At 31.5% G+C, this 136486-nt stretch overlaps 4 protein-coding genes across 18 annotated transcripts; 2 read left to right on the top strand and 2 right to left on the bottom strand.

Moving 5' to 3' along the window:
* Positions 1–20389: 20389 nt before the first annotated feature.
* On the bottom strand, positions 20390–61387 carry LOC143042803 (guanine nucleotide exchange factor subunit RIC1-like). Of its 3 annotated transcripts, XM_076215267.1 has the most exons (33): positions 61163–61386; positions 53154–53261; positions 52675–52763; positions 52113–52139; positions 50794–50901; positions 50159–50301; positions 48888–49021; positions 48501–48592; positions 47387–47475; positions 45885–46029; positions 45123–45171; positions 44682–44828; positions 43822–43989; positions 43168–43278; positions 42508–42597; positions 41969–42134; positions 39565–39672; positions 36335–36465; positions 35911–36039; positions 34911–35004; positions 32773–32897; positions 32228–32274; positions 31733–31857; positions 31006–31148; positions 30563–30649; positions 29284–29368; positions 28697–28952; positions 27750–27923; positions 27120–27238; positions 26626–26802; positions 24720–24891; positions 22975–23163; positions 20390–22315 (listed from the first exon to the last, which is right to left on the bottom strand). In XM_076215267.1, exons 1-33 carry the CDS (start codon positions 61301–61303, stop codon positions 22084–22086), a joined length of 4200 nt encoding a protein of 1399 aa, XP_076071382.1. In that variant the 5' UTR covers positions 61304–61386; the 3' UTR covers positions 20390–22083. The 3 variants fall into 3 exon arrangements, with proteins under 3 accessions (XP_076071382.1, XP_076071390.1, XP_076071395.1); XM_076215275.1 differs by lacking the exon at positions 52113–52139; XM_076215280.1 differs by lacking the exons at positions 20390–22315; positions 22975–23163 and adding an exon at positions 23811–24199 and having other exon boundaries at positions 61163–61387.
* Positions 61388–61701: 314 nt separating this feature from the next.
* Positions 61702–95195, top strand: LOC143042726 (dynein light chain Tctex-type 5-B-like). 13 transcript variants are annotated; one of them, XM_076215184.1, is made up of 6 exons: positions 61702–61786; positions 83947–84060; positions 86081–86125; positions 90262–90300; positions 91360–91573; positions 92497–95195. In XM_076215184.1, the coding sequence occupies exons 2-6, from the start codon at positions 83963–83965 to the stop codon at positions 92698–92700; spliced, it is 600 nt and encodes a 199-aa protein (XP_076071299.1). In that variant the 5' UTR covers positions 61702–61786; positions 83947–83962; the 3' UTR covers positions 92701–95195. The 13 variants fall into 13 exon arrangements, with proteins under 13 accessions (XP_076071299.1, XP_076071284.1, XP_076071316.1 ...); XM_076215169.1 differs by lacking the exon at positions 90262–90300 and adding an exon at positions 88910–88954; XM_076215201.1 differs by lacking the exon at positions 86081–86125 and adding an exon at positions 85569–85583.
* Positions 95196–101657: 6462 nt separating this feature from the next.
* On the bottom strand, positions 101658–123300 carry LOC143042710 (sorting nexin-7-like). Its single transcript, XM_076215146.1, has 11 exons — positions 123155–123300; positions 118733–118924; positions 117887–117997; positions 117112–117273; positions 115058–115253; positions 112878–113008; positions 112534–112602; positions 111394–111480; positions 107255–107359; positions 106772–106924; positions 101658–106061 (listed from the first exon to the last, which is right to left on the bottom strand). The coding sequence occupies exons 1-11, from the start codon at positions 123278–123280 to the stop codon at positions 105957–105959; spliced, it is 1437 nt and encodes a 478-aa protein (XP_076071261.1). The 5' UTR covers positions 123281–123300; the 3' UTR covers positions 101658–105956.
* A 71-nt stretch (positions 123301–123371) lies between these two features.
* On the top strand, positions 123372–135582 carry LOC143042718 (SOSS complex subunit C homolog). The gene is made up of 5 exons (XM_076215159.1): positions 123372–123509; positions 131498–131594; positions 133176–133221; positions 134425–134481; positions 135181–135582. The coding sequence occupies exons 1-5, from the start codon at positions 123494–123496 to the stop codon at positions 135274–135276; spliced, it is 312 nt and encodes a 103-aa protein (XP_076071274.1). The 5' UTR covers positions 123372–123493; the 3' UTR covers positions 135277–135582.
* The last annotated feature ends 904 nt before the right edge of the window (positions 135583–136486 follow it).

The raw sequence follows: 136486 nt of genomic DNA, 5'->3' as shown, positions 1-136486 counted from the left end.
CAGCTTTGTTAGAAACGTAGGCATTTTGAAACTACAGACAAGTGCTGTACAATATCGTAAGACTTGAAATCCTATAGAGAGTTGACAACCGTATGTTAACTTGTCCTCTATAGAATTCTATTGCTTGTATTTGTCGTTGGAGTATTCAACGGTCTTTTTGACATATGCCACATTTTTTTCCATTAAAATCCCACTACATATATACTAGTCCCGATACACATTTTAATATGCACCCACCATGCTCACCACCATGCCATACTTAGTACTTAGATGTGGCGGTTAATGCGTGCATACGAGAGCAGGTCGCCATGCAGATGCAGCTGTTCTCAATCCGTTTGGAGTGTATTCGATTAGGCAGCAACCATTTGATTTTCGGAAGGGGGGGAGGGGGGCTATGGATTTTTTTGCAAAAAAAAGTTTGTTTCCAGTTTTTGGAGAAAAAAATAATTTGTTTTTGATTCTGAGAAAAAAAAAATGTTTGTTTCCACCCTCAGCTGCAACTATATGTAATGCTAAAATTGAAAGAAAAAAAAATTTGGTTGCTGCCTTACGATTTTTGTCATTTTCATTCGTTGGTCTTTTTCTTGTGTTTTTAATTTTCTGTAGTAAATATTTTGTAATATTTTTCACATTCCACAGAGAGGAATAGAGAAACCATGCACACGGAATTATCAACATTCATGAACTTCCAGTATTATAACATAAAGTATAAAATATATATTTTCTTAAGTACATGCAGTTTATTTTCCAAAGGTACTATCATTGTAATACATTTGAAACACCTATTTCGATGGAAAGATGGGTAGTCTAAATAAAACACACGCTACTAATTCATCTAAACAACAGATGCAATTTTCAAGTTCAGTTAAGCCAGAGAGACACACATTTTACTATATATGTGTATCTAGATAAGTTCTTCTACAACATAAATCGCTTCACTTAAATGCATTAATTTTTTTGTCATTTCCTGCAGAGAAATATATACTACTGTAATATATATGTCTCTGCTTCCTGTTAGTTGTGTGTTTGTTGAACTTCATAAAAAAATGCAAGTCGAAACATCAAGTTAGAATAAATGTTAGAAGCAAACTACTAAATCTTACCAAACTCTTAATTGACTTTGAAAAGAAACGACATATAAAAAAAAATGCCATTTCTGTATCTCATCATTCAAGTTATCATAAAAAAGGCAGGACACAAGCTTTAAAATGCCCTCGGTAAAAACTTCCGTCATGTCCAAAGATAACAGGAATTAATTTAAGCTTGTTTAAAAGTAGCAATTCCACAATACAAGAAAGGGATGTGTTTTTTTTTATGCATACAGAAACTGAATAGTACCTGTTTGATGTAATTTGTTGCAAATAAAATATTTGTCACAAATATTTGTGACGCCAATAATTTTATTGTAAGGACAAACAATCTATTTTAAATGTAACTGATTATAATCTTATTTTGGTTTTCGATTATTTGTTTATAAATGCCTTGGAACGTTACTATATAGCTTATTTTCAAGTCCAATGTCTAAAGGTTTGAGCAAGGTTTAATCATAGCTTTTCACTATACAAACGGACGAGAATATATGATATATGTTAACCGGCAGAGACATTTCAGTCAGGATTCTACTTCGTTAAAATCATCTCCCCATTACACCAGTTCATTTACACAATCGTAGAAATGGAAGCCATTGTAGGGATGACGCGCTACCAGTGGCGGATCCAGAACTTTTCCTAAGGGGGGGCCCGCTGACTGACCTAAGAGGGGGCCCGCTCCAGTCATGTTCAATGATTCCCTATATAATCAACCAAATTTTTCCCACGAAAGGGGGGGGGGCGCCCCCCCCCCCTGGATCCGCCTATGGCTACCAATTTTGCTCTTGGGAACCGATAAATTTATCTACATTGATTCAACTTAAAACTATTGTCTGATCGGTTGTCAGGTGGAATTTTGGAAAATTCAATATTTCGTGGAAGGGCAGACTAGATTTTTATAGTGATTGAAGACTATAAACCCTAGTTATCACACACACAAAATTATGATTTTTCGAAGATATGCATTTTCATCATCCAACTTGAAAGACTGTAACAGTACTATGTCGTCAAGTATTTTCAGTAAAAAAATAGCTATTCGAACACACCTACTCTGTGATTCATTAGATAGGTATTTCACTTGACCCATATATTTCATCTTTAGTACTGTGATTTTTTTTATGTTATAAAGTCAACCTGTAGCTTTGATATATAAAAAGGATAGAATCTGAAGCGAGACGATGTATGAAATATTCTTGCTTTGTACGATATCAAGACAAAATATTCAACTCAAACACGCCCTAACATAAAAAGGTGCACTCGATTTTCTCTTTTCGATACTATTGTTACCCATTTTTTGGATTTTTTTCTCGAGTCACATAATGGAAGGGCAGACACGAAAATTACTGAACTATTAAATTGATATGTTTTCTGTCCATGGTAATTTTTTTTAAAAATCAGAGGTTATGCATTTTCTACATCCAACTTGAAAGATACCCATGTCCTCGATTTGATATCTAATGAGGCCCCTCATGGGGGGGGGGGGGGGTCCTAGTAATCACATACTCACCATTTTTTTGCCAATATAATCACATAATCATTAAATATTTGCTTATCTTTAGTAATCAAATAATCATAAACTAAAAATACAGTCCTAGGTAATCAAATAATCATGAAATATTTGGCTTAATAATCAAATAATCATTAAAAAAACGGCCAAGTAATCACATAATCAAAAACCCCATGAGGGCCCTCTCTAATTGTTCTGCTTAACTATGTACTAGATAATTAATGATTTGTGTCATAATATTATCTCTTAGAAGAATTGTTTTCTGCAAAGTTAAAGTCGTAAAATACAAATGAATAATTTTATTTAATAATCACATCTTCATCATTGTCCTCTTTCATCTCTTCTTTGTCATCGTCATTATTGTCATTGCCACCATCTTCTTCTTCTGCGGAAGTCCAGTCCACCCTATTTGCAGGGTCACTGCATTAAAAATATCCTAGTTTTAGATAACTTTTAAAAAATGTGTATTTTTTTTATAAAATATTAAAAATTTGTTAGGTTTAAATATGTAACTTTGTTTTAGTAAAACAAAAATAATAAGGATAAAAGGTAAAACTTGTATTTACACTGTACAGATTATACTGCCATAAGCTTAAAACACTGATTAGATTTTAAAATAAAAAAAATGGAAAAAACTTAAAATTAAAAAGTTTAAAAAGTCCACTAGTTAAAAGATTAAAATATGTGATAAGATTTATTTATGTCAATCATTATAAAAGTTAACATCAAACAAGGTTCGTCATTAGATGTTTCATTAAAATCTAAAAAAAACTCATTGTTCTCATCGTCATCTCATCGTCGCCATCATCATTATTGCCATCATCTTTATCTCCATCGTCGCCGTCTTGCGGTTTTTATCCTTACTATCATTATTGCCATCATCAAATCAATGTCATTGACTTTTTGGTCGTAATCAGTAGCTATTCTATTTCCACTTAGATGAATACTGCATATGTCATGGGTTAAATTGCTGAAATTGCTATGAATCATATACCGTCAATCTTACCGAAAACATTTATATCAGCAAAGAAAAGTTTTGACTTAGATTTAAGGGCAAGAATGTTTTACCAAATAATCTGAATAGGTCTATGGTATTAACTGATATCATACCCATTCAACAGAAAGTATTGTTTTTCCAGTGGTGTTCACCAAGGAAATAAACGAATTTAATATATCAAATTGCCTCCTTAAAAACATGTTAATCTTCTTACCATTAAACTGAACTTAGTTATTAACCTTATACTTCATTTTTCATTTTGTTCATTAACTCCAAATTAGATTAAATTGCTACTTTTTTTTATGGCCAGTTTTGTGAAAAAATCGCTTCATATGATTTTTATTGAAACAGTTCATCAGACTTATAATTCTATATGGGGAATAGATACAAGAAATTAAAAATAACCAGATGCTACGCAGGGCGCAGCTTTATACGACCGCAGAGGTCGAACCCTGAACAGTTGGGGCAAGTATGGACACAACATTTAAGCTTGATACAGCTCTGAATTTGGATTGTGATTCAATAGTTGACACAGCATAGGTTTCTGACACAGAATGAATGTGGTCTAAGAACTTAAACTTAAAAACTTAAAAATTTAAAATTGGACATTTACCTATTATGGTCCAATATCCAAAATCTAAATACATGGTTAGATTCAGCATATTATAGAACCCCAACAATTCAATTTTTGATGAAATCAAATAATATTCAATTTTAGACCCTTTAGACCTCAATGTAGACCAATTTGATAACGGGACCCAAATATTAAAAATCTAAATACATGGTTAGATTCAGCATATTGAAGAACCCCATATATTCAATTTTTGTTGAAATCAAACAAAGTTTAATTTTGGACCCCGATTTGGACCGACTTGAAAACTGGGCCCATAATCAAAAATCTAAGTACATGATTCAGCATATCAAAGAAGCCCAAAAATTCAAATTTTGTTAAAATCAAACTAGTTTAATTTTGGACCCTTTGGACCTTAATTTAGACCAATTTGAAAACAGGACCAAAAATTAAGAATCTAAATACACGGTTAGATTTGGCATATCAAAGAACCCCAATAATTCATTTTTTGATGAAATCAAACAAAGTTTAATTTTGGCCCCTTTTGGCCCCTAATTCCTAAACTGTTGGGACCAAAACTCCCAAAATCAATCCCAACCTTCCTTTTGTGGTCATAAACCTTACGTTAAAATTTCATAGATTTCTTTTTACTTATACTAAAGTTATTGTGCGAAAATCAAGAAAAATGCTTATTTGGGCCTTTTTGGCCTCTAATTACTAAACTGTTGGGACCAAAGCTCCCAAAATCAATCCCAACCTTCCTTTTATGGTCATAAACCTTGTGTTTAAATTTCATAGATTTCTATTTACTTATACTAAAGTTATAGTGCGAAAAACAAATGTCTTTGGACGACGACGACGCCAACATCATACCAATATACGACCAAAAAATTTTCAATTTTTGAGGCCGTATAAAAATTTTAGATTGAATCATCTTTTAAGGCCTGCCAATGCTCCAAATGATACGAAAGAAATTCTTGTTTCAACTTGGAATCTTAGTGTTAAAATGTTTTCAGATGGGTGTGCTTGTGTATAATTCATTCATATTGTTAGGCTAAATAAAAGCTCCTCATAACTTTATGTAAATGCTCTTGTATCTTTTAAAAATTTGTAAGGGTTCCGCGGAACCCAGTGTCTCGCCTATTTTTGCTGTAAATTGCAGACTCAACAACAATGAGGGAAAAAATCAATAAAAATATTCCTCTTGTTACATGTACTATTTTATGATTGCAAGAAAATCTAAGTCCATTTAAAAGTAAATTACAGAAAAAACTGAGTAATCTTTTTACAAACTTTACTTCTGGATACAATATTATGATCATAAATAAGCTTCTGTCCAAGTTTGGTACAAACCCAGGATAGTTTAAGAAAGTTATTAAAATTTTTAAAACTTTAACCACAGAGTGAATGTAATGGTTCCCTGGAGAAAAACTAAGTCCATTTAAAAGTAAAATATGGAAAAAATGGATTTATTTATTTACAAAATTTACTTCTGGATACTATCTTATGATCATAAACAAGCTTCTGTCCAAATTTGGTACAAACCCAGGATAGTTTAAGAAAGTTCTAAAAACTTTAACCACAGAGTGAATGTAATGTTTCTCCGCAGAAAAAACTAAGTCCATTTATAAGTAAAATATGGAAAAAATGGAATTTTATTTTTTCAAAATTTACTTCTGGATATTATCTTATGATCATAAACAAGCTTCTGTGCAAGTTTAGTACAAACCCAGGATAGTTTGAGAAAGTTATTAAAATTCTAAAAACTTTAACTACAGAGAGAAAAAACTATGAAGAAAGTGCTCTTTGATAAAAACTATTGTTACCATGCTATTATAGGAATTGATTTCCTATTTACATGAGCAGATTCTGGAAGAATTGATCATCTAATTATCAGGAAAAAATATTCACTACAAAAATGTGACTTTGATACGAAAAACTTCTATCAATATGACAGTTGAGAATAGTTTGATATAAGCATGTTTCTTTGGTTATACATTATGGTTACTGTAAATTCAGAAATTATTGCGAGGTTTTTATTATAGCGAAAAATGCGACAGAGTTGTAAACGCAATAATTTAAACACGCATTTTGAAATAGTTTATATGAATTAAACAGGACTTATCTCAAAATCGTAAAAATTAAAATCGCATTTAAGTCTAAAATGACAAAATCGCAATAATAAATGCACGCAATAATTTCTGAATTTACAGTAAGTGTTTTTAATAAAAAATTGAAATTTATTCGTTTTTTAAGTGAATATTAATTTTGCTGAAAACTTGATATCAAAGGGAGACAATTTAAATTGTGCTTGCATTACAAGTACATATCATTGATCTCCCTTTGATATAAATTTAATAGGAATAACAGAAGCTTACTATTGCAACTTTGAAAATTCCTTTAGCCTGACTTTTTTGCTTAAAATTGATAACTATTTGTTTTGAATAGAAAACTATATGGCAAACATCTGGCATTGCTGTTCAGTTTCAGTCATTCAATTACAGATTTCAAGATTTAGGTAAAACACTATTAGAATGTGTCAAAATCCTCATAGTAATAACTGTCATCTAGGGGCAATATCTCCTATGAGGAGACAACTCATAAATTTGGTCATTGTGACGTACCTGTCGATATTGCCATTCTCTCTACTTTAAAGATTTTAATTTACAATGTAATGCCATACTGACAAAAATTCAATTTCGAAAGACAGTTAATATGGATAAAAATTTGTCAGTTAATGGTTACAACTCCTTCTAGGAGCCTACCGACTTATCTTTGTTCTAATTTGTAAAAGGTAATAATAGCAAGAACACATAAAAAGACAAGCATCATCATTGAAGGGAAATAACTCTTGACATTCTAAACACCATTTTCTTTCAGAATTCTTCTTTTACAATTATAAAGATATTATCTCTTACTCACATTTAAGCTCTATGTTATGCTGTTAGTCTTGGTCACCTTTTTTGTTGTAGGGCAGTAGAATCCAACATATATTAAATACTACATACCTTATGGATGATTGTGACTAAGTTTACATGATTGAGTTTGTATTCAGATATTCAGCCAACCTCAGGGAGTGGAATCTTCTTGCTGTGTTGAAGAACCATTTGTGGCCTTTGGCTGTGTTCTACCCTTTGGTCAAGTTGTCTCTTTAACACATTCCCCTTTTCCATTCTAAATTTTAGATATAAATGTTTCTATTGAATTTATTACAGCTTTTACATTAATGCTAGCAAGACAAATCTTTGTTTGGCTTGCTTGCTTTGTTTGTATCAATGTTTGCTCAAGCATGGCAATTAAGATAGGCGGGGCTTCAGCTTGTATACATCATACTTAAATTTTATTGGACGTTATGTTTGAGGTTAAGGACACCTAATCACATGACAAATATTCTCACATGTTTCCTCACCTGTAAAAATACAATAATTTGTCAATGAAAGAAAAATATAAACTTTTTTCTTGTATGAGGCTGAGAAACTGGCCTTCAGCATTGACCTAATATTGTTTTTTATAACATATCAATCTATTAGTTCAGTCAGTTATTTCCATGTCTGCCCTTCCATTATGTAACTCAAGAAAATATTCAAAAAAATGGGAAACAATTGTATCGAAAAGAGGAAATCGAGTGTAAATTTTTTTTTATGTTAGGGTGTGTTTGAGATGAATATTTTGTCTTGAAAACGTACAAAGCAAGAGTATTTGATACATCATCTCGCTTCAGATTGTATCATTTTAATATAGCAAAGCTACAGGTTGACTTTATAACATAAAAAAAAAATCACAGTACTAAAAGATGAAATATAGGGGTGAAGTGAAATACCTATCCAATGGATCACAAAATCAGAGTAGGTGTGTTCGAATAGCTATTTTACTAAAAGTGCTTGACGACAGTCTTTAAGTTGGATATTTGAAGAAAAAAAATTGTCTTCCATTTCTACGATTGTGAAAATAAACTGGCGTAATGGGGAGATAATTTCGACGAAGTAAAATCCTGTCTGTGTTGTATATTTACAGGTAAGGAAACATTTGAGAATATGAGTCATGGGATGTTTTAAAATTTAGTGTCCTTAACCTCAAACATAACGTCCAATAAAATTTAAGTATGATGTATACAAGCTGAAGCCCCGCCTATCTTAATTGCCATGCTTGAACAAACACTGATACAAACAAAGCAAGCAAGCCAAACAAAGATTTGTCTTGCTAGCATTAATGTAAAAGCTGTAAGAACATATGAAGAGTCAAGATTGGTATTAATACATGGTGTAAGTGTCTGTGTGTTCATTGCTATAGGCAGTAGTGATCCCTAAAATTCATAAAGGTTCTATGGAACCCTGTGTCTCATCAGCAATTGCTGCTGTCAGAGTAAAGGAGTAGTGTTGACTGTGACAAACTAGCTCTGTTTATCAGTTAAATATGTGGGGGGAAAATATATAACTTTTCTTTAGATGCAAATTTTTTTTCATGAAAAATCTTCAGCCCAAGTTTCATAACATTCTATGAAGATCCACAAAGTTGTTAAAGACTGAAAAATTGAATCCCAGACAATATCAAATTGTTAATAGCAGAAGTCTGTATACCAGTAAATTATGCACAAAAAATAAAAAAAATATTTTCAACATTTTGCCTCATCTATTTTAATGCATGTTGTTGGTTACCATGAGTTGTTGGGTTGTTGTTTCAATTTAATTCTAATTATTTTTTGTGATTTTCGGCACTGATATTTGAAGTAGAAAACAATTCATTATTTCTGTTTGTACAAACATAGGTGACTTCAATCTGTTCTTTTTTGTTAATATTTCATAAGCATAAGACAAACACCTGCAAATTTCATTTTAATGAAATCTGAATATATTTTGATATGTACAATTATTTTACAGAAACACATACATAATCTATCAATAAACACATTACTCTGAAAGATGAAAACACTTTTCATTGAAAATGTAATGTAATGAAGTTATCAATTACCCTACAACTGATCATAAAGGTATAATGGGGTATGATTATAAAATAATTTTGAATTCAGTATCTTAAAATTTTGAAAACCTGATGATGGAAGGTTTTAACAATCTTGACTGGCTATGAAAACCTGAGGTAAAATCCTTGTTTCAAATACATTTATGTGTTTTATATGAATAAATTTTAAAGGTTTTAGTGCATCAATCATTTCCCCGGTGCATTTATGGATATTAATTTCTGGAAATAATCATTATTTTGATTGACTGGTAGGGAATATTGTGTAAAATTTTGATGTAATTTGTTTTGAAGAGACTGAATAGTTATATTTATGGTGTTTTTGTGCCATGACAGTTGTCTGGACCACCAAAAAAAAAAACATTCTGAGAAAGAGGATAAGTTTGTTTGTTTCAGTGGTTTCAAATGTTCAAATATGGTTTCAAACTGTAAAGTGTCATCATAACATGAGAATTTACCACTGAGAGGGGTAGGAGGACTTTTTCTAGAATTGGAAAATTGGCATTTATTTTATCAGGAATATGGGATGAGAACCCCTCCTACCGTCTCTGTATTGTAACCATTATAGTTTGTACAAAACGATAACTTGTACACAACACATATGAAGGCTTCTTGTGGAGAAATATCATTAATGTACATGTGAACTAGCACAGAAATTAATCATTGAATCAGATTATTCAGTGAAGGGTAAATCTATAGACACAGACAGTAGTAGTGAGATTAAAATTTGAAAGAAAGCTGAAAAATAAAAATTAATTCATACTACATATATTAGAAAACTGAGATTTTGACCTTTACGTAAAAATTTCTGCAAACTAATGTATGACCTTTTTTGGTCTTTCTATAAAAACTGGTGAGATTTCGACAATTCTCACTCCTTCTTTGGTAATACTGTACATAGATTAATATCATTTAATGAGAAAAAGCCAGATAAAATATACTATAAGGTAAGGCCATGAACCTTTGCTAAATGACAACTCTTTCATTTCTAACTAAATGTTTGGAGCACAAATTTGTGTTCTTTGACTACTGACTAATGTTTTATGACTGAAAAAAACCAAGTGATTAATGAATCTGGCAGATTTTGATGCAATAAGTGATTTTCGGGGACTTTGGCAGATTTTGATGCAGAAAAGTGATTTTTGGGGACTTCCATTTAATTTTAGAAGTCTATGTGATTCTTCTGGTTATATTTTACTTCAGAAATACTAAAAAATATCTATTCAAAGATTTAAAATAGAAGGTAGGGTACTGTAATTATTTTGTTTTCTTTGCAAGAAAAAATTGAACATGGAAATATATATTTTTTTCTTGTCATAAATAAGTGTACTTTTCATGTTAATCCAAAAAAATATAAAATTTTGCACATTCTGTAGCTTGAAAACAAGCTCAGAAACATAGCTTGTATAATGTTATTGAGAACAGCACAGTACATGTAGAAACTACATTTTGGCAAAATATATACAAAGTTGATAATGTTTTGTTGATTCTCCCTTCCTACATTAAGGTGAAAGAAATGAGTAAATGAATAGATAAATAAATTATACAAACATAATGCCTTCTAAATAACACCAGATAACTAGAAAATTTGTATGGCAAACTAATGGTTCTAATAATAAATGCATGTACAGCAACTAAAATTAATACTTCACTCTACTTTCAAGAATAAAATATAGGCTATGGTGACCCAATTGATATTGAACTGATTAACACTTAAAAATAAAATATGATTTTTTTTTTGTATAAAACATTTATAAAAGCATGTCTTATTGGCTTGCAAGTCAATAATTTTGTATGTATCCTGGACTATTTCTTAATCAACAATTAATGTAATAAATGTTTAAACTTCATATTACTAGATTGTGCAAAGAGCAAGTTTTTTATTTTTAAATACTGTAGCTGAATTCAAAACATCCATGTACACAAATTGTATCTTATGGATTCTCCCCTAAATAGATGAAAGATTTACTATTACTGGTCCATTACCTGAATTATCATAATGAGCAATTTTTAAAAGTGTCATGTTCATTGGATTCCATTTAGTACAAATGTATTTGGTATCAAGATGGAAAATTCTAAAAATTAAACCGGGAATCTTACAAGAGAAAAATATCTCAAGTACATTTGTAATTGGATTGATTATAATTCTTTAGTACAAGTATCTTTTGGTAAAGTTATAACATTTATCTAATAGCTGAAAATATTCATAATATATAAAATTGTGACTTTTAGCAAGTGTTAAAACTCTTATTTGGCACATGTAAACAATACCATTACCCTTTTCTAAAAGGTTTCATCTTAAATATAATTGTACACATTTTAAAATGACAATAAAACCAATACAATATATTTATTTTTATTATTTATACAGAATCCATTGAAAGCCTTAAAAATGTGTGAAAGTTCCAAGTTAATTAACAGTGGCGTAGCTTGCATGTATGCTCAGATGCTCAAGCATCCACATCCTTTTGACAGGAAAAAAAATATAAATAAAGATATGTTCGCAGCTATTAAACTCGGGAGGTATAACAAGGGTTAGGATATGAGGATAACATCCAATTATTTCAGAGGAGTATGCTTGGTTATTAAGAATAATTTAGTTCATGTAATAAAACAAGATGGATAAATCGCAGAAAAGTGTTCTCAATTTTTTTTTCGTAAAAAGATTACGTCGTCGGCTACGGCAAGTGCAGAGGACGATCCTTGGACATGTTTCATCTGAAAAAGAGTCTAGCGGAGCGATGGCTTCTACAACTTACTGACAACATTACTGACAACTAAACCACCATATTCTGATATCGTTTCCTGTGACATGAAAGACGACGTGAAAAAAACTAATCTATAATAGAGTGTGATCATTCCTAGGCTTATCAGTAAATTCCAGTTTCTATCTAAGTCCACATATTAATTTTATTTTCAATAAAAGAACAAAGTTCCTATGTCCCCTGCATTGCACATATTTTATGTAACCAAGGAGGAACAAGCTAGGGCAGTAACTAATAAAAAATAATGTTTTCCTTTTCCTTTTATTTTTAATGGAGAAATAAAAGCTTCAGAGAAAATGCGATGGGATATCCGTTATAATTTATATTTCAAAAGGTCAAAGCTTAGGACTTATTTTCGAAATTGTCATTGCTGATGATATAAAAATCTGGCAAGAATTGTACACATGTGAGTGCAAACAAGACCGGATGGACGGACACCAGGAATTTCGATGATGTCCCCTGCCACGCGTTAATGGGATAACATCAGGTCCTATATTTCGAAGTGCCGCTGTGATGGGACCGTTTTTTGAGAAATGCTAGGAAAGGGGATCACTTCAGTTCCTTTATACAGAAGTGCCGCTGTGATGGGACCGTTTATGAGAAATGCTAGGAAAGGGGATCACTTCAGTTCCTTTATACAGAAGTGCCGCTGTGATGGGACCGTTTATGAGATGTCAAATATAAGATTGGTGGGAAACTTTTACATCAAATAAATAAATTATGAATTACATTCAATTTGGAGAATTTCGAGAAAACATTAAAATTTTGTTTGAAATATAATTATATGAATTGGTGGGTATTTTGAAATTAAACAAAAATCTAACCAGTGTCGGATTCTAGGGGAATACATGTGCTTACAGGAACAATGTCTGATAAAAAATATAATTTTCTGCATGAAATAGTCCAAAATAAAATTCGACTTGCTCCACTCGGCAAAGGCATCCACATCATTTCAACCCTGGCTACGCCCCTGATTAAGCACATAATGAATACATTTCTTCATGTAAATGGTTGAAGATTGTATGAACACAACACATAATTTTGAGTTATAACACTTCCTTATATAAATCAACAATCATATTTACTTTCAACACATTGAGATGAAGATTTCCTTATAAAAATTAGGTAAAATTAAAAACCAATTGTTCAGAGAACCATTGATGGTCTTTCCACCAGTAAGGATCTTTTTTATATGAAAATATTAAAATTCGGTTTTAAATGTCAATTTTAGCGTCAAATGACAGCTTATTGGACGCTGATTCCCAAAATATATGGTTTCTATACAAAAAGATATACATAAGGGATATCATTTTTTACTTCCGGTTTAAAAAATGTTATTTCCGGTATGTTTTGATAGTTTACGTGACACTGATTCCAAAAATAGATGGTTCTATATACTTTTACATTAAATTAGTACAAAAAATGGCTACTTCCGGTGTTATATGGTATTTTGAACCCCATGGTAAATTGACCCCGGGGTCAAAATACCGCTATGGTAAATTGAACCCCCCCATGGTAAATTGAACCCCCCCTGTATGGAAAATTGAACCCCCATGGTAAATTGAACCCCCCTGTTTTTTTCATCCTAGATGAATATTAGAACATTTTACATTATTCTAAAGAAAATCATAGATTAAAAAATCATTCATACAAGAAGGGGAGGTACATTTTCCATGCTCAATTAAAAGAAATATCTTTGCTTGGTATAAGTGCTCTGAAGTCTTTACCAACAAAATGTCATTCAACATACTTATTGACACATTATAACTAGACCATATGTAGCTTGAATGCTTTAATTATTTGTAATTATAACATATGTATATATATATATATAAGGGTAGTTTTGATTTTCCATGGTAAAAAAAGGGGGAGGGGGTCAAAATACCATGGCAAAGTAAAATTTAAAAAATATCTTTTCCAGCAAGTTAAATACATACTAACTACTTATTTGTGTATTCTAACTACATAAAAGAGTTCGAATTGCCAGAATTTCTGAAATTAAAGGCCTAGAGTAGGGGGTTCAATATACCGCAAGAGGGTAAAAATACCATGGCAAAGTAAAATTTTCAAAATATCTTTTCCATCAAAGTTAATACATACAAACTACTTGTGTGTGTATATTAACTTCATATAAGAGCTAAAATTGCCAGATTTTTTTTAATTGTCTATAGTCATGATAGTAAGGGGTTCAATATACCGCAGGGGGGTCAAAATACCATGACAAAGTAAAATTTTCAAAATATCTTTTCCATCAAAGTTAATACATACAAACTACTTGTGTGTGTATATTAACTACAAATAAGAGCTAAAATTGCCAGATTTTTTTTAATTGTCTATAGTAAGGGGTTCAATATACCGCAGGGGGGTCAAAATACCATGGCAAAGTAAAATTTTCAAAATATCTTTTCCAGCAATTTTAATACATAGAAACTACTTATTTGTGTATTCTAACTACATAAAAGAGTTTGAATTGCCAGAATTTCTGAAATTCAAGGCCTTGAGTAGGGGGTTCAATATACCGCAGAGGGGTCAAAATACCATGGCAAAGTAAAATTTTCAAAATAACTTTTCCAGCAAGTTAAATACATACAAACTGCTTATTTTTGTATTCTAACTACATTAAAAAGTTAGAAATTCTAGAACTTTTTAAATTAAAGGTCTAGAGTGAGGGGTTCAATATACCACAGGGGGGTCAAAATACCATGGCAAAGTAAAATTTTCAAAATATCTTTTCCATCAAAGTTAATACATACAAACTACTTGTGTGTGTATATTAACTACATAAAAGAGCTAAAATTGCCAGATTTTTTTGAATTGTCTATAGTAAGGGGTTCAATATACCGCAGGGGGGTCAAAATACCATGGCAAAGTAAAATTTTCAAAATATCTTTTCCATCAAAGTTAATACATACAAACTACTTGTGTGTGTATATTAACTACATAAAAGAGCTAAAATTGCCAGATTTTTTTGAATTGTCTAGAGTAAGGGGTTCAATATATCGCAGGGGGTCAAAATACCATGGCAAAGTAAAATTTTCAAAATATCTTCTCTAGCAAGTTAAATACATACAAACTACTTATTTGTGTATTCTAACTATATAAAATAGTTTGAATTGCCAGAATTTCTGAAATTAAAGGCCTTGAGTAGGGGGTTCAATATACCGCAGAGGGGTCAAAATACCATGGCAAAGTAAAATTTTCAAAATAACTTTTCCAGCAAGTTTAATACATACAAACTGCTTATTTGTGTATTCTAACTACATTAAAAAGTTAGAAATTCTAGAACTTTTTAAATTAAAGGTCTAGAGTGAGGGGTTCAATATACCACAGGGGGGTCAAAATACCATGGCAAAGTAAAATTTTCAAAATATCTTTTCCATCAAAGTTAATACATACAAACTACTTGTGTGTGTATATTAACTGCATAAAAGAGCTAAAATTGCCAGATTTTTTTGAATTGTCTAGAGTAAGGGGTTCAATATATATCGCAGGGGGTCAAAATACCATGGCAAAGTAAAATTTTCAAAATATCTTCTCTAGCAAGTTAAATACATACAAACTACTTATTTGTGTATTCTAACTATATAAAAGAGTTTGAATTGCCAGAATTTCTGAAATTAAAGGCCTTGAGTAGGGGGTTCAATATACCGCAGAGGGGTCAAAATACCATGGCAAAGTAAAATTTTCAAAATATCTTTTCTAGCAAGTTAAATACATACAAACTACTTATTTGTGTATTCTAACTACATAAAAGAGTTTGAATTGCCAGAATTTCTGAAATTAAAGGCCTTGAGTAGGGGGTTCAATATACCGCAGAGGGGTCAAAATACCATGGCAAAGTAAAATTTTCAAAATAACTTTTCCAGCAAGTTTAATACATAAAAAATGCTTATTTTTGTGTTTTCTAACTACATTGAAAAGTTAGAAATGCCAGAACTTTTTAAATTAAAGGTCTAGAGTGAGGGGTTCAATATACCGCAGGGGGCTCAAAATACCATGGCAAAGTAAAATTTTCAAAATATCTTTTCCATCAAGTTTAATACAAACAAACTACTTGTTGGTGTATATTAACTACATATAAGAGTTAAAATTGCCAGAATTATTTAAATTGTCTATAGTAAGGGGTTCAATATATCGCAGGGGGTCAAAATACCATGGCAAAGTAAAATTTTCAAAATATCTTTTCCAGCAAGTTTAATACATACAAATTGCTTATTTGTGTATTCTAACTACATTAAAAAGTTAGAAATGCCAGAACTTTTTAAATTAAAGGTCTAGAGTGAGGGGTTCAATATACAGCAAGGGGGGTCAAAATACCATGGCAAAGTAAAATTTTCAAATATCTTTTCCATCAAAGTTAATACATACAAACTACTTGTGTATGTATATTAACTGCATATAAGAGCTAAAATTGCCAGATTTTTTTGAATTGTCTATAGTAAGGGGTTCAATATATCGCAAGGGGTCAAAATACAATGACAAAGTAAAATTTCAAAATATCTTTTCCAGCAAGTTTAATAAATACATCTACCTATGGGTGTATTCTAACTACATAAAAGAGTTAGAATTGATAGAATTTCTGAAATTAAAGGCCTAGAGAAGGGGGTTCAATATACCGCAGGGGGTCAAAATACCATGGCAAAGTAAAATTTTTAAAATATCTTTTCCAGCAAGTTTAATACATACAAACTACTTATTGGTGTATTCTAACTACATAAAAAAGTTCAAATTGCCAGAATTTCTGAAATTAAAGGCCTAGAGTAGGGGGTTCAATATACCGCAGGGGGTCAAAATACCATGGCAAAGTAAAATTTTCAAAATATCTTTTCCAGCAAGTTTAATACATACAAACTACTTATTGGTGTATTCTAACTACATAAAAAAGTTCAAATTGCAAGAATTTCTGAAATTAAAGTCCTAGAGTAGGGGGTTCAATATACCGCAGGGGGGTCCAAATACCATGGCAAAGTAAAATTTTTAAAATATCTTTTCCAGCAAGTTTAATACATACAAACTACTTATTGGTGTATTCTAACTACATAAAAAAGTTCAAATTGCAAGAATTTCTGAAATTAAAGGCCTAGAGTAGGGGGTTCAATATACCGCAGGGGGGTCCAAATACCATGGCAAAGTAAAATTTCCCCCTACTATAGACCTTGAATTTCAAAAATTCAAGGTTCTAACTCCTTAACATAGTAATAATACTCCAATAAGTAGTTTGTATGTATTTAATATACTGGAAAAGATATTTTGAAAATTTTACTTAGCCATGGTATTTTGACCCCCCTGCGGTATATTGAACCCCCTACTATAGACCTTGAATTTCAAAAATTCAAGCTATTCTAACTCCTTAACATAGTTATAATACTTCAATAAGTAGTTTGTATGTATTAAATAAACTGGAAAAGATATTTTGAAAATTTTACTTAGCCATGGTATTTTGACCCCCCTGCCGTATATTGAACCCTCTACTATAGACCTTGAATTTCAAAAATTCAAGGTTCTAACTCCTTAACATAGTAATAATACTCCAATAAGTAGTTTGTATGTATTTAATATACTGGAAAAGATATTTTGAAAATTTTACTTAGCCATGGTATTTTGACCCCCCTGCGGTATATTGAACCCCCTACTATAGACCTTGAATTTCAAAAATTCAAGCTATTCTAACTCCTTTACATAGTTATAATACTTCAATAAGTAGTTTGTATGTATTAAATAAACTGGAAAAGATATTTTGAAAATTTTACTTAGCCATGGTATTTTGACCCCCCTGCGGTATATTGAACCCCCTACTATAGACCTTGAATTTCAAAAATTGAAGCTATTCTAACTCCTTAACATAGTTATAATACTCCAATAAGCAGTTTGTATGTATTTAATATACTGGAAAAGATATTTGTAAAATTTTACTTAGCCATGGTATTTTGACCCCCCTGCTATATATTGAACCCCCTACTATAGACCTTCAATTTCAAAAATTGAAGCTATTCTAACTCCTTAACATAGTTATATTACTCCAATAAGTAGTTTGCATGTATTAAATAAACTGGAAAAGATATTTTGAAAATTTTACTTAGCCATGGTATTTTGACCCCCCTGCGGTATATTGAACCCCCTACTATATACCTAGAATTTCAAAAATTCAAGCTATTCTAAATCCTTAACATAGTTATATTACTCCAATAAGTAGTTTGTATGTATTTAATATACCGGAAAAGATATTTTGAAAATTTTACTTAGCCATGGTATTTTGACCCCCCTGCGGTATATTGAACCCCCTACTATAGACCTTGAATTTCAAAAATTCAAGCTATTCTAACTCCTTAACATAGTTGTAATACTCCAATAAGTAGTTTGTATGTATTTAATATACTGGAAAAGATATTTGTAACATTTTACTTAGCCATGGTATTTTGACCCCCCTGCGGTATATTGAACCCCCTACTCTAGACCTTCAATTTCAAAAATTCAAGCTATTCTAACTCCTTAACATAGTTATAATACTTCAATAAGTAGTTTGTAAATATTTAATAAACTGGAAAAGATATTTTGAAAATGTTACTTAGCCATGGTATTTTGACCCCCCTGCAGTATATTGAACCCCCTACTATAGACCTTCAATTTCAAAAATTGAAGCTATTCTAACTCCTTAACATAGTTATAATACTCCAATAAGTAGTTTGTATGTATTTAATATACTGGAAAAGATATTTGTAAAATTTTACTTAGCCATGGTATTTTGACCCCCCTGCGGTATATTGAACCCCCTACTATAGACCTTCAATTTCATAAATTCAAGCTATTCTAACTCCTTAACATAGTTATATTACTCCAATAAGTAGTTTGTATGTATTAAATAAACTGGAAAAGATATTTTGAAAATTTTACTTAGCCATGGTATTTTGACCCCCCCTGCGGTATATTGAACCCACTACTATAGACCTTCAATTTCAAAAATTCAAGCTATTCTAACTCCTTAATATAGTTATAATACTCCAATAAGTAGTTTGTATATATTTAATATACTGGAAAAGATATTTTGAAAATTTTACTTAGCCATGGTATTTTGACCCCCCTGCGGTATATTGAACCCCTACTCTAGACCTTCAATTTCAAAAATTCAAGCTATTCTAACTCCTTAACATAGTTATAATACTTCAATAAGTAGTTTGTAAATATTTAATAAACTGGAAAAGATATTTTGAAAATTTTACTTAGCCATGGTATTTTGACCCCCCTGCGGTATATTGAACCCCCTACTATAGACCTTCAATTTCAAAAATTCAAGCTATTCTTACTCCTTAAAATAGTTATAATACTCCAATAAGTAGTTTGCATGTATTTAATATACTGGAAAAGATATTTTGAAAATTTTACTTAGCCATGGTATTTTGACCCCCCTGCAGTATATTGAACCCCCCACTATAGACCTTCAATTTCAAAAATTCAAGCTATTCTAACTCCTTAACATAGTTATAATACTTCAATAAGTAGTTTGTAAATATTTAATAAACTGGAAAAGATATTTTGAAAATTTTACTTAGCCATGGTATTTTGACCCCCCTGCGGTATATTGAACCCCCTACTATAGACCTTGAATTTCAAAAGTTCAAGCTATTCTAACTCCTTAACATAGTTATAATACTTCAATAAGTAGTTTGTAAATATTTAATAAACTGGAAAAGATATTTTGAAAATTTTACTTAGCCATGGTATTTTGACCCCCCTGCGGTATATTGAACCCCCTACTATAGACCTTAAATTTCAAAAGTTCAAGCTATTCTAACTCCTTAACATAGTTACAATACTCCAATAAGTAGTTTGTATGTATTTAATATACTGGAAAAGATATTTTGAAAATTTTACTTAGCCATGGTATTTTGACCCCCCTGCGGTATATTGAACCCCCTACTATAGACCTTAAATTTCAAAAGTTCAAGCTATTCTAACTCCTTAACAAAGTTATATTACTCCAATAAGTAGTTTGTATGTATTTAATATACTGGAAAAGATATTTTGAAAATTTTACTTAGCCATGGTATTTTGACCCCCCTGCGGTATATTGAACCCCTTACTATAGACCTTCAATTTCAAAAATTCAAGCTATTCTAACTCCTTAACATAGTTATAATACTCCAATAAGTGGTTTGTATGTGTTAAAAATGCTGGAAAAGATATTTTGAAAATTTTGCTTAGCCATGGTATTTTGACCCCCCTGCGGTATATTGAACCCCCTACTTAAAAAAAATGATAGCCAATAAATTGTAAATTAGATTATCTGCAATACTATTTATCAAAAACAGGGGGGTTCAATATACCGCAGGGGGGTTCAAAATACCATATGTGAAAAATGACCCCGGGGTCAAAATACCATGCGGTATAATGACCCCGGGGTCATTTTACCGCATGGTATTTTGACCCCGGGTTCACTTTTTAGGGGGTTCAAAATACCATATGACACCGGTTTACAAAAGGTCACTTCCGGTTGGCTTTTTCAAGGTCACATTGCTTGCAACCTTTTGCCAAAATTCCCATGGCTTTATCATGTATATATAAGAGGAAAAATCAAAGGTCAAAATCTAGAACGTTAAATTTACCTATGACCTTGAGCTCAATTTCAAGGTCATCAACCAAGGACCTCAAATCAAAAGACTGTAGGCCTCTACTTTATATTGTTAATGAGTTATATTACCATACAACTAATATTAGATATAAAAGGGGGCAAAACTCGCATTAAATGTTACGTACCCTTTTAAGTAAAATTTACATGTTACGACATGTCGCAACTAACAATTGTGTGAAAATATTTTGTCGATATCTTGTATGATTTCTGAAAATAAGAGATAACAAGCCAAAATCAAAAACTTGAACATGACCTTGACCTTTGACCTTGACCTCATTTTCATACTTTTTGAGCAAGGGCCTCAAATCAAAAGACCCTAGGCCTCTATCACTTATGGTTTTCCAGTTACAAATTTATTTCACTTATTTCAATACAAAAGGGGAAATTACTCTCATATGGGGTCTTCGTAAAGCTTCGGTCAAAATAAAACGTAACATCCTGAGGATATAACGAGCAATTTGGAAAAATAAATTTGTCGCTTTCTTTTACGGTTGCGGAGGAGATCTGATAACAAGAAAAACAGTGTTTGGGGAGATAACTCTTACAAAGAAAAGTGTTCGGTTAAACAGGGTGAGTTTCAAAAGCGTATAGACTGTATGATCTCATATACAAAAAAACTAAGCGACATCTTTTGAAACATTTTTACACCGCAAGAAAAAAAAAATAATCAGAACAAAATCAATAGGTCTTTCCACACGAAAGGTGGAAAGACCTAATTATTGATTTACAACCTTTTGTCTACAGATATAATTATCCTGCACATAAAAGCTTACATTCAAACATCCCCTTTTAATATGCATAACTTAGTATAGCCCACCACTGATTAGTCTTTTGTAGACAAAACTCACCTCTGGTGAACCAAAATATAAGCTTATCAAATTTTATAATTTTTTACAACAGAAATGGTCAATACTACAAGATATTGTTATAGAAGCATAATAAAAAAATTGCCATAAAGAAACAGTTTTGTTTAATGTAACTCTACCATATATTTTTAGAAGTTCTGCATGGAACAAAGATTTTTTTGAACAGCTTTGCATCATAATTATTTTCTTGTAATTAGCTAAAAATATAGAATTGACCATATGCAAAGAAACTGCTCAACAGATAATGGTTTCTGAAGATTTATTATAAAAAGTTATTTTCAAATAGTTGTGTGAATAGATGACATGGGTAAACAAATCTCTATGGTCAATAGTAGGTATTTTCACATTCTCAAAATAACTTTTAATTTAAACTCTTATCCATGCAGGTCCATTTGTTTACACTTCATCTTATCATATATACCTATTCGAGTCACTGAATTTACCTTATCACAATTTTCAAATATACATGAAAATTTCTCTTCAATTATGAGAATATTTCAACAAATTTAATACCGCGTATGTAATTTAAAGACAAATGTAGATTTAACAAAAGGCATAATAACAATATAAATGTATCAACTTGGAACTTTCTCACTTAATATCACATTTGACTTATCGTCATGGAAGAATGCACTTATTCTGGTCCATAAACCACATAAACAATATACATTTAAAACAATAACAAATAACTATGATACAGCACATTCACTAGGTTTATCTTCCTTTGTTTTCTCCAAGTCTTTTTCAGGTGAATCTTTGTCTAACGTCCGTATTTCCTGTGGTACAGGTGACAACTGTTCCTCACTAATCGGTGACGGATCAATCGGTTCAAGATGTAATGTCGGTGGAGTTTGTTCTACTAGTTTTGTTAACACTTGAATTTGTCCTCTAATGGCATGAAAAAATGGCTTGTATCCAACACTGAAAAAAAAGGGAAATATGTCAATAGGGAAAAAATTTACATCTAAAATCTACAGTAAATATTTTGCTAAATACAATATAATAGAGTTTCTTGATAATTTGGATTACTCGATAAAACAGGTAAGATATCTAGATTATCAGAGATGTTAGATAATTTATTTTGTCTTTAATGAATGTCCAGTGGCAAATTAAATGCATATTTAGGCTGTGAACATGCAAGTGTGGTAATGCACCTTGCCAAGTACCTAGCTGACATGCTGAGCAGAATTTTTAACATGATATTTCCCAAGGAAAATGTCGGAAAGAAGATATTTCACTCTACTGGACACATTATTCTAACTCCAAGCTGACTAGCATTTGCTTTTACATCTTAATACAGAGTGCTTATAAAAGAAGCAGAAAAAAATAAAATTTTAAAGAACTGGGTTTGACCCAGACCCATGACCTCCCATACTTGATGTGAGCAAACTAACACGAATCAACTGGAGCTCTGTAAGAAATGAAGGAATACATGAAATGCAACAGAAAATCTAACATTGAAAAATGATTAATTTATATCGCTATATTCATTTGAAAAGGCAGCTTAATCATATAAAATCTATACAAGTCTGGGGACTCTATAAAATTGTATCAAATTACTATTAAGGCGAATCCCTTACCATTCTGTATCTGACCACAACTCTAGATATGACAGTCCCTCTCTCATTCTTCCTACAATTTCTAATGGCGTGTCTGTCATACTGGCCGTATTTACTGTCCGAACAACAGCTAAAGCATCTCTTATCACAATAGATACTAACAGACCCCATTCTAAACAACCTGCTTCTAACATGATCTGTAGCAAATATCTGAAATGTTAACGTTATCATATAACAGGCCCCATTCTAAGCAACCTGCTTCTAACATGATCTGTAGCAAATATCTGAAATGTTAAAGTTATCATATAACAGGCCCCATTCTAAGCAACCTGCTTCTAACATGATCTGTAGCAAATATCTGAAATGTTAAAGTTATCATATAACAGGCCCCATTCTTAGCAACCTGCTTCTAACATGATCTGTAGCAAATATCTGAAATGTTAAAGTTATCATATAACAGGCCCCATTCTTAGCAACCTGCTTCTAACATGATCTGTAGCAAATATATGAAATGTTAAAGTTATCATATAACAGGCCCCATTCTAAGCAACCTGCTTCTAACATGATCTGTAGCAAATATCTGAAATGTAAAAGTTATCATATAACAGGCCCCATTCTAAGCAACCTGCTTCTAACATGATCTGTAGCAAATATATGAAATGTTAAAGTTATCATATAACAGGCCCCATTCTTAGCAACCTGCTTCTAACATGATCTGTAGCAAATATATGAAATGTTAAAGTTATCATATAACAGGCCCCATTCTAAGCAACCTGCTTCTAACATGATCTGTAGCAAATATATGAAGTGTTAAAGTTATCATATAACAGGCCCCATTCTAAGCAACCTGCTTCTAACATGATCTGTAGCAAATATATGAAATGTTAAAGTTTTCATATAACAGGCCCCATTCTAAGCAACCTGCTTCTAACATGATCTGTAGCAAATATCTGAAATGTTAAAGTTATCATATAACAGGCCCCATTCTAAGCAACCTGCTTCTAACATGATCTGTAGCAAATATCTGAAATGTTAAAGTTATCATATAACAGGCCCCATTCTAAGCAACCTGCTTCTAACATGATCTGTAGCAAATATCTGAAATGTTAAAGTTATCATATAACAGGCCCCATTCTAAGCAACCTGCTTCTAACATGATCTGTAGCAAATATATGAAGTGTTAAAGTTATCATATAACAGGCCCCATTCTAAGCAACCTGCTTCTAACATGATCTGTAGCAAATATCTGAAATGTTATCATATACTGGGGATTCATTTATTGTCATGGGCATCAATGTACATGGATAAATGGAAACTTGCATTTTCATAGATATTTGATTTCATTGTTATGACAAGGTCTGTTTACATTAGTATACAAAATATGTTTTTCGTTGTACATTATAATTGGTGGTTTCTAAGCAACAATGAAATCCATGAAAATTGGTATCCAACGAAAAATAATGAATCCACACTATATAAAATTATATTTTTCTAATGATGGATAAAATCCATATGTTAAGGCATACAACATTACTGCTTTTACTTGATTTACTTGATTTACTTTTAACCCTGGTACTCAAACATTATTGACATTAGATATTTTTGTGATTGGTTGCTGTCTCATTGATATTATACCTACATTTCTGTTTATTCAATTAATTAAGATATTCACTTTCCATTCTTTTTCAGAACTATAATTGTATGATTTTAAATGGCACCATTTTTTTGTGAAAGTTTTCAGTGCAGATGCAAAACAATTGTCTTACCTGAGTTCCAGCTCAGACTGATGTGGTCCTTTGTTAGCTATTTCTTGTGACAAAAGTTCTAATTCAGGAGAAAGAGATTCTGATTGTGAGCTGTTTTCTATCATGTAATCAAATTCTCCTAACAATGAACTGTTATCTGATATTTCCATGGTGGCTAAACTACTTTCTTCAGCTGAAACATATTCACAATTAATTCCAAATTACTGATTAGGAAGTTAGTGCAAACAAAACCAAACAGTAAAAAAAAAGCCCAAAAATTTGTTGTAAAATATGTTTTCTTGGTCATATTATATAAAATAAAATTGAGAAAGGAAATGAAACAACAACAGACCATAGAACAGACAACAGCTGAAGGCCACCAGTGGGTCTTCAGGTAGCTAGAAACTCCTGCACCCATAGGCGTCCTTCAGCTGGACCATTAAAAAATATGTATACTAGTACAGTGATAATGGACCTCATACTAAACTCAAAATTATACACAAGAAACTAAAATTAAAAATCATACAAGACTAACAAAGGCCAGAGGCTCCTGACTAATATACATTTTTTTATTTTGATGAAAACGACACCATGAGCTGAAACAATATTGAACAAGAATGTGTCCATAGTACACAGATGTCCCGTCCCATCTGCACTATCATCTTCTATGTTCAATGGACCGTGAAAATGGGGAAAAATCTCTAATTTGGCATTAAAATTAGAAAGATCATATTATAGCGAACATGTATACTAAGTTTAAAGTTGATTGGACTTAAACTTCATCAAAAACTACCTCGACCAAAAACATTTACCTGAAGCGGTACAGAAGAACGAACGGACTGATGAACGGACGAATGAATGGACGGACGCACAGACCAGAAAACATAATGCCCATAAATGGGGTATAAAAAATATAATGTGCAAAATTTGATGTTTAAATCATCATCTTTCTGTATAAATTATACAGTAATTATGAGTGTGAATATTTATAGATTATCAGTGCCATTACAAACAATTGTGAGCCTTCCCCTTTATATGTTCATGTAAAATAAGGTGGTGGAAGTAAGCTGCTGTCTTACTACTGATGAAAATTTATTGGTTTTTTTTTTCAGACAGTCTGCTATTAAATAAAAATGTTACATTGTCCAACGTGGTAGTTTATGTAAAATTTCGACTAAAATGAACAAAGAAGATATACATTAAAATATCACCATACCATCTGCAGCATACAATTAACATTTTTAAATGGAATCTCCCCAGACATTTTTGAAGGCGCAAAATTCAAGGGTGAGTAACTCTTTTTTTTTTTTAGGATGAACTATTGTGACATGAAAGCAATCAGGCATAGATCATGACATGCAATATGAATTATAAAGCTTACAGACATGTGTTTAATAATGCAGAGTATAAATTTTTTTTATAACTAAGACCAGGTATTATGGACAGCGGACAATTAAGGCGCTGTGGGAATTACCAAAATATTTTGAAGGCGCTGCGGGACCGCAGCGTCATATCGGCCTGGGGAGAACACTATGAATTTTTAGAATATGAATACAGGTTATCATTATAAAGTTAATATTAAGGTTTAGATAAATCTTGTTTCAAGATTTTCTTTTGTGTGCATGTTATCAAAGTAGTATACAATTGTATGTACAATAAAAAGAGTAAATGGTTTACTTTTACAAATTGTGGTTTAGATGGAGAGTTGTCTTATTGGCACTCATACCATATCTTCTTATATCTATTAAAAACTTACTTCTAGACACCTAGCTAGAGGAATATATATCATCAGTGAGTGATTGTATATCATTTTATGTACAAGTAATAAGACTTAACAACTTACTTCTAGACACTTGTGGCTTGAGGAATATATATCATCAGTGAGTACAATCATTATATGTACAAGTAATAAGACATAAACACTTACTTCTAGACACCTGTGGCTTGAGGAATATATCATCAGTAAGTGATTGTGACATGTTAGGATCACTCATTTGAGATTTTAACCTGCCAGGATGTGAAGTTTGTTCATTTTCCATCGTCTTTGTGGAGTCTACTATATCATCATCTAATAGTGACAAAGATCCTAAACTAGACGTAGAAACTGAAATGTAGATAAAAATATCATTCCATTTTCTCTTTCATCACAAACCTTATAAAAGACAATTATGATACAAAATGTATAAAGCAGTGTTATTCAAAACTATATGACATATTGGTTCATATGAATTTATTTTTTATTTCAATTTTCTAATCTAGGTAACAAATTTTACTTAGTATAAATATGTACATCAAAATTACAAATTAAAGACTTTCAATTTATTTGATACCAAAATTAATATTCTTAACATGTTTTTTTCAACAAACAATAAAACAGCAGACAATATCTATTAATACATATAGACATAAAATTCAGCTTACAATTCTTAAATTTCATTTGTTGAAACTGAGCATATGATAAGACAGGTAATGGCCACTGGAACTGGTGATGTAGGTCTCTTAAAGCTGTGACAAAGTCTTCAACTTTTCCACCTTTTAATCTGAAATGGAAATTTCATTACTTTAATATCATGGTAATGAAAAATCATAAAAGTCATTACTGCAAGCTGAACATCATTAAAATGAATACCCAACATGTGATTATCAACTTTTTTTTTAACCTGCTTAGTTTCAACTTATTTTTTTTGCTGTGCGGCACTGTTTAAACAAATCATGGTGTGTGATTTTAAGTGGTTGTATTTCTGTTGAGTTTATGACATGAATTGCATCACAACAAAATTATTCTTTATGCTCTTTTTCTATATTTTAATCTGTATAACAATTCATAAAATATAACAATAAACAAATATACCTATATGTTCAGTGCTGAACATATTAACTTGTGCTTTTGTTTAATGATTTGTAATTTAATTTTATGCAAGGAATTGGAGACCAAATGCAGTACTGAATATAATCAAGGCTTTATTTCTTATTAGAAATATATAAACATTATTGACAACAAAAGTTTATGAAAACAATAAGATAACTTGTACCAAAGCATTACTAAGTTACCTTTCCTGTTTGAGCCACGTAACAAAATGAAAGCCCTCCACATTACCAGCAAAGAATCCTAAATCCCTTAATCTATTTTCTTCTAAAAGTTTTCGAGCATGTCGACACAATAAAGCATCAATGAACATCTGATCTGATGGTTGTTCTTCTTTGTTTTTAGAGGACTGTCGTATACTGTAAAAGGAAAAACATGAATATGATGTTAATATTTCCCATAATGACTTTTACAGTAAACTAAGTCTTTTTAATTAACTTCTAGGAAATAAATTTGAAGTAAATGTTGTAGAACAGAAACAGATTTTTCATCATGACTACTCCTTGAGTCAGTTTTGAATAAGATCATTTCTGATCTTAAAATAGAAGCTTAGAATTTCAAAATTTTATTTTCATATTATTTCAGAGTTTTTCCATTTCAAGTTATCTTTGAAATATCATGGTAGTCCTTTAGCTGCTCATGCTGCTTTTAGACAACTTTCGATATTGGAGAGTTACTTCTGGCATTGTATTTTTAAATTCAAAATGGATAATACTACAGTCAAGTTATTAGAGAAGACCCACAACAATATTCTGAGAAAGTACATGGGTTTTCCTCAAGTATAATTTTTTTTTTATCAGTTATAGCTTATCAGGTGGTATTCCAGCCTAAAAAAGACTTTGGAAAAATGCTGATAATGTATGCTGCTAAAATATACCTGCATTTTTGTAATGTTGACACAATTTTTATATCTTATTCTTATGCTCTTTCCTATTCTTTTTTTCCCCTTTTTCTCCTCTAAATATCAATCAAATAAGGGCTATTTTGGGACATGAACTTTGGATCATATTTGGTTGTATGTTCAGTTTGTGCTTGTGAAATTACTCAAAATTAGTATGTTGGTTTGCGCCGATCATCCCCCCATCCATTTTAATGGAATAGCTCTAATTCTATATAATCACTAATTGCCTACCTTCTAAACAATGGATTATCTGACTTGGTATGTTTCAGTTTTTCTTTGCCTTTTGGTACATTCTGTACTTCAGATCCTGTCACACTTGAACTTCGAACTCGGTTCAAATTACTAACATTACTAACACTACTAAAGCTAAAGCCATCTGTATCGGGAGGTGTGATTGGTGGACTAGAATAACTTGAGGGGTAGGAAGAGCCACTGTTGACACGACTTAAAGAACTAGATAGCTGGTAGGACTCAACTTCCGCTGGATCTGAAAAACACATAGATTGTACATAAAGACTTAAATCTAATAAAATATTCTTTTTTGAAATCTAGGCCTTACACAAACTAATACAGGATTTAACAATTAAAATGTATATGAAGTATTCATTTAACAGATTCATTTTGCATATAATTTTATCAAACAACATTTTTTAAATTTATATTGAACTCAAAATGAAAATGTTGGTGCAGTTTAATAGGACAATCATCATTATCAAGGTTTTCAACTGTCATGTAATTGATATAGTACTAGAACAGTACATAAAGGGTACTAAAGAGTACTAGAATTTTACACAAATACAACAATTGTTCTACCTTACCTATAGCTTTAAGGAATCTGATAATATCTCTGGCCAGCTCCCATTTACCATTTTCTAGTGAAGAATCCAGTAATAGTGTGGCATGCTGAGGGTTAAAGCATTATGAAATTTATATACAAATTATGAACCAGCAGTAAACATAGAGTTTTATCTTCAAATTTCATAACAACATTTACAGGAGGAATGTTGTCTTATAGTAACCTTCTGTGTTAAGTATATGATGTTTGACACTGCTCAACTGCTGTGGTACATTTATATGAAGTCTCAAATTGACAAATGATAAAATAGGACCTATGCACACATGCATACTGTCTTTTGGAAAATAATGAAAACAGACAGCCAATCGATGGAATTGGATGGTAAGAATAGTTTCTATAAACCTGAACTTTTTCTCATATAAATCAAATTAGATTTTATGAGGCTGCCAACTTTTCAAGAAAAAAATATGAACTTATTGTCTGAGATTTATGGTACATATTTTCATATTCAAATGTTATAAATGCTAACAATCTAAATGCTCAATACAGCTATAATTTAATAAAACTTTTACCCAATGCATAAAACTATTTTACATTCAACCATAAATAGAAAAAATTCAACTGAACCCACTCCTGCTGACTATGAGAGACTTTGCAAGCCGTGGTGTAGTTGTTAGTGCATTGGACTACTAACACAACGGTTCCTGGTTCAATCCCTGCTCTTGGGAGAAAATTTCAGGGACTAAATTTCGGCCCTCCCTGGACACCATTTGCGAGTATGGTCTAGAGGAAACAATCATAGTCCGTCAAAAGGGGACGATAAATGGCTGACCCGTGTTATGAGATAGCCCTATCTCTTGCACGTAAAGAACAACCCTGCAGATTTAAAAAAAGAGCAGGCCAATGCCACTACAAGGCAGCACTCACACCCGCAAAGTGGAAAGGGATTAACATAAGTTGCAATAACTTGTTTCCCAATCCACTATAAATAAATATGTTTAAACTAAAATCTAAGAGTCAGGAATGCAAAGCATGCTTTAAATGTGCTTTTCTTTGGGTGTATGATAACAAAATAGAAAATATCCTTTCTCTTTCATTTCAGACCAGAGATTTAAAACAGATTGCATCTAAAGCACAATGCCTAAATCTTTGTCAATTCTTAGGACTGTAGTCACTTTCCCTTTAAATGATATACACTGTTGGAATATATATGTGATTTTCTAACATTGTGAAAAAGAATTTGTGTATTTTGTGTTCTGTATAAAATTCATGAATGTGTCAAGTATTTGAAATGTACTAACCTGTTTACTTATAATTGGTCTTTCTAAGTTTTGTAATATTATAAGATAAGAAGCTGCAGTTTCTAACTGGTTATCTACTAAGCAAACCTGCAATTATAAAATATTTCAATTATACATAGTACACACGAAAGTTTTATAAGGATAAACATTTGGTTATAAATAAAGTATTATCCCAAGTCTTATATTCTCACGGTTATCACCCTTAACTTAACAGTTCATAGGATTATCTCCCCTAAGTTAATAGTAGAGGGTTATCTGATTATAGTGGTACAATTTTGAAAAGAAACACACTGAGATGATAATGGCCAATTTATTCTTAAAAATAAGACAATAGATGTGATTAACTGAAGCACTCACATAAGCCCTTTGGACAAGTAAGATTAATGTATGCAGTTCTGTGACATAAAAATGGGTGTTGAAGAATATCATATTAGCCCACTTACTTCAAACAGATCTTTTGGATTACCAACTGTGGAGAAAAGATAAGGCCATAATGCCACTTCTGTCTTCCTGGCACAATGTACAACTGTTTGTAGATATTCTGGGAACTCTTGTATAAATGCTACTACACGTGGCAGTAATGGATCTGTAAAATACACAAAATTGAGTTTAAATGTTGATCTGTCCTTCTATCTGAGACTGGTAAACTTTTGGCTGTGCAAAGCTACTTCATTCAAATATTTACATAAATGTATCATTTTTAATCGTCAACTGGATGTATAGACATAACATGAAATACCCTTCTAGAAATTAACATTCAAATTAGAATGCTTTGTGTTTTTGTGTTTCTGTATCATTAACTCTTGTCTCAATGTATTCACAAGTTGTTTTGACTAGGAATGATGTAATTTAGACACTTGCCTAATGTTGAAAACAATGTCTAGATTTTTTAATTTTAGTTTGTTTGGAGTCCTGTTTGTTATTATATTTGTATTTTCTATTTCTTTTTATATGAAATTCAATAATTACTTAATTATGTTTATTCATTATGTTTTTTTTTTTTGTTTGTTTTTAATGAGATGGTTTCCAAATGTTGAAAATATAAATAAAAGCTCCATAAATATTGGTATAAAATTGAGAATGGAAATGGGGAATGTGTCAAAGAGACAACAACCCGATAACTTACATTATGTAACATTTTTCAAAAAATGCTTTTTAATTTGGACTTACCAGGTATCGGTTCTTTGGATGTAGCCTCGGCCTCTAGCACTTCATGTAACAATAGCTCTAATACGTGAGGGAAATAAGGAAGCTCTGTGCAACATCTGGCAATGTCTAATGCATTTACACCAAGACTGTAATAGAACAGAAATCTTTACAATTGCAGGAGAACAGTTTGACAGAAGAAAATGCAATTTTTTCTACTTTAATTAGACTTTTCTTCCATGGTGCTTTCCCACCAATCATTACAAAAAGGTCTCATGCACAGATTTTGGAAATCATGCGTGGGAAACCTAATGGTACCGGGACCAAGGATTCACAAACATGTAGGAGCTGCCTTATGATTTTAACATTTCATCTCATATTCCAAAACTGTTAAGTTAATTGGTGATATCGTATAAATAAAGATGCATGTGGAACTCACCAAAAAGTCTTTTTTCTCCATTAGTAAGATGGCAGAATTTGTAACAATAATATTGAAAACTAAGGTCCACTAAAACTTACTTTCTTCGTAACAACTGTCTTAAGATGTGGTGTAAATATATCTGACTCTGAAACAACAATATATCGCAGTTAATTTAAACAATTGATTTTAAATATATTATATATTTTTATTTTGAAAGCGGGGCTGATCACAAGTCACATGAACTAAATATCTTTAATAACGCTTGCCGGTAGTTTTAATTCAGATCCTTCCTCTAGAACATCAATAGTGAAAATTATTAGAAAGATTGCCATTTCTAATAATCAGTAAATTGAAAGAAAATTGCAACAATATAACTGATCTCTTTATGTGTGATACAGATTCCACCACTGCATCTAGTGTTTCAAAATATTTCTCCTCTTGAGACAGTTTAATTTTAATATTTAAAAACATGATGCTTGCTGAGCTTTTAAAAAAAATTAAATTTAACTGTAGTGAGTGGAGGAATATAGTAATAGACGAGATATAGTGGTGGAATCTGTTTCTCTAATAACTTTTAGACAACATCTAAACAAAATAACACATAAAAGCTTGAAGTAAATTATGGTAATATCTGAATACTTACAGTTCGTTCAATCGTGGAGAAAGGTAGATTATGCATGGCATGACCTGGTTCTCCAGGTGACTTGTAATTGTATGTCACAGCATCTGTAGCAGCACCAAGTATCACAGCATCTTCAAATAACACAGCTAGAAAAATATATAAATGCTTGTATTAAATTAAACAGTTAAAAAAAACCAGGTTAACTTGACTTAATATAATACAGCTTCAAGAATGTGTCCATAGTACATGGATGCCCATCCACACTATCATTTTCTATGTTCAGTAGACCGTGAAAATAAGGTAAAATCTCTAATTTGGCCATAGAATTAGAAAGATCATATCAAAAGGAAAATGTAAATTAAGTTTCAAGTTGATTGAACTTCAACTTCATCAAAAACTACCTGAGGAAAAACTTTAATCAGACAGACAGACGTACAGACAGAAAACATAATGCCCTAGTGTTGTGTTGTTTAGTTGCTTCTTTAAAGTTATAACAGTAAGACTTACCTAGGGGGTGTATATCTACTCTAAATGGAAGCATAATTCTCTTAGACATGAAGTTATAACAGTAAGACTTACCTAGGGGTGTATATCTACTCTAAATGGAAGCATAATTCTCTTAGACATGAAGTTATAACAGTAAGACTTACCTAGGGGGTGTATATCTACTCTAAATGGAAGCATAATTCTCTTAGACATGAAGTTATAACAGTAAGACTTACCTAGGGGTGTATATCTACTCTAAATGGAAGCATAATTCTCTTAGACATGAAGTTATAACAGTCAGACTTACCTAGGGGGTGTATATCTACTCTAAATGGAAGCATAATTCTCTTAGACATGAAGTTATAACAGTAAGACTTACCTAGGGGGTGTATATCTACTCTAAATGGAAGCATAATTCTCTTAGACATGAAGTTATAACAGTAAGACTTACCTAGGGGGTGTATATCTACTCTAAATGGAAGCATAATTCTCTTAGACATGAAGTTATAACAGTAAGACTTACCTAGGGGTGTATATCTACTCTAAATGGAAGCATAATTCTCTTAGACATGAAGTTATAACAGTCAGACTTACCTAGGGGGTGTATATCTACTCTAAATGGAAGCATAATTCTCTTAGACATGAAGTTATAACAGTAAGACTTACCTAGGGGGTGTATATCTACTCTAAATGGAAGCATAATTCTCTTAGACATGAAGTTATAACAGTAAGACTTACCTAGGGGGTGTATATCTACTCTAAATGGAAGCATAATTCTCTTAGACATGAAGTTATAACAGTAAGACTTACCTAGGGGGTGTATATCTACTCTAAATGGAAGCATAATTCTCTTAGACATGAAGTTATAACAGTAAGACTTACCTAGGGGGTGTATATCTACTCTAAATGGAAGCATAATTCTCTTAGACATGAAGTTATAACAGTAAGACTTACCTAGGGGGTGTATATCTACTCTAAATGGAAGCATAATTCTCTTAGACATGAAGTTATAACAGTAAGACTTACCTAGGGGGTGTATATCTACTCTAAATGGAAGCATAATTCTCTTAGGCATGAAGTTATAACAGTAAGACTTACCTAGGGGGTGTATATCTACTCTAAATGGAAGCATAATTCTCTTAGACATGAAGTTATAACAGTAAGACTTACCTAGGGGTGTATATCTACTCTAAATGGAAGCATAATTCTCTTAGACATGAAGTTATAACAGTAAGACTTACCTAGGGGGTGTATATCTACTCTAAATGGAAGCATAATTCTCTTAGACATGAAGTTATAACAGTAAGACTTACCTAGGGGGTGTATATCTACTCTAAATGGAAGCATAATTCTCTTAGACATGAAGTTATAACAGTAAGACTTACCTAGGGGGTGTATATCTACTCTAAATGGAAGCATAATTCTCTTAGACATGAAGTTATAACAGTAAGACTTACCTAGGGGGTGTATATCTACTCTAAATGGAAGCATAATTCTCTTAGACATGAAGTTATAACAGTAAGACTTACCTAGGGGGTGTATATCTACTCTAAATGGAAGCATAATTCTCTTAGACATGAAGTTATAACAGTAAGACTTACCTAGGGGGTGTATATCTACTCTAAATGGAAGCATAATTCTCTTAGACATGAAGTTATAACAGTAAGACTTACCTAGGGGGTGTATATCTACTCTAAATGGAAGCATAATTCTCTTAGACATGAAGTTATGTTTTGATTCATCTCTTGGGTATAAAGGCAACCAAACCTATCACAAGAAAATAAAACAGAATAAGTATGCAGACAAACAAACCAATTTAATGTAAACTGTGACTTCTCTTTTCATAATAGTTACATATATATATAAAGCAATAGAAAGATTTTTTTTCCCTTTTTTGTTATAAAATTTTAACAAAAAATTGCTTCGCTGATGCAGCTGGATATGACTTCAGATGTCCACCCCTTAATAGTTGGGGCCAAAATGGACACAATATTAATGCTTGATACAGGTTTGAATTTGGATTGTAATTAAATATTTGACACATAATAGGTTTCTGCCACAGAATAACTGTAGTCAAAGAACTTAAAAAAATTGGTTGTATGATCTATATTCATAATCAATTTTTTCCTTTTATGTAATGCACTATGATGTTGCGAATTGACCCCCTGCCCCCCTTAATAAAATGTTTTTTTGCTTTTGTGCAATACACTATTTTGTTGAATAATAACCCCCCAAAAAATAATATTTAAAGTCATAAGAAACGAGTGACCGGTGAAAAATAATGTTCTTCCAATTCTTGAACCAATGCATACAAACATCATAAACTTAGTCTTCTGTGCACGAATTTATCATTTTTTTCGTGTAAATTTTGTATAATGGTCAATTTTTTTTTCAATCGGTCAGTGTTGTTGTCAAAATATGGCAGGTAATTAAAGTTCGTGTTTTGAAGCCGAAGTTTAACGATTGTTACCTCATGTTAAAATTTAATTGATTTCTATTTACTTATACAAAAGTTATTATCCAGAAACAATCTGTCTTTAGATGACGCTGACGACGAGCCGTAGACGATGATGACGTGATTCCAATATATGACCAAAATTTTTTGAATTTTTGCGAGGTTTCAGAATTCCTTACCTTAATGATCTGACAAAAAAGTTTATTTCCTCTACTCACCTTCATTCCTTGTGCACCACAACTTAACCATAAAGCTTCCATTAACTGAGCCTTTTCTAAATTGACTCTAGATGATGTCCACATGTTTTCAACATTTGTGGCAACCATTGCTGGCGGGCAAAATGGCAACTGTTGAAAAATAATCAAATAATCCTGATGACAATAACATTTCTAGTTTTATTTCATTACTATTACAATTTATCAAAGACAATAAGTAAACTTAATTATAAACACTTATCATTGTTAAACCATGGTTCCACTCGGTATGTTTACCCTACCAACCTTATTTGATAAGAAAATTCCAAAGATTGGAAAAAAAATCTGATACATTTTCACAGATTTTTTATAAAGTACAAACTTCAAACAAAATGAGACTGCTATTTATGAATGTAAGGATTTTACAATACCAACTGTGTTAACTTACTGGTTTATTTTTTGGTAGGTTGTTTTCTTTGATTTGAGGACCAGTATTATCACGTGGAAACATTAACAATTTACCAGCAACATTTAACAATAAACTTTCAGCTTCTTTGGCAATATGCTGATTCTTAGCACCTGCAAGAGAAAATTAGTTATGATGTGATGCTTCTTAAAATACCAAAATAAACCCATTTACTTTCAAGCAGTTGATTAATTTAAGGCAAAGTGTACGTAATTGCACGCCTCTAGCGGAATATGGGATTAAAAACGTTCGTCGTTAGTTACGTAAGTTATCTCCCTTACTCCAAGAAAGGACACCCGAAAGAGAAACCTCTTTTTGTGGTCTATCATGAATCCAACAAGCACGCCTATGCTGTCTAAAACCTCATAGAAATTATCTGAATTACTTGAATTAAAAATCAAAGCATTCTATTGTTTTGTGCAGCCTGACTATAATACACTGTTTTTGTCTTAGACGCGTAGGAGAAGGCATTTCGTGTTTATGATATCAACAGAAAGTAAAAACGCCTCACAACAAAATTATAAACAAATAAACAACCTTGACCAAAAACTTTAACCTGAAACTCGCACTTTCATTTTCCATGTTCAGTGGACCGTGAAATTGGGGTCAAAAGTCTAATTTGGCTATAAAATTTGAAAGATCATATCATAAGGAACATGTGTACTAAGTTTCAAGTTGATTGGTCTTCAGCTTCATCAAAAACTTCCTTGACCCAAAACTTTAACCTGAAGCGGGACAGACGGATGGATGAACAAACAGACAGACGAACAGACGCACAGACCAGAAAACATAATGCCCCTCTACTATCGTAGGTGGGGCATTATAAAGAATAAGACAAGAGAATAATTTGACCACTAGTGCAACACTTACAAGTTGGAAGAACAAAGACGGAAAAAAAACAAAAAAAACCAACTATGCCCAAAAAATTATTCAGTAACTTAAAAGTTGTCTCACTCTAACATTTATCTTAGAACAAGTAAAAACTTAGTCATTCAACTCCCAGTTTTCAACTTTTTCTACATGTGCAGAAAATAAACAGGTGTCTTCTATTCTGGTCGGCAATTTATTGGAAAACTAAATCTAAATTTAGAACCAAATTGAAATTGAAAGTACACATGTAAGATAAAAATATAACACGTCATTTCTTCTTTATCAAATTGAAATTTCAAAGAGAGAGCGAAATTTGTTTTATTTTATTGTGCCTGTGTGTATCATTCAAAATTAGAGAATGTAATTTTGAAGTAACATTTTATTCTCAAGTCTCAATTCAAGATTATGAATGAATAGAATATAGTATTAAGATTATAGAAAAGAGGTCAGGAAAGTTTTGTTAAACTGCAGTTTAATATTTCGTGGAATGAGAGGTGAAATGAGTTCAGACTATTACATTTCGATAGCATTTTAAAGATTATTTTTTTTTGAAATTTTACAAAAGTCTACTGCAAGGGAAGTTTAACGACCTCAGTGATTTTCCATGAGGATCTCGCACACTGCTATTGCATATCTGGAAATGTTCCTGTCGTAATTACACTAGTTTCGTCGATCTCAAAAGTATCATATTAGGTGTATGTTTTTGAATATACATGTATGAAATATCTGTGATGGGAAGTTATACCAAATACTCTGATCTTTTCTATTTTGTTAAAATGTATATGCGAGTCCTTCTTTTTAACCTCATTGCAGCCTAAAAAAATTCTGAAGATTAAATGAAATCAACACGTTTTAAATTTCAAGCGTCCAAAGCGCTTTTCTGGATTAACCTTGATAAGGAACACTAAAAGGCCGAACATTTGAAAGTCACGAATGTATCAGAACCAAAATAGTTGAAGAGCCATAGTATGCGTTATGCTTATTGTTTAAATCCTTGTTACCCCAAGGGTGACTGGGGAAATGAAATATGGTCATTTGGTCTCCCAGTCGGCTGTACAACACTTGCCAAAGTGGGATGTCCGTTTGGATGCCTTGTGTAAAGAGATGGCCACGCTCTTTGCACTTTAAGAACCCTTGCAACAACTCTTTGAGGGGTTTCGTAGGTATCCTGTTGCAAGGCAAAATTTCTGCATTTATTGTTAACTTGTTCTCGTCCTGAACATGCATGAAATATTTGCCACTGGACGTTAAGCAACCAACAATCAATCAATCAATTTAAATCTGTGTATGTGGATTTTTAACAAATAATGCTTGGAACAAACAAATATTTTCTTACGTTACTGAAACTCAATTCAGCACACATTACATCATTCTTTGTCATTTAGTTAAAGAAAAGGGAAAGTGATCGAGACGTGAAAATTTGTAAAATAAAATTTTTTTTTTGCAGAGTTGCATCACGAGCATGTGTGTAAACAAGACTAATGAACATTACTACAACATTGTACGGTATAATAGAGTTGTGACGTTGAAGTTGTGGCGACGATACAGTTTACAATGACGTCGCCGGATAATTTTAGTGTTCCGGCCAAAAAAACAAACTTTAACAAGGAGTAGATTAAAAACTAGCACAGTTGCTAAGGACTTTCTTTGCACTGATGAATTTGTCTTTCATTTTTGTATCGTATATCAGTTTTAAAAAAAATTCTGTTGACCAACAAAATAGAAAATCTTGATAATGTAAAGATATCTGCTAATTTTGATGATTTTTCCTGTATATCCTTTGTATTTTTCGAGTGTCATGCTGTTAGTTTCAACGGCTTGGATCTCAAAAAACAAAAACGGTTACACCCTCTTTTTATTTCATTTTATTGTGTAATTTTACAAGCAGAATTCATATGTGAAATTAAAAATATCTGTTGTGTAGTTTAATTACGTACACTTCGCCTAAAGGAAAATGATGTTGGGTGTGATAATGAAAAAATTTGCTTTTCAAATTTACTGGTGCTACAAGAAGAAAATCATCATGGTAATAAGGTCACAAATACCTTTCATTTTTAATATAAATATAATTTTGATCATGTTTTTTTTCTTCTTTTTTCTTATCTACTTTCCTATTTTCTTCCATCCATAATATTGATACTAAAAAGAAAAGAAAAAAAGAATTCTTCTAAACATTAAGACTTTAGGTTCATTCTTATAATCTTTTTATCTAGTAAATAGACATAACTTTTATAAGTTTTAGCTCATTTTGTGAAACATTTTCAGTACCAGTATTCTTTTCATTCTTTTATTTTATATATATTAACCTATGGAAATAGATGATATTGAGAAACCAGCCTTACCATACTCTGTTTTGAGGGAAGAAAGTGCCAATCCTGTGACACAGACAGGATGTGGTACATAATTGTTTAGTGAGACTTCCTGTCTTTTGTTGATATCTAAAGCCGGATCTACAATTAAACAAATGAGAAAGATTTTTCTTAACCATCAACAAATTTAAATTATGAATTATCTTTAGCCTGTCTTGTGATAAGATGAAGAAGTTAAAATAATTATTATAAATATAAGTGCTAACGATTATCAAACTAATTATATTTCATTGCCAACCAAGAACCATATTTTTTAAGAATCAGATAAAAATAATTGAGTTGTCTTTCTTAGGATGATAAGTCTTGTATGCAACAGTCCTTTTCTTAGATGTTTTAGAAGTGAATAGAATGTCTCCTTCCTTAATTCAAGACATGTGGAAGAAAAAGAGACAAACCACATCTAATAATAAGATTCTAAATGATTAGTGAGTTAGACAGTGTTTTCTAATTAATTGTTAGAGGCTGCATTTCTGTAAATATAGAACTCCTTTTACTGCTAAAACTGTACCACTTTTACTATATAGTTTCGAACAAAATTATATCCTAGAAAGAAAAGCTTATATGTACTTCAATTCTTATCAAAGGTTAAAATATAGGGCTGTGCAGCATATTCACCATTTATATGCCCCAAACTTCTAAGAGTTAATAAACTTGTACTTAAACTCTGTACTACCCCAACTTTAACTTTCATTCTCCATTAGAATTCAAGGCTGCCACTATAGATTTTTTTTATCTTTACTGGTATTGTCCATTCAACTTCTATATATTTGCAGAAAAAAATTCTTAAAAATTCATTTTTATAAATGAATAATTTTTTCCTCGATGTATGTTTATACATGATATACACGAACTCTGACTATTAATTTCATAATTTTTTATCAATAATTAAAAAAGTTTCCCATTAGGTCTCTATGTTAATTTTATTTTTTGAAGTGTTGATTACCTGATGGAGTAAGTATAAGTAGTGTAACGGCCATCCAACCAAAACAAAAACAACATACATGTGCTTTAAATGTTTGTTTATTTGTACCATGTGACTTAAAGTCTTGACTATTTAAATATTAAGATGACCTCTACTGACCATCAACCAATCTTAGATTTCATGTCATGTGGTTGTAATAATTGTTCTATATATGATAGGAAACAGCATTTACCATTTTCTGTTAAAAATTAGATATAGTATAAACTAGTAAAAAAGTACTTTATAGGCAAAGGATATGAAAATGAATATTGTTTTTATGTTTACCTTCATATGTTATGTCAGTGGATATGAGTTATGACAGAATTTACAAAGTATAAAAACATTTTTTTTATTTTCCTAAATTGTTTGCTTCCAAGATGTGCATTTTGCACATTAATAAATTACTGAATGTATATCAACTTTAGTCTGTTTTTTTAATAAACTTTTCAGAGCCTCTTTGTATTATTATACAACTCACCATGCTAAAAGCATGAAAAGCTTGTGTATAGTAAGTTAACTTGTATAATGAGATAAAATCAATAATCAAAACTATTAAGTGATGAACATTTTCATTGGTGTCCTTTAATATTCAAATTGGTAAAGTCATATGGTTCAAATAAACAAACATTTAAAGCACATGTATGTTGTTTTTGTTTTGGTTGGATGGCCGTTACACTACTTATACTTACTCCATCAGGTAATCAACACTTCAAAAAATAAAATTAACATAGGGACCTAATGGGAAACTTTTTTAATTATTGACCAAAAATTATGAAATTAATAGTCAGAGTTCGTATATATCATATATAAACATATAGCAAGGAAAAAATTATTCATTTATAAAAATGAATTTTTAAGAATTTTTTTCTGCAAATATATAGAAGTCAAATGGACAATATTAATACCAATCCCAAGTTCTGTATCTATGAGATAAAACATAGAGATCATATCTGGGAACCAGTATGTAAACAAAACAATTTATCTAGGAATATTATATATCTCCCCAAAAGAGGTTAGGTTTGTGAAACAGCTGTATTTACAAAGTTCAACCTGAATATGCACCTGTAAAAACCAAGTTATATATGTACTTGTTGTGACCGATAATTAGCATGGGGTTGTAAACTTGTCATAAACATATGTTGTCATGTGAAATTATTGCAGATTCATTCAAAATTTTGTTTTTCTTAAGAAATTGATCAGAAATAATTTCATTTAAAAATGATCACTTAAATGGCAAAAATGCAGATTGGTGGCATAATCACTGATGATAAATAATGAATCACCTTTTATCTCTTTTGACTTTTGGATAAAAAAGAAAACACAAACTTGAACAAATAGTTGCTGCTACCGCCATATAGCATACATAAGAAAAGATTATTGACTCTGTCAAGATGTAAACAACTACACTTTACTTACTAGACTGAGTATTCTTTCTCTCCAAATTAAATAACATTATATGAGAGTCTATGCAGAAAACAATGAGTATATCCCTGAATATATTTAGTAATAAAATCTGTGACGGCACTTTCACTGACATGGAAAATGTATTATCTAATTTACAACCTCGTGGATAGCACCTTATCTGTAAAATGAAGAAAAAACATTGTTCAATAATTCTTAAACTAACAAAAAACTTTTGGTTATTTAATCTTTTTATTTTCTAGAGTAAAACTGTTGATTTGTTTCAGACTCCCATATGGTATGGAAACTTGTGTATGAAATGTTGAACTCTAGATGTCGTTTTAGTTTTACTGTGTTCTTTCTTGTTGGTGTTTTGCCAAAATTCATAAATAAGGATGAAAATATTCAACATTCAGAAAAGATAAAAGAGTTTTCACAGGATTTAATGGTAATATAAATGTCTGTTTACAATTATTCCAGAATTCTTGAAAATTAAAATAATACAACAATCATTGAAAATATGATTTTCAAAAAATGACTATTTGTTAACATACTTCATCTCTTTGTCCCACAATATTGTAACAGGCAACACATATAAAATCTTTCCACCATGACATTCCTCCAGATACTACTAAATCTCTCTCCTGATAATAAAGAAATAGTAGTATATATAATGCAACAATCAATTCTGATATTATGATTAATTAATTAAACAAAATATCTTAAAGGTCAAAAGGAAACAAAACTTTTAGTTCTTTAATTAGAGCATTTTACATTTCAAATATTGCAATAACAAAAACATAAATTCTTAGTTAAGAAATGATAAAAAAACCCATCTTTTTTTACAAGTAAATAGATGAAACAATTGTCCAGACTAGATTTAGTACAAGAACTGTATGGTGTTTGCAAGCAAAATTAAACTGTGTAATCATAGTACATGATGAACACGTACCACAAAACTTCCAGGGGCCTCCGTAGCAGAGTGGTCTGAGTAGTTACTACTGTAATCACTAGCCAGTCAACAGTGAGGTTGGAGTTCGAACCCCAAATATTGTCAGTATCCTATCAGAGGTGGGTGGTTTTCTCTGGGCACTCCGGAGTGGCTTCTTCCATCAATAAAAACTGGCAACCACAAAATAGCTTTAATGTGATGCTTTAAAGTGACGTTAAACACCACAAAATCAAAATCAAATCTTCCACATTTATGCACATACCTGTGTTTCATTACCAAATAACTTCCATTTCCTATTAGAACAAGTATAATGTGCCAGCCCTGTCTTCCCTGCTACAGCCACACACTGACCAGTTTTATCTACAGCTGCATACTAAAATATCAAATTAAAAAAATAAAGCTCTTGAACTCCAAAGTTGTCTCCTTCACATATGCTGGCCACAACATCAATACAAAGCAACTATAGATTTCATCTATGCACAATAAAAGTCACCACAGTAGATGAGGGGCCATTAATAATTACTTGCAAGGACAGTCTCAAAAAATCAATACTGCTTAATCTGATTGTCCTAAACTGCAATATCTGTACATAAAAAGAGAAGGATTTGTATTTAACAACTATTTTCTATTCTCAGTTATGTATTTGCTCCAGTTGTTTCTGAGATCCAGATTTTCTAAAAGTTATTGCATATAAGTCATCTTATGACAATAGCTTACTTGCATTCTGGGCAAGTTGAAGTAAACTAGCTGGCTTAGTACTCAACTAAGCCAAAAATAGATTAAATTCCCTCAGCTTGCTCTAACATTACATAGAACACAAGTTTTATTGTTAAAACCTGAATACATTTACTTTTCAAACAAACTTTTGACATATATGTGCATTATCTTTTCATCTAACTTATAAACCACAACGTACCCTAATAGGCCAATTTGAGGCAAGATAGCTGTGTGATATAGGAATCATCTGCCAGAGTTTGTTGCCCACTGACACATGAGATTCTAAATGACTAGGCTTCTGAGAGCTATCTCCCATATTTAAATAAATCTTATCTTCTCCTTGTAAAAACACATGTTCATGGTTTGCCTGCAAATATAAAATTAAAATAATTAAAATACAATTTTTCAAAACATATCCAGTAATATTCCAATATCATATAAACAAAAGATGTATTAAACAGCAGTTTAAACAACCATGACATGGCTTTATTTTGTTACAAATATATATTGTAAGTAAAAACAATTGAATCTCTGATCTACTGCTCACTAATGATACCCCTGCCCGCTATAACAGTATAAGGTAAACAGGAAGTTATTGAGTGATGAATCTGAAAAAAACATCATACAGTAAAGCTGACTCATAGAAACTCTGAAATCCTTGTAATGTTGTTCCTGAGAAAGATGTGACAACAGAGGGACAGATGGCAGTAATGTTTAAGTTTAGGAATTGTGTATATATTAATTCAAAATATGCACTAAAACTGCACCATTACTCTTATGATTGTTTTATCACTGAGTGTCCAGAAATATTTCACATAACTGCATTAATTTCAGAGGTCTGGTATCAAGTCTAGAGGAGAGTTCTTATGATATGTTGACAATTCAATAAAATAATTTTTTTTTTATTCATTGTTATTATAACAGAAATTTTCCAGTTGAAGGAAGATATAATATTTTCTAAACATGTAGTATCCTTAAATATTGGCATGGCAATGAAATGTATCCCTTAGTTTATAGTATTATTATATGCTTTTTCAAGCCTCACTAATTGTAACTTACTGAGCAAGGATTGACAGTTAGAGCACTTTTGACAAAGTGAAGCTGCATGGCATGTGAACACTGTGTATTATCATTGTAATCAGTCTGATGAGCCTCTTTCTGGTCACCACAAACCATCCACAACTGATAACCCTCTAAACCCCACTCCTGTAAAATAACAAATATACATTTACTTATAAATGGTAGTTAAAAAAAATTTGGTTAAATTACATCATTAGAAAGAAAAAAATCAAATATATTTAGTTAAAAGTAATAAGGTTGAAATTTGGATAAAAAGACAAACTGATCTTTCAATTCTGAAGAAAGACAGCTACTTATAACCAAGACGGGAACAGCGACTTACCAAAAAAATTTAGGTTATTGTTTCTCCATTTTAGAGTTTAAAATTGAAAAATATTCTAAATGTAAGTCAACAGGAATTGTATGCGACTTAAAACTTACCATAGCTTTGACTGGTGGTGGAAATAAATGCACACTGTCATAGGGAAAACTGTAAATAAACACATACTTATATAAAATAAATTACAAAAGATGTCACTTGTTATTCAAAAATGTTATTTAGTTATAGTATCTCTTTAACCAACATTTAAATAAAGGTATTTTCTCTTTTCCAACAGAAAAAAGGAAAAATGTGCTTTCTACAAAGAACATAAGTTTAGAAACTTTGGTAATGCAGCAAAAATGGTCAATTGTCAACATTTTAAAACATCAATCACTTTGTGGCAACATTTGAAGATAAATTGGTAGTTGTCAGCACAATTTGACAACATCGGAACTATTATTTCACTAACAATCATAAAATTGGGACAAGTGAAGTTTGATTGAGTTATGTAAATCTTCAATATCATTTTTAATTCAATTTTTCATGAACAGTAAATGATTTTATGTCTTACTTTTTCTTAATGTTATACAAAATGAACAGAGCTGACAAATCTTACAAGAATGTTCATCCATTGTTTAAAAAAAGTTGCCAATTATGTCTCTATAGCAACATGTATTGTACAAGCCATCCTGTGTGGAGGGAAATAATAAATAATTATCACAACAGCCAATTTTTGATTGATAAAAGTATCCTTTAACAGTACCCTTCAAATGCAGTTTGGTTAACCAAACACCTTCCAGGAATTGAGAGTAGATTTAATTCATCAACCAAAGTTGAAGAAGATATATTCAGTTTATTTCAAATTATGTCATAACACACACCTATATTCACCAGCTAAAGAACACACTAATAATGAACCAAATACACTCCATAGGGAATAACCACCATTCTGCCAACATAAAGCTAAAGCAGTGCCATCTGGTGTCCATTTCATACAATGAACAGAACCAGCTGTTTGAGCTGCATCTAAAATAAAAATCAACAACATAAAATAAATATATCAAAACTATGACTTAAATGTTGAAGTAAATATAGAAAGCTAACAGAAAAGCTCAAAAGTAACTATTTTTTTTCTGAACCCAAAACATTCATGTATTAATTAACATTTATTAAACCAATAATTGATAAAACAATTAAGGAGTATTCGACAGGTTCTTCTGGTCACTTCTATGCAGATTCATATGAAATTTGTTTCAATGGTGAGGAAAAGATAATCTGATTCTGAATATAAAATGGTTCTAAAAATATGTTCCTTTTGTTTTTGTGCTGCAGTGGACATATGATATACACCAATCAAGAGGCATTTTTACTCTTTAATGTATTTCTATTTCATTTCAGTAAGGTATTCATTTTGTCTTGTAGTTATAGAGAGAAATGTGAAATTAAGCAATCAAACATATTGATTAAAACATTTATTTTTCTTCAATTCATATTTTCAGAAATTATTCAATAATGTATTTAAATGATTGACTGAATAAATTCAATAGAAAGGGTGTCAATGTAAGATGTAAATAACATTATGATAACTATAATTGATGGTAAAAGTTTCAATGGCCATATAAGTTAGATCTGATACACATTTAAAACTACAATAATTCAACCAATAAAACCCTTTCAATTACTTCAGTAATGGTTGCATTTAACTAATAATCTGCAGTAAACAGCTGTGCTACATTAATCTGTTATTGTACACTCAATTTGTAAAGTTGAAAGAAAAAAAAATTTTGACATCTGCTTGGCAATCAATATATGGTAGTTTTTAAAAAAACATGTCACAAAAAATATATTGATATCTAAACTTTAAAATAGTAAATTCTGTACGACATCAAACCTTAAAATAAAACGAACAAACAAAACAACTCAAAATAATTGGTTTACATTAGTCTTTACTAGAAACAGATAAAATAATAGTATGACACTATTAAAATACCCTTGACCTCATTTATCACATGTACAACTCAAACGATCAGGATAGTTGTAACTTGACACAGCTAAATAATATGACACTTCTAATGTACCCTTGACCTCATCTATCACATAAACAACTCAAACTTACCAGGATAGTCTTTACTTGACACAGATAACTTGTATGACACTTATAAAGTACTCTCGACCTCATTTATCATATAAACAACTCAAACTTACCAGGATAGTCTTTACTTGACACAGATAACTTGTATGACACTTCTAAAGTACCCTTGACCTCATTTATCACATAAACAACTCAAATTTACCAGGATAATCTTTACTTGACACTGATAACTTGTATGACACTTCTAAAGTACACTCGACCTCATTTATCACATCTACAACTCAAACTTACCAGGATAATCTTTACTTGACACAGATAACTTGTATGACACTTCCAAAGTACCCTCGACTTCATTTATCACATAAACAACTCCAGCACCACTGTAAATTTTATAAGTAAAACATTTCAGCATAAAAAAGATAAAGAACATAGCATGTAATGTATTTTTAAATAAATAGAGAATGTGTCCATGGGACACAGATGATACCTGCAGTGGCATATAGAGTTGCATAGGGACATAACTCAAGAACAGTAAAAGTTTCATAACATTTGGTTGAGGCAAACTGAAGTTGGAGAAAAAAAATGAAAATTAAGCAATGTTTTCATTTGTAAAGGAGCATAACTCTAGAACGGTTAAAGTGACATCACCTTAATTCCAACTTGATCTGTGGTAATAAGCAGTGTGTAATAGTGTCATAACATTTAATTACAGCAAACTAAAGTAAGAGAACTGAAACTAATTTTTGAATGTATGTGCCTACTGCCGCGCTGGAAGGGACAAAAAATGTGTTAAAATTTGAATCTGTTTTTTTTTTTATCATTCTTGATCCTGTAAATTTATACCTATTTCCACTTATTAAGATGACAATTGTATTTCTGAATGATTTATGTATTAAAATAATGATGTGATCAATCTCATGGCATTATTCAGCTATTACAAAAAAATGTTGTGTAACATAACTTTTACACAAAACAATGATCCTTGTTTTCAAAATTCCAATAGGGAACATACCTTTTATAATTGTATAAATAAACCAATTGTTCAAGACGTTTCGGCCATTGGCCTTCTTCAGTTGTTTATTATTCCTCTAAACTACATGGCTGCCATTTCTTTTTTCAATCATTGAAAACAATGAATTACTGTTTTCTTTATTATACAAGTTTTTTTATGATTTTTTATTCATTACAGTATAGGCAAACAAGATGTCAAATCACATAATTTCTCACAACAAAGCATGGAACTTAATCTTTGAAATATTAAACATAGTCAAGAGTTGCAGCTTTTTGGTACATACATGTATGGTCAACGACAATTCCAATTGTTCATCTTTTACATAAAGTCTGCTTTCTGTTTATACATTTATTGTAACCCTTCACAATCAAATATCATCTGTCTATATATTACCTTTTACAACCAAATGCCATAAGTCTGTATCTATGGTTAACAGCCAGACAAACTGTATCTTTAAGATCCTTTACCCATACACCTTGAGCAACCTATCAAAACATAATTGATACATATTTAGTTTTCATATATGAAGAAAATTGTGTCTAAGGACACAAACGTCCCCGCTCAATTTTCCAAGTAAAAAAAGGACATAAATATAGAATGGTAAATGACTAACAAACCAAATTTGAACTCAGTCTGTGTGTTGTCGATCTTAAGTAAGAGTGCAGAAAGTAATCTGTAGAAAAAATTTACCTGGAGAATCCAATGAGGGTTAAAAATTAAATCACTAAATAGTGAAAATTAAATAATTTTTTTTAATAACAAAATAAACATAACACTTACCCCATTATCTGCTTTGGTAGAGGGTGGTATAACAAACATGGCCCTTCCAGAGGAAAGAACCATTACATAACCTCCAATGATAGGGCTATATTCCATATGTACAACATAACCATCTGATTCTGTTAGTTTGGCAGCTAAAACAATATGTCAATGATTTAATAACACAAGAGTGCACACGCTAAAATGGCTCGCCTTCTTTACTAATCATTGATATTATGTTGATAGACCTAAATATAAAGCTTTATTACAACTGTCACATAAACTCAACATTTAACCAAGAAAACGAAACATTGATCAATGAACCATGAAAATGAGGTCAAGGTCAGATGAACCATGCCAGGCTGACATGTACAGCTAACAATTCTTCAATACAACAAATACAGTTGACTTATTGCTTATAAATTAAGAAAAACAGACCAAAACACAAACACTTAACACTTAGCAATGGACCATGAAAAGGAGGTCAAGGTCAAATAAAACCTGCGTAACAGACATATAGATCATAAAATATTTCCATACACCAAATAAAGTTGACCTAATGCATAAAGTATAATAAAAACAGACCAAAACACAAAAACTTAACTATAACCACTGAACCATGAAAATGAGGTCAAGGTCAGATGACACCTGCCAGTTGGACATGTACACCTTACAGTCCTTCCATACACCGAATATACTAGACCTATTGCTTATAGTATCTGAGATATGGACTTGACCACCAAAACTTAACCTTGTTCACTGATCCATGAAATGAGGTCAAGGTCAAGTGAAAATTGTCTGACAAGCATGAGGACCTTGCAAGGTACGCACATACCAAATATAGTTATCCAATTACTTATAATAAAAGAGAATTTAACATTACAAAAAAACTTAACTTTTTTTAAAGTAGTCACTGAACCATGAAAATGAGGTCAAGGACATTGGACATGTGACTGACGGAAAGTTCATAACATGAGGCATCTATATACAAAGTATGAAGCATCCAGGTCTTCTACCTTCTAAAATATAAAGCTTTTAAGAAGTTAGCTAACGCCGCCACCGCCGCCGGATCACTATCCCTATGTCGAGCTTTCTGCAACAAAAGTTGCAGGCTCGACAATAAAATGAAACTATATTTTTGTTCTTTTCCTCACCACTTAAGTACACAATGTAATATTATATATTACTATTTCAAAATGTTTTGAAAAATATCCATTAAGCATCTTTGTCTATGATAATGTTTTACCATTATTTGTAACATTAGTTTTATCATTTACTGCTCGCTCCCTTACCTTTTGTGTTTTGGAAATCTATAGAGACAGGAAAATCTCTGATGAACAATGAATTCTTTTCACTCTTAGTGCCATTCCATTTGATTCTATTTAAATGCCCATCTGATGTAGCAATGACTAGATCTTCTCGAACACACAAACAACTATAAAATATGTTAATCAACTCATAAACTACTATCTAAAACATGGTTCTTTAAAGTTTTAAATGGTAACCTCCTTTACACAATATTGCATTTAATTATTCCATCTTGCTTATGTGCCCAAATTTGCAGCATAGAAAAATGAAAAGCAACTTTTTGTAATTCTGCGAAATTTCAACATATTTTCCATTATAAAATTCTTTTTTGCAACTGCCTGGAAAGTTAAGGATATCATTGTAAGACATTGTAATCAATGAATCTTTGTAGTAACATGATCAGTTCAGATTTTTGTCTTTTGGGTGTTAGTGGCATTATAACTTTGGTTGAGGAAACAACTTCCCTATTATTATTATTAACATCAGTAATTTTTGGGAGCAAATTAACATTGATGCTTCTCTTTTACCAAGAAATTCTGGCCCCAAAATTGAGCTGATCACATGGTCCATCAACACCATATGTATATACTGTAAGTAACAGTACCCTTAAGTCCCTTACCAAGTTATATCGGCCTCTAAATCGAGCTGAGAACATGGTCCAATTTTTATTGCTGGAACACTGTCACTATCAGGTATACCATTTAAATCTTTCTTTGTATTATAAAGTCTGAAAATATAAAACATCTCAATGGTATTTTTATATACATAAATTTCACTATGAAGTTAATCTGAGAAAATTATTTATGATGCATTGTTATATTATAGCATATATTTTCAATAATAAGAATACCAGTAAGCAGAACTCAGAATCATGAATTGGTGATGGTCATTATTGTCAGGTAAGGTTAAGTGTGATTAAAGCTAGTGAAAAATGTAGACATGTTGTTTGGTGGTTTTAAAACATATTTTATCTTAAATCTGATAATTTAACTGCCTTTTTTCTCTCTCAAATAAACATGTTTTCACAAAATTATAAATACTTTAAAAGACAAAATTTATAAAAATACATTACTTTATTAACCCTTTCCTCCATAATGACGCTTTTTGACGCCACCCCCTTTACTCTATAATGACGCCTTTTGACGCCTGTGTAGCACCTCAGTTGAAACACTTTAACTACAAAGTGTCTGCAGTTGACTTAATAAAATTTGTATCCAATATGAAAAGGAATATCATAGGAATATCCGACTTAAATTTATTTGATGAAATAGTTGTTTTTCGCAATGCCTTTAATACTTTAAATCATATGTTCAGCATTTTATTAAAAAAATCCTATGCGAATCAAGTAAGCAAAAAAAAAATTTCAATGGAGGAAAGGGTTAAAAAAAAATACATTACCCAATTAATTACTTAAATCAAATACAAAAACAAGTTTATGAACTTTTGATTGCTTTCCTATCATCAATGGGTGAAGTTTATTTTCATGGATATTTTATAGCATAAAAGTTCTGAATTTACAGTCAAAGCAGGCAAGACTAAACAAAAGAAGCTGAATAGTGTCTTAAGATATTTTGTTTAAAACAAACAGATTTAATTTTCTTTATTTCTCATGCATGCATGTACAGCCTTTGTATAAATTATGCTTCAAAGGAAGAGATAACCAAGTATTAACTACAGCATTTTTTTGTACAGTAGGTAAGTCATAATCCTCTTTTAATGAAATCAATTAGATGACATGATTTGCAAAATTATACATGTAATGATCATGATGATCCTTTGAAACAAACAGGTGGCTATTGATTTTACCAGTAGTGTTTGTACCTATACTTGATCAAAACAGCAATTACTACAATGAATCTATAGAAATAATTGTCTAGCAAAGCATTTTAACAACATTATCACACTGTACATTTCTTATATCAGTGCACCAAATTTTACCTGATTCTAATTTTGTTTTTCCTCAGCCTAAAATTAAGAATTGAAATTAGGATACAGATGAAAGATTTTCTCCAAGAATAAATGATATATAATTTTCTTTGTCTAACGTTAAAAATGATGATTAGTAAATAAAATCTTTTCAACAAAGTATAACAGAAAGTTGATAACTATTTATTGACTAGCAATGTAACCTTTTTCTAAGGAGGATAAGTTTTGTAGATATATTTTACATTGAATTACATGATTTCTATCACAAACTTCCTCAAAAACTTAAATCTTAGCAAAGTTAATTAACCATATATATGTAAACTCTTATGATCTAATTTTTATAGCAGCCAGGTCGTTTTAAGATGCACACCATTAACTTTTAGTGTGAAACATGACAAGCTAATGTCAGTGCATAATATAAATAGACAAAGTGCACTGCAGCAACTCTATTCTGCACTATAGATACTAACTAATGGTATGAAGGCCAAGTGATTCAAATATCACCAAAAGAATTTTACTGGCAAATAAACAAACAATTCAGTTCCAATTTTTTGCTGTGAATCTGTAAACTTACTTTCCTTCCTGCTGTACATATAGACAGTGATGATTTGGTACAGATATATCTAAATCTACTTTGAAAAATATCACATGATGTTTACTTGTCTGCAAAGAGAGAGCAAAAATACATTTCTATGAGGCATAATCTGCAAAGAGAGAGCAAAAATACATATCTATGAGGCATAATCCATATCATACATCACAATACCAATAATTTTCTTAAAATCCTAATGAGCATTTGAAACAAATACAATTTGAAAGCCTTACTCTATTAAACAGGCATCAATAAAAAGTTTGTCACCAGGATGGGAAAATTCATTTATCTATCATAATTATTAATTTTCAACCAAAGTAAACTTTACTTAGCTACTGCATTCCTGTTTAACTTTATTGAGATACTACATTTCAGCCTAACTTTAATTAGATATTGCATTCTGTTATTTCATATTTAACTTTATTCAGATACTACAATCCAGTAAGATACTGGATGCTTACCATAACAGCTATCATAGAAGAATCTGGCTTCCATTCTGCTAATGTGTATGCCCCAAATTTGTCTAAATCTCTCTGTGATTGTGTGTAATTTACTATCTGAACTGGTGGCTGAAATGTAAAATACATCTGTAAGTAACATTACAAAAAAAATCTATTATACTCTTGATTTGTTACTTTATGTCCAGTCAGCAACATTCCACCATTTTCCTCTCAAAATATTTTGTTAAAACAAATGTTAAATAGATTTCAACTATTTCTGCAAAATTTTCATTTTCAAACCATTTATGTGAAACAAACTAGTCCCCTTTAATCATGTTAATATGTTCAATCATATAAGTCTCATTACAGCTTTTCTATTTGGATTTGGTATGATTGCCAATGAGATAATTGGCCAAATACTGCTGTTGTTAGTACGGTACCATAACAGGTCTTTGTTACCCCTTCAACAATGAGAATTTAATTTAGATTTTTGTAATTTGATTTACCATTTACCATCATTAGGGATTGAAGTATACTTTAATTCAACTGTTTGATATGGTGACAAAACCTATAGATCTAATGACTGAGATCAAATTTAGTCAAATTTATGACTATGGTCAATGTTGACCTATAGATATTTCATTTTTTAAACAGCAGAAAAACACAATTTCATGATTCTAACAATATTCATAATTTTAAAAAGAATCCAAATTCAATTTTCAACAACAATCTTGTCAACAGGAGTTACAAGTTTGCACTGGTACTACATTGCACATAGGAAGTTAGGATCACCTTTATATAAGTATCAAACTTATTTTTATAATAATATGTAAAGTGTTTGATACTGTTATATAACTTTTCTAATGCATAAACATGAGATATTATGCATGTATAGTGACATATTTAATTTAAATCTTGAAATAATTTGAATATTGAATACCATATTTTAAAGCATTAATGACGGATTCATGTTATTTGCAGATAATTGCTGTTTCCTTTAAAGGTGCATAATATCAGCAACCATGAAGGAAACATGAAATCTGACAGAAAATTGCATTGCATTTCATAAGTCAGGAAAACTTTCTATAGAAGATACATGATATAAGTTATAAAAAGTGAGAGTTCAAATATCATTTCATTCCATGTAAATAAGAATTCTTGAAAGTCTTCTTTTACCAAGAAGGTATTGTTAATCTATACTGGACAGTACCAGTAACTTTTGGTCAGATGGTAACTTCAAACCAAAAAGACCAATGAATTCAATTTCCTAAACTCATAAATTCAAGTCAATGAAAGTTAAGTCCTCTAAGTGTTTTGTTGAGCATTGTATTTTGAACACTTTCTTGTCTGAGTACATTAAACATTTGTTCAGTACCAGGTAATTAAATCCTTAAAATTAGGTTGAACCCATTTGTCCCCCATTAAACAGAACACCAATTTAGTGTCAATATCATTATTTTTAAACATATTTTTAGGAAGTAACAATAAGCACATAAAACATAGTAGTTGTACCAGTATGTTTATTTCCAAAACCAATATCTTCTTCTCACTTTCAACCTCAAAATGTGGTTTCAAATTTAAAACATTTATATGTTTCAAAAGTACAGGTTTATATCCATTTTTTACATTAAAACAAATGTATTGTACAATGAAGTATGACAAATGTAACTCCATCTGTCAAAACCCTATGTAAAGACATCAATCATCTACAAAGGGTTTAATGTGGCAATAAATACTGCTAAACATATGTCTATAGTAGGTTTATATGAAATGAAGATAGCACTATACAAAACTAAAGCAAAAAAAAAATATCATAACAAAATATCAAAATAAAAATATTCCTATCTAAACATAACAAAGTTAACCCAAATAAGTATCCCACAAAGGTCAACAGATCAAATTTTGAGAATAATTCAATCATATATATATTATAAATATATAAATATGATTTCTTATTATAATAATATCAATATTTTTGCTTAGATTTTTTCTGATTGCATTATTTATATTTATACATTTATCAGCAAATAAACCATACACATGAACTTATAAAATAATGGGTTATCTGTCCTTGCTTGTTATCTAATTTTCTGCTTGTACATGTATGAAAGAACACAATTCTATAAGAGACAATTGTACCACCTATATGTCCCCTTAATGGGCATGTGACCTATTTCTCATATTTTGAGTGGACAGACATGGCCACTGGTCTTAAATTAGAGAAAGACCATTGTTATAACTTTTAAAAAAAGAAAATGGTGTATTACTAAAATATATAGCTCCCCAAAAATATAAACAAAACACACTAAAATGTCTCACCTGCTTTTCTGATCATGATTGTACTTATATGTTGAAAGTCTTAAACAGGAGCAATATACGACAAGAATTACCTTATATGACAAATGAACCAGAAAAAGGTCTGTCAGATGAACCCTGCCAGTCAGACCTGACCTCTAACATTCATCCCATACACCAATATATTTGACACATTGCTTAAAGTATCTGTAAAATGGACTAAAACACAAAAAACTTAACATTGACCAATGAATTTTTGCATGCACTTATTATAGAATTCTTGAACCATGGACACAAATACAAGATTGATAATTGTGATTTAAGGAAATGCTGCGTACAACATGAAGGAAGCTAATGAAAAGAAAGTTATATTTCTTTTTCAAAGTAATTGAAATTTAAAATATGATTTTTTATTTGGGCAAACCACCTCCTATTGCAATTTTTCACATGCAAAAAATTCCAAAATTGCAGTGCTTTGAATTACTATAACATATATATATATAATATCAACATAGAGGTAAAAAAAAGTGCAAAACTGTAAAAACTGTCAAAATCCTCCTTTTGAGATCTTAAAATCATTTTTAAGATAAAATCTACACAACATTACATATACATAGACCAAGGCCTAACTCTAAAAAACATATTAAAAATGTTGCAACAAGATGTATTTTACCAAAATGTTCATGTTTTAACATATATAAGGCCTTGGATTTTACATATTTTGTTAAACAAGAGTGCACACACTGAAATGTCTCGCCTTCTATACTAATCATTGATATTATGTTGATAGTCCAAAGTATAAAGCTAAGCTTTATTACAACTGTCACATAAACTTAACATTAACCAAGATAACTAAACAAAGACCAATGAACCTTGAAAATTAGGTCAAGGTCAGATAAACCATGCCAGGCAGACATGTACAGCTAACAATGCTTCTATAAAACATATATAGTTGACCCATTACTTAAAGTTTAAGAAAAATAGACCAAAACACAAAAACTAAACACTGTGCAATGAACCGTGAAAATGAGGTCACGGTCAAATAAAACCTGCGCGACTGACATAAGGATCATAAAATATTTCCATACACCAAATATAGTTGACCTATGGCATATAGTATTAGATAAAAAGACCAAAACTCAAAAACTTAACTTTGACCACTGAACCATGAAGATGAGGTCAAGGTCACATGACATCTGCCCGCTAGACATGTACACCTTACAATCATTCCAAACAACAAATATAGTAGACCTATTGCATATAGTATGAGAAAAACAGACCAAAACACAAAAATTTAACTAAAACCACTGAACCATGAATATGAGGTCAAGGTCAGATGACACCTGCCAGTTGGACATGTACACCTTACAGTCCTTCCATACAATGAATATACTAGCCCTATTGCTTATAGTATCTGAGATATGGACTTGACCACCAAAACTTAACCTTGTTCACTGATCCATGAAATGAGGTTGAGGTCCAGTGAAAACTGTCTGACAGACATGAGGACCTTGCAAGGTACGCACATATCAAATATAGTTATCCTATTACTTATAATAAGACAGAATTCAACATTACAAAAAATTTGAACTTTTTTTTCTAGTGGTCACTGAACCATGAAAATGTGGTCAAGGACATTGGACATGTGACTGATGGAAACTTTGTAACATGAAGCATCCAGGTCTTCCACCTTCTAAAATATAAAGCTTTTAAGAAGTGAGCTAACACCGCCGCCGTAGCCGCCGCCGCCACCTGATCACTAGCCCTATGTCGAGCTTTCTGCAACAAAAGTTGCAGGCTCGACAAAAAATTACATGTTAAATTACTACTTACGGTCATGTGTCAATGTCGTCATATTTATGATACATAGTAACTGACATAAAATTGTGAATTTGACCATTTTGCACTTTTTTGTCCAGTTTATATTAACTGGTATATTTATCAATAATAAACAGCTGCGCCATGAGTGCATGATACGCCTGTTGTCTTGTGTGCAATAATCATAAATAGTTTCTGAGATACAGCGTGACATGTGAAAACCCACCTTTTTTAACAAAAAAAAACAATATTTCTGAAATAAAATTTTGAATCATCACAAAAAAGTACACAGATCTTAAGATAAATAAAACTAAGAAGTGTGTGAAGTTTTAAGCAATAATCATAAATTGTTTCTGAGATACAGCGTGACATGTGAAAGCCCCCCCCCTTTTTTTTAAACCAAAAACTCAATTTTTCTAAAATAGAATTATGAATCAAAACCAAAAAGTATACAGATCCTTAGATTTATATTACTAATGAGTGTGTAGATTTTAAGCAATAATCATAAATTGTTTTTGTAAAAACCCCATCCCCCTTTTCTACAAAATACTCAATAACTCAAAAATAAAATTTTGAATCATCACCAAAAATTATACAGATCTTTAGATTTATATAACTAAGAAGTGTGTAAAGTTTTAAGCAATTATCATAAATCGTTTTTGAGATACAGTGCGACATGTGAAAAAAAAACACCCCCTGTTTTAGTTACAAAGTCTCGTAACTCAAAAAGTTTTAATCTAATTTTCACCAAAAAGTATTAAGTTTCATGAAATTTGGACGAGTCGTTCTCAAGTTACTGTGCGACATGTTTACGCCGGACATTTGTATACCATAATATGTCCCGTCAAAATTTTGACAGACGTATAAAAATAACTTTAAAGACTTGAATAACTTTTCTATTCTTGAAATTAAAGGGGAAAATGGCACTTATGAACCCCCCACCCTGAATAGGATTGATGATTGAGTGGTGGTGTTTTAATGCCACTTTTATGAGCCACATTTGGGCTACTTCGTGGTGGCCAGTTCTTATTGGTGGAGGAAACAAGAGTGCCCAGAGAATACCACCTACCTTTGATAGGAAAACTGACAATCCTAGTCAATTAAAATTCGAGTCAAGTGCGCCCACAGAGGTGAAGTTAGAAATCACAACCTCAGTGTAAACTGGCAAGTGATTACAGTAGTAGAACTACTAAAACTACTTGGCCATAGAGTGGTTGGAAGAAAAGAAAGAATTGAGAATAAACTAGAGGTAACATCTAAACATGATTGTATTACATATGTGAAATGTTTGGCCTACATGTATGTTAAAATATATCTTGTATAAGTAGAATAGTCTGTTGCAATAAAGTTTATAAAGAAGAGGATTTTACATCTATCTTTTCAATGTCATGATTTTTAATGGCCAGTAATAATAGGTAGCCAGGATAAACCTCAGGACTTCATCTCACGTAATCCCCTTAGGCATTTAACTTCTGCATACCATAGTATGAAGATTAGTTTATCATAACATATATAGTAGACCAACAACAAAAACATGAGAACAGACTTTTGGTGTACAATTTATGTGAATAAAGACTCAAAACAAAAGACAACAACCATTGCAAATTTTAAACAATATCAAAATTCATAAAAGACATCTAGAGGCCTACATAATGATTGATTGATTGTTGGTTGCTTAACGCCCAGTGGGCCTACATAATGTATTCAACTTAAATGTACAAGGGGTGTATTAGTAGCAAGATTAATCCACAACACTGTCCCACCCAGATCCTCCCTTATTATGGTGTATAAAAGTCGATTGTACCAACAATAACCAATTACCAGTATGCTTTATCTTTGGTGCCCTGACTGAATGCTGAAGAATTAGTGCAGATGAAAGCACCTGATTTACACTCAACAGAGTTCAGTTAAGGGACCAATAAATGCCAGCTGGTTATAGTACGTATTAAGGAATAAAGTAAACAGACACAGGTTTGGGAGAAAGAATCACAGTTTAATATTTTCTTTGCATATCAATATAGCAATAAACATATTTACAAAGAAAGCAAAATCAAGTTGAAAAACTGTGGTACTCCTAACCAAAAGTACATAATAACTGTGAGTTCCTTGAACAATACTACTCTACTAAATTAAACAATACATTACAAATAAACATATGAATTATACATGCGTATAGATCTTTCAGCAAATAAAAGTAATTGTCCTTAAGGGAGTTGGAGGGTGGGAAGAAAATATTTTCCCAGAAAAATAATAATGGCTGCTGCAAGCAAGCGTTGCATCAGGAATAGTTGAGCCTGTGTGCATAAAACAAAAGCCCTACTAATTAAGTGCTGATTGGTTAATTCAAAATTAGCTATGAATCTCATTGGTTTGTATGATCTCTAAAAACAATGAGTAAACAAGAAGCACAGTGATGATGATGATGTGGCAGTGATTGGGAAACCCCATTGCTGATTGGTTAAAAACCTAGACATGCAAGTGTTCCCAAGTAACTACTGTCAGACCAGCATTCCAAAACGTATTATGTATTAATAATCTATTTAAATCAAATAGTTCTGTAAAAGAATGTCAGATTTGTGTAGTAAAGTGAATATTTATTTAAATGTTCTTGAAAATGTATCTTATACCATTTTGAGATAGACAAGACACTTACTGCTTCAGTTGTGGTCAGAAATTTCTATGATTCTTGTTTTCTATATAGATAATATACATTATTCTTCGACCTCCCATGGCCCAAAATTATTGAAAATGGCTTTGAGTCACCAGAGCAAATTCAGGCTACAATTTACAAATGAGAACACCAAATAAAACTTTTCTCATTTCTGCCTTTTGAGTGCTGCCTTGTAGCGGCATTAGCCTGCTCTTTTTCGAAATCTACAAGGGTGTCTTTAACTCTTTAACATGCAAGAGATATGGCTCTCTCTTAACACAGGTCTGCAATTTATCGTCCCCTTCCGACGGACTATCAACGTTTCCTGAAGACCATACTTGCAAATGGTGTCAAGGGAGAGCTGAAAATTCAGTCCCTGTTCATGAATATGACCTACTGAATAAGACTATTCACCGGATTTGTAATAAAATAAGGAACACGACGGGTGCCACATGTGGAGCAGGATTAGTCCAAATAATTACACCGGTGAATATAAAATATTGAAATCGGTAAAATTTAATGGACCCAAATTTCCAGAATGTTCGATAAACATTATCCGGAAATTCGGGTCTGTCAAAATATACCGGTTTTAATATTTTATGTTCACCGAAAGTGACGTTTCATTGATAATTGTGGGAAATCTTTTTGAAACAAATAAATATTTGCCCGACTCAAATGGAATCGTATCTTATTTTACCACTTCTTCTGGATATTTCTGGAAATATTTTACATCAATAAGCACAAAATAGGTAGGACTTTGTAACTACGTAAAATTTTTAAAACTACAAGGAAAACTTTGTCAAAATTAGGTCTCAAAGTTCCCCTCAAAATTGGCTCTCAACCTCCAGACGTAAAAAATGGCTTCAGCGTTATGACATTGTAGGAAGGCGTCCCAGAAAAAAATTAAAATAGCCTTGCCAGACGTCATAATTATTTGGACAAGAGCAGGATCTGCTTTCCGGAGCACTTGAGATCACCCCCAGTTTTTGGTGTGGTTTGTGTTGCTTAGTCTTAAGTCTTCAGTTTTATATGTTGTGTCTTCTGTACTATTATTTGTATGTTTGTCTTATGATTATCAGTTTGACTCTCCCTCTGGTATCTTTCATTCCTCTTTTGCAGTACACCCAACTGGTCGTGGGTATCTATTGATATTTACACGAAAGTATCCATGTATCTGTATATTTTATCTAACAAAAATCAAGGTTACAAATAAAAGTTGGAAGTTTTAGGATTTGCACCTTCTGACACATTTTTAAAATGTATTTACCTTACAGTACCATATACTGATGGTGTCTTCGCACAGAATGGCAAACAACATTCTATCGCAGCTACTAATAATATACTGCAGTGGTGGGGAATCATGTTGTGTTTCTTTAAGATATTTTGGCCAGCCTACTGGAAAATACATAATGTTTTCTCAATATTTTGACATTTAAGTTATCAACGTCACTTTTGAGATGCCATCTTGATAATTCTAAATCGGTAAGATAAAAGAAAAGTGATTGGATGAAATGGAAACCCTATGTCCAATGAAAATTTATCTTACTGTCATATTTCATAAATAGTACAAAGGTATTTTCCGAAAAATGTGATTCGAATGGCCATTCAAAATCGTTTCCGATCCAAAATAAAGGACTGCTTTCCCATTTTTTTAATTAAGAAGATATAGAAATATGAAATGAAAAATATATTGTAAAATATTTCTTTAAATAATTGCAATGTTTAATAGTATGATTTGACAAATTTCGAATCAAAACTGTTACAACGGGCACCTGCTCGGAACTGATTGATTGTATCTACCATAAAGTTCACAAAAAAAGCATTATAGTCACCTGGCAACTACATTTGCACATGTCAGACGAATTTTCTTTTAAAATACAAAATAGTTAAGGTAAGAACTTAATACACAGGGTATAAAACTAAAGTTTTATTCCTCTCTTTAATGATATGAAATTAAAAGTTTATAAACTGCAGTGCAATCCCACTGTCCGAGGCACTGATTAAAACAGCTTCATGAAACCCAAGGACCATCTCTACTCTTAGTAATTAAAGTTATTGGTGGCCAAGTTTATTTTATACAGAGACTATGAGGTCACTTAAGGGCCCAAACCGACCCGGTCCTAAGATTATCAGGGGTCTGATCCCAGATCCAGCTTATTTTTTTGTCAGATTACAGTATCCAGCTTTTCGTTGCAATAATAGCGCATGTAATTTCCCTTGTTGAGCCAGACATTGTTTCCCTGCTTTAACCCCAATATGTTTGAAAGGTACACCAATACTATGCCTTTCATGTGTCGCATTTATACAAAAAATTCTGCTAATCTGGCGTCACACGAAGACCCCAATGAGACCCACTATCAGGTCTAAGTTGATCCTCCCTGCATTGATCCAACCCTTTACTAGATAATGAATACTTTATTTTAACTTCTGAGGATTTGGTTTAATATTTGAATCAGGGTAAATGGAATTTGTAAAATGTCAAAATCATTCGTCGATTTGACTCAAATTCAGAGGGGGTAGGATAAGGGTCCTGATCCAGAAATCCCGAGCCTGCAAGTGAATATTTCATACATATATTTCTTAGCTTATTTTGACAAAATTGAACCATACTGGCTGCTAAAAACTAATTATTATTTCAATATTTCACCTTCATTAATGACTGAACAAAAAAAAAAATCAGAATTTATATTTATATTGTTTAGGTATTTCAAAGCTACAAAGTAGTGCCCCTTTAAAACAGGAATTAAAAATTTTAAATCTTGTGGTCACAAGAAAGAGATAAATCAAAATCTATGCAACTGGTGAATACCTAATTTGTGTTAAATTCTCCCTCGTCCTGCTCGTCCGAATTTAAAGTATTTAATCTCTTAATTCAATAGGCTATAAACAAGACAAACACAGATATAGGATTAGTTGCTCGCAGTAACATCTTATTTTCTCTTGTGATACAAAATTTTATTTTACTTTATTGTACATTTTTCTTCGATTGAAACAATATATAAATACATGACATATATAACATTGTTCCTCTTTCGCATCGTTTCTTTTTCCTCAGCTAATACCTCCAACGCCTGTACATACAATAAACACAGCAGCAACTGCATATATAGCTATGTGACCAACTTCAATTCACCACAACTGTGAGCACCTTCGATACTAATACATCTAAATGCCAAACTTTATATAGTACCATTAACCCCACCTGTAAAAACTGCCAAAACTTTCCTCGTGCCTTATGCACCTAACATCAAATTTATAAATAGTACATACTGTTACAAAACCAGTATCCAAACTAGTTATACTAGTTCCCATCTGTAATAATTACTACAAATAGCAAACGGGAAAAACCCTATTTCAAACGAAATAATTACATAATAGTTCTTGAAAGACTGGTCATTATCGTGATATATGGACTGCCCACAGGACAGTGGTATTGACTAAGATAGTGATAATGACTGAGCCGAAGGCGAGGTCATTATCGCTGTCACAGTCAAAACTACTGTCCTACGGGCAGTCCATATATCACGATAATGACCAGTTCTTCAATAACTATTATGTTCATTTCATTGAGGAACCAGGTTTTTCTGAAAATTCTCATAAATTCAAAATGTCCAAAGCAAATTCGAGTAGTTGTACGATTTCTATGGCAAAGAGTGAAGACAAGTCGTAGTAAAACTGCTATTCATTTTAGTGCAATTTTTCAGTATATGAATACATGTACTCAATCAAGTTCCCTATTATTTTATAATTTACCAAAACATATGGTAATCAATTCAACAACTTAAATATAATATTGAAAACAGTAAAATGTTTTATTATAAAAGGGACATCTCTCTTGTCAGATAAACCACGTCCCATCGGTCATTAACAGAGAAACCACGCCCAACGGTCATTAACAGATGGAATCCACACCTCACCGGTCATTATCATGTAAAAAAACGTTAACGAACGGTTTTCTGGTCCGTTTTGTTCTGTTAATGACCGCTGGAATTTATTACCGAAGAATAATGAATGTCATGTGGCCCCTTTTTATCCAATAAGAGAAGCTTATTCTCAACCGTTATGAAATAAAATACATTAATCAACCCCTCTAACAGTTCCACCCAGATCACTGGAACTTCACAGGAAGATTGCACATATATATTGAAGTTGTTTCCCTTGAATTATAGAATTGTTTGAGGATTCCTTTTGCATTTTATCAGACTTGGGAACTAAGTATTTTTTCTTCTTCAAAATTGATTAAAGGGGCACTAGTTGTCAAATTCATGTTCACCAATTTTAATCAAATTCTCATATTTGATTTATAACTATGTAAAACATTTATCCAAACTATTAAAAGTATAAAATAAACATAAACAGGGCACTGGCATGAAAATATATAGCTTTGTTTCGTGCATATCTTAGTATACATGTATAACCATCTAATTAACCTTTGAGTTGACCTCTAAAATCATCAGATAACCATATAAGCGATGTAAACATAAATATAGATATAAATAGATTAAGCAAACCCGTGCTGATGGATTTTTCTTGGACTATTTAATTTTATATTAAAGATGAAAAATAAATGTTTATCATCGTTTATACCTTATTAGAATGATTTTTTGTTCAATGGAAACAGTCAATCAAATGATTTACCTTTGTTTTGCTTTGAATGTTGACATTCTTTACCTTTAAATAACTTTACACATACAATTCACATGTTATCCATCTCAAGCTAAGGGGTTAAATTGAAGTTCACATGAATACAGATTCAATGAGGTCGAATTATTCACTTGCAAGTGAATTATTCATAATCAGTGTTTTTTACCTTATTTTGACAAAATAGAACCATACTGGCTGATAAAAGCGAATTATTATTTCACTATTTGCATTTCATTAATGATTGAGCAAAAAAAATATAATATATTAGATGTTTTATATATCTCGTAGCTAGTGCCCCTTTAAAGAGGTTACAAGTTTTTGTGCAATCAGCTCATTCTACATGTTCAACCCAGATCCCTGAAACTTCACAAGAATATTGCACATATGTCAAAGTTATGGACCTGCTATTATGGAAATGTTTGAGGATTTTTTCTTATTTTTTCAAACTTAAGAACTTATTCATTTTTCAAATGTTCAGTATAGATGTTTCTCAATATAATGTTTAAGAAACTTTCTCTTCAACCTGTCCATTTCAGACCACACATATAGTGGGATAAATATAGTTTGCTTATTGTTTCTTTACAAATTCATAAATTTATTTCACAATCTATCATGCTTATGGTGTAAAAAAATCTTTTAATTCTGAAGATCATTTGAAAAGTCATATCAGAGGTCATTGGGTTATTTTTTTCAAATACAGACAGTTTCTTGTTTGTATTTTGATATGCCCAGTTATTTTTGCCTTATCCAGTAAATTGTATACCAGTCTATTTAGTCTAATAACCTGTCAATGATACTTTCCTTTTCAATTTCCTAGTACCGGTATTGTCTCCCCTGTGACTTTTGGGAGGCTTATAGATCACAATACGGCAATGTAATGAACTATTTGTATCAAGCTAAATTGATTACAGAGGAAGTTTCTGAAGTTTCTGTCTGTCATATAGACAATAACTGTTTAGTGTCTTTAAATATCAGCTGTATTTGTACGAGGCTAGGAAACAAGGTGTATGCAAGCTTTTAGCGAGCTATTACACTTGTTTCAAGCCGAGTACAAATACAGCTGATATTTAAAGACACTAAACAGTTATTGTCTTTTTCCTGCAATTAATTCTGTATATTATTTGTGTTTTGAAAGACACAAAACACATGTTTTGCATTTATTTTCGATTTGAAACCCCTTGAGGCCCGTGTAGTAATATGATACAGTAATCACACATTTAGCTGAAGACGGGTTCGCAAAAAAAAGAATCTCGAATGGTCAACTATAACACATCGCTCAAGGTGAATAATTATCTATTTTAACATAACATTTAATTTCAACAGTAAAAACAAATAACAAAACAATGTCGAATTTTAAACAGGAGTGTACAAGTTGTCCTACGCTTCAGACTCTACATTCACTAAACATGCATGCTGAAATTGACATGCATGATGGTTGTTTTTGTATCACAATCATACACATTCAAGTTTTGAAATCAATAGAAAAGACTGCTGTTCATGTGTGTATGTTATAAGAAAATTGGTGTGATTCTTATTGCTCTAAAGAAATGCTTGAAAACAAACAGAACGTATAAAAGTAATCGTTCATTCGCAATTGCTACGTGATTGGAATGCGATAGCAATACACATCCTGAAGTCACGCTGGTTCATACAATACTCAGTCCGGCAGTGGGCGGAGCTTTGAAGCGATATCTGTATACTATACAGATACGGCATAGCGATATCTGTAGGGCTGTATCTGTATAGTAGAACACCTAATTGCAGGATAAAATCATTTATCCTTTAACTCATTTTCATTGTTCAGCACAGTTGCAATAATAGGGTTTTCTTTTAATTATGTGTCAGAGAGGGTTCATCTGAAACCAAATTTTAGTTTACATGATTAGGTATGTTTCTCAGAGACTGATTGCAGTATGTCAACTATATGTATGTTTGGTGTTTGCAATGATTGTAAGGTGTATATGTCTGTCCTACAGATTTCATCTGAATTTGACCTCATTTTCACAGTTTATTTAATTCAGATTCATGTTTTGGTCTTTTTTCTTATACTTGAAGCAATAGGTCAACTATATTTGGTGTATGGAATGATTGTATGGGTTACATTTCTGTTTTCAGGATTCTTCCTACCTTCTCAAGTCTCAAGGTCAACTATATTTATATTGTAAGATGTACACGTCTCTTTGGCAGGGTTCATTTGACCTTGACCTCATTTTCATGGTTCATTGGTCCATAGTTAAAGAATTCATGGTTTGGATTATTTCTTGCAACAGGTCACAGTGAATTGTTGGTATATGCAATGATTGTATATTGCTTTGTTTTTCTGACCGTGATCTTTTTTTTATGGATCATTGATAATGAGTTTTTTTCGTCTTTTGCCTTGGCATTGTCCACTATCAAGTTTGAATGTCTCTTTACATGTATTCAGGGCTCACACTACTTCAGAATTATAGGGAGAAGTGACTTCTCTTTTTGAAACTGATAGGGAGAAGTGGTGAGATTTGAAAGAGAAGTGCTCATTCGCGCGGTGCGCTACAATGTTTGGATTTTACAATAGTATAAAGGGCCATATGTAAATAATGTTCTTTTAATGTTGTTCAATTCATATGAGTAAAAAATTACAATTAAAGTAACATTTAAAATTAAAAGTTGTTTAAGTTTTACTAAGGTTCTTGTGAGAAACTACCAACTAAATATCTAGCACTAAAAAAAAAATTTTATTTTAAAAAATGTAAAGAAATTATATCAATTACAATTTAATAAAAAATTATCTTGTGTATGAAATTCAGTGTTTCTCATAAAAAAAAATATAAAAGTTATTAAGCTGGTCCATAATATATTGATATTAGTATAATAGTCTCAGAGTTAAGCAACTTTAATCAATAGTTTGAAACAATCCATAAAAAATATATAGGGAATTATATACACCAATCAATTAGATGTAACCAATAGTCTCTTAATGCGTGTGGGATGCGTAATTTTTCCCTTTGGGATCAATATTCTTCTGTCAGCTGTTCCATCCGTGCGTCCGTAGTAATTATTGTAAAAGTACGGATTTCGGTCATAGCTGGTCCGGTTCAGATCCGTAGTTTAGAAATCGGTCAATGGCGGACGAATGCAAGAAAATTTACAAAAATAAACGATGTTTGACAAGTTATTTGGAAAGGAACATGACGGTTTTAATGCAATAAATGGATTAAACATTTACTGGAGGCAACTTTTATCACGTTTAAATGAAGTAACAAACTTATTTTGCCGCCGAAATTTAGGTTGATGTACGTTTTCGAGTAACAAGCACCGGCACTTGCGGAAATGCACGAAGTGATAAAAAGTTGTATTTTTATCAAATAACCTGATCCACACTGCGAAGACAATGCTTCAACCTCTTTTCTAAAGATAATGAATCGTTTATGTCTGAATTTCTTTAATTATCAGTAAAAAATTGATGTTTCATCAACTTGGTAAAAATTGAAAATGTCCGATGACGGAAGCGACTGAAAGCGACTATCGTCAAGAACAGGGCGACTTGTTTTCGCTTTTGGGGGTCGGGGAAAGCGAAGTGACGGTCGGGAAGGCGACTTCTTCGCCCAAGTCGCCTGGTAGCGTGAGCCCTGGTATTATCTTTTGCCTCTCTTCTTGAGTAAAACTTGAAGACTATCAAAATGCAACATAAAATCAATCATGATTAGAAAGTAAGCTACAAGACATTTGAGCATGGTGCACTCTTGATTTACTGATATATTAATTGGTGTGGATTTATTAGACATAATTATATAAATAGTTTAAGGAAAAGGGCTTGGTTAGGAGGTGTGGAGTGATCATGGTGCAGCTGTTCATTAGAATATGAATAAAGAGTGACATTTGAGAAAACAAGAGAATATTCAAGTTTTATTACATAAATGTTTTGAAATTCTGTGAGAAAACTGGTCATGCTGATAGTTCCTTTTATAAAAGTTAATTTGATAAATGTAAATCAGATTGGAGGCTTACTGTCTTTATCCCATATATTATATTACATATCTGTTAAAACAGGATGATCATAGAATTAATAGCTTGTTCTTATAGAATGTACAAGTTTATATACATTTCATAACCATAACCACGAAGAAACCATAGTTTATCTATTTAAAAAACATATCAAAATTTCAATTTAACATGCCAGATTATAAGTACAGGACTTGATTTAAGGGAGTTCGCTTCTCAGTTTCAAAGTAATTCACTTTTCAAAACACTAGTTTATATAGATAGGGGATAAATAAAGGAATCCAAAGAGCCAAAAAAAGATATAGGTCACCGTGCTTGTTTTCGAGATATTAGCCATTGAAATGTTGGCGGGAAAATATTCTCTCTTGACTTTTCATAGCTTTATCATTGACAAGTTGAAGTTCTCAAAAACATGTCAAAAAGTAATTAAAATGTTATAAGACTTTTATAGATGGCTTATCATTTTACATGTAAAAGGTTTACAAAAAGAAAAATGGGGGTCACCTGGCAAATTTTTTCAAGACATTCAAATGGATAAAACCAGAGGATTCCGAAAATCTGACAAAAAATCTTAAAGATGACAAGCCAGCTTCCTTAAACAGATAATTTGATGCTTCATTATAGATACAAAAATATTATGTTTGCTTTAAACTGTAGTTATTTCCTTGTTAGTGATAAAACTACTTGTGCTTACATGACATTGTAACATGGATATTGAAAACATGTAGCTAAAAAAAAATTTGCAAAATAAATGACAAGGTTTCATACTTAACAAAGGAAACACTAGGATTGAGTTTGATGGTTAATGCTCCAAGGGGATTCAAAAAGTTTGAAAAGGGGGGATCCAATATTTTTTAAACAGTTTATATTTTTTTCTCAACATTTTTCAAATTTTCAAAAAGTTTAAAGAAGAAATTTTCAATTGCACAGTACTGCACATTAAATTTGTAAAATCTTTGAGCACATTTATTTTGTGTCAGAAACAGATATTATAGCTGAAATTTTATCACAATCCAAATTCACACAGTATCAAACTTGACTATTCAGTGTCCAAATTTGCCCAAACTGTTCAGGGTTCGACCACTGTGGTTGATCAGGCTGCGCTCAGCGAAGCATTTTTGTTGAGCCTGCAACTTTTGTTGCAGAAAGCTCGACATAGGGATAGTGATCCGGCGGGGGCAGGGGCGGAGGCGTTAGCTAACTTCTTAAAAGCTTTATATTTTAGAAGGTGGAAGACCTGGATGCTTCATACTTTGTATATAGATGCCTCATGTGACGAAGTTTCCGTCAGTCACATGTCCAATGTCCTTGACCTCATTTTCATGGTTCGGTGACTACTTGAAAAAAAAGTTAAGATTTTTTGTAATGTTGAATTCTCTCTTATTATAAGTAATAGGATAACTATATTTGATATGTGCATACCTTGCAAGGTCCTCATGTCTGTCAGACAGTTTTCACTTGACCTCGACCTCATTTCATGAATCAGTGAACAAGGTTAAGTTTTGGTGGTCAAGTCCATATCTCAGATACTATAAGCAATAAGGCTTGTATATTTGGTGTATGGAAGGACTGTAAGGTGTACATGTCCAACTGGCAGGTGTCATCTGACCTTGAACTCATTTTCATGGTTCAGTGGTTATAGTTAAGTTTTTGTGTTTTGGCCTGTTTTTCTCATACTTTATGCAATAGGTCTACTATATTTGTTGTATGGAATGATTGTAAGGTGTACCTGTCTGGCGGGCAGATGTCATCTGACCTTGACCTCATCTTCATGGTTCAGTGGTCAAAGTTAAGTTTTTGAGTTTTGGCCTTTTTATCTAATATTATATGCCAAAGGTCAACTATATTTGGTGTATGGAAATATTTTATGATCTCTATGTTAGTCCCGCAGGTTTTATTTGACCATGACCTCAATTTCACGGTTCATTGCACAGTGATAAGTTTTTGTGTTTTGGTGTATTTTTCTTAAACTATAAGTAATAGGTCAACTATAATTGTTGTAGGGAAGCATTGTTAGCTGTACATGTCTGCCTGGCATGGTTCATCTGAGCTTGACCTCATTTTCAAGGTTCATTGGTCTTTGTTTAGTTATCTTGGTTAATGTTAAGTTTATGTGCCAGTTGTAATAAAGCTTAGCTTTATACTTAGGACTATCAACATAATATCAATGATTAGTATAGAAGGCGAGACATTTCAGCGTGTGCACTCTTGTATGTTTTTTTTCCTATGTTAAGTTTTTAGTTTTAATACCATTTAAAATAAAATTGTTACAGTATTTGTTCACTTTGATGTTTATTTTATGCTTTATTGACAATAACGTTTTATGTCCTAGTACTTTACCTTTTAAATAAGTTAAATAGTGCATCAAAAATATCAACAGAAAACAAAAACAAAAATTTGGTCACCTTGTCCCATATGTATAGCATTTTAACCTTTTTTAACAGTGTTAATTTGAGTGTGTTATTTGGATGCATCTGCAACGCATTGTCTGTTGTGAGCTTAAATTCCATTTAACTTACATTTAGTCCTTTACACATTGATTGATAGATTGTTGTTTGTTTATTGCATGTATTGTCCAGTGGCAAATATTTCATGGATGTTCAGGAGGATACACATTGAAGAGAAATGTATCTTATAGTTATTTGAAACAAAATGTAACATTAATAAATCTAGATGTAGAAGCTATGTTTAGTAATCAGAATTTATGGGGAAAAAAAACCCACGTTTGTTTTGGTTACAATGTTCATGTGCTTGATCACTTGTATTGATATCATTTTAAAGGGCAGTTATTAAATCTGCATTTTTTTTCTGGAAAATAGATTGTTGTCAATCAGAAAGTAAGATCAAGTATAATTCAGTCCATTGTGAGACTGTCATTGTTATACCATTTTTATCAAACCAAATATTTACCTTGTCAGTTTTATCTACCTGTAAAATTCTTTGAAGTATATTAGGTGTTTCTTAGTACATGTATTTAAATTGTCAATTAAATCAGGTGATAAAAGTAATGAAAAATATCTCCTGCAAAGCTGCAAATATAAAGCTTTAGTGTTTGTATGGATAATTTTGTTTCATTGTTTGAGAACCCCCTATGTTATGTTTAAACCTTACTTAATGATCATATACTGAACAGCACAAATAACACAACACTTCTGTCAATTTGCATGTGTTGTGTTGCAGTATCTTCACAATACTGTAAATTCAGAAATTATTGTGTGCATCAGTGGCGGATCCAGAACTATCCATCAGGGGGTCCTCTAACTGACCTAAGGGGGCTCTAGTCATGCTTCAGTGATTCCCTATATAAGCAACCAAATTTTCCCAACGAAAGGGGAGGCCCGGGCCACCATCCGCCTAAGTGCATTTGTTATTGCGATTTTTCAAGAATGGACAAAGATGCAGGTTTAATTATCACGAATTTCAAAAAAAAACTGTGCTCAGAACTATGTTTCAGTTATTAGAATATGTGTTCAGACTGTTCTTATTATTGTGATACCCATCCAGTCGCCTTATTTGCAATTATCTAAAAACCTCGCAATAATTTCTGAATTTACAGTACTAGGTTTTTGCTCAGTTAAGAATATTTAAAGAGGATGAAATATTGCAATGACTGTTTGGTTATAATGAATACTTGTTCACATTATCTTTCCACACTGTATTTCGTTATAATGAACATTTGTTCACATTATCTTTTCCCTTGCCTGTATATTTTTTCTTCAATACATTTTTTAGCTCACCTGGCCCAAAGGGCCAAGTGAGCTTTTCCCATCACTTTGCATCCGTCGTCCGTCGTCGTCCGTCCTGCGTTAACTTTTACAAAAATCTTCTCTACTGAAACTACTGGGCCAAATTAAACCAAATTTGGCCACAATCATCTTTGGGGTATTTAGTTTAAAAAATGTGTCAGGTGACCCGGCCAACCAACCAAGATGGCCTCCATGGCTAAAAATAGAACATAGGTGTAAAATGCAGTTTTTGGCTTATAACTCAAAAACCAAAGCATTTAGAGCAAATCTGACCTGGGTTAAATTGTTTATCAGGTCAAGATCTATCTGCCCTGAAATTTTCAGATGAATGGGACAACCCGTTGTTAGGTTGGTGCCCCTGAATTGGTAATTTTAAGGAAATTTTGCTGTTTTTGGTTATTATCATGAATATTATTATAGATAGAGATAAACTGTAAACAGCAAAAATGTTCAGCAAAGTAAGATTTACAAATAAGTCAACATGACCGAAATGGTCAGTTGACCCATTTAGGAGTTATGGCCCTTTATAGTCAATTTTTAAACATTTTCCGTAAATCTTAGTTATCTTTTACAAAAATCTTCTCCTCTGAAACTACTGGGTCAAATTTAACCAAACATGGCCAAAATCATTATTAGGGTATCTAGTTTAAAAATTGTGTCTGGTGACCCGGCTTACCAATCAAGATGGCCGCCATGGCTAAAAATAGAACATATGGGTAAAATGCAGTTTTTAGCTTATAACTCAAAAACCAAAGCATTTAGAGCAAATCTGACGTGTGGTAAAATTGTTTATCAGGTCAAGATCTATCTGCCCTGAAATTTTCAGATAAATCGGACAACCCGTTGTTGGGTTGCCGCCCCTGAATTGGTAATTTTAAGGAAATTTTGCTGTTTTTGGTTATTATCTTGAATATTATTATAGATGTAGATAAACTGTAAACAGCAATAATGTAATGCTTGGGGTATGCAATGTTTTTTTATACTTTCATCATAAATTATATTATGAACAAGAGACAAACGAGACATTTCAGTGTGTCCACTCTTGTTTTTGCTTTTGAAGAAGATATGACAGAATCGAAGAACCATTTATATAAATTGAAAACCCAAAATAATCATTGATGGAAGATTTAAGCAAAAAATTTAAGGTCAGCGATTCAGGCTCTTGAGAGCCTCTTGTTGGTTATTATCTTGAATATTATTATAGATAGAGATAAACTGTAAACAGCAATATTGTTCAGCAAAGTAAGATTTACAAATAAGTGTACATGACCGAAATGGTCAGTTGACCCCTTTAGGAGTTATGGCCCTTTATAGTCAATTTTTAAACATTTTTCGTAATCTTAGTAATCTTTTACAAAAATCTTCTCCTCTGAAACTACTGGGCCAAATTAAACCAAACTTGGCCACAATCATCATTGGGGTATCTAGTTTGAAAAATATGTGGCGTGACTCGCCAACCAACCAAGATGGCCGCCACGCCTAAAAATAGAACATAGGGGTAAAATTCAGTTTTTGGCTTATAACTCAAAAACTAAAGCATTTAGAGCAAATCTGACTGGATAAAATTGATTATCAGGTCAAGATCTATCTGCCCTGAAATTTTCAGATGAATCGGAAAATCTGTTGTTGGGTTGCTGCCCCTGAATTTGTAATTTTAAGGAAATTTTGCTGTTTTTGGTTATTATCTTGAATATTATTATAGATAGAGATAAACTGTAAACAGCAATAATGTTCAGCAAAGTAAGGCCACGGTTTTTTAATTTGTTGGTTTACGGATTTTCCCCATGAAAAAGTCGGGTCGGTCGGTCGGGAAAAAAAGAAAAAAAAATATCTTTAAAGACAGAAAAAAATGCAAATAAATATACATTTCACCATTCTAACAAAATGTTTTTTATGCTATTTTGTCATCATTTCAAATTTTAGTTCGATGAAATATTCTTGCTCAGATGTCATAAATATCGCATGACATTGTCTAATGATTTGCCGTAAAAAAGGGGGGTGTTCACAGACAAAGACGAAATTAAATCGTCTTTTCACAAACAAGAAAAACAAATTCGCGTAGCTCTTAATCAATTCCAGAAAACTTGGTGAGTAATGATCTTTAAAAACGAAAACTGATAAAGAAAGAAATGTAAAAAAGTCGTACGAAAATAAGTTTCAACACACGTGTCAAAAACGTAATAGACTCGTCCACGGAAAAAAAGAGAATATCGGGTTTATAATCTAGTGTCATGCATTCCCGTTTTTTATCCAAATGGAGGATTTTTTTTTTTTATTATCCATGAAACAAGAAAATTCTAAATGACTTGTTGATATTCAGAACTTTTACTTCCAAAGTGCTTTCCACCTGTCCACATTTCTATTTCTATGAGATTATGCATCTTACAGACTGATGACACATAAGGGAAACGAACTTATTGTGTAATGGGTTTTAAACACAGATTTCGTTCCGCAAAATTATTTGCGTAAACGACATTTCAAGGTCAGTTATAATTGATTTGTCTATTTTTAACCGGATTTTTGTGACAAAAATGTCGGTTATTGATTTGGGGATGTACGGCGGGCGGGCGGGCGGTCGGGCGGGCGGGCGGGAATCAAATGTTGTCCGTGCATTAACTCATGAACCGTTCAACCAAAGCTTTTAAAATTTTAATATGTTGTTACTGACAACTAAATGAAGGTCAAGTTCAATAATGGCGATTTTGACTTTTACCGTTCAGGAGTTATGGTTCTTGAAAGATTGAAAAATGGAGTTTACAGTCGTGTCCGTGCATTTACGCATGAACTGTTCTACCTAAGCTTCCCAAATTTTAATATGTTGTTACTGATGACAAAATGGAGGTCAAATTCAATAATGGCGATTTTGACTTTTACCGTTCAGGAGTTATGGTTCTTGATAGATTGAAAAATGGAGTTTCCAGTCGTGTCCGTGCATTTACGCATGAACTGTTCTACCTAAGCTTCCCAAATTTTAATATGTTGTTACTGATGACAAAATGGAGGTCAAGTTCAATAATGACGATTTTGACTTTTACCGTTCAGGAGTTATGGTTCTTGAAAGATTGAAAAATGGTGTTTCCAGTCGTGTCCGTGCATTTTCTCATGAACCATTCAACCAAAGCTTTTGAAATTTTTATATGTTGTTACTGATGGCAAATTAAAAGTCAAGTTCAATTATGACGATTTTGACTTTTACTGTTCAGGAGTTATGGTTCTTGAAAGATTGTGAAATGGCGTTTCCATTCACGTTGTTGCATTTACTCATGAACCATTCAATCTAAGCTTTTCAAATTTTAAGATGTTGATACTGATGACAAAATGGAGGTCAAATTTGATATTGACGATTTTCACTTTCACCATTCATCAGTAATGGTTCTTGTGATATTGCCAGGACACAAATAAATATTAATAAATCCGGTTTGCTGTCGTTGTGACAGCCTCTTGTTAAAACGTAAACTGGAAGTTTTATTTTTTCACAACAGAGAGTGTTATCAATTTTGTTAGTGATTCATGCATTTCATTTCATAAAAAAAGAATCATTTAATTATTTTTCAGGGATAATGTATTTGTTTGGGTCGGCGGGAATAAAAAAGCATGAAAAGTCAATTTTATTTTTATTCTAGGAATCGGCAAAATCGGGTCGGCGGATCCGTAAACCAACAAATTAAAAAATCCTGGCCTAAGATTTACAAATAAGTCAACATGACTGAAATGGTCAGTTGACCCCTTTAGGAGTTATTGCCCTTTATAGTCAATTTTAACCATTTTTAGCTCACCTGGCCCAAAGGGCCAAGTGAGCTTTTCCCATCACTTTGCGTTTGGCGTCCGTCGTCGTCGTCCCTCGTCGTCGTCCGTCGTCGTTAACTTTTACAAAAATCTTCTCCTCTGCAACTGCTGGGCCAAATTAAACCAAACTTGGCCACAATCATCATTGGGTATCTAGTTTAAAAAATGTGTGGCGTGACCCCGCCTACCAACCAAGATGGCCGCCATGGCTAAAAATAGAACATAGGGGTAAAATGCAGTTTTTGGCTTATAACTCAAAAACCAAAGCATTTAGAGCAAATCTGACAAAGGGTAAAATTGTTTATCAGGTTAAGATCTATCTGCCCTGAAATTTTCAGATGAATCAGACAACCCGTTGTTGGGTTGCTGCCCCTGAATATGTAATTTTAAGGAAATTTTGCTGTTTTTGGTTATTATCTTGAATATTATTATAGATAAAGATAAACTGTAAACAGCAATAATGTTCAACAAAGTAAGATTTACAAATAAGTCAACATGACCGAAATGGTCAATTGACCCCTTTAGGAGTTATTGCCCTTTATAGTCAATTTTTAAACATTTTTCGTAAATCTTGGTCATCTTTTAGAAAAATCTTCTCCTCTGAAACTACTGGGCCAAATTAAACCAAACATGGCCACAATCATCATTGGGGTATCTATATTTAAAAATGTGTCCGGTGACCCGGTCAACCAACCAAGATGGCCGCCATGGCTAAAAATAGAACATGGGGGTAAAATGCAGTTTTTGGCTTATAACTCAAAAACCAAAGCATTTAGAGCAAATCTGACAAGGGGGGTAAAATTGTTCATCAGGTCAAAATCTATCTGTCCTGAAATTTTCAGATGAATCGGACAACCTGTTGTTGGGTTGCTGCCCCTGAATTGGTAATTTTAAGGAAATTTTACTGTTTTTGGTTATTAACTTGAATATTATTATAGATAGAGATAAACTGTAAACAGCAGTAATGTTCAGCAAAGTAAGATTTACCAATAAGTCAACATGACCAAAATGGTCAGTTGACCAATTTAGGAGTTATTGCCCTTTATAGTCAATTTTTAACCATTTTTCGTAAATCTTAGTAATCTTTTACAAAAATATTCTCCTCTGAAACCACTGGGCCAAATTAATCCAGACTTGGCCACAATCATCATTGGGGTATCTAGTTTAAAAAAATGTGTCCGGTGACCCGGCCAACTAACCAAGATGACCGCCACGCCTAAAAATAGAACATAGGGGTAAAATGCAGTTTTTGGCTTATAACTCAAAAACCAAAGCATTTAGACCAAATCTGACATGGGTGAAAAATTTTATCAGTTCAACATCTATCTTCCCTGAAATTTTCAAATGAATCAGACAACCTGTTGTTGGGTTGCTGCCCCTGAATTGGTAATTTTAAGGAAATTTTGCTGTTTTTTGTTATTATCTTGAATATTATTATAGATAGAGATAAACTGTAAACAGCAATAATGTACAGCAAAGTAAGACCTAAAAAGAAGTCAATATGACCAAAATGGTCAATTGACCCCTAAGGAGTAATTGCCCTTTATATAGTCATTTTTTTTAACAATTTTCACAAAATTTGTTAAATTTTACTAACATTTTCCACTGTAACTACTGGGTCAAGTTCATTATAGATAGAGATAATTGTAAGCAGCAAGAATGTTCAGTAAAGTAAGATCTACAAACACATCACCATCACCAAACCACAATTTTGTCTTGAATCCATCTGTGTCCTTTGTTTAGTATTCACATAGACCAAGGTGAGCGACACAGACTCTTTAGAGCCTCTAGTTCGTAAATCTTAGTAATCTTTTACAAAACTCTTCTCCTCTGAAACTACTGGGCCAAATTAAACCAAACTTGACCACAATCATCATTGGGGTATCTAGTTTAAAAAATGTGTGGCGTGACACGGCCAACCAACCAAGATGGCCGCCACGGCTAAAAATAGAACATAGGGGTAAAATTCAGTTTTTGGCTTATAACTCAAAAACCAAAGCATTTAAAGTAAATCTGACATGAAAGTAAAATTGTTTATCAGGTCAAGATCTGTCTGCCCTGAAATTATCAGATGAATCGGACAACCCGTTGTTGGCTTGCTGCCCCTGAATTGATAATTTAAGGAAATTTTGCTGTTTTTTGTCATTATCTTGAATATTATTATAGATAGAGATAATCTGTAAAAAGCAATAAATGTCGGCAAAGTAAGATCTACAAATAAGTCAACATGACCGAAATGGTCAGTTGACCCCTTTAGGAGTTATGGCCCTTTATAGTCAATTTTTAACCATTTTTCGTAAATCTTAGTTATCTTTTACAAAAATCTTCTCCTCTGAAACTACTCGGCCAAGTTCATTATAGATAGAGATAATTGTAAGCAGCAAGAATGTTCAGTAAAGTAAGATAGTAAGATGTACAAACACATCACCATCACAAAAACACAATTTTGTCATGAATCCATCTGCGTCCTTTGTTTAATATTCACATAGACCAAGGTGAGCGACACAGGCTCTTTAGAGCCTCTAGTTTAATTTATGTTTTCAAACATTTCTTTATAACTCCAATGATAAAAATAAAATTATATTGAAAATTGAAAACTAAAAAAGAGGAAATAACTTATTCCCTAATAAAAAGAGTGTTAATTTGATAAGAAAAAACTTTCTGAGAAAAAGTTTACATTATTTGTAAACCTACCGTATACAATACTCCCAGTCTTAAGTACACGGTCACCTAGTTTAGTATCTTATTAATAGGAGATGCAGTTTTTTTATAGAAAATGAAGGTAGACATAAAAGTTAAATTAAATATATTTTACATACAAATTGTTTCAATTAAATTCTTACTAAAAAAAACATTTCTTCTAGGTTACTCTGTAAAAGATAGTTTTTGAATGACATAAATATGTAATAAGGATTTTATAGTTTTCTTTCGATCATAAAAATTCTTTTAAAAAGTTTTAATCAGATGATTTAAAACCCACTTTCATCAAGTCATTAAGCTTGAAAATCTAATACACTAGGAAGCAAGTAGAAACATATTTATAATAGTTAAAGATTTTACTTTCCGCACCATTTGAATAAAGAATTCTCTCTATATCAACTACAAGTTATCTAGGAGGTAAGGAATTTTTCTTTAATCTTTGATTTTAGATTTGACAGAAGTAGATATTCAGTAATTGAAAGAAAATTGTAACTTTTTGAATAAATTAATTAAATATGTGTAAAAAATACTGTATCTATGTTGTATATGTTTTGCATTAAGGGATTTCTTTTCAGATATTATATATTTACATGTATCAGTAGCTGTGGCTATATATTCAGTTTTGATCGAGAGTATAATTTGCTCCACAGTTGCATCAACCTCAGATCAGAAGTATAATATATAGATCTCTTTGTCACAGCATTATGCCTTTTGTAATGTTAGCACTAGCTGACCAAATTAATTTGATGGGTTTGGATTTAGTTTTTTTAGAAGTTTTTAACAATTAGATAACTATAAAATGCCTAAATCTAAAGTTTAAACAGTCAGCTAGGGTTAAGTATTAACACGGGTGACATTTGGTTTAACAAGAGAAATGGTCGTGAAAGAATATCTAACAGTGGTCAAGTATTGTGAAACGATCTTGAAAGCTCTGGTACCGGATCGTGAAAGAATTTTAATGTAAATTCTAGTTCAGAATTTGTGAAAAAATCGCCTAATTTTTAAAAAGCGGAACAAATCCGAACAAAAAATTATGTCTGTCAAAATGGTTCAACTTCATTAACATTACTGTGCAATAAGATAAAGAAAATATGGAATACTTTATGAAAAAACACAAAGGGCGCAATGCATGTCTATAAAATTAATTAAAAAAACACACTATTTGTACCTATAATGGTCATATTTCAATATATCATGATATATTTAAATTTAATCTTTGATGTATCTGATATTTTAGTAAAATAAAAGTATGCTCTTCCCTTAAAAGTGTTAATTTGTTTATGAAAACCTTGAATTTTGTTAATTTTCATCAAACTTGATCGTGAAAGATCAGGCAACTCATTATTTTGATCAGGAAAGATAATGCGTGACCAGACTTAATACTAATAACTAGAAATCAATATTTCTATTACCATTTGATATACCTGCAATAAGTTGAAGCCTGTCAATTTTTTTTTTATAAGAATGAACATTAAAGCTATTATTTTAAGCTCACCTGGCCCGAAGGGCCAAGTGACCTTTTCCTATCACTTTGCGTCCGTCGTCCGTCGTCGTTAACTTTTACAAAAATCTTCTCTGAAACTACTGGGCCAAATTAAACCAAACTTGGCCACAATCATCATTGGCGTATCTAGTTTAAAAAATGTGTCCGGTGACCCGTCCAACCAAACAAGATGGCCACCATGGCTAAAAATAGAACATAGGGGTAAAATGCAATCTTTGGCTTATAACTCAAAAACCAAAGCATTTAGAACAAATCTGACATGGGGTAAAATTGTTTATCAGGTCAAGATCTATCTGTCCTGAAATTTTCAGATGAATCAGACAACCCGTTGTTGGGTTGCTGCCCCTGAATTGGTAATTTTAAGGAAATTTTGCTGTTTTTGGTTATTATCTTGAATACTATAATAGATAGAGATAAACTGTAACAGCAATAATGTTCAGCAAAGTAAGATTTGCAAATAAGTCAATGTGACCCAAATCTTAGTTATCTTTTACAAAAATCTTCTCCTCTGAAACTACTGGGCCAAATTTATCCAAACTTGGCCACAATCATCTTTGGGGTATCTAGTTTAAAAAATATGTCCGGTGACCCGGCCATCAAATCAAGATGGCGGTCATGGCTAAAAATAGAACATAGGGGTAAAATGCAATTTTTGGCTTATAACTCAAAAACCAAAGCATTTAGAGCAAATCTGACCATGGGTAAAATTCTTTATCAGGTTATTATCTTGAATATTATTATAGATAGAGATAAACTGTAAACAGCAATAATGTTCAGCAAAGTAAGATTTACAAATAAGTAAACATGGCCGAAATGGACAATTGAGACCCCCTAAGGAGTTATTGTCCTTTATAGTCAATTTTTAACAATTTTCATAAAATTTGTAAATTTTTATTAACATTTTCCACTGAAACTACTGGGCCAAGTTCATTATAGAAATAGATAATTGTAAGCAGCAAGAATGTTTAGTAAAGTAAGATCTACAAACACATCACCAACACCAAAACACAATTTTATCATGAATCCATCTGCTTCCTTTGTTTAGTATTCACATAGACCAAGGTGAGCGACAGAGGTTCTTTAGAGCCTCTAGTTTTTATAATTCAACACTTCACCTCGAAAGTAAAAAAACAACTAATATAAAAACGTGTCTAAAATTCAGCTCTGATAATCAGTCCAGTACAATTAAGGCAGACCGCCAATATTAAGCCAATGATATGGGTATGCATCGTTTAAACCAAAATGATAACCATCAACCAAAAACTTAAAGCAAAAAAGCATCTTTCTGAACAATTTGAGATCGAAGGATAACCAACATTTTGTGAAACAGTACTTTCTTAAGTTCTATGTATCTTTATATAAAACGTAGCAGATGTTGATTGATTTCCAAGCAAATAACTATGTACTACAGTCTACAGACTAAAAATTACCAGAGCGCAAATGCTGTAATGTCTCGTCTGCCTAACTTATGAGAGTATTATATTTGTTGAACGTCTGTAAAATTAAGGATTTTACTAGAAGTGTCAAATATGGTTATGATTGTGAATGGTTCATAAAAAGAGGTCAAGGTCAGATGAACCATGCCGTACAGATCTCTACAAACATCCTGTATACCAAATATAGGTGTTCCAATACTTAAAGTACCTTAGAAACTGACAAATGTAAATGTTTTGTTTGGCCAATTAATTCAGAACATAAGGTCGAAAGTGTATGAACCCTGACCCACAGCCAAACATAGACATCTTATTGTCATTCCACATATCAAATACATTTGACATTATATATGAAACATGCAGACAAACATCTTCACCGTTCACCAAATACCAAGGTGAATAGCATACAGGTACAATGTATATAAGGAAAAGTCCAAACAACACAAAACAAACATTGCCAAATGATGCATGATAATGAGGTCAATGTTATTTAAAACCTTGCAGAAGCCGAAAATGTACACCTTACAATCATAACAACAGACAGATATCCTAAAACTTAACAAATTCGCGATACGGACTTGACCACAAAAATAAATCTTCATCCTTGAAATGAGGCAAAGTCAAGGTCAGGTGAAATATTAATACTTTGAAATGCTTAAATTTATTGAGGATCTTGGCCAATCTAGTTTTTCTCAATACCAATAGCAAATATCAATTATCATATAATTGAAGAATAATTTGAACGATCTTCAAAAAGTGGTACGTGATCTTTCACGATCTGAAAAATCAGTTTTATGTAAATATTTCTTTTTTTTAACATGTTTAACAAGTTTCAAATTATGGTTATTTAAAATAACTATGAGAACCATTTGATTCATTCAATATAGAATGCCCTTATTCGAATAAAAGAAGTTTATTTTAATCGAATTTGTGAAAAAAATCCTGTTTGTTTACATTTTTATGTCATTGAAATGTCGAGAGGCAATCTGCCTTTTGTTGTTTTGTGAAAACTATGTACTTTTAAAACAGGATTTTCTCACATACTGATCATAATGTTGAACCATTGTGACAGACAGTTTAATTTTGTTTTAAATTTGTTCGTGTATTTAAAAAAATTACATTATTTAATGACCTTTCACATGTCTTCTAGATTAAATTTCTTTCACGATCCATTTCCAGAGCTTTCATGATCGTCTCGCAATACTTGACCCCCGTCAGATATTCTTTCATGATCATTTCTCTGGTTAAACCGAATGACACCCGTGATTAAGACTAAGGTCAGGTATGTGATTGGTATTTGGAGTATACTTGTTATGTTTGTTGGTGATGTTGGTATTTGGAGTATAAGCGTTATGTTTGTTGGTGATGTTGGTATTTGGAGTATACGTGTTATGTTTGTTGGTGATGTTGGTATTTGGAGTATACGTGTTATGTTTGTTGGTGATGTTGGTATTTGGAGTATACGTGTTATGTTTGTTGGTGATGTTGGTATTTGGAGTATACGTGTTATGTTTGTTGGTGATGTTGGTATTTGGAGTATATGTGTTATGTTTGTTGGTGATGTTGGTATTTGGAGTATACGTGTTATGTTTGTTGGTGATGTTGGTATTTGGAGTATACGTGTTATGTTTGTTGGTGATGTTGGTATTTGGAGTATACTTGTTATGTTTGTTGGTGATGTTGGTATTTGGACTATACGTGTTATGTTTGTTGGTGATGTTGGTATTTGGAGTATATGTGTTATGTTTGTTGGTGATGTTGGTATTTAGAGTTACATGTTATGTTTGTTGGTGATGTTGGTATTTGGAGTATACATGTTGTGTTTGTTGATCTGGTGATGTTGGTATTTCAACAATGAGACAGTAACCCAGTGACACAAATAATCAAAGTCATTTTCATTTGTATCATTAGTGCAAGAATAAAATTTTTTTTGAGAAGATGATACTAGACTTTTATCATTAACTGGTAAACTCAATGACTCAATGTTGTACTTGTATTATAATTTGCAGTTAGTGGAATGCACCTTGGGTATTTCCTGTCATAGCAGTGATAGTCTGAAGTGTTTGAATCTGATTATGTATGTTAAGAATCATATATGCTGTCGAATTGATTGAAATTTGAAGTATGCCATAAATATACACTGAAAATATAAAGAATTGCAACACTATCATCAATTAAGATAGCTTTTAAAATAATAAACATCATTTTAAAATGTTATTGGTGTTAATAAATTTCATTTGTTTTTGTATTTCCACAGCCAGAAACACTTGACAATGACAGACGCTCAATCAAAAGCAGCCAGGCTGCTGAGAAAACAGGGATCTGTGTCATCACTGTCCAGTAGTGATGTGTACAAAGTCCACAAAGTTGGGTAAGATCCTTTATTAAACAGTAATACTGTATTAATGCTTTTGTGAAGTAATGTTTATTTAGAAGGAGAACATGTTATTAAAATATGTTGAACTATTCTGTACCTAAATAAAACTATTATTCACCAAAAGTCCTGTATTGTATGAGAATAAAGAAGGTATTATTAAGGTATAGATAATTATAGAGAGAAAAAACACTTTTACATATAGATACAGAGATTACATAGTCATAAATATATTGTTATTGATTTAAATCCTATCCATATTGAACTTTTTAAAATAGGCCAGAAAATAATGAGAGTTGGGGTTAAGCCTGGGCTGCCACATTGTATTTATTGTAACCTTTTCCTTCATCAAGTGATTAATCTTTAAAATGTGTACCTGTATATATCACATAATTGTCAAAGCCTTAGATATATTTGAAAAAACACACGTGTTCAAGTGTTAATGGTGGCGAAGATGCATGTCTAAAATTCGATTAGTTAGTTATTCTGTATATAAGATTAATAAACATATATTCATTGAATGAAAAGTTTTAGTTTTTGAACTTTGTAGTCCATACCCAGAACTTCTGCTTAGCAGGAGAAATAGTGAGCTGAAGGAGGATGAGGGGAGGTAGAAAGTTTTCAGTACTGTTATGACCCCATCAACTTTCACATGTAGTGCCTCTCCTTAAAACAATGAGTAACAAAAATACAGTTGACTGTGTTTCTCTAATTTTTGTGCTATTTTCACATTTCCTGATCGGTGTGAGAAAAATATTTCTCCTCACTAGTGAAAAATCTGTTCTCTGAAAATGATTGGTTGAAATTTAATTATGACGTTAAATTTTCTTGTTTTCTTCTGAATTTTCTTATTGTGACGTCATTAAAAAAGGAGACCATACCTGATGACGTCACTACAAAAGTACACATCTTTTCTCAAATTTTTGAAAAGGAAGGATAAAAATCACAAGAGAAACAGATTCCACCACTGTAACTTGTGTATTATGATATTTCTCCACTCTAAAACAGTTAAATTTGAGCCTCGCACTTTAAATGTTAAAATTTAACTGTCTCCAGTGGAGAAATATCGTAATACACTTGTTGCAGTTGTGGAATCTATATTTCTTATTAAATAGTTTTTTAATTTGCTGAAAATGTTCCTCAACATTAATATAAAGAGACCACAAAAAACTTAAAAATAGCATTGCAAATTTTTTTAGGAGACGCTACATATGTACCTTTTCTTTTCTTTTTTTAGATTTGGGTGTACATGTTGTATTTATTCATTTCATAAATCAACCCTATAAGAATTTTCACCATATTTGTTTTAGGTGTTCTTAGAAAAGATTTTTGCATTTCTAAAAAAAAAAATGTGTGAATCAATTGAAATATTCCAAGAACATTTATTTATCACTTTATAGGGTTGAATATGAGTGATTTTTTTCCCCTTTCAAATTGAACAGCATGTGGTCTCGATATTCTTTTTTATTTTATCTACTTTCTTACAAGGAAATGTTCTTTTCTAGTCGTCATTCACAGAGGTAACAATAAATCACAAAATATCAGACAAAATATATCCTGCATGCACATTAGTCTTATAAATACATATAAAAACAAGGCTTAAGGGTTTACACATTGCACCGCAATAGCTTTCGCATGTTTTTTCAAGCTTAGATTTTTCCTGTTCAAAATTTATATATGAAATGAACAATATTTGACTTTATATCTGTAAATTATTCCAGCTGATTGTAAGTTGGATATGTTATACAGAAATGAACTCAGTAAGGTTTGTTGGTATCTTGTGTGATTTTTTTAATATCTTATTTGTTTTGAAGTTAGTATTGCTGAAATTGCTTGGTAACATCAATGTGAGAGTGTTTGTAGAAAAGATAGTTGATACGATACTTACAATTTACAAAAAAGTGATCTCTATAAAGTTTTGAGTTGATGTGAAAGAGACCTAATATGTTAGTGTCTCTGACAGTATAACAAAACTGCTTTTTCAAGTTAACTATTTGAGGCTTTTGAATATATATAGAATTGTGCAACATCAAGATTTGGCTGAGATGATAGAGGGACAAAGGTAGGCTTTGCCAGTTTGGGATTTGAAGCAATTTTTTTTTACATTTAAATATTAGAATGATAGTTTTGTTGTGCTTATGTTGTGACTTGTTATGAAGATATTTATGAAATTTTCTAAGTATGTATTGAATGCAAAACAGTAGGATTATAAAAAGTAATGAAATTTTCAACCTATATGACCCTTTATCTATCAAAAGTGCAACTGTATTTATTAACCTGTTCATCTATAGATATAAGGATGGTTAAGAAGTGAATTTCACTTTTCTTTAAATTAAACATATTCAGCATTATCATAGTTATATCTACAGTTCTTTTATTAAGATTCCTGAGGTCCTTTGACACTTCTATTTTGCTGAAGTGCTGCCTTAATTCAGGAATTTTGATGTAAAGTATTCTTAAATAATAATATACCAGTAGATATAAATATTGCTTACAAATGGTAAAAGTGTCACAGGAAAGATTATGAAACCCTTGATATATGTATAAACCACTTAAAACATGTATTACTAAAGTGTTTTTTAATGAACAGTTCTTGTTTTAAGAAGGAATTATATGATGTAGAAATATAAGCTATTGTAAAGAGACTTAAAAATATTTCCTTCAAAGTGGATAGCATGGGTTCAAAAAAGTCATTTTAGAAAATGTACTCATAAAATTTAATTTTGCACAAGTTATTTGCTTAGGTGTTGATAAAACAAATTATGAAATAACCGACTATTTATAACAATAAACAAATATTTCAGCTTTTTTAATTGAGGATCAAAGTATGTTTAAAAAACTGTAAAGGGAATTTGAATACTTTAAAAACAAACTTATATAATTGCTCTTCATTGCATTAAACCAGTATTTTTTTTAAGCCAGGATGAGGATTTATTTGTAGCAGATAAACATATTTGTATCACATTTACTTTCAGATATGATTTTCTGGGCGTATTGCATTTCCGCTAATTTTTCAAAGTTCCAATACTATGTTTCCGCAAATTTAAAGTATACGTTTCCAGAAATTATACTTATTACTTTTCCAGAAATTTACCTGAAATATGTTAGTTAAATTATTTATTTCCTATTTTTATACAAGAAAAGTTCTGATTTTATATCTACAATATTACTAAAAATAAAAAAAATGAAATGAAAAATTCACCTTTGAGAAAGATGATGATGACAGAATCATTAAATGTTTATGTTTCATCAACTTGAAATGTCTATGATCGTCTATTTTAATGAAATAACTGATATTTTCATAGATGGCACAGTTAACTTTTCGATACATTGGTGTAAAATGGTAACTTCCTTCCTCTTGTGTTTGCGTTACTTCCACTTTTTATCAAAATATGGGATCAGCTTATTGATGTGTGCTCTACCCGAAGACTTAATCTCCAGCCTGAGGTAGATCATATTGATTTTGAATCAGGGTTGGCAAAGTATTACCTGCCCGGGTTTTACTGGGCGGGAAAACCCGGGTTTTCCCGGGCTGGGCAATACTCTCTGAAATGGGGAATACTGGGTAATACTGGGCAATATGATTTTTTAAGCTTATTTCAACACAAAATAGTAAAGACCTGTTGTAGTTTCATAGTATTATAGCTAAATATATACATTTTATACAGATAACCATTGAGAGTCATTTCTAGAAGATTAAAAATTCAATTTCATTCTCTTCTCCACATACATTCTATGTAGGAAAAATACAATATTTGCACAATTTAGGATTTCTCGTTAATTTCCAAGCATTGTTTCAATAATCTTAACACTTTATTGCAGTGGTAAATTAAATTGCTAAATAAACACCCTACAGGGTCTTGTCATTAACTCTTATAGAAATGAAAAGACTGATTATTGTTATATAAACATATCTGTGTTCTAATCTGAATAATTACTTATTAATTAGTTTTGTACATTTGTACATATATAAATTATTGCAAAGTAATTTTCCTTACATGTACATGTAATCCTTAAATTCTTTATACTAGTTATATATTTGAAGAAAAAAATTTTTTGTCAGAGTTGTTAGAATAATTCTTTTTCAGATGTATACACTTGTACTTTTGTATATAATGTATTATAAGACTCTCAAACAAGTAAACTTATTTATAAAATAAAAATATGTTTATATATATCTTAAATGTATTGCATTTGTGTTTGATTACTGAATCCTCTTTGAAATTCAAACCAGTATTTTATATTACCCAGTATTGCCCAGTATTACCCAGTAAAACCCAGTAAAACCCGGGTAAATTCAAACCAGTATTTTATATTACCCAGTATTGCCCAGTATTACCCAGTAAAACCCAGTAAAACCCGGGTTTTCCCACTATTTCCCACTGGGCTGGGCAATACTCATAAAACCCGGGTTTTTGCCAACCCTGTTTTGAATGTGCAATGCATACTGCTGTTACAAAAATTCTATGCTGCTGCAATCAGTTGTTGCAGGTTTCATTTAGGACAAAATTCAAGGTACTCTTCAATTATTTTCTCGAACCAGTATTAATTTATTTTTTCTGGAATCGTTACTATTTCCGCGGAAAAGTAAGTTATTTATTTCCGGAAACGTAAACTTTTTTTTCTGGAAATGTTATCTTTTTTCGTGGAAAAGTAATACCAATTTGCAGAAACGTAAAATGCTGGATGTTCTAGGAAGGGCTAGAGATTCCATGGATATCTTAAAGCACACATAAGCAGAACAAAACTATCAGTCAAATGCAGCAAGCTAGTGATAAAATAAAAACAAATGTAGCATACAGTTCTTTTTGAACTTTTATTTTTCACAAGATAATTATATTTATAGTGGTGATGTAGGGACAAGGAGGTCTAAAGAAATTTTAAAGCCAGGGTAAAACATGGTTTAATGGCATGGTTTGGTTACTAATAACATATAGAGTAGTGAACTTAAATAAAACATCAAAATATGATGATTCATGTTAGATTCTTATTTTATTTCAAACAACTGACATGTTTAATGAAATTTGTTGCATGATCTAAACACTATAACTTTAAAATGATTGAAATAATAGAATGTGAAATGTAATGATACTTGTAATAAGAATCTAAAATGTATAAAACTTTCGTTTAAGTTTCATACAAGTTAAAACCAAGGGTATTGTGATATTGGTGAGGGAACTTGGTGTAGTAATTTTTCTATTGAACGTTGGGCTAGACTGGTCTTATAATTCTATACTATATATTAATCTCTTAAAATTTTAGTAAAATTTTAAATACATTTTCAGATCTACACATTTTGAAATTGATCATATTACATTAGAACCATTCAAAAATTCTTCTTCATTTTCATTTTTATACGATTTACCTGTTAAACAGAAATTGAGGCCTTTTAAAGAAATACATTTTAACGTTTGAATGATAAATCAATTTGAAGCAGATATAATTTTATTTGCATTTCGAGTGTATTCTAAAACAATGCTTAGTTGTTACCATCTGCACTTATTATGTACATAAAAAAAATCTCTTGATCTATTGGACCAATGTTAACAAAAGGTCATCAAAGATTCTCAAAATGGAAGAAAATTTCCCAAATCATAAATGAATTCATTATTATTCTTTGGAAACCCTTTTTGTGGTTTTCATGGGTACAGGTGAACAAGCAAGTCAAATATTAAACAAATTACACATTTTCTTTAGGCTTTGTATGCTTTTAGACTGCCAAAACCACAAAATCAAATTACCTCGCAAAATTCAAGTTTTTCACAGTCTATGAAATAGAAACCCACGAAAAAATATATGAATCCACAGTGAAGTAAAAACTATCCATTATATTTTAAGGGAAAATTAAAGCCAATCTATAGGAAATGTTTCAAAAGTGGCTTTGAAATGATGCAAGATGGTCTCATATCGAAAATTGTATACAAAATCTCAATTTCCTGGATATGAATTATTCTGTCTGATACTGGCTTTTACCATTACCAGTATTGTTCAGGTTGTCTTATCATGCAGATTAACTTTTGATGAATGCATTTGATGATTCCTCAGTAAGTGATATAGGACTGAAGTCAATGAGAAATGTATCCAGTAAGTGATACAGGCAGTTGATAGTTTCTATTTTACAGAATAATTTCCAACGTGTATCAGGAATTGAATCCTTGTAATATTAATGTTCTTTAAAAAAATATGTTTTATTTACAGGTCAGCAGATGGATTAAAAAAAAATCAAAATTCAGTTTTGTATGTTGATCTTCCCCTTAAAGTATAATTGGTTTTGCTAGTGTAGATGAGAGTAGACTTGATTGGAGTTGAGAAATTGCTAGAAATCAACCCTGTCTTCTAATTGTTTACCTTGACAATCCTGTCCATGTCACCTATGGGGTCAGCTTTGCTTTCATAATAATTTTTCAAATGCTCAGTACTTGCCTACTGTCTATATACCGGTATTTATTTTTCTACTAGTTTTCAATATTTGACATATTTTGAAACCAATATGGCTCAGGTAGATTTAAGGTAAAAATCCCCAAATTAAGTTGTTTCATATGTTTTTATTTCATCATGCATCAGTCCATTAGATTGCTATTACTATCATTTAAATTTGAAATAATTTGTTTCAAGAAAATTGGATAAGATAAAGCCTGAATGGTTTTTGTAGTACTATTGTTGTGTCTGTTGAATACTTTCACTAATTGTCTACACCCTGGGGGATTTTAAGGCTTTCATATTGTATTTGCATCTTACCATCATTGAAACCTGTGTGGTACCAACTAGAAACCCATTTTAGGCAATTGTGTGTTCTTAAGGCTTCTGTATAAATTGGCATAACCCAACTTATTTTTCATATATATAAATTTGGCTTATAACCTTCATTTATTAGCATATGTATAATCTGAGAAACAATTTTATTTTTACAGCATTTATTTTGCACAATTTTCATCTCTTTTTATTGGCTGTATATATTCCTCACTTGATCAGTGAATTCATAGTTAGATTTAGATTTTCCATCAGCCAGTAGTTGTATATAAAGTGCTAGTATGAATTTGAATTATTCACATATGTGTATTTAAAGTAAATTTTAACATAAACCATGAAATCTTTCAATTTAACGATTACTTTATAAAACTGTTCATTTGGAATTCTTCTAAAAATATAAAAGTTTCTTCATTTACAACAAACCATACATCTTGTCATATAATTAAAATTTATAGCCATCTACTAAATATATGACTTTCAGAAAGCAAACAAATAATTTATCAGTGTAAACATTTTTATCATTAACAATTTGTGTGTATTTAACAGGTCAATGAGTACAGTATCATTTATGGATGACCCAGGACATGATGACCATTACAGACCAGCAATGAAATTTGAAAACAGTTACCAAATGACACCAGGCAGAAAATTTCCCTCTGGAAAAGTAAAAAATATCATTAAAGATGTTTTAGAAGGGTACCTTGCTGAAGAGAAATATGAACCAGAACTATGCAAACAAATGTCTAAGACAATATCTGAAGTGAGTCTAAAATAAATCATCCATTTGTTCTTAGAATCACTGCCAGACATTGATTGATTGAGGCAAAAAACAAACAAAAAATGTTTCTCTTTTTGTTGCTACATTTGTTTTACCTCCCATCTGTGTGCTTCAATGCACACATGGTGCATTTGCTGGTGCATTTGCTACATTTACTTTTTGGCCCTTTTGGATTATAGCTCTTCATCTTTTATAAGCTTTGGATTTCAAATATATGGGCCACGAGCATCACTGAAGAGACATGTATTGTCGAAATGCGCATCTGGTGCAAGAAAATTGGTACCGTTAATTTTATTACTACCACTGGGTCGATGCCTCTGCTGGTAGACTATTAGTCCCCGAGGGTATCACCAGCCAAGTAGCCTGTACAAAATAAGCATTTTTTGTGTTATTAAAATTTGCTGTTACAAAATGATAGAAATTATTATTAATTAAGGAATGTATCTCCCTCATGCAAAGCTCTGATTCCTTTCACAGATTTGGCTATACTTTTTGGACCTTTTGGATTATAGCTCTTCATCTTTTATATAAGCTTTGGATTTCAAATATTTTGGCCACGAGCATCACTGAAGAGACATGTATTGTCGAAATGCACATCTGGTGCAAGAAAATTGGTACCGTTAATTTTATTACTGTAGCAAAGATTAGTTGACTCAAACTAGTAATAAATAAGGACTGTCTTTAACTTAAAATCTGTGTTTAAAGGAGTAATACATTGATCCAGTGTTTTTGCAAGTTATATTTAATAATAACCAGTAATGACAAAGTGTAAAAATGTTGCATGAAAAGAGTAATTTTGCATGTCAATATTCCATTTATGTCAAAAATTTCTATTTAACTAGATGATTGAAAGATATATGATATGTTGAAGTGTAACTAATTATTTCTTTCTTTTCCTTTTACAGGTAATCAAAGCTAGAGTTAAAGAATTGATGATACCCAGATTTAAGATCATCTGTATTGTAGATATTGGACAATCTAATAATCAAGCCTTGTTAATGGGCAGTCGATGTTTGTGGGATTCTGCCAATGATACATACTCCTCAGCAGAATTCAGGAACAATTCCTTGTTTGCTATAGCACAAGTCTATGGTGTTTATTATGAATAAATATTATTTATCAGTATTGTTATCATCCTGTTTCAACCAATGTCAGATATATCCAATGTTAGTTTCATAGGATATCATGACAAAGAGAAAAATTGTTATTGGTTATAAATTTGTTGTTATTGTTTAGATATAAGTCAGAACCATATTCATTAAAAAGGGACTTGTCTAAAAAAGGTTTAATTGATAGAGTTTAATTAGAACCTAAAACTCTGCTTGGTATTAAAAAATGTGGCCTTATAGTTCTTTGTTTCGCTTACATATTTCAAGCTTTTGTTTTGAAAAAGATATCTGTGATTTTAACAACATTGATCATTCATGTTAAGCAATAAGTGAGTTAGTTTGTATGTCTTAAATGTATGCATTACACAAAGAAAATAATATTCAGAAATTATGAATAATCATTTAATTTCACAAATACATATGTCTTGTCTTAATAAATTCACTTGACATTTTTGCTGTGACAAAAATATTGTCTTAAGAATAATAAACATCATGCACATTTCTTGTAGATAAAGTTCTGTTCACCATGTATTTATAAACTGTATATTTCTAGAAGAGTATAATTGGAATTATGATTACTTTTCATATTGGATGTAGAAAAAAACAGAATTTATTAGTCTTTAGATTAATATTATTTTGACATACAGGAATTTGGGAGATTTGAGGTCATTTTCTTCTGGTTTCAAATTGCATAGATGATTAAATTTATTAACAAAATTTGAAAATAATATGATTCAGGAGATAAATTTGTACACTACAGAAATTATACATACTTTCATTTTCAATGTAGATATTATAAAACACACTGCAATAATGCATGACAATCTCTGTATCATATTCTGTATATTTTTGGGCCTTTTTTTCACTTTGCACTAGTCTTGCATTTATACATAATTTATACAATATATTGTTTTTATTATGTACTGTAAATTCAGAAATTATTGCGATTTTGTCATTTTAGACTAAATTGCGATTTTAATTTTTACGATTGTGAGAAAAATCATGTTTAATTCATTTAAATTATTTCAAAATGAGAGTTTAAATTATTGCATTTACAACTCCGTCGCATTTTTTGCAATAATAATAATCTCACAATAATTTCTGGATTTACAGTAGTTATTTTGTGGGATTCATTTTGAAGAGTTGTGCAATTTCCACATATTTACAACTTTACATGTATCTTTTCATTATATTTACTCACTAGAATAGAATATGTTTTTATCACTGGTGAAAAAAACAGAGCTATTGTTTTGTAATTAAATGTTTTTTTGATGATATTTAATTATTAAAAATAATAATTGTAAACATGAAATTATTTATGAATTTAAGTTTATTATATGATATTTCCATTTGTGAAATTCTGAATTTTGATAGAAAAAATGAATATGAAAATTATTTCAAAGCACAAGAAGATGAAAATATTACTAAGAAAACCTTTTTTTTTATAGTATATTACAAAACGTTGGTGTACTGAATCTTGAAAACACTTGAAAAAAATCTTGTGTAATGTTTTTCAATCGTACAATTTTGTTCTTGTTCAAAAAGTCCTCACAGTAATTTTTGTAAAAAGTATGTAAAATGTCAAAGTAACTGATATCTACTCATGCTTAGTTTGCATTGTTTTTATAAATTTATATTATTATTATTTTTGAATCCGTCCAGATTTTTTGAACTGCCTTTATTGAGATACTGCTGAACTGTTATTTGCAATACTTTATTTTGATGTTATTTATTCCATATATGTATTTGTCTTATATAGTTGAGTATAATGACTGCTAAGTTCTATAGGTGCTAAAATCTTTTCTTTTAAGGCCATAATAAACATATTTCTAGGTTGTCATCCCTATCCACACAATATTATCTACTGTATCTTTCTCAGTTTATTTACCTGAACAAGAAAAAAGTTAGAAATTTTATATAAAAACAAAGTAATTGACCCAATAGAATTTAAATAAAAAGATGATTTTATTATGGCCTTAGTATGAAAGAAAACTGATTGTGCTGCTGACTAAAATTTTAGACCAAAAAGCTGCAACCAAATTTGCTTTAGATTATTTTTCTTTAAAGTGACATTTTGAGGGTAAGACAATTCAGGCAAAACAAGTTTTAAGTGAAAAGAGGACATTGTGGAAAATTGATTTTGAAAAAAGAAAATTTGGCTGTTGAACAGATTAAGATTTCTTTTTGATTTGATATTTCTTTAAGATAACTTAAAATTTCCAAATTGAGATTAACATAGAAAACGTATTTTCCCAATCCTTGTTTTAGAATAATTACCAAATATTTTGAATATTTGTTTGTAAAATGTATTTCAATATTTGGGTTGTAAAGAGTATGTTCTTATTCAAATTAAATGCCTGGTAAATTTAATGTGGTTTGTTAAGTTTCTTTACTTATCTCAATATTTTCCTGACTTAGTATTTTTTCTTATTTCTTTCAAATGTCATTTATTTTAAAGAAATACTTCTCTTTCTTTAATAAAACACAGAAAATTCTTACTTGTGTTGTAATCTTTTGCCCTTATTCCAGCAAGACTTTTCAGTTTTACTGTAATAGGAAAGTTGACTATTATCTATTACAATAACAGACAAAAGGAAGAAATTTAATGGATACATAGAACGATAGAAGAACCAGTTACAATTAAGGATTAATAATTGAATACTATTACAAAGGAGTAAGACCCCCTTTTGGCCCCAAAATATTGCAGTTTTACAAAATTGTTTGAATGTAAACTTTTTGCTATACATTGGAAAGAAAAATACTTCTATTACATACATAAGGGCTGTTTTTGACAATACAATGCACATGTCCCCGGTACTTATATCATTAAGTCATGCTAAATTACTGAAGTCTTCACAATTTTAGGATTTGAGTTAAATTTTAGACGGTTTCCGTCTTAAATAAAAGTGGCCGCATTTGTTTTCATTCTTAATATTTAAATGTTAGTTGTATTTGATGATAATACATAACATATTTAAAGGCCGAGAATGAACTCAGATGTGGCCACTTTCATTTTTGACAAAAAACATCTTAAAAGTGACATACTATGGCATATTGGATAGATTTTTCATATTTAAGCTTGAATTTAAGTGTTTTAAATGACAAAATCTGTTCAAATCTTTCAAAAACTAAATGAATCGACTGAAGTAGACACTTTACTGACCTACTCCTTTGTCTGGAAAAAGCAGTGTTTATGCCCTGATTATGATAGTAGAGTGGCATGCTGTTTTCTAGTCTGCTGATTGATTGCGTTAAACCCTTCTCACAGCACAATAGTGCTAGTTCGTGGTGGTAAAGTAACCAGAAAGAGCCAATTGTTTGTGTCTGTTTGATATCAGGTGAAACCTAAGGTTTTACCGTAATTTTAAATTTCATGGTTGACTGCTCATGAAAATTTTATAGATTAAAGTTTTACATTACAGTTTTGTCTTAAGGTTGAAACTTAGTACACATGTTCATTATTAAAATATACCAGTAAGTGTAATGTTAAATTTATATGACCAAGACTTCACACTGAACATAGAAGTGAGAGTGTAGATAGGGCATGGTGTTCTATTGACAAATTCTTGTTTCATTTTATTTTCACCGAAAACTTGACATAGGGATATTAATCCAGCAGTGGCGTAGGTTAGCAAACTTCTTGAAAGCTTTATATTTTAGAAGCTAGAAGACCTGGATACTTCATACTTTGAATATAGAAGCCTTATGTTTCAAAATTTTCATCTGTCATATGTCCATTTTCCTTGACCTCATTTTCATGGTTCATTGGCTACTTGAAAAGGTTAAGATATTTTGTAATGTTAATTTCTTTCTTATTATGAGTAATAGGATAACTATATTTAGTATGTGTGCACCTTGCATGGTCTTTATGCCCTTCAGACAGTTTTCATTTGACCTCGACCTCATTTTATGGAACAAGGTTAAGTTTTCGTGATCAAGTCCATATATTAGATACTATAAGCAATAAGTCTACTATATTTGGTATATGGATTGATTGTAAGGTAAACATGTCCAACTGGTAGGTGTCATCTGACCTTGACCCCTTTTTCATAGTCCAGTGGTCAAAGTTAAGGTTTTGGTCTTTTTTTCTAATGCTATTTGCAGTAGGTCAACTAAATTTGTTGTATGGAAATATTTTATGATGTACATGCCAGTGTCGCAGGTTTTATTTGACCTTTACCTCATTTTCACAGTTCATTGCTCAGAATTAAGTTTTTATACGACCGCAAAAATTTTAATTTTTTGGTCGTATATTGCTATCACATTGGCGTCGTCGTCGTCGTCGTCCGAATACTTTTAGTTTTTGCACTCTAACTTTAGTAAAAGTGAATAGAAATCAATGAAATTTTAACACAAGGTTTATGACCACAAAAGGAAGGTTGGGATTGATTTTGGGAGTTTTGGTCCCAACATTTTAGGAATTAGGGGCCAAAAAGGGCCCAAATAAGCATTTTCTTGGTTTTCGCACTATAACATTAGTTTAAGTGAATAGAAATCTATGAAATTTTGACACAAGGTTTATGACCACAAAAGGAAGGTTGGGTTTGATTTTGGTAGTTTTGGTTGCAACAGTTTAGGAATTAAGGGCCAAAAAAGGGCCCAAATAAGCATTATTCTTGGTTTTCGCACAATAACTTTAGTATAAGTAAATAGAAATCAATGAAATTATCTGATGAATCTTTTTTTCCTTATCTTATCTAAAATGTTTTTAGATAATGTATGTTGGACATTTGCCAGACATGACTATGATGTCATTTTCTATTTTTATTTGCCAATAACTTTATGTAAATAACTTCATTGGAAATTTGCCAATATAAAATATTGCTGATGAAGTTTTTTTTATTGTTTTATACAATAAACAATGTATATTCACTTTTACTACCAACCAATCTTTACCATTCAGTGATAACAAGCACTTTATTTTACATTTTAATATTTTATGATGTATTTAAAAGAGTAGTTATTGTTGCAAACTCCATTAGAAAATTGAATTGATATCAGTTTTGGAAAAAGGGAAACGGGGATGTGAAAAAAAGGGGGGGGGGTTAAATTTTTCTCATTTCAGATTTCATAAATAAAAAGAAAATTTCTTCAAACATTTTTTTGAGAGGATTAATATTCAACAGCATAGTGAATTGCTCAAAGGCAAAAAAAAACTTTTAAGTTTATTAGACCACATTCATTCTGTGTCAGAAACCTATGCTGTGTCAACTATTTAATTTTAGATTTAAAAAGTTTGAAGAAGAAATCTTTAATTGATTTGTAAAATCTTGACATTTGTTTTGTGTAAAAAAAACCCATGTAATGTCAAAAATTTGATCACAATCCAAATTCAGAGCTGTATCACGCTTGAATGTTTTGTCTATACTTGCCCCAACTGTTCAGGGTTCGACCTCTGCGGTCGTATAAAGCTGCGCCCTGCGGAGCACCTGGTTGTGTTTTGGTTTGTTTTTCTTTAACTATAAGCAATAGACAACTATATTTGTTGTATGTAAGGATTGTAAGGTGTATATGTCTGTCTGGCAGGTATCATCTGACCTTGACCTCATTTTCATGGTTCATTGGTCTATACTATAAGCAATAGGTCAACTATATTTAATGCATGTATGAGGGTGGTAATATTAGTGGGTACCTTCATGAAGAATAACTAAAAAAAATGTTGTTTTATGAACAAATTCTTGTTTCATTTTATGACAGTTACCGTAGTCTATTGTGAACAGGGCATGGTGTTCTATGGGCAAAGTCCTGATTCATTTAATGACAGTTACCATAGTCTAATGTGAACAGGGTATGTTGTATTATGGGCAAAGTCCTCATTCATTTTATGACAGTTACCATAGTCTATTGTGAACAGGGCTTGCTGTTTTATTGACAAATTCTTGTTTCATTTTATGGCAGTTACTGTGGTCTTGTTAACAGGGCATGTTGTTTTATGGGCAAAGTCCTGATTCATTTAATGAGTTACCATAGTCTAGAGTGAACAGGGTATGTTGTATTATGGGCAAAGTCCTCATTCATTTTATGACAGTTACTGTAGTCTATTGTGAACAGGGCATGTTGTTTTATGGGCAAAGTCCTGATTCATTTAATGACAGTTACCCTAGTCTATTGTGAACAGGGTATGTTGTTTTAGGGACAAAGTCCTGATTTATTTAATGACAGTTACCGTAGTCTAAAGTGAACAGGCATGGTGTTCTATGGACACATTCTTGTTTCATTTTTTTGACAGTTACTGTAATCTAGAGTGAACAGGGCATGGTGTTCTTTGGACAAATTCTTGTTTCATTATATGACAGTTACCATAGTTTAGTGTGAACATAGCATGGTGTTATTTGAACAAATTATTGTAACCATTTATGACAGTTACCGTAGTCTAAAGTGAACAGGGCATGGTGTTCTATGGACAAATTCTTGTTTCATTTTATGACAGTTACCATAGTTAAGTGTGAACATGGCATGGTGTTCCTTGAACAAATTCTTGTTACCATTTATGACAGTTACCGTAGTCTTGTGTGAACATAGCATGGTGTTCTTTGGACGAATTCTTGTTACATTTTATGACAGCTACTGTAGTCTAGTGTGAACAGGGCATGATGTTCTATGGACAAATTCTTGTTACATTTTATGACAGTTACCATAGTCTAGTGTGAACACAATTACCGTAGTCTAGTGTGAACAGGGCATGGTGTTCTATGGACAAATTCTTGTTACATTTTATGACAGTTACCATAGTCTAGTGTGAACAGGGCATGGTGTTCTATGGACAAATTCTTGATACATTTTATGACAGTTACCACAGTCTAGTGTGAACAGGGCATGGTGTTCTATGGACAAATTCTTGTTACATTTTATGACAGTTACCATAGTCTAGTGTGAACAGGGCAAGGTGTTCTATGGACAAATTCTTGTTACATTTTATGACAATTACCATATTCTAGTGTGAACAGGGCATGGTGTTCTTTGGATAAATTCTTGTTTCATTTTATGACAATTACCATATTCTAGTGTGAACAGGGCATGGTGTTCTATGGACAAATTCTTGTTTTATTTTATGACAGTTACCATAGTCTAGTGTGAACAGGGCATGGTGTTCTATGGACAAATTCTTGTTACATTTTATGACAGTTACCATAGTCTAGTGTGAACAGGGCATGGTGTTCTATGGACAAATTCTTGTTACATTTTATGACAGTTACCATAGTCTAGTGTGAACAGGGCATGGTGTTCTATGAACAAATTCTTGTTACATTTTATGACAGTTACCATAGTGTATTGTGAACAGGGCATGGTGTTCTATGGACAAATTCTTGTTACATTTTATGACAGTTACCATAGTCTAGTGTGAACAGGGCATGGTGTTCTATGGACAAATTCTTGTTACATTTTATGACAGTTACCATAGTCTAGTGTGAACAGGTCATGGTGTTCTATTGACAAATTCTTGTTACATTTTATGACAGTTACCATATAGTCTATTGTGAACAGGCATGGTGTTCTATGGACAAATTCTTGTTACATTTTATGACAGTTACCATAGTCTAGTGTGAACAGGGCATGGTGTTCTATGGACAAATTCTTGTTACATTTTATGACAATTACCATATTCTAGTGTGAACAGGGCATTGTGTTCTATGGACAAATTCTTGTTACATTTTATGACAGTTACCATAGTCTAGTGTGAACAGGGCATGGTGTTCTATGGACAAATTCTTGTTACATTCTATGACAGTTTCCAGTCTAGTGTGAACAGGTCATGGTGTTCTATTGACAAATTCTTGTTACATTTTATGACAGTTACCATATAGTCTATTGTGAACAGGGCATGGTGTTCTATGGACAAATTCTTGTTACATTTTATGACAGTTACCATAGTCTAGTGTGAACAGGGCATGGTGTTCTATGGACAAAGTCTTGTTACATTTTATGACAATTACCATATTCTAGTGTGAACAGGGCATTGTGTTCTATGGACAAATTCCTGTTACATTTTATGACAGTTACCATAGTCTAGTGTGAACAGGGCATGGTGTTCTATGGACAAATCCTTGTTACATTTTATGACAGTTACCATAGTCTATTGAGAACAGGGCATGGTGTTCTTTGGACAAATTCTTATTACATTTTATGACAGTTACAGTAGTCTATTGTGAACAGGGCATGGTGTTCTATGGACAAAGTCTTGTTTCATTTTATGACAGTTACCATAGTCTAGTGTGAACAGGGCATGGTGTTCTATGAACAAAGTCTTGTTTCATTTTATGACAATTACCATATTCTAGTGTGAACAGGGCATGGTGTTCTATGGACAAAGTCTTGTTTCATTTTATGACAATTACCGTAGTCTATTGTGAACAGGGCATGGTGTTCTATGGACAAATTCTTGTTACATTTTATGACAGTTACCATAGTCTATTGTGAACAGGGCATGGTGTTCTTTGGACAAATTCTTGTTTTATTTTATGACAGTTACCAAAGTTTAGGGTGAACAGGGCATGGTGTTCTATGGACAAGTCTTGTTTCATTTTATGACAGTTACCGTAGTCTAGTGTGAACAGGGCATGGTGTTCTATGGACAAATTCTTGTTACATTTTATGACAGTTACCATAGTCTAGTCTGAACAGGGCATGGTGTTCTATGGATAAATTCTTGTTACATTTTATGACAGTTACCATAGTCTAGTGTGAACAGGGCATGGTATTCTATGGACAAATTCTTGTTACATTTTATGACTGTTACTTTAGTCTAGTGTGAACAGGGCATTGTGTTCTATGGATAAATTCCTGGTTCATTCAATGACAGTAACTGTAGTCAAAGTTGAACAGGACATTTTGTTCTACAGTCAAATTCTTGTTACATTTTATGACAGTTACCATAGTCTAGTGTGAACAATTCATTTTGTTCTATGGGCAAATTCTTGCTACATTAGCTGTGGCAATATAATTAAGACAAATCAAAATAAATTCTGACATTTTATTGAATATTTTATTCAGACTCAAACATCAGTGACAAGTTTACAGGAGGTTCTTGTTTTCTGACTACATGTACAAATAAGATTCACATATAATTTTTCAAACAAACTCACTAGAATATTTAAATTGGCAGTTAACTTAAAAGCTTTACGCCAATTTTTAAGAAAAAGTGAAAAAAAAGTTCCTTATAGACTACTATATGGGGGATTGACTTGCTATAAGGATAACTCCTATGCCTTTTTTTTTAAAACCCCTCATATATATTAGAAAACTTCTACCAGGTACTTTTAATCTCTTTATAGTCTACATATTTATTGATTCACAGAAATTCAAATTTCTGCTTCATAAGGGGAGATAACAAAGATAATTTGGAATGTACAACATATTTATCTCTTGGTAAGTTGCAATGAAAACATTTGGTGACACCATATTTTTTTTTAAATGTCCAAAAAGAATTATCTTCTCTCATTTTATTTCAAAATACATATTTTCATTTTCAGTTTTCACATAATAATTCCTTTGCAATTCATAATTCTGATGAAATATGTCTTTTTTATGAACAACCTGTAGCTTGGAAACAACATAGGTGAACTACTTTTTATCATGTTTTTGATTAAGTATTAAGAAATTTTATTGTTTTTTGTTAACACCTATATTTACTTATAGCATGTATTAAATAAATAATATAAACATTTGTGAGCAAGAAATAAAAACAAATAAAAATTAAATTTTTATTTTGGCAGACACTGGCACAACACGAGGAAAGTGGCATTTCCTATTTTCATACAAGTATTATTAATGTTCATGTGAAAAATATGCAGGATTTAAATGAAAGTATGTGTTCATAAATATCTGATGAGGGTTCAAGTTAAAACTAAGCAAACCAAAAATAAATCATTTACTTTAGAAACTTATCCTTGTAACATATCTGTACTTAAATTACATTTTACTTAAATAACTTCCATATGAAAGAATCAATTCATACTGGCCAACTTATCTACAAAAACCTTTATGCATATGTATAGTGGTATGCATAAAATGTATGACAACTGTCAGATAAGAGAGTCTTGTTTTGTTTTTGAAGAAAAATATTTTATATCTACTTTACAACATTTCTTTTACTAACCAATTGAATATCTCATATGTATGAACAGAATAATAATTTTAAGTATGTATATCTTAAAATATATCACCATTTATCATATAGAGGAATAGCATTCATAAGATCATAACTTTGTCTTTAAGGACTTGCTGGGACAAAGATGCATATATTCGTAAAAAATTCCTGTCAACCCTTTTTCAACAAACCTACAACCTCATTAAACATTTAATTTAAAATGTAGAGCAGAAGTAAACAAATTGATACTTGTGAGTTATCTCCCATATTTTGGAGTTTTCAAAATAGTTCATGGTTTGTTTTTCAGTGATGTTATAGTTAAGTATGCATTCATGTTTGGTTACATTTCAGCATACTGAAAATATAAAAAATACTATATTGGAATCTTGTGTTCATGCTAGCTTTTGTCTTAAATAACGTAACAAATAACTTAAAATTACAAAAAAGACAAGACATAAACAGACAAAATAAACAGACAAAATAAATAAAATTAAACAACTGGTCCCATATACATAATAAAAATATTCATAAAAAACAAAATTCAGTGTCAAACATTGCCCAAAACTTTTATAATGATCAAGACTAAACATGTAGTTATAACTGTAACACAATGAATTGCACTTTGCCCTTAATATATACATTGTATTTGAAATACTGTATAACCAATGAAAATTTACAAATTTCTGATAACTGGCATTTATCAAGTTGCTAAAGAATATGCAGGATCTTAGATTAAGCAAATACTGCAAGAGTAGAAATTAATCAAAGTGCTAGTTAGCACTGAATGGTAAAGATTGCTTTGATTTATCAGTGGGAAGTGAAATAAATTAATATTGCATTGAATAAACCATTGATTGTAGTTGATTCAACTACAATTTTGGACAATGGGAGATAACTCCAATTTTTTTAATAATGACATGATTTATATTTTTAGAACAGATATTTGATTCCTGCACCTTGCAAACTATGTTATTTTCTTGATAGGTTTAGCATTGTTTTGTGACTGGAATATCTGAGCATATATTACAGTAATAAAATACTGAAAATGTTCATGGATAGGATGTACAGAATGTTGTGATCAATGCACTACATTTTGTGTATCAAAAAGGTAGTGATAAGCCTTGGAAGATTTAGATATCAAGTCAGTAACATAGGGTTTTGATTGCATTTCATGCAATCTTTTCCCAAAAACTCTTATCAATGTAAGTATCAGTATAAAATTGGAAACTAAACTTATGCTAGGGATGTAGGCAATACACATAGTTTTCTGCATCACACCATTTAACTGGCTCAGCACTGCAGATGCAATAGGTAAAACAGATCAAAACCACTATTACATACACTCTATTTGAATTGAAACTATATAGATTTAACTTAATGTGCCCTTTAGGTATCAATCAAATCATTGTCTTCAATTTGAACAGAATTTTATTTGGGTAATAGTACCACATAAAGAAAGGCAAGCCAGACTTCACACAACTAAAAGAGGAAAATTTATTGCTATGTTTAACTTACAAAAATGTCAGCTTCCTAGCATAACACATGGGTACTTAAAACAAGAATAACACAAATAAATGTGCATTTTTAACATTTCACTATAAAAGTATAAATATGTATGATATGTGAATACAATAACAATAGTTTCTAATGACAACACAACCTAGTAGCTTTGATATTATTCTTACATGTACACACATATTCCTAACATTTAGATATAGCAACACATATGACAGTAACATTTACATGAAAATGGATGTAATGTGCATGATATTTGTAGACTAGAAAATGTCATGGCTTAGTTTAAACTGTTTTTATAACACATGATATAGAGAATTTCAATTAGCATTTAATTTTCTATTCATGGGTCATATTTTTGAGATTTAATGTATCTCTTTTACAATACAAAAACAATGAGGTTCAGAGCTATTCACTTAATTTTGTGTTAAAAGTAAAATAACTTATAAATATTACATTTTGTGAACCACAAAAGTAATTATCACTAACAAATAAACTATTCCTCTAAAACCTTCAAGAAATAATCATACAACTTTTGACAATTTAAAATTAGACTTCTACGGTATACTGAAATTTGTCACTTGATTTACAGCTTTAACTTCCAACGCAGCAGAAAAGTCCATACTTTACGGCAATAAATATAGTATCAATGCATTATAATTAATTCCAATAAAACACATAGAATTACATCAATACAATATAATGTATTTATTTTGAGTATTGTGTATCTTTCAAATGCCCTTGAATTCACCATGACATACAAAAGGGTATTTTCTGCTTCAATTAACCATATGTAAAACAGAAATGGACACCCTAACCACTGACGCAATCAGTTGGCTTCCATGTTTGCAAATATCAAAGAAATTTACATAATATATTGTTTTGATTTCTAATTGCCTTTTTACAATTGAAATAAACTCTCCATCCTACAGAGGAATACTAACAAAATCTGAAGTGGAACTTTATAAATATCGCTGGCTTTGTATCATAAATAATAAGTTAAGGCCTCTTGTAGAAAAAAATATCTTAAAGTTTGAAACTGTATAAAATTTTTAAGTGAGAATTTCTAATCAATGAATTATGTATCCAATTCAATTTTGTATGACACATACTATTTTTAAGTTTAGTTATAACTTCCTCCTAAGATCATCACTAGATGTTTTAGTGTCATATATCGATTATGACCCTTGTATGTGTTTATATGTTCACTCTTTATCAGAGCAACAAAGAGTGATATTGAAACATTAGTGTTATTCAGATATAATTGAATTTGATTATATTAAAAATGTGACTGAAAAGAACGATGAATCCTATAAATAAAACTTGATCCTTTAATCCATATAACATGATTTTGAATCAATTCTAAAATAACTTTCATATTTTTGCAGAAATGCAGGTAAGGCTCATCTTTTCACTTCCAAATTGGCAGTAATTGATGTGCATTCTGACTGAGTTTAACAAAGCTTTGATAAAGACATAAATAAGGTGCGTAACAAAACAACAGATGTGGCTGAATGAATAAATGCTATAAACATGGTCACCTAGATAGGTTTCATTTGATTGTACTTCATATCAACAATGGTTTCTGAGTAATGTTTTATATCACAAGTCTTGAAATGAATAACATGTACAATGGCTTGACTAGATACTGTGACTAGGAGGAATCAGGTTCTGTCGGCTCTTCTGGAACTTCTGTAGTTATATATTCTAAATCTTTTGCTTGTATTTTCCTTATTGCACCTTCCCATGATTTTAAACACTAAAATAACAAATAAAGATATTTTATACGACTTATTCTACAAAAGAAATAATTTATGGTAAAATAGTTTCTGCTTCACTGATCAAAATAATTGCTTCATGATAAACTTAAGATATTGTATTATTTAACAACTTAACATAAATTACTGATTACAGATGCCTTTTGTGATCCATCAAAGAAATATGTCTAAAGTTTTTATTTGTTTGTATTTATCAAGTGATCCTCAGTTTCTCCTTGAATTCTAAATCAATGTTTAAATTCCAATAGATTAAGTAAAAAGTTGGAATAGCTAACAGATACAATTCAAACACCACTTTAAACCAAATGCAACGGAACAGAATAAAAAAAAAAGATGTTGTATGATTGCCAATGAGACCAAATGACACAGAAATTTACAACTATAAGTCACTGTACATGTTTATTTCAATTAAGGTACACCAGGGGGCAATGACAAAGATACAATCATAATTCAGTTATATAAACAATACAGTACAAGAATACAATGTATAATATGGATTTGATAATAACAAGATGATTTTAAATATTTTGTCCTCTGCAATAAGTATGTTTGCATCAGTGTGACCCAAGGGAAGACAATCAGTGTGACCCAAGGGAAGACAAACATTTAGGTATATTGATTGATGCTACAAATGTCTATACCAGTTCATCACTTTTAAATTGGACAATGAAAAAAGAAAGAACGCTTTTACCTTTTCATAATATTTAATTTGTCTATCAGCTTGAGACATAAATAATTCCTTGAGATCTTTTTGTTTATTTTTATGCCATCTTTCCATATCTGCCCTGAGATCAGTGTCTGCACATACTGTTTTATCATTTAATTCTTCCATTTGCTTCGTCAGCTGTAAAATAAAATAGAACACCTTTGAATCAGTAACCAAACTAATGTCAGATAACCTTAATACAAGGACAATTTTATCTGATGAAATATATTACTCAGCTAAGTTAGTTACTGTTACTACTCAATTTCATCTCCCCAAAATCTCAGCTTTTATTTGAGATCTAAATCTTCCTTTGAAAGCACACAATTACATATACTATTCTTTGTTATTTTATCTTGAGAGCCTCTTTACTACTATTGTATGTATAATACAATATTGTGCAAATGCAATAAAATAAAAATTAATGGAGTATTTTCACTACATGTACCAAGTTTGAAAAAAAATGTGTACCTCCTCTATATTATGTTCTAATTTTTCTTGTTTCTGTTGTTTGACATCTTCTGGATCTTTGCCAAGGAATGCACCAATAGAATAAGTCTGATCAGAGATCTTTAACTGCAATGAATAAAAAAAACCTTAATAAAACAAGGGAACAAACACAATTAATCAATATGATGCATGTAGTGTATCATATCAGGCAATACAATAAAATCTTTGAATTTTTTCTTGTGTATTGCAGTTGGCCCTTAATTCCTAAACTGTTGGCCCCATAACCCCTTAAATGAATCCCAAACTTCTACTTGTGGTTTTTACCATTGTGGTACAATTTCAGAATAAATCGAAATACTTATACACAAGTTATTATCCTGAAACTAGAAAAAAAGCTTGCTTAGGGCCCCCTTTGGGCCCTTAATTCCTAAACGGTTTGGACCATCATGCCCAAAATCAATCCCAACCATCCTTCAGTGGTATTGAACCTTTTTTTAAAAAAATCATAGAGATGCATGCACTTAAAACAAAGTTATTGTCTGGAAATCAAATGTGTCTTTGGACGACAAAGACGACGACGCAGATGACGATATCATACCATTATACAATCCCAAATTTTTTTTTACAGTCGAATAAAAAGTAGTTCTGAAGGTAGATTCATAAATGAATGAAGGATTCTGTTTCTGGGCCAAGCTCTAAATAATCACCTTACATTTTCAAATAATTCCTGGTTTCAAGGTTCATTCTTCTAGACTTGTATATACTTCCTTCTTCCAACCTGGGCGTATACCCATAAACCAAAAAAATAAAACCAGAAGTTTGTCCCATAATACATAAATTAAAGCCTCTTACCTCAAATCAATGGTAAGCATGACCTTGGGTTAACCATTATAACATATGATTTTTAACAAGAGTGCACACGCTGAAATGTCTCGCCTCCTATACTAATCATTGATATTATGTTGATAGTCCTAAGTATAAAGCTAAGCTTTATTACAACTGTCACATAAACTTAACATTAACCAAGATAACTAAACAAAGACCAATGAACCTTGAAAAAGAGGTCCAGGTCAGATGAACCATGCCAGGCAGACAGGTACAGCTAACAATGCTTCTATACAACATATGCAGTTGACACATTACTTATAGTTTAAGAAAAATAGACCAAAACACAAAAACTTAACACTGTGCAATGAACCGTGAAAATGAGGTCACGGTTAAATAAAACCTGCTCGACTGACATAAAGATCATAAAATATTTCCATACACCAAATATAGTTGACCTATGGCATATAGCATTAGATAAAAAGACCAAAACTCAAAAACTTAACTTTGACCACTGAACCATGAAAATGAGGTCAAGGTCACATGACATCTGCCCACTAGACATGTACACTTAACAACCATTCCATACAACAAATATAGTAGACCTATTGCATATGGTATGAGAAAAACAGACCAAAACACAAAAATTTAACTATAACCACTGAACCATGAAAATGAGGTCAAGGTCAGATGACACCTGCCAGTTGGACATGTACACCTTATAGTCCTTCCATACACCGAATATACTAGCCCTATTGCTTATAGTATCTGAGATATGGACTTGACCACCAAAACTTAACCTTGTTCACTGATCCATGAAATGAGGTCGAGGTCAAGTGAAAACTGTCTGACAGACACGAGGACCTTGCAAGGTACGCACATATCAAATATAGTTATCCTATTACTTATAATAAGAGAGAATTCAACATTACAAAAAAATTGAACTTTTTTTTCAAGTGGTTACTGAACCATGAAAATGAGGTCAAGGACATTGGACATGTGACTGACGGAAACTTCGTAACATTAAGCATCTATATACAAAGTATGGAGCATCCAGGTCTTCCACCTTCTAAAATATAAAGCTTTTAAGAAGTGAGCTAACGCCGCCGCCGTAGCCGCCGCCGCCGGATCACTATCCCTATGTCGAGCTTTCTGCAACAAAAGTTGCAGGCTCGACAAAAACCAAAATAGTTTTTAGGCCTATAATATATAAGGGGAAACAATTCCTACCTTTTTTGTAGACATCAGTAGCAGAAAATTTCCAAGACAGATATAAATGACAATCATGAAAGGTAGATTACGTTCCATATTTATGTTTTATACATATAGTCATTTAACAAACAAATATAATCACAAATCAACAGAAATTATTCTTTTAATTAAACATTTCTTGAACATATATAACAAGAATGTGTCCCCAGTACACAGATGCCCCATCCACACTATCATTTTCTATGTTCAGTGAACCGTGAAAATGGAAGAAAATCTCTAATTTGGCATAAAAATTAGAAAGATCATATCATAAGGTACATGTGTACTAAGTTTCAAGTTGATTGGACTTCAACTTCATAAAAAACTAACTTGACCAAAAAATTTAACCAAAACTTTAACCTGAAGAGGGACACACTGACGGACGGACAGATGGACACACAGACCAGAAAAACATAATGTCCATAAATGGGGCATAAAAATAAGGAGGTGTGGTATGATTGCAAATGAGGCAGCTATCCACCAAAGTTCAAATTAAGTGGATGTAAGCAGTTATAGGCAACTGTTAGTGCCTTCAACAATGAGAAAAACCAATAATATATACCAGGTAATCGGCTGTAAAAAGGCCCAGACATGAAAATTATGAACCTACTCAATTAAGAATATAACAGTCTTATTTATAACAAAACATATTACTTAAAAAAATATGAAAGACATTAACCAACAACTTTTGTCTTTCTGATACATATTGTGTCAACAAAAACCAAATTTATTATTTGTTCTCTCAATTGTCTCCCCCTTTGAAAAACAAATAGCAACTTTTTTTCTGTTTTCCAATGGTGTAATCGGTCATAATTTGGAATGAAAGTGTGACCTGGGAGCTTGTAGTTCAACACATTGATACATATTTGGGCATGCAGCATGATGCTTCATTCCTTTCTTCATTTGCAATGTAACATCAAGAGAAATGTCAGTATTTTTCATAAAGCAAAATGATTAAAAGAGTGTGCTAAAATCTATGTAAAAATGTTTAAACCAGGGCTTCCAAAAACATTTGAGCCAGCCGGACATTTTATATCTGATCCCGATTTTAATCCCTTAAGACTTAGTCACAAAAGGCAATTATGGTAATCAGATGGCCATTCCAATGATAATGAGATTAGGTTAAAAAACGATTTTAAACTTTACTTTGATATGAATTTGATGTTTGGATGTAAACTGTTAAATTGGCAGTGCATCATTCAAAGTGTGCACATCAGCGTGCTCATATCTGCCATAGACTCTTTATTTGTGCAAAATGACATGTCAAAAACTTTATTTTCGTTTTTAAATCATGTTTTTCTAAAACCGGATGTTGACTTGACAATGGTAAAACATGGACCATAAACGGATACGTAAAATCCGATACGTTTACAAAGCATGACTGAGTGAAGAAGCTCTTTCCACGTTATTTCTTCAACAAAATACTTGAAATGAACGATTAGATACAGTTATCAATGATAATTTCAGCATTTTGAAGAAATAAAGGATGCTTATTTAAATTTCCCACCTTTGCACATGCGCACACATGTTCTAGTTTATTCAACGTAGTTCTGATGATTTTTCATTTAAACCTTTTAAAAATTTTTTATCAACTCATGTAGATAAACTGATTTCTTATAATTTTAATCTTTTGGACTAAATCAATGAGCTACAAACCGCTGAAATGTAAGAACATAATTGTGAATAGACCGATCAATTTATACAATGTCCGTTACTGAAAATAGTTTACCTGTCACCTGAACAGGTAGATTTCAGCTGTCCAACAACTAATTAGCCTTGATTAAAATTAGAAAGTATTGAAGTAGGGGTTGTTTTGATAGTAATTAATCATCATGTCACTTTTATGACCGGAAATGTGTGGATGTTAAAGGCAAAAGGTTGGGTCAAAAAGATCGTGAATTATGTTAAAATGACCGAAAAGGCCATGAAAACTAAAATGTATATGACCGTTTCATGCTTTGCCCAGCCGGACTTTTATCGGACATTATACAAATGTCCGGAATATATGACCGTTTTGGAAGCCCTGGTTTAAACAGCTATAATCATTATTAGAAATCTGTTATAGCACTGAAGGTTTTATATACCTGTTCCCTTTCATCTTTTTTTCTATTGAGCTCATCAACAGTAGCATCAAATTCCATTTGTATAGCATCACGTCTTCGTAAAACAGCCTGAAACAAAGCTAGAAATTGTTAAAGCTAGTCATTATAGAATAGTCAACTTCCTCTTGTATTGTTTATTATTTTTTTGTTGACTATTTATTTAATAGTTGTGGGAATAGAACATGAATAAAACTATCTGTCATGATCACTGAGTGGTAGGGCATGAGTGGAATTATACTTATAATGGAGTGTTTTGAATGGAAGGGTTGTCTAGGAGCTTTAAGTTCAACTCATTTACACAATTTTTGCGAATGCTTCATTTTTTTCTTCATTTGTAAAGGGTATAGGCAACCATTAAACCTTCTACAATGAGAAACCCCATACTGTATAGTCGGCTCTAAAAGGCCCTTACATGAAAAATATGAAACAATAGACGTATTTACACTTGTATGCAAATTTGTCCACCGTTACGTAAAATCACACAGGTTCCCATAAACTTTGACATGATAATTCATAACATTTGACTTCATAATTCAGAAGTGATTGTTGCTTAACATCAAAGGTCATTCGGAGGTAAAATACAGCTAAATACACATGAAATACCAAAAGTGTAAATACGTTTATTGCATTAAGAAGACTAATGATCTTATTTAGAAATTAGTTAATTTGATCTCCCCTTTCCACATTTAAAAATATGTGTGGTATGTTACTAATGACCTTTCCTAGCACCACAGTTATTCATACTTTTTTATTTTTGCATTGTCTTACTGGGTTTCACCAATTTGTGAAAAGTTAGATCTCACTGCCTACTACAAAAACTTAAAATAACCACATCTGTGAAAATGGTTCCACTTCGAAAACAAGCACTCATACATATCCAAGTTTATGATATTGACAGGGAAATAGAGGAAAAGAAAATGTTGTCTTCTACCTAAAATGAATTGAGTATCTTGACCCAAATACAAAGAGCTGTATATATAATAAAAAAGTGGTTTTATAGTGTATGGTTATTCCGTTTTTCATTTGTGGGATAGATGTTTCTTTCAATAGTGGTGTCCTTTTCAATAGGTTATCATTCTGTTACAATATAAATACATTTAACCAGATTAATAAGATAAATACCTTTATTGCATCTGTAAATAATATATATTCTTTTAATGGTTGGGCAAAATCATCATCATTTGCATCAATCTGAAATGTATAATATTGACACAGGATATGATCATAATGGTATATTCAATGCTAGAGTGTGTATGTAAAATGTAAATGCTGATTTACACTATTTGTGGAAAAGTCCTTGGTTTCAGGGTTCCTTTAAATGTGAGTCAATAGTTTATCAATAGAAAATGGTCATTGTGTTCTGTTTTAAAGTAATAAGGGGAATATTTGGGCCAAAATTCTGTGCAAATTGAAAGGGAAAATTTAAAAAGAAAAAGCTAAAAAAAAAATAAACTGCTGATACATACCACTTCCCTCATATACTGACAACATTTGTCTACTGCGTCTGACATGGCAAGCAAAGAGGGAACCAGTTCTTCTTCAGAATTAGACCAAAGTGTGTATATTGGACCCCATTCACTTAATTCTATTAAATGCTCTGGAAAAAAATCATTTCAGTAAATCATTCAATGTTCAAAATTTCAGCAAATTAAAATATGGACCACTAAGTATACAATATTAATGCCTACTGTTTTTATAGACAGAGCATTAAACTTCATTACTCATCCTAGACTGAGTACTCTTTCATCTTATTCACTGAAATTTAGGAATATTTTCACTCCTATCACAGTGTTATTTATAGTATAGTTTTAAATGGGCACTAGCTACGAGATATATAAAAAATCTAAAGTCATTTTTTGTTTGTTCAATCACTAGTGAAAGTGAAATAGTGAAATAATAATTCGCTTTTAGCAGCCAAAATGGTTCAATTTTGTCAAATTAAGCTAAGCAACATTGATAATTAACTATTCACTTGCAAGTGAATAATTCCACCTCATTAAATCCGTATTCATGTGAACTTCAATTTAACCCTAGCTAGAGATTTACAACGCATGCATTGTACGCGTACTCGTTATTTATAGGAAAAGAATGTCAACAATGAAAGTGAAACAGGGGTAAATCATTTGATAACTGATTCGATCCACATAAAATCATTCTTATACTGGTAAAAACGATGAGAAACATATTTTCTTAATCTATGACATAAAATTAAACAGACCTTTAAAAATCAATTGCACGTGTTGGCTTAATCTATTCATATATCTTTATTTATGTTTACATCGCTTATATGGTAATCTTAGGTCAACTCCACGCTTAACTAGATGGTGACTGGACTAAATTACACATGAAACGAACCTACATATTATCGACCCAATGCTCTGTAAACTGTTTATTTTAGACTTTTGATAGTTTGAATAAATGTTTTACATTGTTATGAATCAAATATGAGAATTTGAGTCAAATCGGTGATCATGAATTCGACAGCTAGTGCCCCTTTAAGGTTCGCACAGTAAAATGCAATATCAAATACATCTTAAAGAAGCAAGAATATTATAATTCACAAACACAATGAAAAATAAACATTTTATTAAATCTTGAATATGAAAAGAGCATAGATGCCAACCCCCTTTTGACACAATCAGTAACAAACTATCAAATTTTCCGTATTTTTGAAAAGTTTTCAGTAATCATTTATAAACGTGCATTTACCAATCAAAATTACTGACGAGTGGTTGCAAAGTATGTACACTAAAATTTGTCATTTAACATGTTGTCTGTAGTATGTATTCCATTCATTAATTGTTCAGATGTTCTCGACTCAAACATTTTTGTTTTGTCAAGGAGAAGTAGAGAAAGGGAAAAAGCTACTTAATAAAATGCAAGTTTGACTCTTCGGAAGTCAATTAGTTACCCAACAATAGGTTGATAACTCCCGAGAAACCGGAAGCATTAGATTGGCGTTTCCTAAATACTGGACCTGGACGGAAAAGTAATGATAAAAATCCGCGTTTTACAAAATTGAACGTCGATGATTGGGAATCCGTAACTATTCGACTTTGACCGTAATAGCGTAGTTTATATCGCAAAATCGGAAAAACTACGGAAAAATCGTAATAGTTGGCATCTATGAAAGAGTAAAAATTATTATTCAAAGACAATAACTCCTATTAGGGGTCACTTGATCATTACAGCAATGTTGACCTGTTTAATCTGTAGATCTTATTGATATGGTAATTTTTACTATGCAAAGTCTCTTTTATAACAGATTCAAGGCAATAATAAAACAACATGATTATTCATAGGCTACACTTTTTCGGGATTTTAAAATGGATTGCCATATTTTTCTAAGAAGTTCAAAGGAGATATTTACCTTAACATCTTCAATTATGCCTAAACTGCTTTAGTTTTGAGATATGAGCTCAAATTCACATTTTAGCCCTATTTACTTTTAGCAAATGGTGGCAATCTTTCTTGATGAATCAAATCCACATATCTATTTCAAACTAGATTCCCTAATAAATATTCAAGTCAAGATTTGATAACATTTGGCCAAAAAGTTTCAGAGGGAATATCTTTGAAAAAGGTTTATGAAGACAGGCAGAAATGGCCAGCTAAGTTAAAATGTTATCTGAACAATAAATGTTACCTGCTTGTTCTTTTGAAACCCTCTGACATATCCTGTCCATAACGCTAATCTTTTCTGACAAGGCATGTATATAGTCATACATGACAACAAATTCTGGAGGTCTATTCTTATTCATGTATGAAGCACTTATGTTATGTAATGAATCAGTCACTCTGCCTAATAAACCGGTTCCTTGTTTCTTATAAGCTTGGAATTCCTGAAACATAATATACAGGGCTTGTTAATTACTATATACAAATGTACATGTATTATTCATATTGAAAATCAAGCAACAGTAATTTCATTTAAGTGAGAAAGGAAAATATCTGTTAACTCTTTTCTTATTTTCATATGGACATGTAGAACACAATGAAGTTGAATGAACTAGTCATAATAAACTTGATCTGCTGGATAATCAGCACTGAGCAGTATCTCAAAAATTGAGAATAGCACCCTGGTAACAAATATGCTGTTATAAATACTTTATAGTCATGTTGTTTTTATAAGCATAATACATTCTATAATTCATACCTTTTTCTTTTTAAGCCATGGCAATGTCAATTTTTGCTTCTAAACTTATGAGTTGGAATGTCCTTCTGGTATTTTTCGACCCTCTTTTACTTTAATTTGTGAATGGTGTGGGTTTTTTTTCTTTTATTTCGGAAATACTATTTATAAGATCATTTATCATACACATCAGTGTCTTCCCTTGAAAATTCTTGATGCATGGTGGGTCTAAGGTGAATTTGCAACGCGGAGCGCGGCGTTGTTTTGTAGAATTCTTTTTATTACACTAGTGAAATGAATTGTGCATGCCAGTTTAAAAACTTCACATAAATCTGCAATACAGTCAGGAACAATACTTAAAATTTTCTCCCAAGGCCAGCATGGATCCAAAAATTTTTTTCAAGGGCCCTGTAGAATTTTTTTAAGGCTCTACCAGGTTTGTTTTTACTACAGGTACATACATATTAATAGTCTGGAATGTTCTTATATAAAAGCCAATAATATATGTATGAAATAGTTTGTTTCTGATTATGATGGAAATAATAAAGGAATTAAAAACACACAAGTTTTTCAGAATTAAAATCCATTTAACCAAGTATTTTCAGACTGGTTAACTTTAATATTTGTAATACTATTGAAAAAAAAATAAAAAAAAAAAAACAGATATAAATTATCTTAATAAAAAGTATTATCTGTTTCACCCCAAGAAATGATTAATTTTTCATGAATAAATCTTAGCAGTTAATCAAAATGATTTCCAAAATGAAATTCTTACGGTCTATAAACTACAATGAAATGGAACTGTTTCCTGTTAAGGGGTTTCCCTGAATTTTCCCGCCAAAAAGCACATGGCTTTCAACAATTGTAAACAAAGCATTTAATTTGTGATCATGGATTACAGCTTTAATTAATTTAATTTGGATATAGATATTCAACTTTAGGTATAGTCAAGTAATGTTTTTACTTTCTTCTGGATTAAAACTAGTTTGAAAGATCAGTTTGAAAAATAAAATAATTTTTGACATCAAAACAAAAATGATCTGAATTGTGAATATTCAGTGACCCATAAATTTTTTGAACTCTGCTACAGAGGTCAAAGCTACATCATGTTTCAACCGAATGATGTGTATTCTCTGTTAAAACTATATTTATATAAATATTTCAATGTTAGACTTATGATTTCAAAATGTAAAATTTATACTGCAAAAGGTTTACTTTTTATTTTTCATGGAAGGATATTTGGAAGCTGTATCAGGCTATAATATTTATCATTAAAACAATTTGAACTCCAGATTTCTATTATGTAATCGAAGTCTTGATTGTTGTTCTATCTAATCAACGTGGTTGTAAAATCAGAGCGTTGCATCTAATTATGATCAATTATCAGTACAGTGAGTTTGAAACACCTGTCGAGTTTTGTCACTTGTCACTTCATATTATAAGATAATAAAAAATTCACACATAGCGGGATGCATTGTGGGTATGATAAACGCATGGCGGCCGAAATATTATGCGTAGTGGTACCGCAATGCATGAATAGCCTAGGGAAAACACTGCACATAACATACCCATGCTTTTGCTGTAAGAAATACTTGAAAACTCTTATCAAAGGACAAAACAGGATGGTCTGCTATGCGTTTAAGAAATTTCTGTAATGCTGCCTGTCTAACTCTGAGAAATTCTGGGCTGAAACGGTCCAATCTTCTCAAACTATGCTTCTCGGGAAGTGGCTAAAACATTAAAATCAATAATATACACCCATGAAAATTTGTGGCTGCAATATTCAAATCAATAATGTGCATTAAGTTAAAATAATGTCCTTGTGGCTGAAATATCCAAATCATTAATGTGCATCAAGGTAAATCATAATCCTTTTGACTGCAATATTTGATCAATTTAAAACAAAATCCTAGTGGCTGAAATATCCAAATCAATTATGTACACCACTGCTGACCAATTCAAACCATATTCATTTTTTTCAAAAGTGTTTGTACCATAGTATACAAATCCATCTAGTTTTGCTTCAAACAGTTATCTTTTGAAAATCATTACATACTAGTCAATGCTAAAACACTAGATAGGAAATTATCTGTGTAGAAAGAATGTCTGAAAAATAAATTTGTCAATTGCAATACAATAACTCTGATAAACAAATAAAGAAATGCATTTAAACTCTTATTTCTAGCATGTAGTTTGAAAAGTTCTGTATTTGTTTTTTACATCTCGTTACAGTAAATAAAGATAATTTTCAAGTGAGCCTTAAACATTAGGTACAGTACATTGTATATTGCCATTATATAAGTAAATTAAAGGAAGCTTCACACAATCAGACAAAAAACTTACAGGAACTAAATGTGTTGGGTATGTTTCTTCCAGTCTCTGCCTGAGCCATAAAAAGTCATTATATCGTCTTCTTACTGAATATTCACTGTCATCATATTCACTTCGAGTTGTCTGCAAATCAAACATAAACCAATTTACTTTATACAGATATTTTGAAATCGATAAATTTTTGGGCCTTATACATGTATATCTAAACTTCTGAATCCCTCATGAAATTTAAAAGTAAACTTAATCAATAGAATTTACAAATTTTACTAATCTTATATGTCATGTAGAAATTGAAGTTACTTACATGCTGATAACTGACCTTGTTTGAATTCCACATATACATGTCACAATACTCAATTATTGTTAATAATCTATATCACCAGACACCTGATGATTATACTTTGTAAAACATTTACAGAACTGTCTTTTTTAAGTTGACATCTTGTTACATTTGAAATCTGTAAACAGCTATTAAAGCATAGTTCATTCATCAAGGTCTAATGCAAGATAAAATATGCAATACAGGTAATGTGCACTTGCACATTTAAATATTCATTTTCAATTATTTAAATGTGGACCTGCTTGAAAACTCTGAAGAGACTATTACATAAAATGTAAATGGAGTTCTTTTGTTTAGTAAATTTGCATAATTCAGGAACAGAAAAAAAATTAAATCTTGAATTATTCCTGGGTTATATTTCCACTGTTTATAGATACTAACAAAGAATAAAGAACACATTGATGATATTTAATGAACATGCCAGTAAAAATAATGATGATATATTGAAGAAGATTTATTTTACCCTAAAAATTTTCATTGTGTTCAAAAGGAGATTTTGGATAAAATTCTACACCTACTTTAGCATTAACTCTAAATGTAACATAGGATTCCATAGTACCAGTATGCTTTTCTGGGTCATCAACATTAACAAATAGGTCGTGTGTGTCATCATCTGCATCTTCAAAATGACTTAAATTGGCTATTAGACTAGAACTTCTGGAAATACTGAGGTCAGACTTTCCTGATGCATCCAAACTTAAACTCTCCATCTGGAAAACAAAAGACAGACTGTATTTAAGTCAGTAATATCATGAAGAGAGTGGAAACTGGCAAAATGCAAACATGTATTCTAAAATCAAATAATTAGAGCGGAAACTCAATATTTTCTTCAAATGATATCAAATGCAATGTATATAATGAAGGACCAAGATACAACTGCCTTATTTTAAATATAACTGAGTTATGGCCCTTTTTATACAATGAACAAAAATTGCGCTGCAATCCTTTTCGAGTATTATTTTCATAGAGTTAGCATTTGCTGTGGATGTAAAATATCTTTCTCAAAATTTGTGTGCCACAGAAAACCAAAAGTTACCATATTTTTATACCTTAGACACAGCCGTTAAAATCCTGATATACTGTAAACTAAAGCCACTTGCTTTTTATTTAAAACCTATATAATGTCTGGATGTTTTATTGGGGTTTTCTTGTTTCATTGAGTTGCTGTCTTATTTGATGTGGAAAAATAACTGTTTATTAAAACACAGTCACAATGGTCACCCCCAAAAAAACTGACAGATAAAGGCAACATTGGGCACATTCTGTAAGAACCACTTTTCCAAATTAAATTCTGAATCACATAATGCATGTAACATTAATATATCTAGGTCCAGCTATGCTCAAATACGTACATGTATTCTATGTCCTAAATACAGCCATAGTTGTCAACAGTCATATTAAGTAAATAAATGTAGCACAGTGTTCCAGCTAGGGCATTTTCATAGGGCGGTCTGCCTGCCCTTCCCCAAGTGCCACCCTGTGCCCTTTTTCTGACGCCCTGTCCTTTTTCGTAAGTCCATGCCATTATTGCCATACAATATTTTGATAAATATATACAATTATTTTACCTGTCTTCATATATATGACAAGTTTATAACACTCAGCTAATAAACATTTACAGCAGGTGTAAGGTTGATTTTCATGTAGCATCAAAATTCTTAGCTGAAACTCCTGCAGTTTACTTAAGACAATGTTTGACATGCCCTTTGAAATATAAAACATCACACTAAAGTGCCCTTTTGAAATCCTAAATGGAACACTGTAGTATAATTGCTTATAAAACCGCCGTCCACCAGAGAAAAAATGACATAGAAGTTAACTACTACAGGTCACTGTATCGTGTTAAACAATGAGCAAAACAAATACTGCATAGATTGCTCATTTATGAAAGACCCCAAAATGACTAAGGTACTTTATTTTCATTTCAAATTATTAAGAGATTAGTGCTCAAACCTGTATACATGTAAGTTATATTTCTTCAACATAACTTAACTATAACTTATAAGAATCATAACTGACATAAGTCTAACAGTCAGATACAAATTTAGGAATTATAGTTACTGTGAAAGTACTTTAATTCGTGGGTATCAATTTTCGTGGATTGAGCAATATTTACATGTTCGTGGGTTTTTAAATTCGTGGATTTTAGTTTTCTAAAAAAAATTGCAAAATTAAAGCTTTTAGAAACGAAGGTTACAAATAGTCTGGATTGAAGGAAATTGCAAAGTAAACATTGACCCGTGTAAATCATAGTGATAACACTTATTAACCCATGATAAAGTGATTAACAGATTAAAGACCATCAAAGGTGTTATTAGGCCATAAACATGTCACTTATTGAAAATTGTTACATAAACAAATGCTTTAAACGTATCTTGAATTGTCAAATAATTCTTATCAAAATCAAGCCCAGCATGAAATTATTATTTTCCATATATACGAGAACTATGAGGATATAAAATGAGCACTTTATCATACTAGCATATCAATACTGGAAATCTGACTTTCATCGATCAAAAATATTTTTTATGATAATTAAAGGATCAAAAGTTGTACAGTTTAGGTTATTAAAGATTAAATGGGTATAATCCTGCATACGCTTGTAGTTGTGTGACTGCTATTATAGTATTCTCAGATTTGGCGTTAATCAATATATTCTCTAGATCATATCAGTGGTCAAACCTTCCGATGGGGATTTTTCCATGTCTTGATTTGGACAATGGTTGTTTTATTTCGTTGGACACTTAAATTCATGGATAAAGTCATCCACGAAATCACGAAAATTGGTACCCCACGAATAAAAGTACTTTCACAGTATCTCGTACGATTGCAAACTCGTACCTATGTCAATTTGTACCACTAAAAACAAACTTGTACCACGGTAAACTACTTCTTATAAAGATTTCAATTCTTCGGTCTCACTAATTAGCGACAAGAAACGTCAAGAAGTGACAAGAAGAATAATATTAGCGACAAGAAAACATTTTTTTTTATTATTAAAATAACTTATTTCAAATAAATATTAAAAGAATATGCAAAAGAAAACAATTTTAACGACAGGAAAGTTAATATTGATAGAAAAAAAAAATCATGAACTTAGATCTAATTCAGTTGCTACATTTATTTACATGATATTTTATTATGTATGTAGGACTTTATAAATAGCGTGACCATCGCACTTTAGAGTCCGACATGTATAACAGCAAGTATTACGTTTACCCTGTTGTATTATGGTAATACTTTTACTTGTGTTTTAGAACAATAATATATTTGTCTTATAATTTGTTTTCAAAACTATCTTTGTACAATAAATAATAAACTTGCAAAATGCATTATTTGTGCATCATTGTCCCGAAAATACATACACAAATTGTGAAATACATGTTTATTTTTAATCAGTTAATTTTTTTGGTTATATTTTGAGCATCCAATAAAGAGTTTTTCTGACATATTATAATGACTGAAACAAGAAATATCTAAATGTACAAAGAACTGAAATCAAACAAGAGGAAAACAAAATTAAAATGTGAATATTTTTCATCATTTTATTTAGTGTATTGCCTCATTTAACGATATTTATCATGTTTATGCATATTGATTGAAGATTAAAGGAAATTGATGACAATCTTGAGTTTTCAACAGGTGTTCACTATTTACAATGATTGTATATTCTGGCACGTGTAATTGTATAGTCTGACTCGTTTACAAAGTTGAAGGTGTTAATTGGATGTTATTGTAGCAATAAAACAAGGGACATGCGCCTCCTAAATCTCATTTGATGTTCTACATTGTGTATTACCTAAGGGTGAAGCCACAGCTAACGTTTGTCCTATCAGGAAAAATTAATCATACAGTTAGAAAGGAAATAATATTTTATGTTTTTGTTTCAATAAATCCTTCAAAGGAATGGTGAAAAATCTGTTTTTATTTTCATTGTATAGTGTGTGCATTTCCTTTGCTCTTACAAATATTTAATTTCTTCATCTATCAACATAATAATTAAAATTATCAATTTATTTCTGCCCGTATATCAAAAATGACTAAATGCATATTTTTTTTATATTTAATAAAAACAAAATGTTTTCTTGTTGCTAAATAGCTTCTTGTCGCTAAACTTATTCTTCTTGTTGCTTCTTGACACTAAAATTATTCTTCTTGTCGCTTCTTGTCGCTAATTAGTGAGACCCCAATTCTTTTTTATAAAAGTATTAAAACATTTGTATATACACCTTATCGCTATTTGTCCGCCATTACTGGATATCACACAGGTTCCCGTAAAATTTTGACGTCATAATACAAAATATCTGACGCCACAATAAAAAAAGTGATTGTTGTATGCGTCAAAAGTTCAAGCGGCCAGGTCAGCCGGGATTAGCGATAAGGTGTATTGTATATGTCTTTAATGGTACCAGTTTGCAGTGGTACAAGTTCTAAATGGTACGACTTCGCAGTGGTACGAGTTTACCTCAAATAGTGGTACAAGTTGATGTGGTATGAGTTTGCAATTTCAATACACCTTATCCATTATCCCAGGTGACCCGGCTACTTGAACTTTTGACGCATACAACAATCACTTTTCCATTGTGGCGTCAGTTATTTTGTTTTATGACGTCAAAATTTTACGAGAACCTATGTGATATCCAGTAATAGCGAACAAATAGCGATAAGGTGTATGGCATGAATTAACTTGCTTCCCAAATTTAGAAACTATAATTACTTTCGAGAATCATAACTGACATAAGTTAAAATAGATACAAATTCAGACAGTGACAACTATATTTTGTCCATGTCAAACTTTAATTCTTGTATATTTTCAATTTTGGTATAATTTATTAACACATAAAGCTAGAGTAAACATCTTTAGTTGGTAAATATCCGCCCATCATTTATTAACATAAATTATGTTTGATGAAAATGGTAAAGCCAGAGAAGTAACAAACATCTGCATCATCTGTGATATCTAGACCACTGATCAAAGGGTCTTTAAAAGCTCTTTTTTCTTCTGATTTTGTAGGAGAGTCGTTTTCTCCATCTTTAGAGCCTGAACTGTAGCCTGTATCTGCCATATTTTTCTAATATCTCTTACGATATTATAAATATGCCTTAAATTGACAAAATGTTAAGTTATCTCTGATTGGACTAAATTGGAAGAACAGCCAATCATTTCCGTTTTAACAGGAGCAAACAAATATTTTTTCAATGGTGTAAGCGGTACATAATTATTTTTTTGTACATCATCCAAGAAAGGGCACAAAGGGCAGTGCTATCAGATCCTTACAATGTCTATGGGACAAGGTGACCTTAATATAGAAAAACTTAAGATTTCCACCATAATAGACGGGAAAAGTTGATAAAGGGAGGGGAGAGGGTTGCAAATGATAGTACATGTCAGCATGTACTATAATAGAATAGATTTTTTTATTCCCCAAATTACAGGGCCCACTAAGGGCATACAATCAGATACAATTGATTGACATAATTGGTAATTACAACAATAAACCTTGGAGGTCTACTTCTTATATACAAGGTGATAGTATGTGCCGCTGGAATAGGTCTGTCACCTTTTCAAGCTTGAAAATATGTGAATAGGTCAGGAAAACTATCAGAAATATATAAGGTCAATAAAGTTCCCATAACATCATCTGTTATCTTCTTGGTGTTCCTGGCTTTGATTTTATCAACCAATTTTCTCTCTTTTGGCACTTCTGTATCAACTTTTACATCACACACCAAAGGAAACCCAAACAATTATGGGAAAAGGTAACATTTTTACCTATGGCTATGCAATATGAAAAAGGTATATATTTTTAAAATCTAAATTATATGAATAGGGTGGGATAACAGAACATCAGCAGCACTGCTATCAATTAAGTATATATGTTCCGGACCATGTGAGTATTTATACCATACGCGTATGGTCATGACCATATGCGTATACTCATATGGCCTGCCCGTATGCGTATGGTGGGACCATATGAGTATAACACTCGTTTGGTTATTAACGGGGCGGACCATATGAGTATTTAGACCATATAGGTAAAAAAAAAATACATTATTTGTTTCAATAATACAAAAACTTTATTAAAAAAACAATGATGGTTACATGACAATGTATTATTTTTATAATTCAAATACTAAGTAAAAATTAAATATTGATGCCATAGTTTTCATCAATAATTACATTCTTGCATGTACAATGTAGGCTTGGGGGTGACATTTACTTCCACATGATATCATAGATTTTTTTGCATTTGCAAGTCTTGGTTGTGAACGATCCTTTCATTTACACTTTTTGTTAGCGAGTTAAAATCTAGCCTTTTTGTAGCTGCGTAAAGTGATACTGAGGATTTTTTTACCATTCCGATATTTCTACTGTGGTTTTTTAAAAGAAGCTCTAGATCTCAAATAACGTAACATGATTGCAATACACAATATTCACAAGACAACTTAAATAAACTATTCGCTTTGGGAATTCCGTATATCGTCAGATTATCGGAATTCCAATGGGGACTAACTGTGCACCACTTATTGCGGACCTGTTTTTGTATTGCTATGAGTTACAATTTATGACAAAAATAAGCAAAGACCCACCGAAACAACATCTGATAAACAAATTTAATAATACTTTTAGATATTTGGATGATATTTTGGCTCTCAATAATGACGACTTCAGTATGTATATTAAAGAAATTTATCCTGCTGAACTTACTTTAAATAAAGCTAATACTGACAATGACCACTGTCCTTTCCTCGATCTCTATATCACTAACGGAAAGCTGAATACTAAAATTTATGATAAAAGAGATGATATTTCATTTCCTATCGTTAATTATCCATTTTTAGATGGTGACGTTCCCTTGTCACCATCTTACGGTGTTTATATATCTCATTTTGTACGATTCGCTCGTGTATGTAACAATGTTTTAGATTTTAACGAGAGAAATTTATGTATTACTGAAAAATTATTACACCAGGGTTTTCGATATCACAAACTAGTCAAAACATTTACTAAATTTTATCATCGGTATAAGGACATCATTCGTAAATATAGCTCAAAATGCAGACTTCTTATACCTTCAGGTATTTCACATCCAATTTTTTATGGAAATATTCTTTATAAAGCACAAAGGTCTCAGTATTCACCTCAAAAACTAACAAAACCTTTGAATAGACTTATTAAGAAGGGATATAGTTACGATACTGTTGTCAGGTCATTAAAGATTGCTTATTTTGGCGTTAATATTGATTTACTTATAGGGTCTTTGCATCGGAACTAAACACATTTATTCAAAAACCAGTTGTTGGCATGACACGGGTTATGTTCTTCTCATATATGTTATGATGGTATGATACTAAACCCCTAACGGGAAGGATTGTGCCTGATGTTCATATGATGAAATCGTAATCTTTCAGTCAGTTTAATTGAAGTCTGGAGCTGGCATGTCAGTTAACTGCTAGTAGTCTGTTGTTATTTATGTATTATTGTCATTTTGTTTATTTTCTTTGGTTACATCTTCTGACATCAGACTCGGACATCTCTTGGACTGAATTTTAATGTGCGTATTGTTATGCGTTTACTTTTCTACATTGGCTAGAGGTATAGGGGGAGGGTTGAGATCTCACAAACATGTTTAACCCCGCCGCATTTTTGCGCCTGTCCCAAGTCAGGAGCCTCTGGCCTTTGTTAGTCTTGTATTATTTTAATTTTAGTTTCTTGTGTACAATTTGGAAATTAGTATGGCGTTCATTATCACTGAACTAGTATATATTTGTTTAGGGGCCAGCTGAAGGACGCCTCCGGGTGCGGGAATTTCTCGCTACATTGAAGACCTGTTGGTGACCTTCTGCTGTTGTTTTTTTTCTATGGTCGGGTTGTTGTCTCTTTTGCACATTCCCCATTTCCATTCTCAATTTTATTTTTTACAGAGTTTGTCTTTAGTGCCGTGTGGAGGCAGTAGAGTGCCTCCCCGTGCTTCAGGTTTATGCTCTTATAATATACTAGATTATGGAGTGTGTGTCCGAGCGAGAACTGCTCTAGTTCATTACTTTAGGAATATTTATCTAAAAGTAGTATTTCAATATTCAGCCCCATTCTACTATTTAGTCAGCCATCAGTCCTACCCTGATATACCCTATCTTTTTCGGGTAATTAATACTGATAGCGTTTGACATTTTTAGCCGAACAAATTTATCAATTTTACATAACTCAAATTATTGTATGCTGGTTCATATTCTGGATGCCAGTCTTTGCTCCTTTATAATATAATTCACTACCAAAAACAATTATGAAGCTTAGAAATGGAAAAATATTAAATACTAAACTTGTTCAAAGGGTATCTACACGTCTCAATCTTCAAAATCGGTTATCTAAAAATACTACCATCGCTAACATTTTTAACAATAAAAATCGTGGTTACCCTTCTATCGATAAGTGTCATGCCAAAAAATGACTTTCCACCAACAATACGGTAAGGTCCACGTTTAATGGTCGCACATTTTCTTTGAATTTTGAAACTGATATAACTTGAAAAAAAACAGTATTATTTATTTACTCACATGAAACAAACCGGGATGTGGTATTCAGTACGTAGGAGAAACTGGACGATATTTATCTAAACGCACTCAAGAACATCTGTATCGTTTTAAAAGACCCAATAAATTCAAAAGTATCATTTACCAACACCTTAAGAAGCACAACCATCCTTTTCAATATTTAGCAGTTCAACCTTTAGAAGTAGTAAATAAGCAGCCTGATGAATCTCATTCAAAGTTTGTACGATCACGGAAAATAATTGAATTAAATTGGATTAAAAAATTACAAACAGTCTACCCTCTCTGTCTTAATGATAATATCATGGGAATTGGTAATATATCTAGAACCGATTCCATTAACATTTTGGATATTGTTTCTAAAACTGTTCGTAAAAACCGTTCCCACGGCCGTAGAACAAATCGCAATCAAAGAAAATTTCGGACAAATCATACCAATATTTCGGACCTAATTTCTATTTCAAAAAACAACGGTAGACATTATCTGTTAACAAAACTCTGTTCATTACCGGTTAATAAGTTAAATAAAATTTTGGAGGATTGCAACACAATTTCATTTAGCAGTCCTAAGTATGAAATTGTTCAAATTATTATGGCATATTGTTATTCTAAACTATTTCCCAAAATTGATCGCCCTGAAGATCATAAAAAGCATTTTATTAAAATAAAGTATGTCAATAAAGGTTTTGATTTTGTAAATATTGCCGGTATATTTAACGACCATTCTGTTAAAGAACAAATTCCTGGATATTTTGACAATACTGAGCTACCTCTTATTTGTTATATTTACAAGAAATCTACCCGGAAATTTGTGTTTAATTATAGTCAACTGTGTAAAGATGTTAATATCAGTGAAAATACACCTACTTCATGTAATTGTAGTACCTCCGAATATATTTATGGACCCATTTCCCATGTTATAACAGGAGATCTTAACATCGTTCAAGACCGAGAGTTAAAATCATTCCTCAGTAAAGGACCTAAATATCGTCCCCCGTCAATTATTAATTGGAATGAGTGTCGTAATATCATCCACGACTCACTCCATACTTACTGTATGAAATGGATAAAACGGGAAAAAGCTGACAAAAAATCTTTGGACTCTTTTTTTAATTCAGTAATGAAGATAGTTGATATACGTATTCAACATTTTCAACATTCAACTTGTACGATTCACTCGTGTATGTAACAATGTTTTAGATTTTAACGAGAGAAATTTATGTATTACTGAAAAATTATTACACCAGGGTTTTCGATATCACAAACTAGTCAAAACATTTACTAAATTTTATCATCGGTATAAGGACATCATTCGTAAATATAGCTCAAAATGCAGACTTCTTATACCTTCAGGTATTTCACATCCAATTTTTTATGGAAATATTCTTTATAAAGCACAAAGGTCTCAGTATTCACCTCAAAAACTAACAAAACCTTTGAATAGACTTATTAAGAAGGGATATAGTTACGATACTGTTGTCAGGTCATTAAAGATTGCATATTTTGGCGTTAATATTGATTTACTTATAGGGTCTTTGCATCGGAACTAAACACATTTATTCAAAAACCAGTTGTTGGCATGACACGGGTTATGTTCTTCTCATATATGTTATGATGGTATGATACTAAACCCCTAACGGGAAGGATTGTGCCTGATGTTCATATGATGAAATCGTAATCTTTCAGTCAGTTTAATTGAAGTCTGGAGCTGGCATGTCAGTTAACTGCTAGTAGTCTGTTGTTATTTATGTATTATTGTCATTTTGTTTATTTTCTTTGGTTACATCTTCTGACATCAGACTCGGACATCTCTTGGACTGAATTTTAATGTGCGTATTGTTATGCGTTTACTTTTCTACATTGGCTAGAGGTATAGGGGGAGGGTTGAGATCTCACAAACATGTTTAACCCCGCCGCATTTTTGCGCCTGTCCCAAGTCAGGAGCCTCTGGCCTTTGTTAGTCTTGTATTGTTTTAATTTTAGTTTCTTGTGTACAATTTGGAAATTAGTATGGCGTTCATTATCACTGAACTAGTATATATTTGTTTAGGGGCCAGCTGAAGGTCGCCTCCGGGTGCGGGAATTTCTCGCTACATTGAAGACCTGTTGGTGACCTTCTGCTGTTGTTTTTTTTCTATGGTCAGGTTGTTGTCTCTTTGGCACATTCCCCATTTCCATTCTCAATTTTATTGTTACTTTCCAGTGACTTCTTGTGTAAAAGTTCATAGAGAAATTTTTGGATTTTTTTTTTTTTTAAGTCGACATATTGCCATTCACTGGTAATAACAAATCGGTAATGACCATCGGTAATGACCATCGGTATAAATGTGTTTATTATAGTTTTGACAAGTAAGTAAAATTAACTATGTGAAACTATAATTTTCATTTAGCTAATCTTTTTATTCTAAATATTAATAAAATTTCCTATATGATAGCGTCTTTTTAATGAACGATCTTACCATATGAAGAGTTTAGAAGTATTAAAAGTAATCTGTAACAGAGTGTTAATTACCCCGACTATACGCGTACGGTCCAAATACTCATATGGTCCGGAACATTTATGTTTTTTACATAAACATGATAAATGAGGCCGTTAGTTTACTTGTTTGAAAATGTTGAATTGTTTTACATTGCTATTTCAGGGCCTTTTATAGCTTACTATGCAGTATGGGCTTTGCTCATTGTTGAAGGTCGTACGGTGACCTATAGTTGTTAATTTCTGTGTCATTTTGGTCTGTTGTGGAGAGTTGTTGTCTCATTGGCAATCATACATTTGTACCACATCATTTTTTTCTTTATAAGATGAAAACAAGATACAGTTTAAGTATGTCAGGGGTACTACTTGTGAAATTTATTTTTATTTACTTGAAGAATTTAAAAAAAATATACACATATAAGTTAATTATAATGTTTAAATAATCTCCCTTTAATTTTCTCGAAAATTTACTTGTATAAATAATTTTTCTTATAATCCCACAAAAATTCTTAAGTTTTGAGATGTAAAATCATGGTTTTAATGATTTTCCCCAGGTAAGCTCATATTTTTTTTATTAGAGTTCAATGTTTCATCTCATTAATTCAACAAAGAAACTGATTGAGCAAAGATCTTAAGTATTTGTACAACATGTACAAGGCCTTCCAAAATTGCTCCTTGGGGGCTTGTAAATGAGCAGTGTTCTGAAGATAACAGACAACTGGGATTTTCATTGTCCATGAAATTACAAATACACACTTAAATGATTAGTAAAGACATCTGCAAAGGGCAGATAATTTAAAATTCTATTAGAGCAAAGAAATCCTAAGAATTCAATAAAAGAAGATAGGATGACTTGTTTACTTATACAAGTAAAAAAATCTGAATGTCTAAGGGACATAACTGAGCTAATATTTTTTTTTTATCTGTACAAGTAAATAAAATTCACTTGTATTTATCTTACAAATTTACTTATACATGTTAATATACAAGTATATTAAGGTGGTACCCAACACTTTAACTAAAATTAATTTGGCTTGTTTAATTTTCATAAAAATTTTGTTAAAGTATTTACTTTGACCCTTTAACAAAAATATTAAAAAATCAAAAACTTTGAACCATCCGTTTTGTCAGAAAAATTACACTGGTTATATAGCAGTTTGACAAACACTAATTTTGATCATTGAGAAGCTTAATATTCCTTTTACAACACAACGTAATTAAAACGTTTAGCTGACTTTACAGAGTTATCTCCCTGTAGTGTTAGGTACCACCTTAATATTACTTCTTCAAGTAATTAAAAATAACTTGTACTTGTACAAGTAGTACCCCTGACTGTATATAGGTATTTGTAAGGGTCAACGAGAATTTCTCTGGTGATCGAGTTTCTCAGTTTCTCTTTGAAGCACTCAGTTGTGGTGTTGCAGGCTATTGATTGAAACAAAAAAGAAAGACTATACTGGATTTTGTTGAAAATCATATGAGCACATAATGAATACATTTTAGGTTCTTTGTAAGATGGGGAAGTGTCTCTTTTTGCTTTGACACTAAATTGCATAGATTTCTGATTGCAGCAATTCACTTATCAAGTTCAAGTTCAAATTCTTTAAACTCTCATACACATATAGTGTTAAAAAGGAATTCAGTACATATATTCAAATGGAAATGGCAGCTACAGTATACACAATATTTAGATGTGGTTGATTATAAAACCCAGTGCACTCAAAGGTGATTAAATTAGGAAAGAATCCTTCTAGCATAAAGTACTGTATAAAAACAAAATGATAAGGATTTATTATTCTGCCATGTAATACTCATTGCATTGGTTTATATATGTACAGTGAACTATTTTAGACTGATGTATCCACAAGCACTTGAACATGTTGAATTCAATGTCCAGGCCCGTAGCCAGGAATTTCCAAGGGAGGGTTATTTGGACTCACAAACTCGACTTTAACAGTAACAATTCGAACAAAACGTTGACTTTAACAGTGCTTATTTGTTTTCAAGGAGGGGGTTCGGGGGGTCCCTGGCTACGGGTATGATGTCAATTACTTTACTTTAGTGTATTTTTGTAAGGTTTTAATTTCTAATACATGTACATTAAAAGGCAATATTTGTAATCAAATTAGCTTGGTGGACTTGTTTTCTACACTCTTTCAACAACTTGCATATTCTACAGAATCAAAATGGAAGAAAAGAACATGTAATTGGTACATTTTACCTTACCATTATAACAATATACAATATTTTTTTTAAGAACAAAAGAACAGAAAAATTCTTGAACAGTTAGAAGAACAAAAGAAAAGATTAAGAATGGGAGGACATCCAGGTCCTGCTAATCCTATGGCCATCAGGTTAGGCATGTTATAATGAAACTAAATTATGAAAATAGAATAGTAAGGAATGTTGGTATGTCTTTCTGTGGATCAATGGTACCTTTTTGGCTAGAAGGTTAAAATATGTCCTAGTCTAGAATGGAGTGTGATTTGTATTACATTATATTATTCATATCCTAAATATAAAGGATGAAAGATTATAGTCTACTAGTTGTTTGAAATAAAAATCATCCATAAAAACAAGCAATGTTGGAAACATTTAATTTAGCATAGAATATTCAACAATATTATGACCAAGATGTCAGCAATCATACAGTAAAGTCAGATATTATTTATTGTGAGGTCTGTACTCTGTAGTAATGCCAATAATAAAACAGAGGTCTGTACTCTGTAGTAATGCCAATAATAAAACAGAGGTCTGTACTCTGTAGTAATGCCAATTATAAAACAGAGGTCTGTACTCTGTAGTAATGTCAATAATAAAACAGAGGTCTGTACTCTGTAGTAATGCCAATAATAAAACAGAGGTCTGTACTCTGTAGTAATGCCAATAAAAAAACAGAGGTCTGTACTCTGTAGTAATGCCAATAATAAAACAGAGGTCTGTACTCTGTAGTAATGCCAATAATAAAACAGAGGTCTGTACTCTGTAGTAATGCCAATAATAAAACAGAGGTCTGTACTCTGTAGTAATGCCAATAATAAAACAGAGGTCTGTACTCTGTAGTAATGCCAATAATAAAACAGAGGTCTGTACTCTGTAGTAATGCCAATAATAAAACAGAGGTCTGTACTCTGTAGTAATGCCAATAATAAAACAGAGGTCTGTACTCTGTAGTAATGCCAATAATAAAACAGAGGTCTGTACTCTGTAGTAATGCCAATAATAAAACAGAGGTCTGTACTCTGTAGTAATGCCAATAATAAAACAGAGGTCTGTACTCTGTAGTAATGCCAATAATAAAACAAATGAGTAAGTATTGCAATAATAAGAACTTACAAGCAAAACTAGAAATTGTAATAATTACTCTAGCAGTTTTGTGCATTCTTAAAAAATTCTATAATATAAATGCATGCATGCAAATATTTTTGAATTTTACAGATACGAAAGGAAAGTTTAAAGTACTTCATAAGTAATTTCATCAACATAGTTTGTAAATATTGTTTGTATTATTGTACATTCATATGATATACCTGTACACTATCTCATTTTTTGCGAGTTGTTAAATAACGCAAATACAAATCATTGCAAATATGTAAAACTGGAATCTTCCATTATTCAAATACATCAAGCAAATTTGGAATCATGAAATTAAATCGGCTAAAAAGGACTGAACACGATATAAAGCATACATGAAAAAAAGGTAATTAACAGTATATGATTAATTAGTTGACCTTGATTAGTTATTTACTGGTCATTTATAAATCAAGGATTTGTGACTGGTGACTACATCTACAGGTTGTTATGAATTTATGATAGTATTTACGGACTTGCCACTTAAGGTAAGACGCATACTACATGACTTTAGTTTTTGACATAACATGTATAAATCCATACATTTTAATATCTAATTACTGATGATAACATTGACTTTTTAGTACTCCTCCTGCAGTTCAGCAGCCAGCCTTACCAGCTAATCCTTCTGTGAGTAAAATCCATTGCACTTTTTATATCACTCAAAAAGTTTTTTTTATTTTGGCAATGATTGGATAAAATCTAATCATTTCTTTATGTCTGTTATTCAATGCAAAAGGTTAAAACCTTAATATTTTTTTTGTAAATAGTACATGTTTGTGTATTTTGTGAAAAAAATCAAAAAGACAAAAAAATTGTTAATAAAACATTGTACAAAAGTTTAAGGGAACGTAAAAATTCATATTTTAAAGAATAAATCAGTAATTGAGAATAAAAATCACTATATAGTGTAACCTGTGTTATCTGACACACTAGGGGGACCTGAAAAAAAATGTCAGATTAAACAGGATGTAGGAATACTAGGTATTTTCTGCAAGAATAGACATATTTTAGGACCATGAAAATGTGTAGGTTAAAGCAGGATGTTGGAATACTCAGATGTTGGACAAGGCAGGTTACACTGTTTATGGTAAAAACTTGATGTATATGAGACAACCTCAGATAATAAGTAATGATAATAGGAGAGCAAAAAAGCTACTTCTATTATAAGTTTGAAAATGTGGAATGATACAAATATCCAAAAAGACAAAAGAACATGAAGATGTAAACTTATAAATGCTGTTTTAGTCAGGTATATAATATTTTATTAACATATAAATGCTGTCTTAGTCAGGTATATAATATTTTATTAACATATAAATGCTGTTTTAGTCAGGTATATAATATTTTATTAACATATAAATGCTGTTTTAGTCAGGTATATAATATTTTATTAACATATAAATGCTGTTTTAGTCAGGTATATAATATTTTATTAACTTATAAATGCTGTTTTAGTCAGGTATATAATATTTTGTTAACTTATAAATGCTGTTTTAGTCAGGTATATAATATTTTTTTAACTTATAAATGCTGTTTTAGTCAGGTATATAATATTTTGTTAACTTATAAATGCTGTTTTAGTCAGGTATATAATATTTTGTTAACTTATAAATGCTGTTTTTAATAGTCAGGTATATAATATTTTGTTAACTTATAAATGCTGTTTTAGTCAGGTATATAATATTTTATTAACATATAAATGCTGTTTTAGTCAGGTATATAATATTTTGTTAACATATACATGCTGTTTTAGTCAGGTATATAATATTTTATTAACATATAAATGCTGTTTTAGTCAGGTATATAATATTTTGACATTGTTTATTCTAGTCAACACTTGTAATGGAGACTCACAACATGACACCAGCTCAAAGGGCAGCATTACAGGTACAATTTCTTTGATTATTTTTATTGCAAAAGAAAAGAGACATATCAGGAGCCTGTAATTCAGTGATTGTAGTTTGTTTATGTGTTATATATTTGTTTTTCGTTCATTTCTTTATTTAAATAAGGCGGTTAGTTTTCTCGTTTGAATTGTTTTACATTGTCATATCAGGGCCTTTTATAGCTGACTATATGGTATGGGCTTTGCTCATTGTTGAAGGCCGTACAGTGACCTATAGTTGTTAATGTCTGTGTCATTTTGGTCTCTTGTGGACAGTTGTCTCATTGGCAATCATACCACATCTTCTTTTTTATATCTCTGTGTTAACAGTTTATAATGGTTTATTAGTGTTGTCTTTATATCAGGTCAATTTCTCATGTATTTCAGGCGACTCTATTCTGTTGATTATTGCCAAATGAACATATCTGTCTAACTGAGGTCACATAATGTTTGTCTCATTTGCATGGTTTATTGAAGTTAGAGGAAATTTGATTTTAATAACACTTCATTTTAGACCTGTTATCTTAAGCCTGCAATGGTAATTTACCTTTTTCATTTTCATTCATGTAGTTTGACCTTGATCTTTTAGACTTTTTACACATTATTCACTTAAATGAGTTTAAATAGATTATGCAGATGAGTTCAGTTGAACATGTGTAATCATGTGACAAATTTATACTTCATGTCATTATTTTTTTCAGCATGCCAATGCAAATTCGTTTGGATATTTCATCACACAAGATTCGTCTTTTGGAAATCTGATACTGCCAGTGATACCACGATTCAAAGATGTATGAATATGATCTCAACTCTAGATTTAAAAACATCAAAAGATAGCTGGATATTTGCAATGGTAAACAGATTTTAGTGCTTGTGTAATCAGATTCAATCAAATATGAACAATTAATGAAGTTGAATAAAAACACTTGAAAGAAGGAAAATATAGTCTGTTTTCCCTTTGAATGACATTTTACATGATATAAAACTGTTTGTGAACTATTGTTATGCATGTTTACTTAGGGAATACTGTAAGTTTGTTTTATAATTGATTTCTATGTTTATAAAGATTTACATGTATGAAATATTAAATATTGAGTTCTTTATTCACTCCTTCAGTTCACTTGTTATTAAGCATCCAACCAAAATGACTGCACTTTAATGAGAGCCTATGGAAAATACGAAAATATGGAAAAATGTTCATGAAATCCAGTTTGAAAACTGTAACCAGATAAACCATTATTGTTCTTTGTTAGACATTGAGAACATGTTAAGATTTATTGCAAAAGTCTTAAAAGAATTAAAAAATTTATGAAGTGTGTTGTAGCATGTTCTCCTCGAGTGTAATAGGTCCTGGATCGACCCCTGACTCAGTCAAAAATTGGGAATTTGCTGCTTCTCCATTAAGCTAATTTCATTTAAGTATCCCGTTTGGGTGACATGTCTTCCTGTTTACTATTACCTTGTGAACTAGCATTAAAAATCCATCTCAACATGTCAGTCTAGTACAGGGTTAATATTTATATTTAAAATTAACATGTCCTGAATACGCATTTAATTTGCCTTTAGACATAAAACAGCCTTCCATCATCATTATTATGTAGTGTATTCCTTTTATATCAAATAACACACCATTTGACAGCATAAAGTTAGATACTCCACATCAACAGTCTGTTACAATCCAAATTCAGACCTGTATCAAGCATGACTATTGTGTCCATTTTGGTCCGAACTTTTCAAGGTTGGTTATGTGGGGTCGTATCCAGCTGCGCTTAGTGAAGCAATTTATTAAGGACTGATTGACTAACACATCAAAATCCTGTTCTTAGTGACTGATTTACAAAAATATCAAGAGCCTGTTCTCAGCAAAAAGTAAAATACCAAACTGAGGAAAATTCAAAACTGAAAGTTCCTTATCAAATGGCAAAATCAAAATCTCAAACACACCAAACGAAAGGATTAAAACTGTCACATTCCTGACTTGGTAGACATTTTCACAGCAGGTCTTTT

This window comes from Mytilus galloprovincialis, chromosome 1 (assembly GCF_965363235.1).
Source record: "Mytilus galloprovincialis chromosome 1, xbMytGall1.hap1.1, whole genome shotgun sequence".
In the NCBI taxonomy this organism is placed as follows: domain Eukaryota; kingdom Metazoa; phylum Mollusca; class Bivalvia; order Mytilida; family Mytilidae; genus Mytilus; species Mytilus galloprovincialis.
The sequence above is the reverse complement of the archived record's forward strand: the minus strand, read 5'-3'. Positions and strand labels throughout refer to the sequence as shown.

Bases quoted from the DNA above. Each gene is read 5' to 3' on its own strand.
- LOC143042718 (XM_076215159.1), top strand. The intron at 133,222-134,424 runs GTGAGTAAAATC...TGTTTATTCTAG, and splicing joins CCTTACCAGCTAATCCTTCT to TCAACACTTGTAATGGAGAC. The intron at 134,482-135,180 runs GTACAATTTCTT...TATTTTTTTCAG, and splicing joins CTCAAAGGGCAGCATTACAG to CATGCCAATGCAAATTCGTT.
- LOC143042726 (XM_076215169.1), top strand. From the start codon at position 83,963: ATGACAGACGCTCAATCAAAAGCAGCCAGGCTGCTGAGAAAACAGGGA. The intron at 88,955-91,359 runs GTAAAACATGGT...TGTATTTAACAG, and splicing joins AAAGAAATTTTAAAGCCAGG to GTCAATGAGTACAGTATCAT. The intron at 91,574-92,496 runs GTGAGTCTAAAA...TTCCTTTTACAG, and splicing joins TGTCTAAGACAATATCTGAA to GTAATCAAAGCTAGAGTTAA.
- LOC143042710 (XM_076215146.1), bottom strand. From the start codon at position 123,280: ATGGCAGATACAGGCTACAGTTCAGGCTCTAAAGATGGAGAAAACGAC. The intron at 118,925-123,154 runs GTTTGTTACTTC...TTTGTTTTCCAG, and splicing joins ATATCACAGATGATGCAGAT to ATGGAGAGTTTAAGTTTGGA. The intron at 115,254-117,111 runs GTATGTTATGTG...ATTATGTTTCAG, and splicing joins TTCTTACAGCAAAAGCATGG to GAATTCCAAGCTTATAAGAA.
- LOC143042803 (XM_076215267.1), bottom strand. From the start codon at position 61,303: ATGTATTTTCCAGTAGGCTGGCCAAAATATCTTAAAGAAACACAACAT. The intron at 49,022-50,158 runs GTAAGGGAGCGA...ATATTGTTTTAG, and splicing joins AGATTTCCAAAACACAAAAG to CTGCCAAACTAACAGAATCA. The intron at 43,279-43,821 runs GTACGTTGTGGT...TTGATATTTTAG, and splicing joins CCTCAAATTGGCCTATTAGG to TATGCAGCTGTAGATAAAAC.